We start from the raw sequence: 144,179 nt of genomic DNA on the forward strand, positions 1-144,179 counted from the left end.
AGCAGACCTATCAAAAAGCCATTAATAACTATATTCAAATGTATATTTTATAAATTCACACATTGCAATGTTTAATAATGGTGATTGTCAGAAACTATTTTCAGTAAAGCATTAAAAAAATAAAGAAATTAGCTTTTTTAGTCTTTTTATCCCTTAACTCCGGCTGAAGAATATACTGCTCCAGCTCAGAGTGCTTTAAAAATATTGGTAAGTTCTCCTGGGCTCATGGATTCAATGATCTAGGAGACATACTGTGATTTTTTCTAAATGTTGATAGGGCAAGCTGTGGTACTCCCTGCAGCTCCCCCACAACATTTTCAAAAAGGTTGATTGTGCCCCTGCCCCTTCTAGGGGCACCACAAAAAAAGTTTAGAAAATTTCCTTGCAGGGCATTGTAGGGCACTCACTAGATAGAGCAGTGAATGTGAACTGAGCGGCAACTCCACTCATTTCACATTCACTGCATTTTTTTATTTGTGTCCCCCTTCTACGAGCTAATTCATGTCCCGGAGAATCCATCCCAAGGGCAGATATCCTTTTAAAGGGGAGGGGAGTCATGAAAGGGCCCCTGGGACCTAATTCCTGAGAGCTTAATTGTATTTTCTGGGGAGAGGGGCTAGGACCCCCCACCACAAGCCATTCAGTGGTCCCAGAAACCCCGTTTCCCAGTGCTGCATACCTTTTTGTGAAGATGAGGGTGTGTAGCCACCTTCTCCGAGCCATCCAGTGGCCTTGGGGAACCCATTCCCTTGGGCCTGGTGTTAGTAGTGTCCCGTTGACCCTAGCCCTGGGACACTACTATTTTCTGCCTGCAAGACTGCAGACAGGGAGAAATTCAACTCCTTGATAGCACTTCAGCGGGCAGGGAACACAGGTTTGCTGCCACCTGGTGGAAGCAGAGAAAAGCTGTTCCTGATGGATGATTGCAAACAAATTCAGCTAGCTCCTGCTGCACCAGTAAGGGGTGCATGCAGTAGAGACGGCTGGGGCCGTGGGGGCCCTGGGACTCTTCTTGCAGCCCCAAGCCCTGTAATTTGGAATTTCAGGTGGCATTGAGGCACACACAGAAACTGTAAGTTGCTTCAACCCAGTGGATGGGGTCCCTGGGACCGTGTTATGGCTTTGAGAAGGGGGCAGATACCCCCTTCCCATAAAAGTAACTTTGTCCCAGGGGATGGTTTCCCTAGATTCTCAAAATGGCACAGGGAAGGGGGCTGTGTGTCCCCCTCCACATTAAAATTTAAATAGGCCCCGGGGGATGGGGTCACCAGTACCTCAAAATGGTTCAGGGACGGGTAGCCTATGGAAAAATGGCCCTAACTACAAATACCCAGCGCCAACTTTTCTGGTTTATATATTGAAGCCACCCATTTAAATGGAACTATTATTATATCTGGAATCATAGTCAAAGACTTTAGATATTTTTATCCCTCTGATTTGGATAAAACAACAACTTGGATTAGAAATAAATCGAGAGTAAGCAAAGCACATGGATTGATGTACTAATTAATTAGAACTAATAATAGTGGTGGAAACGACATAAATGAATATATAATTGTGAAAATTATACACACATTTTTTATGCATAAAGCTGTTTTTAATATTGTATTAAGAATAAAGGGGCATATTACCAACGTTAAGCGATATTTATCGCTAACGATGCTTAGCAACGAATTTTTTAACGCTAAGCATCGTCAGAAATGATCGCAGATAAACCTTGCTATTATCAAGGTTTATCACAAATGCGATAAAAAAGGGCTGCAATGCATGAATATCGCTGAAAAGTCAGCGATATTCATGCATTACCGAGCTAATGCTCTTAGCCATGTTATCCACCTCCCATTGGATAACATGGCTAAGAACTGCTCAGGGCAGGTGTTAGTTTTTGGAATATCTCCAAAAGTTGGTAATAGGAGATAGCGATGTTAGCGACTGTTTCCAGTCGCTAACATCTTGGCACGCCCACTTTGCATGTCATTAGTGATAAATATCACTGACATGCAAAGTGGGGCCCAAGATGGTCGCTATCTCCTACTAGCTGTCGCTAACTGGTGTTAGCGACAGCTAGGTAAAAGGGAGATAATTTTATCTCCGCTTTCTTGCCTTTTAAAGCCAAAAAAGCAGAGATAAACCCCCTTGATAATATGCCCCAAAGTACTTTATGATATTGAGATTTCTTTTCATGTAGTGATATATTGAAGGTTCGAGTTCTCCCAGTAAATAGCGTATTTTGAATTTTGAGGGGATTTAGTTACCTGGTTCAGGAGGTTTGAGCCTTTGAAGATTTGAGTAACCAGTTCCATTAGAACCACTATAAAAAGTAACCCAGCTCAGACCTGAAGTAAGCCCAGCACCACACATGGTCAACCGCTGGCATTATAACAACCTCAGACAGAAATTAATAGAGCCAGGGGCTTAAATATAACCCCATAGCAAACAATATTCATATAAACGTATTTATTTTGACTTTTTAAATATATATATGTGTGTACCTTTAATCTAGTTTTAAAAATGATATATGAAAAAAAATTAAATTATTTTATAATGAATTGTTAATAAACTTGATTATAATTTAAAAATAAATGTAACTTTCATTTTTTATAAAAAAAATGTACATTAATTTAAATTAATTATATACATAACTTTTTCATTTTATAATACATAAGAAAATCCAAATATTTTACTTTATGAGAGATTGTTTTATATACATCCTTAAAAATGTATTACATTTAAATGTAATATAATGAACATTTAATCCATTTAAATAAGTTAATATAATGCATTTGTAATAATGCATGCATGATATCCGTCACAGTTAAGATGGAGTACCCAGGCAACAAATTCTAAGGGGCCATCGAATAGTCAAAAGGGACCGCCTGCCATAGGTGCGGCGGTCTCGCATTACAAAATACGATGCGCCCCCCCCACACTGGCGGGCACATCACGTATTTTTACATTGTGGCGGGCGGCAACAATGTAAAAAGACATGTTTTGCATATGTATGTACAACGTGACAGGATGGCAATTGGCCTGTAATTTTTAGTGTTTTCCGGGTCCACATTAGATTTCAGTGTGGTTTTCTTCTAGGTGGGATAGGTACCTGAAGAGAACATAGCAATAAAAATATTATCCAAAACAGGTGCCACCTGTTCAGCAACAGGAGTGAGCACAGCAGGCGGGCAAGGATCATTGGCTGAACCTGATTTCACTGAGGACATTATGTTAACAATCTGGTCTGGTGTTGTGTTTTCGAATTGTACTAGCGAATGATTAGGAGCATCCTTTATGAAAGGCAGGTCCGTGGAGTTGGTCTGAGATGCGAATTTTTAATAGATGTTATTTACTTTTTAAAAAAAGGAGCTGGCTAGGGACTCGCACAGTGACTGAGAGGGGACAGGGACAGCTGTAGATGCGGAACTAGATAATTCGGTGACTACTTGGAAGAGTTGCTTGTTGGAATTTTTCGCAGCTCCAATCTGTGCAACATAGTAGTTACTTTTTTCCAGTGTGATTAGGGTTTTATATTTGGCAAGAGCATCTTTATAGAGGAGATTCTCCTGATTGGTGTACGATTTACGCCATTGTCTTTCCCTGCTTCTACACAGTTTATTTTGTTCCCTGAGTGATTCAGAGAACCAAGGGGCGGATGGGGATTGCTGGTTTTTAGAGAAGGTTTTGTTTGGTACCAGCCTGTTAAATGCATTATGCAGCCACTTTTCATAAATTGCTGATGCTATACTAGGATTTGAAGGGACCTCTGGTTGGGTGGAGGACAATTGTTCCTTAAGGAGATGATTGTCTATGCTTTTCCAGGCTTTGAATACCACAGGTAAGTTATTAGACTTAATCGTGGGGGACTTATTGTTAATGAGAATGTCAAATGCAATTACATGATGGTCGGTCAAAATCACCGGAAGAATTTTTTTTAAAAGGATTTCTTGCGAATTGGAAAAAAGGCCATCCAAGTTATGACCAGCTTTATGCGTAGCACTATAAACTCACTGTGATAGGTTCATTGCTTCCAAGTCTAAAAGTAGTGTGTTAGTGTCTTTATCAAACTGATTTTCCAGGTGAAAGTTAAAATCCCCTAAAATGGTATAGGTCTGTTCAGATGCTATAGGTTCTACCAAGTAGCTTAGCGTAGAGAGGAATTCAGTTCTAGATCCTGGTGGACGATAGAGTAGAATGCCTTTGAAAGTATGGGCGGGAGTAAGCTGAGTGGTGAAGTAAATTGCTTAACAGGTCAGTGATAGAATTGGGTCAATTTAGTTGTGTATTTGCTACGATAGATTATCGGCAGCCCACCGCCCTTTTTATGTAGTTTATCTTCTCTTACGGCAATGTAGCCCTCGGGGTAGCCACCGTAAGATCAGATCCTGAAGCAGAATCTGTCCATGTTTCCATTATGAAAAGCAGTTCAAGATTGGGATCAACTAGCAGGTCTTATATTTCGTATTTATGTTTACACAGTGAGCAGGCGTATATGAGGGCTGCAGTGGTAGTTCTCTTATTGTGAAGACATTGTATGTCATTGGGGTCTGAGTTTAAACAATTATGAGGTTTAAAATAGCAATGGGGACAAGATTTGAGGGGTGCACTGGAAGGAGTATCCAGTACCATGCAGGTACAATCCTTTTTAGGTGGTGGGCGCAGTTTTAGGAGTTACAATAGTGACTAACATAATTTCTTACGGTCTGGGGGCAGAGGGCCAGGGGGAGGGCCCTGGGCCCGGTCCAGGCACGGACAGGCGCAGACAGGCTTGCATTTGGCACGCCGAAGGCACGTCTGCTACGCGTGCGCATCTGGGTCCACCTAATTAGTGGTGGTGGTAGAACAACTAGTCCGCTGACCGAGCCGGAAGTTGTGTGTGCTGCTTCCAGGGTCCTCCGATCAAACGGCACTTGCCGCGTCGGACAGGGCCGGGGGATCAAGGATCAGGTAAGTGCAAGTATAAAAACAGTTCAACACCATCTGTGTGAATTATATGGTAGCTTTTTGTGTCCCCAGTAATATTTAGAGAATTTGCCTTGCGGGCTCTCTTTTTATATTAAGTAGAGTGGCTTGGCGGTTGTTGGGCATTTTTTTTTGGACTAAACGTGATCTTCGTGACATTACACAGAATCTTATCTGGCATAACCCTTTGCGAGCATTAAAATAAATAATGCTGTAAATGCTTTGCAAACTTTTCCAATGCATCTATAGTTAGGATTAACCATTAATAGATATCAAATATTTTTTTAGTGTAGAAATGCCTTGTGTAAGAAGGAGGACAAACGTTGTACATACAGGACAACTTCTCACATGTTCTTCATTGTTTGAGGGTTTTTGTGGAACCCACATAGATTATCACAAGAGCAGCCCAGTGAAATGTGTGGCCTCTGCATGTGCATTCTTGGGTGAGGATTGTCCCAGACTCACCTCTGAGGAAGAAAAGACTGACAGCCTAACTAGCTGACAATTTGATCTCTGAATTGTTATGCTAATGTTATTTTAATATCTATATCTATATATATAAAAAAACGAATGTATGTCTGTCTGTCTGTCTGTCCTTTATGCATTACTACATCATTCATCCGATCGCCATGAAACTTTGGGAAGTTGTTGCGTATACTCCGGGGAAGGTTTCTGGCATATAAATGTTTTAAATATCGGCCCCCCAGGGCACTCATAATCTTTCGAATACTGATATACGCACAAGACGGAAAAAACAAAAAATCGTGTATCCACAAGCACTCGAATAAATAAATAGAATTAAAACAGCATTCATCCGATCGCCAGGAAACTTTGTGAAGTTGTTGATTACACTCCCGCAAAGGTTTCTGGCATAAATTTTTTTTTAAAATCGGCCCCCCAGGGCCCTCATAATCTTTTGAATACTGATGTACGCACAAGACGGAAAAACAAAAAATCGTGTATCCACAAGCACTCGAATAAATAAATAGAATTAAAACAGCATTCATCCAATCACCAGGAAACTTTGGGAAGTTGTTGAGTACACTCCCGCAAAGGTTTCTGGCCTAACATTTTTTTAAATATCTGCCCCCCAGGCCCTCATAGTCTTTCGAATACTGATGTACGCATCAGACGGAAAAACAAAAAATCATGTATCCACAAGCACTAGAATAAATAAATAGAATTAAAACGACACTTTGAAATGTTTTCCATATTAAAATGAATAAGTTTCAGTAAAAATGACACAATGTAAATTGTATGTTATCATAACGAGTTTCCTTGAATTTGCTTTCTTCGGAGATCGCAGCAACGCGCGACGGGTAAGCTGGTATTTTATATAGCACTCGATTACCCGAGTGTGTCTTGTTGCTGCCTTGGAAGGAGCCTGATTGCTGAGAGAATATGGGACATAGGACATGGCTAGTGATTGTAAAGCCATGTTTTCAAAGCCTTTCTAAATTGAAGAGGATTTTGTGATTCTTTAATATTAAGGGAATGGAAATTTCCAGATTTTTGCAGTGCTAACCGCAAATCGTTTGCCACCCTATCGGGTGATCCTGGAGATGGGGACTCTCACTTTTTTGGAGGATCAGGAGTGGAGCAAGCTAGATGGTATGTATGTAGCATCAAAATGTCTGAATGTAATAATCCAGTCCAGAGTTGTGCAGTGCCTTAAAGGCAATTCACAAGGCCTTAAAAGAGATTCCTTACTTTATAGGCAACAAGTGTAGTTTGTGCAGTGCCGTAGAGGCTGAGTGGTTAGGGAAGGCCAAAAGTGTTTCACTAATACTTTTAGCTGCATGTTAACGTATAGTCCATTGCAGTAATCTAAATTGGATAAAATCAGTGCTGTGACAATGAACTTTTGAAGATAGGATGGGGATGTAACGAAGAACATTCCTAATGGTCTTTAAAAGATAGGAAATGGCGGTAGCGATTTGGTTCACCCGATTTTCAAATGTAAGCCGCTTGTCAAAAACCACCCCAAGGTTTCTGACGTTGTCAACTGGCGTGAGAAGAGAGCATGAGTCCTGTAGCCACCAATCTGTGGAACAAAAGGTGATAAACACCAAAAATAAGAAACTCAGTTTTTCCCAAATTAAGTCTTAAGCAGTTCTCACTCATCCATACACTGATGTTCTCCATGCATTTCTGGAATTATAGAGCTGTCTGGGAAAGTATGCCTGATACAGAAACAATGATTTGTGTTTCGTCAGTGTACGATACGACCGAGAAACTGAATGATTTAATACCTTAGCTAAGGGATTAATGTAAAGATTAAGCAGCCTGGGCTCAAGGATGCACCCTGTCGAATGCCGCAGTGAAGAGTGAAAGACTTTGATACACAATCATTCGAGTCTACTTGTAGTTTCCTGTCACAAATGAAGGAGGCAAGAAGAGAGAGGGCAGTGTCTATAATGACCATCTTGTGTAGACAGCCAATTAGAATCTTGTGAGTATCAAACGCTGCTGAGAGATCTAAAAGAATCAAGACAGCGTTGTCGCCTTAGTCCATGATTGTTGTTATATTTTCTGCAGCAACTATAAGTGCTAATTCAGTACTATGCTGGCTACTGATGCTAAATTGGGCTGCATCAAACAGATTATTTTAATTGATAAAGGTAGATAGTTGTAAGTTTAGCGCTCTGTCGATGATTTTCGCTGGGAGAGGTAGGCAAGATATAGGATGATCATTACTGAGATCTGAGGACGGGGCTGTGTCTTTTTTTATCAGAGGCCAAATGAAAGCCCTTTTCCAAGCTTTGGGAACTATTCCTGTTTGGATTATTTAATTGAAAATGGGAGTAAAGTGAGCCATGACCCCCTCAGCTACCTGATGAAGAATTTTAGGGGACCAAGGGTTGTCTGGAGATACTGAGTTAGAGCAGGATAGTAGCCTGAGAACTTGTTCAGTTGAGAGTGGGGAAATGTTAGTAAGGAGACATTGATTATCATCCTGCCCTTACTGGCTGGGGTGATCAACAGACTTTGAGCTGCCAGAAGAAAAGGCTGAGGAGACGCTTAATAATTTAGTGTTGACAATTAATGTGAGTGTGATGCAAAAGGGTTGATTGACATTGGAGGTGTCAGTTTCGAATGAATTAGACAGGGATTTTACCATTTTAAATAATTATTTTGAGGAATCTTTGACTGTTTCTAATCTCTTTGTAAAATAGGATGATTTTTCTTTCAAAATCATGTCTTTGTAGTTCAAAAGAGCATTTTTGTATTCAATTTTGTCAATTTCATGGTAGTGAAGTCTACATTTATGATCCAATTGATGGCAGACTCTTTTATATGCCTTTAGGTTGCAGGAGTACCAAAGTTCAGATGGACTGAACACTGATTGAATGTGGACATCTGCCCACATTCCTGACTTTGTTAATATAAACTAGAGCTGTCCAGTAACTATTTAAGATCATCTTTAATATTCTGCCTCTTGTGGACTCTATTACTGTGTGGTACATTCTGAGTGAGAGGCTACAAATTGACAGGACCTTCAGACTTGGACTGAGTATGGAGTTTTGCTGAACTGTGCTGATGGTCCCTTCCCTGCATGGAATCTACTACAGCCCAAGAAGACAAGCAAGCCAACCCAGTGCATTTTAAACACATCTACCTTTAATTCCGAGAAATAATTTGAATGACTGACAAATATTGATTGTGAACATCTATTGAGCCCCTCAAACCCCTCACCAGAGATGGAAGCATGCGGGTGATGGCTAGGCTGTTATGAATTGCAGGTGAGATGGGTGATGAATACCTCATGTGCACTCTTGTCATTTCACCATCATTTATTTTTGTTTCTCCATCTATTTTTGTTGGTCTTTTACTGATTCCATACTATTTCACCATTATAAGTTAGTTCATATGATAGTTTCACTTCATATATATACATAATCTTACTTATATAGATGGTAATCTGATCCAGCATCTATCACTACTATGTCATAAGTGGAAGAGGGGAATTTAACAGGTAGTTGCTCACTGACTGTGAATATGTTTATACCAGGAGTGTGAGGTATTATATCAAAGCCATATACATACACTCACGTATACTCTTTTTTTACATGCAGAAACCACCTAGAATGATCCTGAAGCTTACAATTCATCCCCGAGTGAGCCCTGGAGTTGTGTCTTTTCTCTTCCCTTGTTTTCCCCTCTTCCCCCACCTCACCATTTCTGGTTTTGACATTGTTGTGTTTTCACAGTGTCTGCTGCCCCACACAGCACTCGTGGGATGCCAGAAATGGCAGCCTCTTCTTTGCATTAGCAGTGTGCAATGCGCGCTTCCCACAGTGGCTGCTGCCACACACAGCACTCGTGGGATGCCAGCAATGGTGCCCGCTTCTTTGTATTAGGAGCACCATGCACGCTTACACAGTTGCTGCCGCCACACGCAGCACCCGTGGCATGCCAGCAATTTCATCCGTTTCTTTGTATTAGGATCCCCATGTTTGCTTTAACAGTGACTGCCCCCACACACAGCACTAGTGGGACACCAGCAATGGTGGACTCTTCTTTGCATTAGCAGCGCGCCATGTGCTATTTCACTTTAACAAAGGGTGCCGCCCCACCCAGCACTCGCGGGATGCCGGCTTCGGTATTGGAGGCCGTTTCTTTGCAGAACACAAAAGTCGGCATGTTTTGCACCATTTAAAGGGCACAACTTTAAATCGATTTGTTCCAGTTTTTAATAACCATGGAAAGGAATGTGGGATCTTGGGCAACTGCCCCTTACGGACACCAGCTGTGGGAGTTGGTTCAAGGGGTTGCCTTTTCCCCATTTTTCTAGGAAGCAGACTCATTGACAGTTTTTATGTATCACGAGGAGTGGAGGTGGTACAAGGTACAACTTGAGATTTTTAAATGTATTTTCCCTAATAGTTTCTGCGTTTCGAGTTACATGCATACATGCCAATAGACCCGATTCAGGCGGGAGACTACAGATTTTTCAAGCCATAAATGGCTTTATTTTTAGCTGTCTCCCACCTGAAATTGCAATTTCTACAATAGAAGTCAATGGGGAATTTTCATTCTCTCGATTTTTTGCTTTAAATCTCCCACATCCCTGTCCTAAAATGTTGGCATGTGTGGTTACATGAGCTTTTTCTGCAGTCTGCAACTCTCCCAGTTCATGGTTGATCGTTTTATTTGCATAGGCATAGATGCATCAAGGTCAAATCCGCTCGCAAAGGGGCAGATTCTCAGAATCTGCCCCTTTGCGACCGGTATTTTTGCATTTGGGATGCATCATCCCAAATGCAAAAGTCGCAAATTAAGAAATCGCAAAATTGCGATTACTTGCATTTAAGGAATCTCAAATTGAGATTCCTTAAATGCAATGAATTAAAGTTTAAAAAATAGCGATTTCGCTAATAGGGCTCGCAAATTACCATGAAGTTGAACTTCATGGTAATTTGCAAAAACGTTGAAAAATGCACTAAAATGGATTTTTCAAAGTTTCATGTTGCGCACACACATGTCCTAAGGGCATGTGTGTGCGCAACATATGTGCAAAGATCAATGTCAGGGGTGCAACAGGGTGTCCTTTGGACACCCCTGCACCCTTGAATTCGCATTCTCAATTTGCGATTCGCTAATTGCGATTCGCAAATTGAGAATGTCTTCCCATTAGGCCCATAGGAATGAATGGGGAGGTATTCCTTAATTGCGACTCGCAATTTGCGAGACGCAATTAAGGAATCTTAAGAAATCGCTATTTTTTTTAGTGATTTTTTCATGCATTGCATTTTGCTATTCCTTAATAGAAAGAAGATAAAGTGGAGGAGGAGAAAGCAAACACACTCCCGGTCACCCGTACCCCCGGCCAATAGCGACCACCCGAGACATAGTAAAACCAATATTCAGCAAAATATACAAACCAGTCGGGGAGTTTAGTCAATAACCACCCGACTCCCGTCACATTATAGGCACAACCCCGGCATTGCATAAAGCTATTTTATCATGCCCAAGCGATCAAGTTCAGCCCTGGCCAGTACGGTCTTTCATAAGAGTCTTTTTCACTCGAGCCACCATCTTGCTGGAAAAGGAAAAGCGTTCATAAAAGTTCATGTCAGTGCTGCAGGATCGAAAACAGGATAAAAGTTCACGATGTCCACCAATCGAACGAGGAAAGGTGACCAAGAACAGCGAGTATCTCCAATAGTCACTGAGGAACTTGTTACCACACAAAAGACCGTCTATATATGTATTAGGCGGCAGCAGAATCGAACAGGAGACGCTGGCGATAATCACGGGCTGGCTTGTTGTTAATTGGGAACCGACAAGGCTCATTAAATCCGGGTTCCGCACGGGGACCTCGATCTCAGGCGTGCAGTGCACCGCTGGTACCACAGCTAGCTGGAAACTTAACAAAGAATCGTCCTCCGGTCCCAGGATACCGTCCACTTTCACAATCAGTGTCCGGAACACAGCGATGGTGTGCAAATGGAGCGCCCCAATGGCGGCCATGACGGCCTGCAGCGATGGTGTGCTTCCGTCCACTCCATCCCCTCTCAATAGGCGATAGAGCAGGACTTGAACCCCGGAGGCCGGCTACTCCGGGGTAACAGGCCACGCAAATCTGATGTCAACAGTGGGCGCTCCTCGTCTTGCAGAATACACCTTCGCCGTTAGCGAGGGCCCCAGCCCATCGACCCCGAGAGGGTAGCAAGGTCTCCGGGCACCAGACCCCAACCACGGCAGCCGGTGCGGCACGCTGGTGTGTCCTCGGTGTAGACCGTTCACAGTATCATCACCAAAAATCAACAATTTACGGCACACTTCGGGAGTCCAGGCTCAGTCCAGGTCTCGCGGCCGATGTTGATCGATTCCGACCCGGATAGGCTAGAAATCGAGGCCCTGGCTTCCACACGTTGTTAGGCCGAGAATGGAAACACGGCATATGATAAGCTGATAAGGTAGAAAACTCGGGATTGCACCTTTAGAAGCTGAAAAACTTCACGAACACGGATATCTGGTGTGAGTTCAGGATTAAAGGCAGGATATTCGAGCTGCTGGGGGAGGTCGGCAGAGCCGGGAGCTTACGCGGCCATCTTGATTGCTAGTTCAGCTCCTCCCCGCAAAATGGGTTCTTGATGCATCTGGGGGATTTTAGCGAGTGGTCGTTGTACATTCTTAGGCAATTGCATACTGGGGGTTCCTAGTGTTTGAGGGTTTGTAGCTTTGTAACTCTCATTCCTTGTTTGCTGTGATTGCTTATATGAGTCTCTGCCCTTGTCATTCCTTTGTTGCAAGGTTCTTTCACTTTCACAAGTTTTCACTTTTCTGGGGCTGATTGCATCTCTGCCTGGTTCTGTTCTCTGAGGTATGCTTCTCTCACTTCTCCTAGTCTCATGTTAATGAGTCTTTTCACTCCCACTTTTCTGGTTATTGGCTCAGAAGCAGAGTACAGAGAAAGGTGTTTTGTTGGCTTTTCTGTTTTCTTTTTCCTCAGTCATAACGGTGCATTCTTACTTCAGAGGCCGTTGTGGTCCTTGCCAGTCTACCTCTTTTCATATTCTTTTTTTGGGGCTGCTTCTCTTCTAGTTCTCTACTGTACTAGGTGATGCACTTGTCTGAATTTAGCTTCATGCGGTTCTAAGATTGTTTCAACATGCATTCTCTTTCAGCATTGTCTCTTACTGTTGCATTGTGCTAGCTTGTCAAATTCTCATTCCATGATACCTCTAGGGGTTGCTTGACTCATGGGCCTGCTTCTCTCCCTCTATATTTTCCTGATTTTTAACATTTATTTTAATGTGTGCTTGTGCTTATTTCTCATTTAGTGAACTAATGTTTCATTTTGATAGGATCTGCTAGTTTGCTGATACTTTTTACGATTGTTACATTTTCTGCTTCTTGCTATTTATTTATTTATTTGAAAAGTTTTATTTAGCGCTAGCTAGACCCAGAGGTATCAGAGCGCTTTACATGAGGACGAACATTGTTTCAGAGCATAGTTACAAGTTACATGGGTTACTGGAGCAAAGTTACACGGGTTAAAATCATGAAAGTAAGGAAAACAAAAGCAGCCAAGGGGGAGAGATTCAGGGGAGAGAGGATAGGAGCATGGGAGGTAGACCAAGAATGTGCGAGGGAAAGAGGAGGGGAAGGGTGAAGGAAAACGCAACTGAGAGATGAGGAAAATCAGTGTCCGACATCCGGTGTGCTGTGATCCCAGTGGAAGAGGTATCTTTCCCACACTTCCTCTGTGTGTGTTTTCCTTTGCACTGTGGACTCTCTCAGGGGGGTCTCTGAGACTCCTGGGTATAAATGCTGGATCCTTCTCCAACAAGGAGAGAAGGAGTACTTTGGTAAAGGGCACACACAATGGGGGTAAATTTAGGGATAATATTATATTGCGTGGTATAACAGTTTTAGCATCCGCCCATGGGGCATCTTCATTGTCAGTCCAGGCAGGATGTCTCAGTCGTTGGAGACCTTGGTGGCTACCTTTTGGTTGTGTAAGGGCTATGGCATGAATCTGGCTAGACCCAGAGGTATCAGAGCGCTTTACATGAGGAAAGTTACATCAGTTACAAAAAAACATGGTTACAAAAAATACATCAGTTACAAGTTACATCTGTTGAATAGAGGTGCGTAGAAGGGTGAGGGGGAAAAATAAAAGGGTAACAGGGAGGGGATATGGCGGAGAGAAGAAGGAAAGTCTGGCCAATATCCGACTAGGTAGGTGACGGCCGAGGAGGAAGTCCGCATCCCATCTCCTCAATAGCTAACAAGGAAGCTCCACCGGGCAATGGTCAAACAGATAGGTCTCCACATTGCAAAGGAGGGGATGGGCTGTTCCATCGGTGGACTAGCTGTGAGGGGTCTCCGGGCACCGATGCTCGCCTGCCTTCTAGTTGCATCCCCTGGTTCCCTACATTCCTAAAGCGGATGGAGCAGGTGATAGCGGAAAGCCCGAGCAGCTTAATCCCCAAACGTTTGCTGTGACGGAGGAGATCGGGTGCCATCTTGAGGTCAGACACAGGGTCAGGCAGCTCTCTCAGGGACCTTTACATCCTCCGGCGAACCCCCCCTCTTAAGGATGACCCTTAATTCAGCCAGGTTTTCTGATGTGCCCGTTGGAGAGGTAAGTTTTTTACATTTGCTCAGGTAGGGGGCTACCAGAGTGCCGGGGGGTGGAACAGCCACTCCCGCACAGGCTTACAGCGCTCAGAGTACTCACATGGCCATCGGTACTGTGCCCACTATGTCTGGGGCTCAGTTCCACGATTCAATGAAATTTCCCAGTTTGTGTGCGCCCTCTGTACCCCGTTTGCTAATCCTACAGTACTCCCACTGTTGATTGTGCTTTCTTCAGGGATTTTGTGTTTCAATACACTCAGCCTTCCATATGTTCAGCACTAACCCTGGGCAAAGCACTATGCTACACTCGTGTAGTTTGCAAAGCTTGCGCAACTTCGCACTACGCAAACTGCACGTAGCACAGTGCAAACATGCGTAGCGTAGTGCAGAGGTAATTTTTTGCTTGCACACGGTCCTCAACGTCAAGTTGGCGACCGCGAGCAAGCAAAATGACATCCTTGCGAGACTTTTTCCTTGTTCGCGATCAGCAACATCAAGTTGCCGATCGCGAGCATGGAAAATAAACCTCCCGGCGAGATTCTCAACGCGGGGAGGTCAGGTTTCTCATTGCGAGTGGTCGCGCATGCTCGCGCCCGCTCCCGATGAGAAACTACCAGTCCGCATTGGGAAAGCTGCAGCTCAAGTAAAAATCTACTCGAGCGGCAGAAAAGTACAGCTCGCACTGTGCAAGATGCCGTTTTCAATGATTGCACAGTGCCGGATGCTTGTCCGCACTGTGCAATCATTGAAAACGACATCTTGCACAGTGCGAGCTGTACTTTTCTGCCACTCGCGTAGTGCGCAGTGCACTTTTATTTATTTATTTGAAAGGTTTTATATAGCGCTGGTTAGACCTGGAAGTATCAGAGCGCTTTACATGAGTATCAGAACACTGTTGCAGGTTACATCGTTACAAAGGTTATACAGTTATTAGAGCATAGCTACATAGTTACATGTTCAGTCAAGAGAAACAATAAGAATGATTCAGGTGGGAGGGGGTACGAGCAGGGTGAAGTAGACAACGAATGAAGGAGGGAAGGAGGAGGGGGAGGGGAGGGTGAGAGACACAGCATTAAAGATGAGTGAGATAGGGTGACGGAGGCACAAACCGGTAGACGAGTAAGAGCTGCGTCCAAAGTCCAGTAAGCTGTGATCCCAGGGGAAGCGGTATCACTCCCCAACTCAGATGCGAGAGGCTCCCTTTACACAGTGGACTTTCTCAGAGGGGTCTCTGCGACTCCAAGGCCTACTTTCTGGATCTTTCCCCAAAAAGGGGAGAGGGAGTGCTTTGGCAAGGGGCGCCATACCATGCCTCATCTGTGAGTTACTCCCTTAGCACTGTGGGCTCTCTCAGAGGGATTGATCTTTCCCCAACAAGGGGAGAAGGAGTGCTTAGTTAAAGGACACAAGGGACAGGGGGATAGGGGGTGTAGCAGGTAAGGCAAGAGATTAAGGAGGGAGGGGATAAGAGCAGGGGAAGTAGGCAAAGAATGAAAGAGGGAAAGCGGTAGGGGAGGGTGAGAGATAGCATGAAAAGAGGGGGAGGGTGTTTTACGTGGTTGGGAAGGAGTGCTTAGTCAAAGTCTTTCCATTCCCATTTGCTGCCATTTATTGTAGGGAGTAGCACCATCTGAGAGACTATCTCAGTTTACCCAAACGTCTGGGGCAGTCAATTAAACTGCTGTGTAACTGTCCTGTACATTTAAACAAATTGCTATTGTTTCTGATGTTCACTGCTGCTCCCGCTAGGGGTCTCTCCTTAGTAGTGCTGATGTCTAACTTGCCTAGTTCATCCAATTAGTGCAGATCGGTAGTGTGAATGTATCGTTCCTCAAGCGGTGCAGGCGCTGTGACAAATATTATTTGCAGTCTTGAATTATCACTATCGGTAATACTATCACGGTGTTATTGTGCCTCAGCCATATTAAAGTCAGTCAGTATAACGCAACCATTTTGTCTTCATGTCGCCGCCATTTTAGGGTCAGGCATTGTTTGTCATGCAGGTCATCGATAGGATGTAGATGTTATTGTGCTCTTCACCAAGCCGGGTGCTCTGTTATCACCGTGCCTATTTATTTATCGCTTCGTTTTTATGTAGTCTTTAAGACCTGAACATTAACACTGAGCCCCGTATTGCTTATGGAGTCGACATCTTGAGTACAGGTATCATTTATCTTACGATTATTGTAGCATGCATAAACTACTAGCAGCGTTGTAAATACCTTGCTGAGTGTGTGACCGGTTGAGATCTCGATGAGCGGATATTTGATGGGGTAGGAATGGTCATTAATTAATATTAAACGCTCTTAAAATGATCATTGTTCGGACTCCCCCATTTTGATCGGTCAGGTTCAGGTTCAGCGGATTTTTGGTTCGGTATGCACCTCCCGGTTGGATTAATCAGATTTTTGGGTTAGTTATGCACCTTTCGGTCCTTCCGTCACTTTTCCGGTGGTGTGGGTGAGCTAGGGCTCGGGCCTGTCCGGATCGTCACAGCTGGGGATCTGAACACAGCAGCACTGTTTATGCACGCGTGTGCAGTTCCGGTCAGAGCTCGTCTCCAGTACTGGTGCTCTCACCGGGGAATTTGATCCCCGGTATTGGTGTTCTCACTCAATCCAATCCACGTCAGACAGTGTGGACAGTGTTGCCATTCCGACAGGGTGTCTTGGGGTTGGGTCATTTTGGGCACTGTCGTGCCAATTTTGGAGATGTATGTGAGTCCTGGCCAGAAGTCAGGTCATATTCCGGGCGCCGATGCCCTTAAAACAGATGATTCGCCTCTTGTTGCTGAAATTCTCATGAGGACCCTCGAGCAGCCTTAGGAGATGCGGTCGAGCTTGGTTGGATGTTGGGACGTAGTCTTCGCAGTCTCGGTTCCAGAATCTTGAAGTACGTCTGTGGTAGGTTTCCAATGTATGCTTTAGATATTGCTGCATTGATGTTTTAAGTTACGGTTTACTGGTTTCCTTAGTTCCTGGTTTGTGATGTCTTGTGTTGATGGTGCTAGTGCGGGCTAAAATAGGAAAATTATGACAAGTTTCGATCCCCAGCCAATGGAGCTCGCTCCTTGAGCTCCTCACCAGTCGTAGCGCTACTTTGCGAACTACGCCCACCCCTATTCAGCACCCCATATGTTTAAGAGCGGGCTCCCTTCTGTACTTCTCTACCCCTACGTTGTTCTTTGTCACCCTCCCCTGTCTCTGTTGTGTTTGCCCATGTGTGTTTGACAGCGTTTTGCCTTCTGTGCATCTCCCCCTGCAGTTGTTCTTTGAACCCTTCCCTGTTATGTTTGTATGTGTGTGCTCTTCCTATTATCTCATGTAGTGGTGTAACTACAGCGCAGGAGTGCCTGGAATTCCATTCCACAAAACAACTCCGCTACTCACCATGTATATCCAATTGACAACACATAATTCAACATCATAATAAAAAATTCAACAGCAATTCACACAAACTCCACAACATAACACTCCACAACACAAAATACCATTACACATATTTACACTCCATCACACAGTACCACTCAATATAATTCCAATCCACAAAAACACATAATTACAGTCCACATAATACAATTGAATGCCATACCACATAATTCCAGTATGCAAAACCATTCCACAATTCCAATACACACATACATCCACTCCAATACTCAGATAAGAGACATTTACAACGCCAGTAGCTCTAATTCTTTCTTTTTTTAACACCCAAACACACAGATGTAGAGCTTATCGCCTACCTATTTGTTCTTTATCATCACCAAAAAGACAAAGTTATCCACAAAGTTCCACAGCACAATTCAACTCCACACATATCCAATCCACACCACCTATTTCAACGCCAAACTACATATTACAAATCAACAGTACACTTACACAACACACTACATGCATCCAATCCACACCACACAATTCCACATCATACCACAAAATTTAAAAGCACACCACATAATTAAGGCTCCCTGTTTTCTGTTTTTACTAATTTTTACCGATAAATACAGACAGAAAACCATTTATTTTCAGATCTGTATTTATTTCAAATGTGGATAAAAGCGGAAATTAGTTCCTTTTTGAGTGATTCTAATTACACTTTGCCATGGCTACCAGGCCAATAACTGTGTGGGTTGATAGGTAAGAGGGATAAAAAAGAAAGGAATTTTAGTAAATGCACTTGAACAGCAGTAAATATGCACAAGGCTGAAACAGAAATGTGCATATTTTCATATAATTGCATTGATCTTCTGCAGGTGTTCATATTACTGAAACCTGGCAGGCATTCAAGCATGACTGCATATTTATTGGGTAAATAAATGTGGAAATATACCAGTTTCGGCTTTATTTTTTTCACAAAACCCATAATAAATACGGATAAATACAGATAAAGTTGACAGAAAATAAATATGGATAAATACAGATGGAAAGGTCAAAAAAATAAATACCAAAAAACCGGGAGCCCTACACAGAATTGAACTTCACTACATACCACTCCACAACACAAAATGCAATTACACTCCATAGCACAGTCCCACTCCACACAATTCCAGTACACTCAATACCATATAATTACTAACCACATAACACCACAGCACACCATGCCACATAATTCCCACTATACAAACCCACTACACACCACACAATTCCACGCCACACAATTACACAACTAACTAATCGAATCCATCCCACATAATTTTACTACACACCACATACATACACGCCACACATAGGTAAAAGACATTGCCATTTACTATGCCGATAGCTCTAACTCAAACAAAGGCAAGACCGATTACATTCCCAATGCTTGTTTCTGTGAACCATGCTGCAACTATTGTCTCACATTTACTAACAATTTGTCTCCGAACCTGGGCTCTACCTTTGTCAGCAAGAGCGCTGATGATGACGCGCGTCTAGACAGCAGAACTGTACCTACTGTGTGATCCTCATTTTCTGATATTTTCCGTTTCTGATAATCAAACAGTACTGCACTTAGATTTCTACGGCTATACTTTCGTCTCAAAAACGCCGTACAGCATCAAACGCAAGGGCATTTCTCAGAACTTTCGAAATATATAATGAAGGACAGAATATTTACATGTTCTCTTGCTCCAGCACTTGATTTCTTTTGATGTCTGCCTTTTTGTATTCGTACAACTTTTTTTTATGTATTTTAATAATAAACATTGTATCTCCCCTGGGCTTGCATGTCTTTGTTCCGCGCCCAGCCACCGCTGTCAGTTCTCGCATGCGATTTCATTTTATTTATGTCCAGATGCTTAAATGACCGAGTTTGCAGGAAACGGTCGCACTAATCGTTACATGAAGTAAAAAGCCAATGAAAGTCTACAGGGAACTTAAACGTTTTTTTTTTTCTTGGTATCAGGACTGTCAGAAAGTAAACTTGAAAGGGATCATAAGAAATACACCCACCTGGTCACGTTGCATTTCAAAGGCCAACGAACAGCTGAAAATGAATGTGGTCGGTAATGCAAAATATGCATCTTGTGCGTCAAAAAATACATCAGTAGATCCATGGACTGCAATAGAAGAGCAAATAACTCTAGGGAATATAAAGACACTCCTTGCCATGCTATGTTAAGTCACGTTGTACTACATTCTTTTTCCATGTGTTTTAACATGTAGGCTGTGTTATTTTCTGTTGTATTTGCTTGTGTTATGTTATGTTATGCTATGACCTGGCTCCGTTGAATGTTATGTATTTATGTGTGTTTGGATTTGGAGGATTGCCTAAACCGTTACAAAATGTAACTTTGGGCCACATTTTAAAGAATATTGTTAAATATTATTGGCGAAAGAAGGACTTGCACGTGTGGGATTGTGGGGCATGGATTAAACATAGGCAACAATTCCTTTAGATTTGCATACCCAGCTTTCACGGTAAAAATATTGTTTGGCGGCAGGAAGTGAGTGGCTGTCCAGGAGCACAGGAAACGTTTATTTAGAAATAACTGCAGGGTTTGTGTTGATGTCGCATGCAATATGCTTTCCAAAAGATTTTGTAACCCAGGCTATCAATAACATACCCTGCACAGACAGTGAGCCACGCGTTTCTGTATTGTATTGTATTATATGTCTGTAAAAAAGGGGTAAAGAAATTGACGATACTTAGAGTGCCAGCATATGCAATATATAGAAAGCCTATAATATACTATATAACAAAAAATAGGAGAGAACCTATGTATAGATATGAATGTAAAGATCATAGTGTGAATTTGTCTTATTAAATGTCTAACTCTTTTATTGGAAATCATTCAATGGATACAATATAGCAGCATTTGATGCACATGATAAGATGGAAAAAAATAGGAAATGCTAGTTATTCAGTAGGGAAGTTTGTTCTAGCACTGCAAGAAATAAACACAAAATGCCCTTTATATGTCTAAAAGTATAAAGTCAAAAAAATTCATATTAATTGCATGACACATTGCCATTACATTGCACGTTTTCATTTAGGTTGGTGCAGAGGGTCTGAACTCTGTGAGGTGGAGATTCACATTCTCCAATTTCCAGTCACACCAATCAGAAAGCCCTAAAGCAATGGACCAGTAAAAAGCCAAACGAAGCTGCATTTAGTTGCCATTGTTGCCATTCCTTACAGATTCTTTCGTCTGTTTTTTCAATAACCATAGATTTGGGATAGATTTGGAAGGAATAATGCTAAAACTTACAAATAAAGTCAAACCCAAAAAGATAAAAATGTAAGCCATTGTGGCCAATCACTGCAAAGTGTTATGTTTTTCATAAATAATATGTAAGGCTCAGAGAAGGCTCCTGGCCAAGCCAGTGTCTGGCGGAGTTGAGAAATCATTCCAGGACATAAATAATAAAATGATGTTCTTTAGTTTCCTATAGTATCAAACAATACCAAAGCTGGCATCCACTGCTCTAAATGGTGGAGAAACACTCACAGATTAGCGGTGATGTGCTTACTTATTTAGGTGGAGCACCCTGCACTAATCCAAACAACCCTTTTGGTCATTTTAGTGGTCTTAAACAAACTTAGAAAGCTCCCTAAGTGGAAGCTGCGGAGAGCAGCAATCAGGCTTAGTCCAGAAGGAGTGTGAAGCAGCTTGTTTTACAAGGACTAATCACTAACACATTGCAATACCTCCTCCCTGGAGATATAATCACAATACACACAATGCTTCAGCAATATTGAACACGTAAGTAGCACTCATACACAGTGGTCTCCGGGGTAGACCAAACAATATACTAATAAAGAGGAATGGCACCCAAGACCTAAGTTAAGATTGGACCCAGAAGACATATAAGAGCTGGGGACCCAAGGAATCACCCAAGGAAAGTGCACAGGAACCCCACGGAAGTCTTGTGCAGAGTGAAAACACGTCCATGTGCTCCATACAAGTCAAGGGGGAAGTCGCGGTTGCAGTTTTCAAGAAGAAGAACCCTTTCCAGAATATCCTGAAGAAACCCCATGGAAGATGGAAGGTTGAAAAGTCATCCCACCCATGAATACCCCGGGTACCAGGATACCTACACCAGGGAAGCTGGGTACATAGGTGCGAAGTGACACCAGAAGCTGTTGTAGACCACAATGGAGGACTTCAGTAAAGATGCCGCGGGCAAAGAAGGTGAAAGAGTCTAGTGGAATCCAAGGGTGGATTCAGGATGAGAGGTACCTGCAAGCAGAGGGAACAGAGTCTATGCCACTCAGGAGTAACCAGGAGGCATGAAAGACGAATGCCCATGGATGTCAGAAGATGCAGAAGAATTGAAGTGACCTTGGGGCTGTAGCTGTGTGGACCAGGAGATGCTGTGGAAGGCCAGGAGCCATTCATGAGTGTCCTACTTTAGATGCCAAGAGCTAGGGGGGTCAGTATCCACTAGGAGTACCAATAAGCCTTGGCAGCGGCAATCAAACATGGCAGATGAAAAAGGTGTAGAGTCGAGACCAGCAAGGTACAAGGGACTCATCAAGTGCAGGGAAATCAGAGCAGGCCCAGGGCAAACAGGGGAGCCCACTGGAGCTAAAGAAGACCCTCAAGAGGACCCAAGAGCCAAAGGCACAAGAGTTATAAGAGGACCTCAAGCAGGTCTCCAATGACGCAGGCCCATGGTGCTGAGGATGTGGTTAGAACAAATTTCTTGGAAGCAAGAGTTGCTTGAGGCTGGACCTCCACCTGTGTTGCTGAACCTTTCAGAGTCTGTGGGACCTCAGGAACAGCAGACTGGTCAGCTTTGTAGCAGTGCTTGCAGATACAGGAAAATGACTCCTTCACTCCAAGGGAGATTCATTTGGGTGTCTTGGATTCCCACAGGCCTGGAGTAGTACCTGGATGGTGCACAGGCACAGACAATGCAGAAGACTGGTAGGACAAAGAGACCAGAGCAACAGGATGTTTCCCATTGCAATCTTGGTTTCCAAAGTGAAGTCCAAAGTGCCCACACGGTCGAAGATGAAGTGATTTCGGATCTGACTCTTGTCCCATGACAAATATAAAGAACCACCCACAGGTAAGCCCTTAAGTACCCTAAAGAAAGGGTTGGGACAATTCAGGAGTCCCTCCCAGATGAAGGGCTGGACAGTGAGGAGGATTATTGCATTTTCTTGGTCCACTTTTCTACCGGAGCAGGCTCCCAGAACTGGTTCCAACTATAGTATGCAAGAAGTGTACCAAATTTTCCATTTCAAAGCAGTCTAGTGGCGCTGGCAAGTACCCCCCACCTGGCCCAATACACTAATTCGTTTCTGGGAGGTGGTCACACCTCCCTGTGACAGGAAACCTATGAGCAGCAGGAGGGCAGAATCGTGCCTGTGGTCGACAGCAGCCATAGCTTGCTGTCAGACTCAGGTAGATTGGTACCGGAGCATGGAGGGCTGAACGGAAAAGCCCCACAGGTTTGATAACAGACATGCCAGGGTTCCTTACAGCCAGTATAGGGTTAGCCATGGTGTAATGACGCATTGCCCCTCTAAGTATCGTAATAGCTGATGAACTCACCTGGAGAACGGACTTCAACATTTGTAGGGGTGCCCTGCCCAATATAGGGGCACCCTCATAACCAAACACCCTGCCTTCAGGATTGAGAGGCCTGCTTTAGGGGTGACTTATAGGTTTTAAGTGTAGTGACCTCAGATATAAGCAAACCTATATCTGTTGTAAGTGGTGCTAGCACCAGCTAACACAGGCTGCAATGGCAGACCTGTAGGCGCGATGTGGGTGGTCTCCCATGTGTGGCATAATACATGCTTCACCCCATGGGGGATCCCTGTTGTACCTATGCCCTGGGTACCTTAGTATCACATACTAGAGACTTACAAGGGTACACCACTAGCCAAACTGGGGGGTACTTAAGTACTCACCATTGTCCAAGTTAGGGAGGAAGCAAAGAGACTGGGGTCCTGATTAGCAGGATTCCAGTTGGACTAGTCAGAAAACAGAATGACACCAGCTAATAGTAGGGGTAGCCATGAAAGCAAATCCTACTCTCCTACACAGCCCCAATATACATTACCTCCACACATTCCTTACTGAGAACAGTGGTGTAGCTTGGCCTAGTGCCGCCCGTGGCGATCCCTGCTTGTGCCGTCCGCAGCAGCTGAATGTAAGAGGGGGTGCTCATGATTCCTGAATACCCCAACGACCGCAGGTAAGAGTTTGGGGAGGCCTCCAACCCCAAAATTCATCCAGCCCGGTGTGTACTGCCCCCACTACCCCCTTGCTACACCACTGACTGAGAAGGATTCCTTCCCTGGATATACAGCAGTCACATTGTTTCCCATGTGTTAGCCTCATCTTCTGCTAGGAGGCTGGGCACCCATTCCATGGTTTGCTCTATCAGCAGCCAGTGTCATAGGCCACGAAGTGAGGAGCCAACTTGCATGCAATAGCTGTGTTCTGCACTGTTTCTGTTGGGACATACCTGCTCATAATAGTGGATCATGTATCTGAATTTGTGAGCACCACCATATTAGAAAGACCTACCTAGAAATGTAAAAAAATTATGGCCACTGTCACAAAAGACTTTCAAACAGACATTCAACATACATTCAAAGAAAATCTGCTGCGGTGGTTCCTGTTCAAAAAATGAGAATATAATGCTTATTCATCATGCTGCAATGCTCACTAGACAGCCCATCGATAGAGCCAGCACATTGCCAGTTCATCACAGCGGAGCCCAGCAGCAGCAGCACGCGAGGCTCGGCTCTCAGCCCCCAGCTCTGCCCCCCGGCTCTGTCCCGGCTCTGTCCCGGCTCTCGCCTCCTGGTCCATTCCTGGGCCCGGGTACTCAGTCCCTCGTCGGCTGGCCTCCCACAGGAAAACACAGTGAGTCAGCAAGCGAGCGAGGCAGGAGGCTCCTGCAAGCCCCACGCAAGTCTCTTGTCTTGTAGCTCTGCGGGAACAGCCTGGCGGTAGCGGGGGGGGCGCGATCTGACTCCGCAGCGACAGGAGCCGCGAGGATCAGCCCCGCAGGGGCCGCTGAGACGGAGTAGGAAACGTGGGAAACGCGGGTAAAGACTGGCAGAGGCAGGGAGCCACGACAAGACCCTCGGGGAAAACGGGGAAAACGGGCAGGAGCCGCGGTGAGATCCTTCCCCAGAGCAAAGGGAGGGAGAGACTCCTCTCTCCCCTCTCCCCCTGAGTAACCAACCAGGGCGCAACCAGGCAAGGCAAGGCGGCAACCCAGCAGCAACGCGGCAGCAACACAGCAGCAGTGGCAAAACAAGTGAAGACTCCCACAGGAACAGCCCAGGCACAGCCCAGGGACCGGGGAGGCAGAGAGCACCAGAGGTGGCCGCAGAGGGTTTAAACGGAAGAACGGTCAAGCGGCCAAGCAGTCGAGCCCTGCTCCTGCTTCAACCCCCGCTCCCGCTCTAGCTCGCTACATTGTCACAACTGACTCCAGACTCAGTGGCCACGATTTAAACACGCCTAGAGCAGGAAACAGCCTGAAAGGCTCTCGTGACTTTAATCACCAAGTACCAATCACCACGCAGCCCCAAAGCACACAGCAGGCGCACAGGTGAGGAGAGTGGGAGGCAAATCAAGAAGTGTCCCTGCGTCCCTGTGCCCCTGTGCCTCGTCCTGCAGAACTAACAACCTTGTCCCTTTAGATAAGCCTCTACCCAGCCCAACCATTTATCCCAGCTACCGCGAATCTGTTGGTGTCAGTAGATAGAAGTGATAGAAGAATATTACACACGGGGAGAGACATTGAGAGGGACTCAGCAGGACCACTATGAGGTCGGGAAGAGAATGAAGACCTCCAACAAGGCAACCGACTAAACAAAAAAGGAATAATACAATCACGAGCTCAGTGACACCAGGAAAAAACAAGCAACCATTTAACAGCACCAAGGAAGCCAGCAATACCCCCAGCAATACCCATTTACAGGAAAGTAACAATAACGGCACCAACATTAGCACAAACGAAGGACTGCCAACCGACACAGACTACAACCCAACTCCAACACCAGATTCATCTACAAGCAATAAAAGTAAAAACACCCATGAACTAATTAACTTAGCAGGTCAGCCAGTGAAAATAAAATACAACTACCAACCGAAAATTTATACAAAATTCACCTTTTTAAAAAACCCAGGAAATGCAATCTACTCGTCAAATGATTCTGTCACAGGCCTCCAAACTCCATTGCAACCTGCCGCCATAAACAACTCCTTGCCCCAAACTCCAAATTATACTGTTGCAGAAATACACACGCTACCAACTCCAAAGGAGAATACGGATCACAACAAGGGCACAGCTGGAGAACAATGGGAACAAGAAGCAAGAAGCCCAACGCCATCAGAAGGAGTCATCAGCAAAGCCCCACCAATAGAGGGAGGTACCCAGGAAATAAACCCAACCAGTCCACTGTCAAAGACGGATACATCGAGCAATCACGCCCAGAGCTGGATGTGTCGCCGGGGCACCTCAGCAATTACATTATAAGCGGCAAGTCATCTCCAATACATTCCTTCTTACTCATCCAGCAGGCAGCGGCAGATGCAAAAAATGATCAAGAAACAGCATCGCTTTGTGCATACAAAGCCTATTTTCGCACAGAATTAAAAACTCAAGGCAATACCAAGGCTCACGACACACAGGGAACAAAAAACAGACCCCGCAAACTCCTCCCCAATCATGGCAGACGGGGACTTATCTTCCTCAAACAGTGACATGAACTTCTTGGTATCACAAGAATGGAGCGAATTAGTGGCAGCATATAGCGTCAAGCAACCCACAAACATCACTAGTGAAGAGAGTTCCAATCATCCCACAGAGGGGACAAGAGACCCCACTAACACCTTTTGGGTAACTTTACTAAACACAATCCAACTGTCCTCTACAGCACTTCAGTATCAATCGGACAAACTAGACCTACAACTGACTGTACTGCAAAGGCTAGCAGAGGCCACCATGGGGATCAACAGAAAACTCGCAGATCTTAATAGCCTCATAAGAAGAGGATAAGAGTCAGTTAAACTAACCCAAATTGGAAGAACTGACTGCTTCTGCTCACCAATTATTGATAAACTATCATCATTACCCACGATGCTGGGAAACCTCTTGGAGGACATAAAATTAAACACCACAAAGCTCCCCACAACAAAGGCCAGGCCTGGCAGTCCATCCCCCAACAAAAGCCCATCAGGAAACGGCAACGATCCAAATAAAGCCACCATGCAACGGCGCCAGCCATCAAACAGCAGGATAGGGTGAAAAGAGAGACATTTTTTTTCTTATTTAAAAAGAACCCTCACTCACCAACCTAGTCGGTGACATGCGTCATCATTGGGTTCTACTGGGGCAAGCAAATGTCACCCCAGTATGCTACTACACCTGTCATACAGCGGAGCTGGATTTTTTCTATGTGAAAAAAGTGCCAAAAGGAAATGTGCTAATGTGAGTGGTTTAAAAAGATAGCTGATTTTAACCAATATACATTTTAATATGTGGTCAAACAGCATCAATTAAAAACAAGTGAAAAGCGGACCAATTGGGGTTCATTAGTTTGAAACCCTATGTCCTAAAAAGTAGTGGTCAACATGTTTCTGCTAGATAAGGCAAAAATCGCCAAGCATTCTTCAAGACCTATGAATGAATCCACCGGCGGTATGCACATGCTAAGGTGCACCATACCGTGAGGATGTGACAACAAAACCAGTATTACTCACGGAAAGTTCCCGTGGGGGCTCTCCTAGGCTTATCTAGGGCCCATACGACCGTGCTTCGTATCGAGACGGATTAACTCCTACTTCTTCTGACGTTGTACCAAGTGACGAAGGTCTACGTAGCAGCGGTATCACCGCGATGTGTCCGACTTGCGGGCGGATCTCGAACGCTCATGCCACTACTAACACAATCTGATGGCCAATCTACCATCATCAACTTTTGAATTGAAGTTTTCTCCCGAAAGAGCGTTCCTCTCGTCCATCTTGACCTGAGACAAACAACCATTTGGTCTTCTGCCCCGTCCCCGTCCTGATGAAGACCCCATTGCAAGGAAATAATTAGCACCTGCCACTCTCAGGGGGTCGAAACGTTGACAGCTTTCTGTGTTTTCTCAGCTCTACCCCATGAATGTGACATTGATTGTATTATGTGGAGCATGATATCTATCTAAGGAATTTTTGCATTTGATGGTTCTTATGTCTATGTTTGACTGAAAATACAGAGTATAGTGAGGCCGTTTGGCCGCTTTTTATGTCACTATCCTATACCCGCACTACCCTTCACTATACCACTTCCCTTCCTCCCAGGGGCACTTTTGAATGTTTTTGGAATATATATTTATGAAACTTTTGTGGTAATCAATACATGCTTACATTGTGAATAAATAACAATGTACGTCAATTGATTATTCTCTTTCCGGAACTTGAGGCCTGGGACATGGAGAAAGAAATACAGCGGGCTCACCGATTCCCTCTGATGCTACCTAAATACACTCAGTAACCACAGCAATACCCCAGGGCTATACTAATTAACTTTGGAAACTTCCTTCTTCGAGAATCTATATAGGATCTAGCCAGACTAACAACCCAGCAGGAATATAAAGGGTTCAAATTCTTTGTAAGACCGGATTTTGCACATTCCACTGTAGAAAGAAGATGGAAGATCCGGCAATTATTCAAACCCTTTGAAAAAATTGGTGCCACTGTCTTCCTCCAGAATCCAGCGAGACTGAAAATAATCTATAAGGGCACAACACGAAGCTTTATTAACGAAATTCAGGCCCAGGATTATCCTAAAGAAATCTAAGAGCCTGGAATAAGAAATTCTGGATCAAAGACAAATATAAACAAAAAAGAAAGAAAATGAACAATAAGTAATGTGAAAATGTGAAACTGTAATCTCGAATGCTTTGAAAAGACGGGCGGCTATATGAAGAGGCAATAAGGAGGGGGAAAAAAGGGAGTGGGAGAATATTAAACGCTGCAAAACACTTATTATAAAAAAAACAAAAATATAGCACGCACATTGGTAGAAGGTAATGTTTAATTATCCACTAATCCAACTCGCACAAACCAAGCATACAAGGCTAGGACACATGGGAGGCTAAGGCGGGCGGACCACATGGACGCCTACACTAAGGTACTTTGGCACCTAGGATGCCTCATTGGATGGAAAGGGGGCCGGAGGGTGGGGGGTTTAGCAGGGGTGGGAGAGAGAGGGCGGAGGGGGACTGTAAGATAGGGGGGGAGAACAGGACTCATTATTCTTACAAAGGACCTATGAAATATTTAGAGACCAGCGAGAAAGAAAGATTAAGAAAAATAAATCGCTTCTGGAGATGGTCCAAGAAAAAGCTTGAAGGCTAAGATCAATATACTGTCTATGAATATATGTGGCCTTAATGATTTAAAGAAGAGACAGAAAGTATCGTAGAGTCTTAAAACCTCGGGGGCAAATGTCGTTTGCCTTCAGGAGACACATATTGAGGGGTCACAGCAATATTTACTTAAAACCTTTGGATATCGCCTTATCATATCTACAACACAGGGGACACGAACTAGGGGGGTTACTATCTTATCAAAAGGTGGGGGGTTACTATTTCCACGCGCCATAGCGGATTCATTGGGGCGATTTGTAATAGCAGAATGTCACTATAACAATGGGGGAGGCAAGCTAACAATATGTACTATTTACGGAAATACCAGCGATGACCCAGATGTGTTGATTAAGGTCTTGAATGAATTAACACATAGGCCTCTCCCGTTAATTATATGTGGTGATCTAAATATTCACCTGCCTAGCGAATGGTCTACTGATCAAGACTTCAAATACCAGGGTAGGAAGCGAAAAGTTTTTTATGCCTTAAAAGACATGTGCATGCTTCATGGGTTATTAGATGGCTGGTCAATAAAACACCCTGGGGACCCTGGCTATACCTATTATTCACATCCTCACTCAAGAAACTTTAGATTAGACTACGTGCTCTTGTCAAATTCACTGAGATCAAAGTATCAAATTGAAATATTACCTAGAATTCTCTCAGACCACAATCCGTTGGAGCTTAGCCTTACGAATGTCTCAGAGATACCTAATATAAAAACATGGACTTTTGAAAGGGCATTATTATATGATGATGTATATTGCCAGCAAATGCGAACCTGGATCCCTGCTTTATTAGAAGATAACGTAGGCTCTACTTCAATTGACATGGTATGGGATACTCGGAAGGCTTGTAAAAGACTGAAAAGTAGAACCTCTAAACTGACCTATACCTTATTCACAACTGAAAGTTAATCTAATACATTTCTATTAAGATGCAACCAGTATGGAAATATTCACATGGACATGGAGTACTTTACTTTAGTACATTATTTATTTTTATTTACCATTTAAGTTCAGGTTGACATTTCATCATTTTTTTGTATTTTATAAATATTTTAGTAAGTGAAAAAGAATTAATACAGACCCCACAACAATAAAGATGCTATCCAAAACCTCATACATCCTTCATCATTCATACCTAATCTAACACACTCTCAATAGTAACATAATGCAACAAAGGTACATACAAAAAACAACAATACATCTGAGATCCCAGGTGTTTCTTTAGCAATTTGAGTGTCCTGTTTTTTGTTTGTTTCCAAATTCATAAGTCACTTTTTCTTGAGTTTTTCTCTTCTTATAATCTTGTTATACACGGGTCTCAGATGACACTGGCCTACGTACGTTTCGGTGACCTTGATTATATCACCTTCATCAGGGCCAACATTAAACACAAACTTATACAACATAATTAAAACCAGGGGGTCTTTTGTATCTGAAATTTAAAAAGAAATATATGTGCTATAAGTTACATATTCATTTTATATTATCTGTTGCATCCTATTAATCAAGCCATCATCAATTTACGTTTGTCTTTTGTTTAAATGGTGCTGTGCTAAAAATCAGGCTCGCTAGACGATGCCTGTAGAGAGACTCTGTTTAGACGAAGTATTTAAAGTGACTATATAGGCCCGCTATGGTGAATCGCAGTTGTGCCCAGTTATAGAAAGGTGTCCTTTAGTTCAGTTGAAAAGTAAAAAGAAAGAAGAAAGGAAAAAAGGACAGAAATTCTCCTCATGCCTGTGCCAAAGTCCGAAAAAATTAAAGAAAAAAGTGACTCAAACGAACCTCCACCTAGCAATGTTTTATCACCTAATACCTACTTATTTTAAAAGAAGTCACATTTTAGTCCAAATGGTGGGTAAGCGAAATCCAAAATGTGGATGGTATGTACTGCTACGTAGTAGTCTGTAGATAGGATAAACAACATTAGGACTGAATACTATAGAGTGGAATAACCATTTGTATGCGGTAAAGGGTGGTATATTACCTATTTATAATTGTAAGGGCTCTTCAGTAATCAGCTAACATGTTCGTCGCGGGGGACGGTCAACACTTGTCATGAGGTATACTTAGAAGGTATTCAATATCTGAAAACCAGTATAACATGTATTAGATATCGAATTATTATAGATGTGCTCTATTATTAGTGTAGGTAGCGGGGAGTCCCCTTACCTATCGAAAAATTCTGCCAAAATCGACGTATATAATTACTTTCTGAAGTTACTAAAATGGTCAAATATATGTTTCATCTTCTCCCCGAGTCTGACCACCTAAGTACACAAAAAGGTCTACTATAGCCATTTGTGTGCGTTTAGCTTTGGACCTAAATTTGTGTCTTTTTTCGAGTTCGAGTGGAAACTAATAATACGAAATCCCTTTATATTAATGTCTGTTTTTTTCCATGCAGGCTGGAACTATTTGGACATATATTTGACCATTTTAGTAACTTCAGAAAGTATTTATATACGTCGATTTTGGCAGAATTTTTCGATAGGTAAGGGGACTCCCCGCTACCTACACTAATGATAGAGCACATCTATAATGATTCGATACCTAATACATGTTATACTGGTTTTCAGATATTGAATACCCTCTAAGTATACCTCATGACAAGTGTTGACCGTCCCCCCGCGACGAACATGTTAGCTGATTACTGAAGAGCCCTTACAATTATAAATAGGTAATATACCACCCTTTACCGCATACAAATGGTTATTCCACTCTATAGTATTCAGTCCTAATGTTGTTTAACCTATCTACAGACTACTACGTAGCAGTACATACCATCCACATTTTAGATTTTGCTTACCCACCATTTGGACTAAAATGTGACTTATTTTAAAATAAGTAGGTATTAGGTGATAAAACATTGCTAGGTGGAGGTTCGTTTGATTCACTTTTTTCTTAAATTTTTTCGGACTTTGGCACAGGCATGAGAAGAATTTCTGTCCTCTTTTTCCTTTCTTCTTTCTTTTTACTTTTCAACTGAACTAAAGGACACCTTTCTATAACTGGGCACAACTGCGATTCACCATAGCGCACCTATATAGTCACTTTAAATACTTCGTCTAAACAGAGTCTCTCTACAGGCATCGTCTAGCGAGCCTGATTTTTAGCACAGCACCATTTAAACAAAAGACAAACGTAAATTGATGATGTTTTGATTAATAGGATGCAACAGATAATATAAAATGAATATGTAACTTATAGCACATATATTTCTTTTTAAATTTCAGATACAAAAGACCCCCTGGTTTTAATTATGTTTGTATAAGTTTGTGTTTAATGTTGGCCCTGATGAAGGTGATATAATCAAGTTCACCGAAACGTACGTAGGCCAGTGTCATCTGAGACCCGTGTATAACAAGATTATAAGAAGAGAAAAACTCAAGAAAAAGTGACTTATGAATTTGGAAACAAACAAAAAACAGGACACTCAAATTGCTAAAGAAACACCTGGGATCTCAGATGTATTGTTGTTTTTTGTATGTACCTTTGTTGCATTATGTTACTATTGAGAGTGTGTTAGATTAGGTATGAATGATGAAGGATGTATGAGGTTTTGGATAGCATCTTTATTGTTGTGGCGTCTGTGTTAATCCTTTTTCACTTACTAAAATATTTATAAAATACAAACAAATGATGAAATGTCAACCTGAACTTAAATGGTAAATAAAAATAAATAATGTACTAAAGTACTCCATGTCCATGTGAATATTTCCATACTGGTTGCATCTTAATAGAAATGTATTAGATTAACTTTCAGTTGTGAATAAGATATAGGTCAGTTCAGAGGTTCTACTTTTCAGTCTTTTGTGCTCACTCCCTCCTCTAGACCTCAAACTAATATTGGGAGTACCCTTGTTTCTATTTTCATGTTACTCGGAAGGCTTGTGTCAGGGGGGAGACGATGAAATTCTCCCGCAAATACAACAAAATAGAAAAACAAAAATTGGTCTTACTAGAACTAGATCTGCGAAGAGCAGAAGAGGAATTGATGAAAGCAGCACAGGAAGGACGGCCAACAACTAGTGAGATGTGCAATGTGGCTATCGCAAAAAACTACATCTCTGAAATATTAGTCGGGAGGGCAGTTGCCAGAGCAAACATCAATAGGGAAAAAACTTATAAGCTGAGCGAAAAAGTGGGACACCAACTAGCCATCAGAACCCGAGAAGAGACCTCATTTGCACTAATAAAAGAAATCAGGGACCCCGATTTAGGGCTAAGATCTGAACCCGCTGAAATAAGAACGGCCTTCCAGAAGTTTTATAGGAAACTATACCACGAGGACGACAATGAATGTGACGACCCTAAAACATATTTGGATTTATTCACTCCCAATTGCTTGGGGACTGACGACCAAGAACTTTTAGATGGGTCAATCTCCTGGGTGAAAATATTACTAGCAATAAAGGGTCTGGCCAAGGGAAAAGCGGCAGGTATGGATGGGATTCCCACCGAATTTTACACCAAATTCGCCCCACAACTTAGTACCACTATAACATCACTCTTTCAATATATTTTTCAGGGGGGGAACACAACAAAATCTTGGTCTTTGGCCAAAATAATTGTTTTTCCTAAAAAGAACAAGGATGTCAAAGAAATGGATTCTTATCGCCCCATTACTTTGATCAACGGGGACTCGAAAATATACTCTAAAATATTGGCATCACGGCTGGCACCTATTATCCATAAAATAGTCTCGGAACGGCAACACAGGTTCATCCCTGGTCGATCTACTACTGATCATATACAAAGAGCCATTTCTCTTTTTGACGACACAGCAGTGACAGGAGACCCTATGGCGCTTATACTGCTGGACGCGGAAAAAGCGTTCGATAGGGTCTCCTGGAAATACTTATGGGCAGCCATGACAAAGTGTGGGATCGGAGAAAAATACATAATTGCCATTCAACGGCTTTCTGTAAACCCGAGTGCCCGCGTTCTGATTAATGGGGTCCTTTCTGAAAGCTTTGCTATTACTAGGGGCACAAGACAGGGCTGTCCCTGCTCGCCCATCCTATTTGCCATATATATTGATGCCTTTATACATAACCTAGAAAACAATGCCTTAATTCCTCCAATCAAAGTAAGGGACTTAGAGACTAAATGTATGGCGTATGCAGACGACATAGCTATCGTTACTAGTGACCCAAACAATGCTATAAGAATAATTGAAAAAGAAGGGCATGATTTTGGGTATGTCTCAGGATATAAGCTGAATTCGAGTAAAAGTCAGATAGTTTTGAATAATAAAATCACGATGAATGACCCGAGGATATTTGACAAGGCAATATATTTAGGGGTCAGTATTAGTGCTAAAATTGAAAACATTGTTGATGATAACATTGAGCCCCTTATATATCGCACCAAGAAAGAATTACTTCGGTTACATAATTTGCACCTAACAATCGGGGGCAGAACCAACGTGGTCAAGATTTTATTTTTTCCCAAGTTTTTATATTTCTTTCGAGCCATATGTTTAGAATTTTCCCCACAATTTTTTAAAAACCTAGACACCATGTTTTCACGCTTTTTCTGGGGATACAACAGACCACGCAGAGCACTCAAAATGATTACTCTACCCCGAGAACGAGGTGGCTGGGCACTACCTAATTTTAAACTATATTATTGGGCCACAGTGCTAAAATACAGTGTTAACTTACTTGCGACCAACTCGCTTGGCCGTAATATCCCTACCCCGCAAGAACTTGTCTTGGGTGATGGAAGTGCTGGCTGTCTGTGGCGCCACATTAATGATGATTATTTTAAAAAAGTGAAGTTTAAAACTATTTCTAGTGTCTATAACGTATGGGGCAACGTAAAAAAACTAGTAGGCCTAGGTCGGTATTCCTTTTACACTCCTGTGTCACAGAATACGGATCTTCCTGAAATATTCCAAGATGCATATATGCAGCGATGGGTTGTATTAGGTTTTACCCAGCTCGGGTGCTTCTTTTCTATTAACGGATTGAAATCATTTGACAAACTGAAAACTGATTATGATCTGACAAACCAGGATTTTTTTTAATTCCTCCAGGTGCGGGACTTTATATCAAAGAAGGTGGGCGGCCGTATCAAATTTCAACCGTCTCAAATCATAGATAAAGTAAGATTAGTTAAATCACCGAGAATCGGCGAAATATATGCAGGGTTGAATTTATTATTACCCGATGATATGAATAAACATGGGGTGGCATGGCAGACGAGGGTGGGGGTTCATCCCCATATCGCTCTCGAAGCCTACGAAATGTCACTCACCTGCTTAATTTCAATGAAACTTCAGGCAAAATTTTTCAAAACTTTCTTCTCCCTTAATAATACTCCTGGGAAACTATCTAAATGGGGAACTGGGAAAGGAACATCCTGTCCACGATGCGCATATCCTGCTGCAGATTTAAATCATATGTTTGTATCATGCCCAAATCTAGCTAAAGTTTTAGCAGAAATCTCCGACTTCATCTCGAGCATCGCACACGGCAGGATCAACATCACTAATGAAGAAGTTTTGTTGGGCATAGCTAGCATCGCCTGACCTCATGAAATACAAGGCTTGATTTTTGTAGCCATGGCGGTCTTCAGACTGTGTGTTGCTTCAGCATGGATAGATCCGTTACCTCCTTCATTTTTAGAATGGAGAGCCCGGCTGCTTGCGACCTGCAGCCTGGAGGCTGCAATATACAGTAACAAAGGGAGGGATAAGCGGAATAGGGGTATGAAAATCTGGGCCCCACTGTTAGCTTGGATTAAGGACGCTTAAGAGCCGAAACACCACACATGGACCATCTGCTGTACATGCTGTAAATGTTGTAAATGTGATATATCTCCAATTGCATGATGTCTCTTTGCTTTAAAAACAGTCTTGCTTATTATTGCCTATATTGTAACAAAAAGGAAACCGATGGAAACCTGTTCTTCGGGGGCGGGGTGGGTGGGAGGGGAGGTGTGTATTAAACTTGAAACTCAAATAAAAAATGTTTTAAAAAAAAAGAAAAAAACATTTAACATATGTTGTATTTCAATTTTTTAGATTGTTATTGAGAATGTCGAATGTTTTTTTTAAGATAATCTTATTGATTATCTTTTTTGCCCGCTGTTATGTGATGAGTACTATTGAACTCACTGTTTCTAGTGAAATTCAATATATTCTGAGAACAGCAAAAAAGGCAAATGAAATGCTTTACAAATTATTTTGTGTTGTACAATATATATTGTAGCTGTATTTTTTTTGTCTTCCACAGATGCTAATTTTATAATATATAATGTCTTTATTAATTATTATGTTTAAGGTAAGTATAAATACCTGTTAAAAATGGTTGATGGAATGTGCTTCTACAGAGCTGAAGTAACAAAACATGGATGGAGTACATAAGTGTGTAAAGATGGTTTTTATCTTTTAAACATATTTCAAAAAATTTATATATATATATACTGAGTGTACCAGTATTCTTTGCAATTTACTACAACACATCTACTAGTTTAGAACAGTTAAGGTGAATCAACATATTGTACTTTTTTTTTAGTACTGCATTTTATTATAGCAGCCTGAGTTTATTCCTATAGTGATAAGGAGTGAGTGGTTTGAAAATTTAAGACAATTTAAAAACTGAACATTCATAATAATAATTATATTTATATAATCTTGTAAAGTAGTTGAGAATGGTATTTGTATAATATTTTTTAAAAGCCAAAATAGTCGATAAAGCTAGTTTTGTGTTATGTATTAGGAAAAATGATAAAATGAAGTGTTTATGATTTTGTACAAGGACCTACAACATATGAAATTCACTATAGAAAAACAACAGAACAATATGGAAGACGATTTCGAAATTAGTAAGAGCCTCATAGAAGAACTAAACATACCTTTCACGGGCAACGAGAATGAAGAGGAAGAAATTAGTGCTGCAGATATCAGCTGTGATTTCCTAGATGAAACCTTGGATGCTGATTTTGTGGAAGCATTAGATGACATCGAGTTTGATCATATGACTTTTGAAATTGATAACCAGGAAAATGAAATACTTGATGAAATTATTTTAGAAACTCTATTAAATTATGAGATGTTACAAGAATAAATAAATTATTATATTATAATAATGGTTTGAGACACTCTTCTTGCAGAATTCTAATCATTCAGCTAGTACTGAAGTACTCATGGTGCAAAGTGGGCCTTAGGGCATGGACTGCTTCAAACCCCTATAGACTGTGCATGCACTCTTCTATGCACCGGCAAACTTGTCTTTTATAGCTTCTATTTCCCAGTCTATATCCTTACACTTCCAACAAACTCTCTGTGATTGCTGATTCAGTATTGTACTGAGCTATTCAGCAGAATGTCCTTATCTATGCACTGTGCTAAAAATGAAGCTCTTTTAAATTCAGTCAGACACTCTCCTTGCAGAACTGTAATTATCCAGTCAGTACCCAAGTAATCATGAAGCAAAGTAGGCCTTAGGCCATGGACTGCTTTAAACCCGTAAACACTATGCATGCAGTCTTCTATGTACCTGCAAACTTGTTTTTATACATTCAATTCCCCAGTCTGTATTATTAGACTTTCACCAATCACTCTCACTCTACTGTTTCAATATTGTAGTGGGCCATTCAGCAGTATTTCCTTATATATGTACTGTGGTAAAACTGAAGCTGTTATAAATTCAGTCAGGCACTTTCTTTGCAGAACTGTAATCATCCACTCAGTACCTAAGTACTCATGCATTAAAATAGGCCTTAGGCCATAGACTGCTTCAAACTGCTATACACTTTGCATGCAGTCTTTTATGCACTGGTAAACGTGTCTTTTATACCTTCAATTTCCCAGTCTGTATCCTTACACTTCCAGCAAACACTATCACAGTACTGTTTCAGTATTATATTGAGCCATACAGCACTATGTGCTTATCTATACACTGTTCTAAAAGTAAAGCTGCTATACATTCAGGCAGACAGTCTCCTTGCAGAATTGCAATCATTCAGCCAGTACCCAAGTACTCATGGGGTAAAGTGAGCTTTAGGGCATGGACTGCTTAAAACCCCTATAGACTATGCATGCACTTGTCTATGCACCGGCAAACTTGCATTTTATACCTTTAATTCCCCAGTCTCTATCCTTACACTTCCAGAAAACACTCTGTGATTGCTGATTGAGTATTGTACTGAGGTATGCAGCAGAATGGCCTTATCTATGCACTGTGCTAAAAATGAAGATCTTATAAATTCAGTCATGCATTCTCATTGCAGAACTGTAATCATGTAGTCCGTACCCAAGTAATTATGGAGCAAAGTAGGCCTTAGGCCGTGGACTGCTTCAAACCCCTATAGCCTATGCTTGCAGTCTTCTATGCACCTGCAAACTTGCCTTTTATATATTTTATTCCACAGTCTGTATCCTTATACTTTGAGCAAACACTCTGTCATTGCTGATTCAGTATGGTACTGAGCTATTCAGCAGAATGTCCTTATGTATGCAGTGTGCTAAAACTGAAGCTCTTTTAAATTTAGTTAGTCACTCTACTTGCAGAACTGTAATCATCCAGTCAGTACCCAAGTAATCATGGAGCGAAGTAGGCCTTAGGCCATGGACTTCTTTAAACCCCTATAGACTATGCTTGTAGTCTTCTATGCACCTGCAAACTTGCCTTTTATACCTTCAATTTCCCTCTCTGTATCATTACACTTTTACCAAACACTCCCACACTACTGTTTCAGTATTGTAGTGAACCATACAGCAGTATGTGCTTATCTATACATTGTTCTAAAAGGGAAGCAGTTGCACATTCAGCTCGACACTGCTTGCAGAACTCTTATCATCCAGTCAGTACCCAAATATTCATGTAGTAAAGTAGGCCTTAGTATATGGACTGCTCCAAACTCTTATTTACTATGCATGTACTCTTCTATGCACCTGAAAACTTGTCTTTTAAACTTTTAATCACCCAGTCTCTATCCTTATACTCCCTCCAAACACTTTGCCACTACTGTTTCAATATTGTAGTGAGCCATATAGCAATGTATGCTTATCTATACACTGTACAAAAAGTGCAGCAGTTATACATTCAGCTCTACACTCTCCTTGGAGAAGTGTGATCATTCTGCCACTACCCAAGTAGGCATGCAGCAAAGTAGGCCTAAGGGCATGGACTGCTTCAAACACCTATGGATAATAAATGCACTTTTCGAAACATCTGCAAACTTTGCTTTTAAAGTTCGAATTGCCCAGTCTGTATCCTGACACCTCCTCCAAACATTTTGCTACTGCTATTTTAGTATTGTAGTCAGTTATACATCAGTATGTTCTTATGTATGCACTGTTCCAAAACTGAAGGTGCTATATATTCAGCTAGACAATCTCTTTGTAGAAGTTTAAGCATTCAGTCGGTTTCCAAGTAGTCATGCAGCGAAGTAGGCCTTAGGGCATGGACTGCTTCAAATCCCTATAGACTATGCATTCACTGTTCTATACACGAGCAAACTTGCCTTTTATATCTTCAATTTCCCTGTCTGTATCGTTACACTTTCACCAATCACTCTCACACTACTGTTTCAGTATTGTAGTGATCCTTACAGCAGTATGTGCTTATCTATACACTGTTCTAAAAGTGAAGCAGTTACACATTCAGCTTGACACTGCTTGCAGAACTCTTATCGTCCAGTCAGTATACAAATATTCATGTAGTAAAGTAGGCCTTAGTGTATGGACTGCTTCAAACTCCTATTTATTATGCATGTACTCTTCTATGCACCTGAAAACTTGTCTTTTAAACTTTTAATTACCCAGTCTCTATCCTTATACTCCCTCCAAACACTTTGCCACTACTGTTTCAATATTGTATTGAGCCATATAGCAATATATGCTTATCTATACACTTTACAAAAAGTGTAGCAGGGATACATTCAGCTCTACACTCTCCTTGGAGAAGTGTAATCATTCTGCCACTACCCAAGTAGTCATGCAGCAAAGTAGGCCTAAGGGCACAAACTGCTTCAAAGACCTATAGATAATAAATGCATTTTTCTAAACATCTGCAAACTTGGCTTTTAATTTAAAGTTTGAATTGCCCAGTCTGTATCCTGACACTTCCTCCAAACATTTTGCTACTGCTATTTTAGTATTGTAGTGAGTTATACATCAGTATGTTCTTTTGTATGCACTGTTCCAAAACTGAAGGTGCTATATATTCAGCTAGACAATCTCTTTGTAGAAGTGTAAGCATTCAGTCGGTTTCCAAGTAGTCATGTAGCAAAGTAGGGATTAGGGCATGGACTGCTTCAAATCCCTGTAGACTATGCATTCACTGTTCTATACAACAGCAAACTTGCCTTTCATATCTTCAATTGCCCAGTCTGTATCGTTACACTTTCACCAAACACTCTCACACTACTGTTTCAGTATTGTAGTGAACCATACAGCAGTATGTGCTTATCTATACACTGTTCTAAAAGTGAAGCTGCTATACATTCAGCCACACACTCTCCTTGCAGTATTATAATCATTCAGCCAGTACCCAAGTACTTATGGTGCAAAGTGGGCCTTAGGGCATGGACTGCTTCATACTCTTATAGACTATGCATGTACTGTTCTATGCACCTGCAAATTTACCTTTTATATGTTCAATTCCACAGTCTCTATCCTTACACTTCCACCAAACACTCTGTCATTCCTGTTATAGTTTTGTAGTGACTCTTTGATCATTGTGTAGTAATTCATTCACTACATTCAAACAGTAATCAGCAGATGTACAATAACTGGTACATCCCCAGGGATGTATGACGTTACAACGCATGCTTTTACCACGCATGCTGTTACAACGCGGTTTTTACATCGCATACCATTACAACGCATAGCGCTTTTGGGTGCTGGATAGTGAATAGTTTAATTTACTATTCCAACTCCAGTCCCCGTGGACATTAGGGAAGGTTATTGGATAGGAAATTAACCTATTCCCTATCCTAGAGCGCCCCCCAGCACAATGCGTTGTAATGGTTTGCGTTGTAATGACCGCGTTGTAATGGTAGTGCGTTGTAAAAGTTTCGTTGTAAGTGATGTTTCCCCCCCAGAGATATGCCAGTTATTGTGCACTGTGACATCACCACAATGGATGCACCGTATTTACAATGTGGTGTATTATGGGGCACAAACGGCACAGATATGTGATGTATTTCTGTTGTGAAGGTGGCGCATTGCTTGACTTGCGTTGCAAGCGCAACGCAGCTCCAGTAATGCTCTTGGGGCCGTATGCTTACAATGCTGTGTCAATCCTTACACCTGTTTCAAGCAGATGCAGGGTTTTGACGCAGCATAAGCCTAAAAGTGACTGAATGAAATCTTATAGATTTCACTCAGTCACTTTTAGGAGGCGTTCCTGTGCCAAAACACCACCACCCCCCCCCCCCCCCCCCTCACCTGCACAGGAAAGCCTCCTTCTAGCGCAGGGCTTTACAATGTGATGCACCTTCCATATGCGTCACATTGTAAATACCACACACCATGTCACATCTTTTTCACCACCGCTGCATCAGAAAAGTGATGCAACAGATGTGTGAAAGAGGCACAAGGGGGTTGTAAATCTGCACCTAACACATACAAATTCACCCAGGCAGTTTCACCCGCAGTGCAAATTGAAGCATAGACTTGTAACATATTTATATGCATATGTTACATTCAAGTGCTTCGGAGGTACTATAGTATACTATAGGTAAATACCTTATAGATTTATGCTGTAGCACTTCCCTTATAGTGCTGCACTTTCACATTCACCATACACTAGTAATGTATTCATTCATTCATTTATGAACTACACATTCATTCTGACAAACTTTTACACACTTCTTTCTTTGACCAATGAAGGTAGTTCTAAAAAGAACAGTTTTTTGTGTGTTTTTAGTTTTCTATTTTTTTGTATTTTTTCAACAAGTTTGTTTTTTTTGTAAACCAAAAAAATTGAAATGGAACCCAAAAAGTTTCCAACAGGAACAAAAGAATGAAAAAAAAACTAATGACGAGGACAGCGATGCTCCCGCTTCCTGTGTTTTATCAGGTCGATAGACTGTTCCCCGTAACACAAAAGTTTGTCGCAATAAATGCAAAGGATTTTAAGTTCACTGAAATCAGGTTCAATCTGTGGGTGTGGACTGCTTCCCAAAGGTGGTGGTGGTGCACTTGATGTACTTGGTACAGCAGCAGGTGGGTTCTCTTGCAACCTCCGTGTTGCAGCTCTCGCAAAGTTGTTGGGGTGCAAGTTTTTCGCGTGCTGCACCATACTCGCAGTGCCAAATTAGTATTTTTTTGCAGGATTGCCCCTGGAAAGCGTTGTTTGGCATATTTTGCACGTTACAAGTGGTGTTTCTATAAATGTGGAGCTGAGTAAATATAAGTATGATCCATTGTTTGCATAAGTGATTAGGGTGACTACATGAGTAAATAGGATGTGTGTTGGTGTGTAATGTCAATATAGGTGTATAAGTACATTTGATAGTGTTCTATTGATCATTGACAACATCTATGAGTGAATCTATAGGTAATTGATTAGATGTTTGTGTAGGTCTAGGAATCACTGAGTGGGGTTTTAGATACTCGTATTGGCGTGTCAATGGATTCAAATATGGTACTCTGTATTTTGCAGTGAGTGATGAAAGATTATAGTAGTGTATGGTGGGATGTATCTGATTGTCACGTGGATGATGTGATCAGTGATGTCATCAGTGATGTCATTTGAGATGTGATCAGTGATGTAATCAGTGATGTCACTGACCAAGTCATGAATGATGTAATATGTGACATCATCACCAGTGGATTGCGGGCGCGAGAGTTACAGTTAGTACAACTAACTATAACAGCAGAATTTCAATGGTTTTGTATGAGTGAAATGTCCAGCTAACTATAACACCCTTAAAACCTATGTTTTTTTCAGTGAATTTCTAAGGTTTTTTAAATGCTAATTCCTAACTATAACCTACCTTAAACCTATGTTTTTTTCAGTGAATTTTAAAGGTTTTTTTAAATGATAATTCTTATAATGTTGACCACTTCCCCATATTTTCAACAAGAAACCAAATCTGCAATGCTACCTAAAAAAACAGGCAATAATTCCACTTACCACTAACAAATTAACTTCAACATTTAACTACTGTAAGAAAGTCAAATATGTACTGCGTGAATTGCATCCTACTTACACCCATGTTTAAAGAGCAATATGTGATAGAGGTTCTAATTATACACTTCTGACACCTAACAAAATCACAATACCCAGCCCCACGACCACCTCAACCACCCCCACGGACCCCTCCCTCCTACGACCTCAGAGGCAGCGCAAAACAGGACAATGGACCTTCCCAAAATAATATATCCCCTCAACAGTACACTAGCTCAATTTACAGAGATGTGGCAACCAAGTATGTATAAGGGAAAGAACTTGAACATCAACAGTAATGTACACAACGCTAAGACTACCAGTGAAAAAATATACACAATTCACTATAGAAATCAAAAACTTTTCAGTGTGTAGATATACCATTGATACGTGTAGTGTACTGAATAGTGGACGCAACCATATTATCTCAGACACTGGGGAATATTTTGGTCATGTAGCTGTGTTGTCTCCCCCCCTTTGAAGCAGAAGTGGAGTGGGCTGGTCCAATGTACGGAACTCCTGCATAAGAGTATAAATAATTAGCCTACGCCATGGGCGTGGTTCACTTCTGCAAAGAGAAGAGACTCTGACACAGCGAATGTCCTCACCCTGCCACGTGGCTGCCACCATGACCGCTTGCCTCTTCGATACAGGCCCATTGCGAGCTCAGCGCCACACCACCGCAGACTTATGTCTGTATCGACTAGTGCTTTCCATCGCCACTGCAGACAGCAGGGTTCACAACTTGAATTCAACTTTGCAACTGCACTAAGGACAGCATTGAAACCAGCCTTGCTTTATTTAAGCTAGAGACAATCGGAATCTATGTCTTCCGTTTTTGTAAAAGGATGTGACAAAAAGCATTTGTCTATAACTGTGCTGACTGCAGCCTTCGATCTACACTGTGGACAGTAGGGTTCACAACTTGAATTCAGCTTTGCATCAACACTACGGACAGCACTGAATCCAGCCTTGCTTTATTTAAGGTAGAGACAGTGGTACTCTATGTCTTTTGATTATGTAAAAGGATGTGACAAAAAGCATTCTTCTATAACTGTGCTGACTAGAGCCTTCGATGTACACTGAGGACAGCAGGGTTCACAACTTGAATTCAGCTTTGCATCAACACTACAGACAGCATTGAAATTAGCCTTGATTTATGGAAGACAGAGACAATTTTTTTAAATGATGCGACAAAAAACATGCCTCAATTTCTGTACTGAGTACTGCCTGAGTACAGTGCAATCAACAGAGTTCACCACTTGATACTAGAAGCGCATCAGCACTACAGACAACATTTAATTCAGTCTCGATTTATTGAAGGCAGAGACAATTGTACTGTGTCCTCTGATTCTATTAACTGTGACAAAATAGCATTCATTGATGTTTGTGTCGACTACTGACTTCAATCTACCCTGCGTACAACAGGGTTCACAACTTGAATTCAGCTTTCCATCTACACTACGGACAGCATTCAAGATATCCTTTATTTATTTAAGGCAAAGACTATTTTGTTAAAGGATTCCACAAAAAACATTCATCAATGACTGTAGTGAGTCTGTTTTCAAATGTACACTGCGATCAAAAGAGTTTACCGCTTGATACCAGTGGTGCATAAGCACTACAGACAACATAAAATTCGGTCTTGATTTATTTAAGGCAGAAAAATACTACTGTGTCGTCAGATTTTGTTAAAGTATGTGACAAAAAAAAAGCATTCTTCAATGTCTGTGTCAACTACAGCCTTCGATGTACTCTGCGGACAGCAGGGTTCAAAAATTGAACTCACCTTTGCATGTATATTACGGACAATAATGAATTCAACCTTGATTAATTTAATGCAGAGACAATTGTATTGTATGTGTTCAGATTTTTTCAGATAGTATGACTATTTTACATGACGCATTCCAGTAGACAAGAGACATTATACTACTGTGCCCCCCCCCCTGAACCACGAATCATCACAGGGTACACACACGCTGAGTTCTTTCTTTCGGTACCACTAAATCACTGCACCACAAGTCATTTCCCCGTAGCTTTATTAAAGCAGAATTCACTAGGCAAAAAACATTACTCCCATTACAGCCCCCCTGCATTATGCATTATCGCAGTGTACGTACAAGTTCAGCGCCAAGGATACTACTACCTCAGTGCATCATAAATCATCGGAATGAAGAGTGAACAGTTTTATGTCAGCAATGAGGCATACTATCACTTTTAAGTGGAATTCATGCAGAATCCAATCGACAAAAGGCATTACTCCAATTACTGTGCCCCCCTGCCCCCCAGACCACGCATCATTGCAGAATATGTAAACGCTAAGCACCAAAAGTACTAGTAACTCAGTGCACCAAAAATGTTATCACGTGGCATTACTAAGGCACCATTCACAACACAAAAAAACATTACTAGCAGTACAGCCTGTCTGGACCACGCATCATCGCAGGCTCCACAGAATCTTCTTGTTTTAGATACCACTAGCTCAGTGTAAACCAAACTAAGTATAACACCTATCAAACCATACACAATATCCCTTTATTATGCTTCCTTGAAAAACTTATTTTATATCACTTATACATTTAATTGAATAATAAAATGCACGCTGCATACATGTTCTATCTTCCACTTCAATCATAATTGCAGATGATGCACTCCACGATAAGATGTGCACTACGGACAACAGGGTTTACAACTTGAATTCACCTTTGCCTCTACACTATAGACCGTAGGAAATTCAACCTTGATTTATTTAATGCAGAGACAATTATGCTGTATGTATTCAGATTTTTACTTGTGCGGTTTGCCTGGGAATGCATGGGATATACTACTTTGGAAAAAAATAGCGCACAAACCCCTCCTTACAGTGGAACTTGTTGAAATACAGTATCCTGAGTGTACAAATAAATAAACCAAAAATATACGTGTACAGTTGTATGTACTATGCTATTACTAACTCGATATACTATCTTTCAGATCACTAAACTGGAGGGTGCACCATGAACCAGCACGTGCTTGGACACACAACGGAGGCAAAAGGTGAGCTACGAGTATTTTCTCCAGTATTAACTGCTCCATCTATAACTTTCTCTCTCTCTCACACTTTTAGTGTTGTTTTTTCTTTCTTTCTCGCTCTCACTCTCTCTCACATCGTTTCTCTTTCTCTTTTAAAGTTATGGACGCTGCTGTCCACTCTGAAATGTAGAACCAAAGCTGAGTTCAAGTTGTGAACTCTGTTCGTCACAGTGTTTACACAAGGTAAGCAGAGCGGCCTAGATATACAATCCCTGCGATTAAATGCATTAGAAGTAAAAGAGCTTATTAAAAAGCCCCTTGTGCCACTTTTGCGTCATTTTTAAAATGGGAAAAGTAACACAAAAAGGGCGCAAGAGTCGTGTAAATAAGCCCTAAAGAATATTGTCCTGCAGAATGACTTGATTTCTCTCCTAATTCTGTCTCATCTCTGAATCATATTAAAGACCTGTTGATCCATAGTGTAAATCTAATGCACTAGGCACTTCCATACAAACACCTCTTGAACGCAGGGCTATAAGACAAGTGAAATATATCAGGCACATTGCAGACGTAAAAATAAGGAAATATCGCCAAGTGTTACCTTGACTTTTAATGTTTGACCTTATTTAGTTACATCGATGTAATTTTAAACACTAATTTTCATTTTTGTTTTGCAGATTACCTACAGTACTTTTATTGGAGTCCATATCACATTTTGTTTATTATATTGTTTTGTTAAAGTTATGTTTCCAGTTATTTATTATATTGTTATCTTTAAGTTACGTTTCCAGTTATTTATTGTTGTTTCAATAAAAGTTAATTTTTAAAAAAGTATATACGTCAAATTTTTTTGGGGGGTGGTGGTCCCCAATAGAAATGATATTTATAATTTGAACTATAATTCTGAGGCTAACTCTTTACCAGATCTTTACCAGAGTCTATAGCAACGACTAACGATACCTATTGAAAAGTTTTAAAACTCCAGCACAGTAACTTTTTCCATTAGCAACATAGTGTGGTGAACTTCTAACCTCTGTGCTCACGTAAGTGTTCCATGAACTAGTAACAGGCAGAAAGCCGTTTGGGGTTAAGGTTGAAAGGTACTGGCTGTACCGAAACTGTTATATTTACCCTGGATCCTCTACATTACAAAAAGGAAAGCAAAGTAAAACAGAACACTATATACCACATTTACAACCCCCTTGCGCCACTTTCGCGTTACTTTTCACATCTTAAAAGTAATGCAATAGTAAGGCAATGAACTTGTAAATCTGCCCCTATGCACATTAAGCGCAAAACAAGTACACAACTCATTCAATTCTTTATCGATCACAATTAGACAGTGTTGTTTCACGATTCACAATGAACTTCAATAAATACTTCCTGCCTATTTAAATGGAAGACGAGATTGTCGACATTACAAAACTTAGTGGCATATTTACAAAGACTGAGTTAAAATTGTCGTCGCTTTAACGCCTGCAAACTAGAACAAAAAAGCCAAAAATGGACTTCAAAATCCTTTGTTATCTTACCGAAAGATTTTCTCAACATTGCTGTTTCCTATACAAGACTGAGAGCCTCCCCCCGGGGCTATAAAACAAATGGTTGTGGGAACCTCAATGACCCCCCTCAAGCCCCGGGAACCACCACCCCCGGGTATTTGTGTATTGTGGGAAGCAGACTGCGTGGCCTTCCGCCTCGACCCCTCAAAGGCACTGGACACCGCCACGCCCCAGGATCGGCTTGTGCAGTGTCCCGGGGTGCCTACTCCCGGTACACTCTTGTTTCTCCCGCCCTCCCACAGCAAACTTTGTTTGATTTTTGAAAAACTCAGCAGTGAAATCTGTTCTCACTTTCAAAATCCAAACCAGATTGCATTTCCACATGCAAGTTAGCATCTCCCCATGCGGAAAAGCAATGCCGGCTCCCAAAGAACGCGGGGAGCCGGCGGGACCATGGGGGCATGGTGTCTCCCCCCATGGTCCCCAACATTTTTTATAAAACCCGGGGATACGGTCCCCATGAATATTAGAAATTACTGATAGGGGCTAGTTTTTTACGGTAAAATTAAAAGTTGCGCACCCAGTGCAGCGCTCAGTGCGGCCCCCTGGTGTGCACGCGCTGGATGCACGACTCATAATCTGTAGGGTGCGCGTCTCCAGTGTCTTTGGTGCACAACTTCTACACATTTGGGAGCCGGCATTGCTTTTCCACATAGGGTGCTACTAACATGCAGCTCCCCATGTGGAAAAGCAATCTCATTTAGATTTTGAAAGAGAGAACAGAGTTCCTTGCTGTGAGAGAGGGGATTTACACCCTGCGACAGTGCAGGAGCCAGCCCTCCCAAAATACATAAAGCCCCGGGGTGTGGTGGTCCCCGAGGCTTTGGAGACCTTGCAGTCCCCCAAACCATTTTGTTTGTAGCCCGGGGAGTAATGGGCCCTCGAGTGCTCTAGGAGGGGGGTCACGCAGTCCCCCTCCCACAATACATAAAGCCCCAGGGGGTGTTGGTCCCTGTGGCTTTGGGGGCCTTCGACCCCTCCCCCCACAATTTATTTTCTTTTTAGCCCTGGGGGTGGCGATCCCCGAGGCTGGGGGACACCTCTGAGCCCCACATAAAATATAATCATTTTGCCCCAGGTATTTAGACCCCCGGGGACTAATTATAAAAAAACCTCTGTTTTATTTTATTTATTTTACGGCACAGTCTGCCTACCCTACACGCACTAGCTGGGTGTTAAAAATAAATACATTTATGGGCCCTGGGGGTCCTTCTGGGACCCCCTAAGCAGGTCCAGAGGGTAAAATTATTTCTACCCTGCCCCCTTTCTCCGTTTTGCACGCATATTTCACTGACTTCCTCAGCCTCGCTTCTACCGAGGCACAAAATGGCTGCCAACAGTTCTTGGTTTCAAATGTTGACAACCACTTGACAGCCAATTAGCATTTGGCACATGATCGGAAGGGTGCGCTTATGGTACAATGACAATCCTCGCACACTCCGCGGATCCACCGCACCCATAGATATATAAATGACTTTAACTGTAATTTTCTCAGGAACTACTAAACAGATTGACACCATAAAAGCAAAAGGCGCAAGTTTGAACTGAGGACTATCTCTTTGCCAAATTTGGCATAATTGAGTTCAGCCGTTCGTGCTGTAGCTGTAGCTAAATGTCCTGTGGGAAATTGCATGGGGAAAACATGTGTTGGGACCCCCCTTCACCCCAAACCTTTTGGGATAGGAGCAGAACAAGAGATGGCCAAAAGTTTGGAAATGTTTGCAAAGATTCATCAATCAGTGCCAAAGTTATTGGGATAGAATGTTGCAGATATCCTATGCATAATAGGTCCTCACTATAACTACCTACTGGCATCATCCTTGTGAAAAAGTGGCAGACCTCCTCTCAGCTTAATGTAACCTTTGATACACACATTCAAAAATAGAAACTAAAATTTACACAAAAAAGGGACATACCGATACCAGTTACAACAACCTATTCAGTAATTCCACCATCTACATACACATCCACTCATTCACCAACAGTTCTATATAATTACTCATACATGTACTAACTCATCATATATACTCATACATCTACACATCCTGTTACACACCGACACTCATCCATAGAGTTACTCACACACTTACTCACACATGCAAATAAACTATCAAACATCCATTTATTTGCATATACAGCTATACACACACCACTACACTTACCTTTACAGAAACGTACACATAGTGACTCTCTTAAATAATCATTTATAGAATCTCTCACTCTCACATATAATCACTTATATACATCAATACTCACATATGCTGCAGAGGATATGCCATTAGCTAGTGGTCATAATTATCCAATCTCTGATCCATCGACTAGTATTTTAATGGCTTCCCTGCAGCTCATGTTCACTACCTTGTCAGCTGATATTAAAAGAGGGTTTGAAGAGTCCGCATCGATCCAGAGAGAGATCAGAAATTACTGTGAGTCACTTGACAGTAAAATTGATGGTCTTACTGCTAGAACGGAAGCTCTGGAAGAGACTGTTGGTGGGTTATCCCTGCATCTAGACAATGCTAAGGAGGACATATCAAAACTCAAGAAGGATGACCTGACACTAGCGGAAAGGTTGGAAACATTGGAAAATAATGCTAGGCGCTGTAACATCAGAATCCTGAATGTGCCAGAGGGAAGCAAGGGTTTGGATGTTAAAGGCTTCATCATTCCGCTTTTAAAACAGTCCCTTAACCTTGACTTTCCTGAAGATGAGCTAGCTAAAGATATCCAAAGGATACATAGAGACCCCTTTAGGCGTAATCTCCAAAGAACTAAGCCTAGAAAGATTCTGGTGAACTTTCACACTTATGCTCTAAAAGAGCAGATCCTTAACTTAGCTCTAAGGCAAAAATCTTTAACAGGCAAAGGGTTTACCTTCCAGATACGATCCGACCTAAGTAGGACTACCCTGGAAAAGCAGTGGGAACTGGGAAGGAGGATGGAGGCATTCCGGGGCTTGGGCGCAACGGTTCAAATGGGTTTCCCTGCAGCTCTGAAGATCATGTTTAACAACAAGATGTTCAATGTTCGCTCAGTTCAGGCCGCAGATGAGCTGTTGTTGTCTTTAGGGGGGAAAAAAGGGGCCTCTGGTTAGACAAGAGAAGTAATTCTAAATTCGAATTAAACAACATAAGGTCCGTTACTATTGGTTAGCTATTTGTTTCTGTTCCTCTCCCCCCCTTCTTTCAGCCTTTACCTAGGTCCTTAGCCCTAGGGCTTCTTTTTTCCATTTAGTCTCCCAACACTCTAACTCTTTAGTGAAAATGTTCATGTTGGGTTGATATGAGGATCTAAGGAAAAGGGGCAACCGATATTAGAAAAAACATTAAGTAACGACGTAAACTACGGCCACTTGACTAACTGTAAAAGGTATATTGATTTAATTAAACCGGAAAAACGAAAAAAAGGGGACACAAATAGGGATTAAAAATCAAATAAATGGGAAACAACATAGTAAAGGGAAAAAAAGAAAAAAGGTAGGGAAAAAAGAGAAAAAAAGAAAAAAGGGAAAAAAGAGAAAATAAAAACCAATCACTTTGCAGGGGCTTGGGTAGGGGAAGGGGTACCATCTGCCGGTCCTGATCCGGTTAGTTAGTACAAGGGTTCCTCAGAGGAGGGGGGGGTAGGTTGGGGCACTGGGAGGTCAGGGGTTGGGTAAATAAACATAACATTTCCTCATTTATGGTTAGGTTTTTGGCTACTCCTTTTGATAAAATATGGGTAGTGAATTTAAAAATGGCAGGAGTTAGTGTTGACGCTTTTTTCTTCGTTAGATTCAGCGAATCTACGGGTATGACAGGATTTTGGAGTTATGAATAATCTCAGGATCCTCTCCTGGAATGTCAATGGCCTGCACACCCAGCCAAGAGCATATAAGATCATACAATACTTGCGTGACACGGATGCGCAGGTCATTATACTCCAGGAGACACACTTAATAGAGGCTGAGATGTTCGAATTGGTTAAAAAAAATAGGTGGATTGATGTTTCAGTATCTTCTTCCCAAACTTTGAATATAAGGGGAGTGACTATCCTTTTAAAAAAAAACATAAATACAAGAATTATTTCGCAGGAGGTCGATTCTGGTGAGAGATGGGTTATTACGACTGTAGACATAGGTGGAGCTCGCTTGACTTTAGTTGGCTACTATGGGCCTAATCGGGATGACCCATCAGCTCTTGAATTATTATTTTCTCATCTTTTACGTTTCCCAGAGCCCATTATTATAGCAGGGGACTTTAATATCGTATTAGATCCCTTGCTTGACAAATCACCAAGTAGTAGGCAGCAAACATCAAAAACTAGAGCTTTTCTTCTCAACTGTATCAGTCAATATGGACTCACAGACATTTGGAGGGTAAGAGCAGGGTTGGAATCTGGTTTTTCGTTTAGAAATTTTAAATACAGTCACCAATCCAGAATCGACTTCTTCTTAATTAGTCGTAATTTGGTAGATTCTGTAAAAAACATTAGTTATTTGCCCTCGCATCTGTCCGACCATTCTTCAGTATCTTTGAATCTCTCTGGAGTAATTACACCTCCTTCTAGATCTTGGTCGTTCGACCTTTCCCTTCACTCGTCCCCAGATGATATTTCATCTATTAAATTTGAAACTTATGAGTTCATGCAAGCAAATATCGGCTCTGCGGATCATTGTATAGTATGGGATGCTTACAAGTGCTTTTTTTGGGGTGTAATCAAGAATAAGGTTGTGTTCCGAAGGAGGCAATACACTCAAGAAATAGCATCCATTGAAACTGACCTTCTTGCAGCACAAGCTGAATTAGAAACCAGCTATAACACCTCTAACCATGTTCCTTCATTGCTACACAAAAACCTGCTTGCCCGAAAAGAGAAAATGGCATCCGTTCTGAATCAACGTATCCTCCAGAAATGGGAGAGTAGCAAGCTATCCCATTTCGAATATGGGGAGGGTGCCGGTAAATTACTGGCCTGGAAGACCAAAACTGACCTGGCACGTAACATCATAGCCTCGGTAATTACGAGCAAAGTCACCCTCTCCTCGGACTCAGAAATTAGAACAGCTTTTAAGGATTTCTTTAAAAAAATATATCAGGAGGATAGGAACATCACCATAGACAGTGTAGACAGATGGTTAGAAGGTGTCTCCCTACCATCATTATCTTCTGAACAAAGTGCTTTTTTGGATAGGGAGATTACCAAGGATGAGGTTACGTTAGCTATCCAGGGGAGCAAGGGAGGCAAGGCTGCAGGGCCAGATGGTTTGCCAGCTGAGATCTATAAAAATCTGGTGGCAGAAATATCGCCTTTCCTTGCCGTACTCTTTAATCAAATACTGCAGGAGGGGGCTCTTCCACCGTCATCTTGGAATGCCGCATCTATCACGCTTATTTTGAAACTTGGCAAACCTGCTAACAACTGTGGTTCGTACCGTCCCATATCAATCCTGTATGCAGATTATAAAATCTTTGCATCTCTTTTAGCAAACAGGCTGGGCCAGGTGGCCCCTGATATCTTACATCCTAATCAGAAGGGCTTTGTTAGGGGACGCCAACTTTACGAACTCACTTACGATCTTATAGGCGCCATAGATATAGCGATTAAGGACTCCATCCCTTTGGCTATCCTCACGTTGGACGCCACCAAGGCCTTCGACAGGGTCAACTGGACATTCCTGTCGGGGGCCTTGACCAAATTCAACGTGGGGGAGGGCTTCCGTAGAGCGGTGGAACTGCTGTACATTAGTCCATCAGCCTCTGTACTGGTAAATGGGGCCTTGTCTGAACCCTTTGCAGTTACAAGAGGAACACGACAGGGTTGCGCCCTATCCCCTCTCTTATTTGACCTGTATATAGAGCCCTTTGCGCAGAGATTAAGAGAGGATGATACCATCAAACCCTTCATCTATGGAGAGTGGGAAAAGAGGGTGGCCCTCTATGGGGACGATGTCACATAATGACCTCTGATATCAGTACCGCGTTCCCTACAGCTATTAAATTAGCCTTGGAATTCGGGGAAGTGTCAGGATATGAGGTGAATGCCTCAAAGACTGAGATTATGGTCTGGAACGATGATGCGAGTGGCTTTAATGAACAACTTAGTGAAAGCCTGCGTTATTTAGGGCTAAACATTGTTAAAGATATCACTCAGATCGCCCCCTTGAATTTTGCAGTAATTGCTAAAGAGTGTCGAAAGCTAATGAGATCTTGGCAACACCTCCCCCTGTCTTTGTTGGGTAGAGCGAATCTGGTAAAGATGTCTATTCTACCAAAGATTTCCTTTTTATTCAACACTATCCCACTTTTTTTTTTTATCCTTCCTTGCTGGCTAAGCTACAGGGAGAAATTTCCATATTTCTTTGGAAAAATAAAAATCCTAGGCTAGCTTGGAAAAAAATCAGGCGCCGCAGGGAGAAGGGCGGGCTGGCGGGCCCAGACCTACAGATATATGCTTGGGCGTTTCAGCTATCACACTCACGCATGCTTCTTAAAACACCAACAGATGAGGGCATAGGTAGTATGTTTTTGGCTCTTTTGAGCTGCGAGGGTGTCGGTCAATCTGGTTACCTTTTTAAGTTTGGTGATCCCAAATTTTTAAAAAAGGTAAAATTGAAGGTGCTTTATGGCCTGGCAAGAACTTGGGCAAAGATAAGATCTACAATAAACCTGGGGTATTATTCCAGCAGATCTCCAATATGGGAGTTACCTTTGGCTCCAAGCTGGGCGTGTGACGCACTAGCACTCCCGATAAGAGAGGCTGGTATATCTGTCTGGGGAGATTTGTTCTTTGAAGGGACCTTGCTTCCTTTGGAATATCTATCAAACAAGGTGGGGCCCAACTTGTCTAGATTTAAATACCTACATATATCGAGTTGGGCTCAAGCTGCTACCACCCAATCCACACGCCGAATAAACTTGCCACTAGGAGGAGGTTGTGAACTCAAATCTCTTCTGGTAGATAAACCGCCTGTAAAAAAAGAGATCTCTGTGTGGTACAATTTAATATTAGACAAGATCAACGGCAACTTTCACCCCCCAGAGCTATTGTGGGGAGAACTGATGCCAGGCTTGAATGTAAAAGATCTTTGGTCAATGTCCTGCATAGTACCCTGGGACTTAGTTAAACCAGCCTGGCTCCTCAGAAACCATCTTTTTACCCTGCACAGAGCATATTACTCCCCACATAGGTTGTCTAAGCTCTCTCTTGGGAGCCCCGTGGCTTGTGCAAGGTGTGGTTTAAAAGAGGCCCCGGATACGCATATGTTCTTCGTCTGCCCCCAGTTGGCGCCTTTTTGGGACTCAATCAGCAGCAAACTTTCATCTTCTCTGAGCTTTAACGTAGTGATTGACCTTTGCATGGTTATCTTTGGAGTTGTGGACCAGACTCTTAGTCCAGCAAAGAACTTACTATTGTACTCCATCCTTGCGGCCCGTAGAGAAATCTGCAAGCATTGGAAGGATGCATCCCCTCCTACATTCCACGATTGGTGTAATTCAATCCTTCAGATTTCGAAATTAGATCTCGCCAGGGCCGGGAAGAAAGACAAAAGAGCTTTTTGGCATCTGTTGGATAGGTCACATTGAACCTGTTTTTTTTTTGTTTTTTTTCTTTTCCCCAGGTCCAATGATTACACAGCCATGGTTTATTCACTCTGCAAGGCCCGACTACCTGTTGGCATCAGCTATGATAGGTACCGGCTTAATTGTGTCATCTGCCATTTGGGCAATGTGGTTGGTTTGACGGGTGTGAACCAGTCGCTGCTGTTGGGAAATTGTTACCATCTCCCGCTTGCCTTCCCTGCCAGTCTCGACTGAGGCAGCACGACTGTTCTCTATGCACCCCACTACCTTCTTCTAATGGCTGGCAGCTAGATACCATGAACGTGAATGAGGACTAAAAAAGAAAAAAAAATACTCACATATACTAAATTAAAACATATGTCGTTACTCATAAAGATACTATTGAGACAGTCCATCACTCACTAACACACCCATACACACACTCATCCACTCATACAGTCCTCCACACATACTGTCTTCAAAACACATACAAACAGTGAGTCACTCATTCATGCATCTATGCGCTATGTAATACTCCCCACCGAACTATACAGACACTCATGCTGATACTCAAAAAATCAACTAATAACCCATATAGACACTTATGTAGCTACTCACCAACCCATGCAGCCACTTATAGACAAAGTGAGACAGATATTTACATATTTAAACATAACTCACTAATACATGTATTCACTAAGATTCACTTAATAAGTGTGTTACGCAAACATTTTTACAAAAAAAAACATCCATTTAGATACTTATTTACCCATTTATTCTTCCATCTACCTTTACATATACATATATAAAAAAATATATATTTTTCAGAAAGACACACATTCACTGGATGATGTCATCAGTGTTGTCATCAGTGATGTCATTTGCGATGTCATCAGTGATGTCATGTTATGTTATGTTATGTTAATAGCTTTGGTAAGGCGCGCAGCTGCCCCAGCCAAGGGGCGTCCCGGCGCCTGATCAGGTACCACAACACAACAAATCGATACTGGGAGAAAAAAGAGTGAATCAGTCAGCAGTAGGGAACAGAAAAGTTTTTATGGCGCGCCTAAAGGGAGTCAGGCTGTTCAACGCTCGAATATGAGCAGGGAGGGAGTTCCATAGTCCTGCCGCTAGAACTCGAAAGGAGCGGCCTCCCATCCTACTCAGTCTAAACCTGGTCTTAACCGCCAGATGGAGAGTTTCTGATCTGAGAGCCCGCGTAGGAACATAGGCGGAAACAAGGTTAGCAAGGGCTGGAGGAGAAGAGAGCTTCAGGATCTTAAATGTCAGGCAAAGAGCCTTAAATTCAATTCTTTGTCTGACCGGCAGCCAATGGAGAGAGGTCAAAACTGCCGAGACAGAACACTGTCTGGGAAGGCCAACAATGGCACGCGCTGCGGCATTCTGCACCCTTTGCAGTCTAGAAGCCTCCGCCTGATTCACTCCGAGCAGCAGCGCACTCCCGTAGTCCAGCCGGGAAAGAATGGAGGCTTGGACCACCAGTTGCCGAGTAGGGGGGTCGACGAATTTGAGGACCGGTCTCAGTCCTCGCAGAATACCATAGCAGGTAGCTGCGACCTTCTTCGTGTGGCTGGTAAAAGAGAGAGTAGAATCCAGCCAAACCCCCAAGTTCTTAACTTCGGCAGCTGGAATGGGAGTCACCCCCAATTCTGAGGGCCACCACTGGTCACCCCAGAGTTCCGCCTGCTTCCCTAGGATCAGGACCTCGTTTTTTTAGCATTTAACTGCAAGCAGTTAGTTCGCATCCAATTTGCCACGGCTATGAGTCCTGCACGGAATCTGGGTGCGTTCACCTCGGGATCCCCACTAAGTGTCACCGCCAGCTGCGTGTCGTCGGCATACGATGTCATGGTTAAGCCACAATGTCTGACGACTGCAGCCAGCGGTTTCACATATAAGTTGAACAAAGTGGGGCTCAACGCAGATTCTTGCGGTACCCCCAGCCCCAGTGGATGGAAAGAGGACTGACCAGGTGGAATAGCCACTTTAAAAAACCGGTCCGAGAGGAAAGAGCGAAACCAGTGGAGAGCAGTCCCCTCAATTCCCACTTCCTCCAAACGCCGGATCAGAATGTCATGAGACACCGTGTCAAACGCGGCGCTCAGGTGTAACAAGAGGAGCGCCGCTGTCCGCCCAGCATCTAGCACCGTTCGCAGGTGCTCAGTCATGAAGAGCAGTGCAGTTTCGGTGCTGTGCTGTGCACGAAAACCATTCTGGCTCTCGTCAAGAATGTTATTTCGAGAGAGGTGGGCAGACAAGATGGAGTTCACGTGTGCCTCAGTGACTTTGGCGGTCCAGGGCAGGAGGGAGATGGGACGATAGTTTTCTGGTAGAAGGGGGTCCAGGTTAGGCTTCTTTAAAATGGGGCTGACCACTGCCTGCTTCCAGGAAGAAGGGACCACACCCGATGTGAGCGATAGATTGATCATGAGTGATGTCACTGACCATGTCATGAGTGATGTAATATGTGACGTCATCAGCAGTGCATTGCGGGTGCGCGAGTTGTAGTTAACTAAACTAACTATAATGGGGGAATTTCAATGGTTTTGTATGAGTGAAATGTCCAGATAACTATAACATGTGTGAAACCTATGGTTTTTTCATTGAATTTCTAAGGTTTTTTTAAATGCTAAGTTTTAACTATAACACCCCTGAAACCTATGGTTTTTTCAGTGAATTTTTAAGGTTTTTTAAATACTAATTTTGAACTATAACGTGTGTGAAACCTATTTTGTTTCAGTGAATTTCTAAGGTTTTTTAATTGCTAATTTTTAATTGTAACGTAGGAGAAACCTATGGTTTTTTTCAGTGAATTTGAAAGGTTTTGTAAATGATAATTCTTAAATGTATTAATTATTTAAAAAAACAGTTTTAATTGAATTTCCTCATTTTTATAATGAATGTTTACATATTATTTTGTTTTATTTATATTTCATATTATAATGTAAAATAATAACAAAGCTAAACTCAAATATATTTTTTTATTATTTAATTTTTTTTACAAATATAAAAATTAAATTTTACATTATTCTTATTTTTTTTTTAGTCGCACCGTACGCGTACGGTGAACGCACAACATTTGTACTGTAAATTGTACTCAGTGCGCACGCATATGTCACGAGTACGTTTTGACGTTACGCGGCAAATCCGCGCTTCCGTGTGACATCATCTACGTTTGTACGACCCACCTGTACGCGCACCTCTGAAAGTTTTATAATGTTAAAAACTATATATTTATGTATTTTTTGTAATTTTTTAAGGGAGACATTATCAAGGAGAGATGGTGCAGGCAGAGAGAGAGATGATGTAGGCGGAAGTGAGATGTGTGTGGACAAAGAGAGAGATAGTGCAGACGGAGGGGAGAACGTGCAGGCAGAGGGAGGTATAATGAGAGAGAGAGGATTAACAGATCAGACAACGGATTATTAAAAAAAAGGGGTAATATTGAGAGATAAAGGAGACAATGAGCACAGGAACACACTAAGAGTACAGAAGAGACTGTGAGAACAAGCAGCACTATAACGAAAGACAAGTGAAAATAAAGAAAGAAGGAAAATATCACAAGAGAGGAGACAGTATAAGCAGAGAGAAGTAGACTGTCAGCAGAAACTGTGAAGATTATGGAAAAAGCTGCAACTATAATTCCTTAATTTACACAGATGCTCAGTGTGATTCTAGACAAGTTATTTAAAACCATACATTTTAGCAAAACACATTTCCCACAATAAAACGTTTAACTGACTTAACACATTACATGTATATGACCACTACATTTCAGTGGACAATCCAGACTCAACTTTTAAATACATTTCAAATTTACTGCATTATTTTCTTGCCAACATTACACCCAAAAGTGAGACACAATAGTACAAGAAACAGGCCCAAAGGGCTTGTCAGTGGCGTCACTAGAGGGGTGCAGAGGGTACAGACCGCACCGGGTAATGGCGTCACATGTGGTGACACCATCTGCTTACGCTATGTATGTAACACAGCTCTGCAGCCTCGCCTCTGCTCTGTGTCTATTTCAACTTATTTCAACAGCACACACACAAATTCAAAGCACATTTCATATGTTTATTTCAGCGACTTTAAAAAAGGGCAAGAACTGTGAGGAACAAATCATGGGATAGGAGGGGGGACAATGTGATGAGAAAACAGTTAAAATAGCAGCAGGCGGAAGAGGGGGTGCAGGCGGAGGGCGACAGATGGTGCAGACAGAGAGGGAGATGGTGCAGGTAGAGAGCAAGATGGTGCAGGCAGATGATAGATGGTGCAGGGCTGCAGGCAGAAGGAGAGATGCAGACAGAGATAGTGATGTTACAGGAAGAGAGGAGATGGTGGAGACAGAGGGGGAGATGATGCAGGCAGAGAGAGATGGTGCAGGCAGAGGGTGAAATGGTGCAGGCAGAGATAGAGATGGTGCAGGCAGAGAGTGAGATGGTGCAGGTTGAGGGGGGGATAGTACAGGCAGAGGGGAGATGGCGCAGGCACAGGGAGAGATGATGCAGGCGGAAGGGAGATGGTGTGGCCAAAGAGAGAGATAGTGCAGACGGAGGAGAGAACGTGCAGGCAGAGGGAGGTATATTCAGAGAGAGAGGATTAAAAGATCAAACAACGGATTATTAAAAAAAAGGGGTAGTATTAAGTGACAGAGGAGACAATGAGCACAGGAACACACTAAGAGTACAGAAGAGACTGTGAAAACAAGCAGCACTATAACGAAAGACAAGTGAAAATAAAGAAAGAGGGAAAACATCATAAGAGAGGAGACAGTATAAGCAGAGACAAGTAGACTGTCACAAGAAACTGTGAAGATTATGGAAAAAGCTGCAACTATAATTCCTTAATTTACACAGATGCTCAGTGTGATTCTAGATAAATTATTTAAAACCATACATTTTAGCAAAACACATTTCCCACACTAAAACGTTTAACTGACTAAACACATTACATGTAAATGGCCACTACATTTCAGTGGACCATCCAGACTCAATTTTCAAATACATTTCAAATTTACTGCATTATTTTCTTGCCAGCATTACACCCAAAAGTGAGACACAATAGTACAAGAAACAGGCCCAAAGGGCTTTTCAGTGGCGTCACTAGAGGGGTGCAGAGGGTACAGACCACACCGGGTGATACCCTCACATGAGGTGACACCATCTGCTTACGCTATGTATGTAACACAGCTCTGCAGCCTTGCCTCTGCTCTGTGTCTATTTAAACTTATTTCAAAAGCACGCACAAATTCAAAGAACATTTCATATGTTTATTTCAGTGACTTTAAAAAAAGGCAAGAACTGTGAGGAACAAACCATGGGGTAGGAGGGGGGACAATGTGATGAGAAAACAGTTAAAATAGCAGCAGGCGGAAGAGGGGGTGCAGGCGGAGGGCGACAGATGGTGCAGACAGAGAGGGAGATGGTGCAGGTAGAGAGCAAGATGGTGCAGGCAGATGATAGATGGTGCAGGGCTGCAGGCAGAAGGAGAGATGGTGCAGGCAGAGAGGAAATGGAGCAGAGACAGCGTGAGATGGTTCAGGCAGAGAGACAGATGGTGCAGGCAGAGAGAGAGATGGTGCAGGCAAAGGGTGAGATGGTGCAGGTTGAGGGGGACATGGTGCAGACAGAGGGGGAGATGATGCAGGCACAGAGAGAGATGTTGCAGGCAAAGGGTGAGATAGTGCAGGTTAAGGGGGAGATGATGCATACACAGCGAGAGATGGTACAGGCAGAGAGAGAGATGGTGCACGCGGAGGGAGAGATAGTGCGGACATACACAGTCATAGTACAGGCAGAGGGAGAGATGGTGCAGGCAGAAGAAGAGATGGTGCATGCAGAGGGGAGATAGTGTGGACAAAAGGAGAGATAATGCAGGAAGAGAGGAGATGGTGCATGCAGAAACTGCGAAGATTATGGAAAAAGGTACAACTATAAATCCTTAATTTACACAGATGCTCAGTGTGATTCTAGACAAATTATTTAAAACCATACATATCAACGAAACACATTTCCCACACTAAAACGTTAGAGTGACTCAACACATTACACGTATATGAACACTACATTTCAGTGCACAATCCTGACTCATTTTTCAAATACATTTCAAATTTTCTGCATTGTATTTTGCCAACATTACAAGCAAAAGTGAGACACAATAAAACAAGAAACAGGCCCAAGAGGCTTGTAAATCTACCTAAGACTGTATACAGCAGTCTATGTATTCTGGCTGAGGAATTCTTAACAGGGAGGTGTGATGAGAGACGGTGCATTAAAAGGTCAGTGAAGCCAGGATAAAAAGGATGAAGACTATTAAGAAACAAATAAGACAATAAGGACAGAGAGACACTAAGAGTACAGAAAAGACTATGACAACAAGCAGCACTATAAGGAAAGTAAAGATAGAGAGAAAATATCACAAGAGAACAGACAATATAAACAGAGAGAGGTAGACTGTCAGGAAAAACGGCGGGGATTATGGAAAAAGGTGCAACTATAAATCCTTAATTTACACAGATGCTCAGTGTGATTCTAGCCAAATCATTTAAAACCATACATTTTACCAAAACACATTTACCAAACTAAAACATTTAACTGACTACCCACATTCTACATTTTTTAGTACTGCACTTTATTGCAAAAACCTGACTCACTAACCACATTAATTTACCAAATGATTTTATCACAATACTTATTCAAATACAGTCAAATTCAAAATACAATTATACAAACTTTTCAAGATGAAACACATTACTTTTACAAAAACTAAAATGCACCACATACATTCCCTTACAACTTTTAAACTCACCTCTCAAAGTGATTGGTAGATTAAGAAGAATGCCACTCACACAGCAGATAGCCTTATACAGAACCTCTCTGCTCCAGTGCTTGCAGCAGAACCAAAGAAATGGCACATTTTCCCTCTCAATTTACACATATATACACATTACTAACAAATCAAATTCCTTCACACAATAATTGAAAACCAAAGACATATTTCTATTGGTTCAATAATTCAAACCTTGCCAACTGACATAACTTTCCACCCTACCCCCTACTGTAAACTGTCACCAGAGGTCAAAAGTTCACCACTCTATAAAACACTGCTTCTTAACATATTTAGACTATACATAAGTACTTACTTATAATTACCAATAAAAAGAAAAGCTCTCGTTAGAACCAACCAACACATAAGTACATAAACTACAAACATATCTCTAAAATATATTTTTTCAAATAATTTTTTTCATGCTAGGTTAAGCTTGCGGGACGACTTACCGACTTTTCACCGTACGTCGTACGTAATTTGCACCGTATGCGCACGGTAAATCTATCGTAAAAAAAATGGTGTCTATTACAAATTTTTTATAATCCCCGAGGACCCCATCCCCCGGAGCTAATAAAAAACGTTGGGGACTGTGGGAGAAGCCCAAATGCCCCCACGGTCCCAGCCGGCTCCCCACATCCTTTGGGAGCCGGCATTGCTTTTCGTCAGAGAGACCAGCTAACATGCTGGTCTCTCTGACAAAAAGCAGTTTGCTGTGGTAGGGTGGGAGCCGCGAGGCTCTGCCCTACCACAGAAAACAGCAGTGTCCCCGGATTGGGCACCCTGGGACACTGCAGGAGCCGGCCCTGGGGTGTGGCGGTCACCAGGGCCATCGAAGGCTCCGGGAGCGGGGCTGCGTGGCCCCCTCCCAACAACAACAAAGCCCAGGGGGGTGGTGATCCCCGGGGCTGTGGGGTCCGTCACAGACCCTCCTATATTAAATATTACAGCCCCGGGGAGGTGGCAGTCCCTGGGGCAAGTGGGGGGTAAAGGGTTTTAAAAAAAATACAAATTGGGGTGGCCTTGGGAGTCCTTGTGGGACCCCCTGAGCAGGCCTAGGGGTCAGGGTATGTCTACCCTGCCCCAACATGTGACTCACTAGGTGCCCACCACAGAGCACAGAGGAGAGGCACCCCCCGGAACGAGCAGCAGGAGCACGCGTCCCACCCGGCGGCAATAGCGTGGAGAAGCGTGGCTCAATGGTTAGATTTGTGTGTTTTATGCATTTGTTTTCAGCTTTCTTGCACCTCCGTTCTACCGAGGCACAAGATGGCTGCCAACACTTCCTGGTTTGGAGTGTTGCCAGACAGTTGACATCCAATTAGCATGCAGCTCGTGCTCGGGAAGGTACGCGTACGGTAAGAGCACTGTACAGAGTACAATACAGAGTACGGTAAGCTTCTATAGCTATACTTATGATTTTACTTATGATTTTCTCAAAAACTACTGAAAAACTACTGAACAGATTTACACCATTCAACAAAATCTGCGAGCCGAACTCTACCTTTTTGCCAAATTTGGTGTAATTCCGTTCAGCCGTTCGGGCTGTAGCCCTGGCTAAAGGTCCTATGGAAAATTGCATGGGGAAAACAGGTTTTGGGAGCCCCCTTTTTTCTCGGCCCCCACTTCACGAATCAACCCCAAACTTTCGGGGAAGGAGCGGAGCCGAGCAGGCCATTTTCCTGGAGAAATTCGTGAAGATACGTCCACCGGCGCCAAAGTTATTCCAAATAGAATGTTGCGGATTTCCTATGGAGGCTCCCGCACTGCCATTGCAAACAGCAGTGTCCAGGGGTGGGCACCCTGGGACACTTCAGGAGCCTGCCCTGGGGGGTGGCGGTCCTCAGGGCCATCCATGGCACCAGGAGGGGGGCCGCATGGCCACATCCAACATTTGTAAGAAGCCACGGGGTGGCAGTTCCCGGGCTGCGGGGGCCTCAGATCCCCCCACACCTAATTTGAATTAGCCCTGGGGTATGGCGGTCCCCGGGCTGGGGAGCCTGAGAGCCCCCACCCAATTTTACTAAGCTCCAGGGGGTGGCGGTCCCTGGGGCTGGGGGGCCTGAGAACCCCCCACCACTTTGATAGAAGCCCCGGGGGTGATGGTCCCCAGGGCTGCAGGGGGGCCCCGTGAGCCCCCCACATATATTAAATTAGAGGCCCGGGGGTGGTGATTCCCGGGGTTTGGTTTAATACATAGTTTACGTCTATCTCTTCATCTGCAGAGTTATTGCTGTTCATTGTTGGTTTTGGAATAGACGGTTTATTTAAGTCTTTGATTTTGGCTAATCCAAGACAGGTAGTTTGTTGAATAGTTTCATTCAAGAATATAATTTGTTCTGGGATCATGCAGGCTCTAAACAATGATTCTATACCTTGTACTTGCCATTCTTTTGTACCCCAAACACTTTTTACTTCAACATTTTTGTCCCAATAATCAAAACCAAATGTATTCATTTGTTCAAAAAATGAGTCCGAATATATCAACTTTGTGTTTGTAAGCATGGTTTTTGTTCCTGTCTTATTTGACAATTTGAAATAAAATGTTTCAGCATTACTTGTGTTGAACCCTGAAAAATATGAATATTTGTCATAAACGGTTCTTGAGCTTCCTTTTGGAGGGGTTGCACAATGTTCCCATTGATTATAATTTAAAACATTTCTAGGTTGTGCTGATTTATGTAAAAAATGGTTACCATAGTGGTTGTAGCAGTACATACTGTCATAATTAGATGAACCCTGCAAATAATCATGTTTGGTAAATTTAGCAGACATCACTAGGTCAGACATCATGTTATTAATACTTTCAAAGTCCCAATCATCAGCAAATGAGTTTGGTTTTACAAAGTCACTCACCGAGATCTTGATTTGGTGTGGATATTTGAGGATTTCAACCGGACCATAGATTTCATAGTCAGTATTCTCCCATGCTACCCCACCCGGTATAGGATTGGCTGTGAAGTTGACTGAAGAAAGTTCTCTTTTCTCGACGTGTGAAGACGTGTGTGGCTTGAGGATCAAGTTGATTTTCTGGCTTGCTGTGTCCATTTTTGCATATTTTCCCTCAATGAAGCGTCCCAAACATAGTATCATGATGAGCCAAAGTATCAGGATAAATACACCAAAGGACACCCAAAATTCAATCCATGGAGAAATCAGATAGGTTTCTTTCAGCTGTTTCAAAAGTTCCTTAGCTTTGTCTTTAAAAGTTTTTGTTGATGGCTGTGTCTTTGATTCACTTAGATCTTCAGAAGAATCATCAAAGTTGATGAAGTAGCCGGATGCCGTTCTGTCTATTGTTCCAATTGCTTTAGGATTACTGTTTCTTGCAGCTTCAGCATATTCATTTGTTACTTCATTGTAGGTTGGTGTGTCTCTACTAAATGTTTTTATTTGAGTTTTCAGAGGTGTGAGTTCCATTGCATTGTTGCATATTCCTTGTTGTTGTTCTGTAGGCGTTTCGAATGTGATTAGCCTTTTAGTTAGCACCTCTGTACTTGTAGCAAACCTCGGTTTTCTACTACTTATCGGGAGTCCACTTGACCTACTGTTTGTTATCGGCCACATGATTGTGGTTTTACCAGGTCGATGGATACAACTCGGTTCTCCTTTTTACCAGCAAGTGGCGGTAGTACAACTGATCTCGTCCCGTTGATGGACAAGACAGGAACTGCTTTTCTGTAAGAAGGCCCAAATTCCTTCTTTACCGCGATCTTTTCTCTGACTAGATCCCCGATTTTTGGAATCCAGACAGGTCTTGCTGGGACAGGTGGTGGTTCTTCAGTGGTTGTTGGCTGCTGTTTCAACTTTATGTTGCTCAGGTCTTTTCTTGTTTCGTTTAAGTCCTGTAAAATAGCCAAACGATCTTTGATATCAAAGCTTTTTTCTTTCACCACTGAAGTCTGACTGTCAAGATCTAAGACTAGCATCCTAGTCCCAAACAGTAATTCGTACGGACTGAATCCCCTCAGAGAATTTCTTGGCAAGTTGTTTAGACTACGTTGGACACTTATTAGATGTTTGACCCACCCAGCTCCCGAACCTAATACCTTTGCTGTTATAGATTGCTTTATGCCTTGGTTTTTTCTTTACACCATCCCGTATCCCTCAGGAAGGAAGTGAGAAGAATCCCGCTTCGCTATGCTCATTTGGCCGTGCTTTCCCACAAGCTTGAGGGCTAAAGTGAAAACATTGGTCAAACGTAGCATGCTCCTAGCGTATATGCCATTTAGACTCGCAAATCTTTGTATAACAGTCCCGACGTCAGCCGAGTGCTGGGGTCTACATTTATAAGTGGAAACTAGTCTTTATTTGTTAATGGGACGCATTATTTACACTTGTTTCACTGATTATTGTTTAGCCCTTATTGCGTGAAACGCCATGGTATTACCCCGTTTCTCTCGCCGCTGCGATCTCTGTTGCAGCCCGGGCATTTTTTTACAAAAATGTGATGATGCAGGCTCATGCCTGGCCACCAGTACACTGATTGTAGTTCTTCCAGAGAATCTTTTAGTTTGAGGTGTCTGAGACCCTCGCCCATATGTGCGTCTGCTATTAACAAAGTTCTCCTGTCCTTGTTTGGAATTACTCTATCCCCCACTCCAGGGATTCGAGCAAAAGGAATGGAGTTTGCATCGATTATGTATGTATAACTGAGTGGATAACTGATCGGTAACGCTGAGCAGTCGCCTTTTGATGACGTTTTCACCGCCAGCATTGTTTCACCGTCAATGTATTTTACTGCACGCTTTTTTCTAGCTACGGAAGCCGATTTAGTTGCTACCGCTGTGGCTTTCTCAGCCAATGAATTCCCTGCAACGTGAACGCCATCACGCTGATGACTCAGTGAGTGTATCACGTGAGTCTTTGGTAGTTCTTTTTTTAACAGAACTATTTGTTCCCAAAGCAGTTTTTGCTTTATTGTTGCACCTGTGTCATCTTTGTAACCGTTTTGAATCCATTTCTGTAAATCGCTGTTATATGATTTGACGCAGTAATACGAATCGGACACTATGAGTGTCGGGAATTCGCGATCTGCATTATCTAGCGCCATTTTCAATGCTATTATTTCAGTCTGTTGTTCTGAATTAGTTTCTACTGAGTGTGTTTTTGTTAATAGAGGTCTTAGTATACCTCCGCGCCACACTTCTTTTGTAATCTCACATGTGGGGTTGTATGCTTGTTCTCCCCAAACGGATGGTTGAGCATGTCCGTCTGTATAGATTACACAAGCGTACTGTCGTAATGGCAGAATGTCGATTGGCAGAGGGAATATTCTTTCATATTCTAGATATTTTAGTTCCTCTAGTTCTGGATCAAAGTAGTATTTTACTTTGTCCATTGTAATGGAATTCACCCATTGTATCCATTCCGGATTCAATGCTGTTGTTGGTAAATTACACGGGGTTGTTAATGCCTCAAAGGCTGATTCTGCTGTTCTGACTGTGATGTGTCTACCGTCAGCTTTATCTTTTTCTCTAGCTATTGCGGTTTGAACTGCATGAACAATGTTTTCTTTAATGCTGAATTTCTTTTCAGCTTTAGTGTACAAGTGTGATTTGAATGCAATTGGTACCTTTTCTCCCTCATTAGAGGTCAGGTATGTGAATCCGCATCTTCCTGGGATGACTCGAATCACAAGGTTGCGTGTGTTATCACGTGTTTCTAGTTTTGTTTTAATTAACATATCTGTTTGTAAGGATCTCAGAATTTCTGTGTGTATTTGAGTCCAATTGGTTTTTTTAAAATCTGGTTTTATTAGATCATAAAGGGGTTTGACCCTTTCTGCGTAATTTGCAATGTATGTTCTTCCGAAATTTAGGAAGCCTAGAATTGACTGTAGGTTTTTTAGTGTTCTAGGTGCTTGGAGTACGGCACATTTCTCTAGGAAATTGTCAGCCAGGCTTTTGCCTTCACTTGATAATTCATATCCTAAGAACAGGACTGTTAGATGGGCAATTCTAGATTTTTTAAAGTTGAATTTGTAACCCTCTGCCGCGAACCCAAGTATTATGGTGTTCACTCTCTTCAAGTGAGTATCCAAGTCATCGTCTGTTAGGTATATGTCGTCGATATACGATAATGCTTCGTCGTCATATGTTTGTAGTAACTCTGTTACTCTCGCTGAGAATAATCCTGGGCTGTTCTTGTACCCCTGAGGTAACCGGCAGAATTCTTTTTGAGCGCCATTTATTGAGAACGCTGACAAGTATCTGCTCTCTGGTGCTATATTTTGACAAAAGAATCCATTAGAGATGTCTAATGTTGTTTTATATTTTTTGCGCACTATGTTATTCATTAGTGCAGCACTATGCGAGTTTTGTACTGCAAAAGTTTTGCAACATGAGTTAAGGTGTCTGTAATCCAAAACTAGACGATATGAATTGTCTGGTTTGGAGACCGGAAACAAAGGGTTGTTCATTTGTGAGGTGCAAGTTTCAATCACCCCCTGGTATTCTAGTTGATCTAGAATTTCTTTTACCTGTTTTTTAGCTTCTTGCTTGATTGGATACTGGCTTTGTGCAGTAGGTTGTGATTTTAACTGGATTTTGTGAGGAGGAGACTCCTCATCCCATCCTACATGATTTTTATATAAAGCAGGAGCTTGAGCTACTGCCCACTTTCTTGCAAGTGTATATTTTTTATGAATTGGAATATGATTTGAGAAGGCAGGCATAATTATTTCTTCGCCATGTGGGCACTCCCTGACGAACTCTGGTGGCCAATCTTTTTCAGCTAGAAGGATGTCATAGCCATTGGAGAGATTATTCCAAAAAAGGCCCCTTATTTTCCTAGTCTTATCCCCTTCTATACGTAAAGTTATTTCATATATTTTGTGAGGTTTGCTAACTCTGGTGTCTGCAGTTTCCACCTGAATGTATTCATTCGTGTCCACTGTCTCCAGATGATTCATAAGGACTTTGCGTGCTATGCTCACTTCTGCTGCGCTGTCTAGCATTGTCTGAGCCCACTCTCCGTTTTTCAGCTGTGTCCTCAGTATTCTCGGCATTGTTGAATACTTTAATACTGGCTACCTTCTTTTTTGGAAACTGTAATTTTTTATTTGGATGAGCAGGTTCCTTGACTTTGGACTTGACGTGCCCTTCCCTGGGTTCCGATCGTCCTCTTCTTTCCGATTTCTGCGAGGAAGTCTGAAAAGATTGAGAGGGACGTGTATCAAAATCTTGATATCTATCCGGTTTCTTTATGTTATCCCTATTTCTAAGGTTGTATTTTTTCACAGAGGGCTCCCTTTGGGGAGACTTGGGTCCTTGGTCCGGAGATCTTTCTCTCCGCCGAGGAGACCTTCCTCTGGACTGGAATCTCTTTTCTTTTGGATTGGATTGTTTGTTTCCATCCCAGTTCTTCTTTTGACTGTTTAGATTATTTTTAATAAATATTTTTTCCGGACTTTCAATTAGTTGGGGCTTTACTGGTATTCCACCCAAACTATCTCTACCTAGTTCTTCATAGGATTTTTCTAGAATTCTGGCAATTTCAGCTGGTTGGTCTGCTATATCTGTCTCTTTTAACCTCTGGCGGATCGCCACATCCGCTGCTTCTCCTTTTATGTTGGCTAGTAATATTGCCGAGACCTGCTTGAAGTCTTTTAGTAATTTCATACCGAGAGTTAAAGCGGGTTCTGGACCGTATTCGTCTTGAATTTGTTTTAGCACATCTGGTATTACCGACATGGATGGTACACCATGTGTTTTTGTGTAAATGGAAGCAAAGACTGTACCCCAAGTGTCACAGTCCTCCACGTGTGGTGCGATTCCCATTGGAAGACAGATAGTCAGAATCCTGTGTTTATCCACAGGGGTGGTGTCTGGAAACACCGCCTCTATTTGGGTGATTTTTTGTGCTAACCAGAATGGTATTTGTTCCCGTTTAGCTGGTACTTTACCTAGGCAGGACTGTATGTTCTGTGGTGTATTTTTATTTGTGTTCCCCTGATGTGGGGTCAGCTGTGGAATTTTAACTACAGGTTGGATGGTTGAAGTCCGCATTACATATTGGACTAGTTGTCTATATATTTTAATTAATTGTTTTAGTTGTACTAAAACATCTGCTGCAGACATTCTTTCGATGTCTGGATGTGGTGTGTATCCGGCTAGGACCGGCCACGTTGCTCCTGGTCTACCTAGTGGACCGAGCCTGGTGATGTGATTATTATGTTTTAGGGCGCCATTAAACAAGAGCAGGTGCTCTTGAAATTTTAGTGGTACCTCCACTTCCTCAAAAGGAGTGTAGGTATCCGGAGGTTCCTCTATTTTATAACAGTGGAACTCCTTTGTTACAGCATTTGCTTCTGGAAAGTTTATCCATGAATAGAATACTTCTGTCTGCCGATATTCGTGTGCCTCAATTACGAATATGACTGTACCACCTCTTGGTGTCAGTCCATTGTCTATAAGTTTTAACGTTATAGATCTTCTTATGTTGACCGGGATGAGTTTTATATCCGGGTCTGCTCCTTGCATAGTATTATCAGCTTCTATTATTTCAGCTGCTACTCTAGCTCTCTCTCTTTCATCATCACTTTCTGGCATTTTACTGTCAGGAAGGTTATTCTGTTTGTTTGCAGATCAGGTTTCTTGTGGAAACAAAGATGAGATGCACAATATTTTGGAACAGTGTATCTTTCAACGTTGATTGAACCAAGAACCATACATAGGAGTTCCCTCCTGCGAGGTTTGGCGGATTTTACCTCTCACCCACTCCAGACGTCTTTGGAGTATTATGGGAAAAAGGGGTCTGAGTGAAAAAGCACGACTGAGTTACTCTAAAGTCTTGCGTTAGTTTTATCGCCTATCCAAACACGTTGGGCGCCATGTAGTGTAGTTCCTATCATCCCAATAGGCTCTGCGCATTGGAATAATACCTCCAATAGTATAGACCTAGACCAGACGTTAACTAGGTCGTCTACTGTCGATATTAGACTTAAAGTTTTGGGTTTGCCAGCTAGCTCAGAGTTCACTAGAAACTTTCTCGAATAGGCAAGGAGGAGTTGAACCTCCCTGGATAGACAAGAAGGGATTTAGTTTCTGACAACCATAGAACATGACAACTTTGCTCTCCCCTAATCAAGAGTGTATCTCTAGAGTCGTGTGAAAACAAAAGACAACTTATTTTACTCAGTCAGTACGTGCATTCTTAGTTTCACCAGATTGTAGAGAAAAGGAAGAGACGGGCGTGTTCAATAAAAGATGTTATTTATTGATCAGTCTCTTTTCTCGTACAAGAGAAATGAATCGATATTATTGCAAAACTTATGGTTAAGTAAAGTGCATACAATAAAAGCAGAATTATAAAATAATACTGTAAAAACATTAATATGGTTTCTAAGCCATATGTTATTTAAAATGGACAGAATAGATACATATATATAAACATTTGACTAATCGTACTCAACTGGTGCTTCTAACTACGCCTACCCCAGTGTACCTGACCTAAGCCTAATACGTGGGCGGGGATAGAAAGTAGTAGTTTTAAGTTAAGTTTGTTTTGCCAAGTGACTGAATCAAGAATTCTCTGCAAGGGGTTATTCAGTTCTGTACCTTGAATCTAGGATGGTTGAGGGATGGTATCTCTCGTCTGAGGTCTCGATATTCCAAGCTGCCTGCGAGGGCTGCTCGGAAGCGCCGGAGCTGGATTTCTCGGCAGGAGAAAGGCAGCGTCTCGTTCTCAGCGCATCAGGAAGGCGGGGCAGCGTCAGTGGGATTCGCTCTCTGCTGAGCTTCGGCAAGTCTCGCTGCTCCGATCTCCTCACCACCGCGTGTGTTTGCTTAAGGCAATATCGGTAATATTTATACCTGTAAGGTGCCGAGATTGACGTAAGGATGGACATAGATACGTCAATAAGGATGTCATACGAGCTGGTCGTTAGCACATTCTTTTACTGAAGTTCTTTGAGAAATCAAAACAATGGATTTTCCCAGGTTGTCATAGGTTTGATTTGTTTTGAGAACTCCGTATGCCTTATCAGGGGCTGGAGGAATATTGCTTGCCTAATTAGATGGCAAGCGTTATGACCTAATCAGATAACGCGCTCCTGTGCCGTGGTCTGGCGTAATCAGATAACGGTTTCTGCATCATGGGATGGCTGCTAGTTAATTTGTTAACCAGAATAGGGTCAGGAATAGGGGGATCGATACAGAACCTATAGGAATACATCACAGGGTCTGAGAGCCTCCCCACCCAATTTTACTAAGCCCGGGGGGGGCGATCCCCAGAGCTGCGGGGGCCTGAGAGCCACCCAACCATTTGATAGAAACCTTGGGGCAGTCCCTTGGGCTGCGGGGGGCCCTCTGAGCCCCCCGCATATTTTAAATGAGAGCTCATGGGGGTGCAGTCTCCGGGACTGGGGGCCTCAGAGCCCCCCATTTAATGCTTTAAAGCCCTGGGGGTGGCATTCCCTGGGCTGGGGAGGCCTGAGAGCCCCCCACCCATTTAAAACAAGCCCTGGGAGGTGGCGGTCCCCGGGGCTGTGGGGGCCCCATGAGCCCCCGCATATATTAAGTAAGAGCCCCGGGTGGTGGTGGTCCCCGGGGCATTGTGGGAGGGATTGGGACCCCCCACACTAGTTTTTTAATAATGTCCCAGCGATTTGGCCCTCCCGGGGGCAAATTACAATATTTACCATGAAAGACCGCGTTTTTTTTGTTAAGTCTTTTTATTGTTTTCAAGTAACACACATAAACATTCCATATTCTTCTCATATACAGTGTCCCGGCGGTCCAAGTATCCGTAACAGTGTCCTACATCATAATGACAATGTGGTTCATATGCATTTCAATATCATAACATAAATCAGTGGAATTGCAGCACAAGAAGGTCAGTCCCCCCGTGTTTATTCTACATACCCGAGATCTTCAAGTCTTCTGGCGCCTATTGGGGTCTATCCATTTTCAACATTATATACAGGCCATATAACAGAAAAATGCCCTATTCCTTACTTCGCTATTCTTTGAGTTCCTTATACAGAAAGTGACGCATCCTGCCCTCCCTCCCTACCTACTATTGAACTATTGAAGTCTCCTGCCCCACATCCACTGTGGCAGAGTTTCCGCTACTTTGGTCAGCTGCCGTATTATTAATTAAATAGCACGTTAGGGGGGCCCAAATATCATTTGGTCTAGAAGCTACTGGCAGTAGTTCTGCGTATGTGGCGAGCCTTTCCTGACAAGTTATTAAATCATCCATCCACGTCTTAAACTTAGGCGCTCGCCCCCTCCCCCATCTGCAGGCCACCCTCCGTTTGGCCAAAAGTTGTGCCATAGCGACAAATCTTCTGTGTTCTGCCTATATTGGTGTGACATATCCCAACAGCGCTAATAAGGGGTCTGGTTCCAATGTCGCATCTATCATTTGCTGTAGTGCCCCAAAGACTCTATTCCAATATTCTCTAACGCTTTGGCATTCCCACGCTGAGTGTAGAAAATCCGCACCTGTGGCGCGACATCTGTCACATCTATCGTCCTCCCTTAATTTAAATCTGTGCATTATAGCAGGTGTGAATTATAATCTGTGTAGGAATTTGTAGTGTATGATACGGAGTCTGCTACTTGCTGAAACCCTCTCAGTGTGTAGGCAGCAGGTCTCCCATTGTGCGTTTGTCAGAGGTCTCCCCAGCTCTACTTCCCATTTCACCCGCGACTGCGGTGCATGCCTTTCTCTTTGCGCATGCACTGTGTTATAAATCAGGGATACTAGTCTTATGGGTTTGGTCCTATCCATTATCAATTGTAGCAGGCGCAATACTACCGGTTCAACTGGGAAAGTCAGGTTAAGTGCTTTTATATTCTGCCTTATTCGTATGTACAGTTAAACATCAAGTAGTGTCCGTAACTCCATCGGACACATATGCTCAAGGGTGCAAAACTTACTCTCATGGTACATGTCTCCCCAAGTAGACATGTTATATTTCTCCTTAAATCTCTTAAATAATTCCTCTTGGAGCAGTAGAATGTCCGGATGATATGTAAGGGGCAGCAGCGGTGCATATACCAATGGTACGCCCAACATTTCCGTAATCTTATGCCATGCTATGATTGTGCTATAAAGTGAATTTAGTTGCCTTTCTCTTTTCCCTATCGCGCTGTATAATGCCCCTTCTATAGGGACAGGGTGTGCCAGCCAATGTTCCGCCGCCACTTGTGGCATATAGCGAGGTTGTTTAACCCAATACCATGCAAAGTGGGCCTGCACCGCTATAAAATATAACTCAAAGTCAGGAATTCCGAACCCCACTTGTGAATAGGGTCTAGTCAACACTTCCCACTGCAGCCTAGGCTGTTTACCTCCCCAAACCTCCCGCATTAGCTCGGATTTCAGTGTCTTAAAAAAGTGCGATCCCCGAGAGTATGGTATATTCAAAAAGAGATATAACAACTGTGGGAGTATCACCGTTTTAATTAAGGACGCCCGCCCCGCCATGGACAGAGGAAGTGCCACCCATCTAGTCACGCAATCACTCATCTTCAACATGATGGTACCGTAGTTAGCCCTCAACAGTTCCTCATTATCCCTGTTAATTTTGACTCCCAGGTATTTGAGCTCATCTGCGCACCATTCTAAGGGGTAATCCATCTCAAATTGTTCCACCCCTGCTGTAAGGGGAAAGAAGCTAGACTTGGCCCAGTTTATCTGTATATCAGACAGCCTCCCAAATACAATGAATTCTCGCAATACCGGGCTCAGATTCTGTCGTGGGTTAAGAATATATAAGGTAATGTCGTCTGCGTATAGCGAGATAAGTATGGGACGCTGAAAGCACTGCAGTGCTTTGTCATTGTGTCTTTGCCGCAGTTTTGCAGCTAGTGGCTCCATGTAAGACCTCGAACCAGGGCTACACTACAAGTACCATAATGCCTTGCAAGGGGTTTGAACTATGTGCTATCCCATACTGCTTTGCGCTATCACCTGATGTCATGGAGGTTCTTATACCGCCGAGAGACGTAATGGCGGCGCTTGGCTTTCTTGCTCAGTCCTGGAGTTCCTGCTTCATACTTCCTAGTGTGTACTACGTCTTCACTACGACCCTCACCTTTTTGGACGTCCTCCCTGCGCTGGGTTTTTATGATCGGCTAGCGAGGTTGGACTCTGCACAGTCTTCCGTGGCTGTCGTGCCTTTCCGGCACCTTTCCCTTACAAACTTTCCAAGCGGCCGTGCTCTGTGTCTGCTGGCTACAACCTTTGTTTCGCCGAGCCGCGCTTCCTGGTACGTCTTCCTGGACCTCCCCAAACAGCAGTGACGCAACTGCTGTTCTTCACGAACCCTGTAAATCCTCTAAACAATCTGAGTCGCGATCACTTCCACAAGCGGCTCTCTTGTATTTCTGCATCTTTCCTTTTAAATGCTAAGGAAAGCGTTTGGACTTACCTGTGCTCTTTCCAGCTTGGAGCAAACGGGTGACCGCTTCCTTCCTTCTTTTTTATTGTTTTTGATTACCAAAACTTTATTGAAATAGTGATGTGAGACTACATACCAGTCACTGGAAAACAACAGAACAACACGTTTGTTTGTTAGCGTGTTCGCTTTCAAAACAGAAGCAGGACTCCTCTGGTTATTCAAAGACCCAATTACTTTCCAATCCTCTGGAACATTGAATCCGAGTATTAAGGATTCCCGTAATATTTGTTTTGCATACTCTTGTGTTTTACAAGAGACCAAGTCCTTTGATTTCCATTCCTGCACTGGATGTGCGCTGGTGAGTATGGAATAGCACACAGGGGGATAACATTAACTGCACTTGATAACATCTGTTTTGCATGCTTATCGAATAATTCTTGTTTTGTGTTTACTCCTATGCAGAATTTGCTACACTTTCCAGTAAGAGCCTTCTCACTTACAGCCATAGGGGTCTTGGTGGATGACTCCCTGACTTGGTCTCTTCATTTTCGGAAGGGGTTCTTCCCTCACTGTTGTGTTCCCCATAACACAGTGAGGGAAACACCTTTTGGGAAATGTAGAGGCATAGCTTCGCTTCTGGGGTATTGGGATTCCTGCCTGGACCTTGTGCGCCCGACAGAAAGCCAAGTCCACGTTTATAAATACCCCCCGAGCGAAGCTACATCATGGATGTGTCTCTTATGGATGACACTACTGATAGCACTATGAGGGAGCTAGCAGCAGCAGTAGTTAACTTACAAACGGAGTTAAAATTGGTTAAGGGAGAAAATCAGAGATTAACCTCAGAATTAACAGTGCTTAAGACTCAAATATTGCAAGAGAGTAGGGAAGCTGAAACAACCCCTAAGTTTAAACGCACATACATACAACCGGCTCATTTTCAGGTTCCTTTAGCTGGCACTTCCTCTGCATCCTCTGGAGCAGGTACTTCCCCTTTGAATGTAACGGTGGTCACCCCTCCGCAAACACCACTAGCCATGCCTGAACGTTTTAATGGCGACAGTCATAAATACGGTGTATTTATGAATCAATGTCACCTTCAATTTCTGTGTAGAGCTGCTTCCTTTCCCGATGATGCAGCCAAAGTGGCATTCATCATTTCCAACCTCAGTGGGAATGCAGCCTTATGGGCCGTCACATTAGTTGAGAAAGATGACCCCATTTTGTACGATCTGTCTTTATTCAAGGAAAAGATGCGAAGTCTCTTTGCTAGACACTCTTACATGCAGAGTAGCGACAACGAGTTATTAAATTTAAAACAGGGAACCAAAGATCTTTCGACTAACATCACCACCTTTAACAGGTTGGTTAACCTAACACAATGGCCCGAGGAAAAGCGGACATCCTTGTTTTACAGAGGGTTAAAAGACGAACTTAAAGATATACTTTCTCAGATCGTAAACCCTCCTGAAGAATGTTCCGCTTTTATTGACTTAGTGATCAAATTAGATCACCGCTTATATGAGAGAAAATGTGAAAAGGGGAAAGGAGACTATCCCCGACTATACCTCAATAAAACCGAGAAGAAAGATCCCAGAGACAATAGTGAACCGATGCAAAGCGGGGGGGTTAGAGGCCCCTTATCACCCAAAGAAAGAGAAAAACATCGGAAACTAAATCTCTGTCTATATTGTGGAAAAGGGGGACACTTCGCCAAGGAGTGTTTGGCCAGACCCAAACCAGCGGCACGTGTCTTCTCTAACAAGATGAACCGAAGTGCCCCTTTGGAAAACTAACAGACTTGGGGAGTAGGGAGGTCGCCCCTCCAAGTCGAATGGTTTCAAAGACCTCTCAATACGTGGCCAATACTTGGGTTCCCGTGCCCAAACCGTTCTTTATTAACACTGTATTTTTGCTGCCCTCACAGTTACGATACACTATGACTGTTCTGTTAGATTCTGGGGCCATAGGAAACTTTTTAGACATTCAGATAGCAAAATCCCTGGGCATTGAATTCATACCCAAGAAAAACCCAGAGAAGGTCAGAGCGGTGGATGGCTTTGAATTATCCTCTGGGCTAATCAAATATCACACAACTGACATCATTCTTTTGTGCGATAACGGGCATTCAGAAACCGTTTCCTTTGATCTGATTGATACTCCTGCTTTTGGGGCGATTCTGGGGGTCCCCTGGCTTCAGAAACATAACCCCCATATAGACTGGGTGGCCAGAACAGTCACGTTGAGATCTCCATTCTGTCTCACTCATTGTTATCAAGACATTGCACATTGGCATACACCTGTATATTGTGCGATTTCCACCATTGACGGAGCTCCCCTACCTTTAGAGTACCAACAGTTTGGTGCTGTTTTTGATGAAGTGAAAGCGGTGGCATTGCCACCCCACAGACCCTACGACTGTAGGATAGATCTGATACCCGGTGCAGCATTACCCGTGAGTAGGGTATATGCTCTTACAGAGCCTGAGACCAAATACCTTTATGACTATATTCAGGACATGCTCAAAAAAGGTTTTATAAGACATTCAACCTCTCCCGTCTCATCCCCTCTTTTTTTTTATCCCTAAGAGGGAAGGAAGTCTAAGAGCCTGCCTGGATTATAGATCCTTAAATAAAGTAACCATCAAAAATAAGTACCCTCTTCCGCTCATCTCTACTCTTTTGGATCAAGTGCGTAAGGCTACCATCTTCACGAACCTGGACTTAAGAGGAGCTTACCACTTGATTTGAATTAGAGAAGGAGATGAGTGGAAGACGACTTTTCGTACCAAGTTCGGACTCTATGAGTATTGCGTAATGCCTTTTGGCTTATGTAATGCGCCTGCCGCTTTTCAATTTTTTATCAATGAGATACTCCGCGAATATTTGGATGTTTTTGTAATCGTCTACATAGATGATATTTTGATCTACTCCCAGTCTGTATCTGAACATGTACAACATGTGAGCCTGATCTTGCAAAAATTGCAAGACAACCACCTTTTTGCTAAGTTAGATAAAAGCATTTTTCACACTCAAAAGGTGGCTTTTTTGGGGTTCATTATATTGCCTGAAGGTAATCATATGGATCCTGCCAAGGTATCCGCCATTACTCAATGGAGCAGTCCTACCTTGGTTAAAGAATTGCAATCCTTCTTAGGGTTCACCATCTTTTATCGAAGGTTTATCAGTCACTTCTCGGAACTGGTCACCCCTATAACCAGACTCCTTAAAAGGGGGATTGAATTCAAATGGGATACAGAAGCTGGGAAAGCCTTTCAGACCCTAAAAAACAGATTCACCTCTGCACCCATTGTTAAACACGCAGATGAAACACAACCCTACTTTGTAGAAGCCGATGCTTCCCAATATGCTGTCGGAGGCATCTTATCTCAACGAGAGCCTAACAGCGGCGTTCTTCACCCAGTGGCCTATTTCTCCAAGACCCTGTCCAATGCCGAACAAAATTACACCATCGGAGAAAGAGAGCTATTAGCCATTAAACTTGCTTTCCAAGAATGGCGTCAATACCTGTTGGGGTCACCACATACCATCACAATCTATTCAGACCATCGAAATCTACAATACTTCAGAACCGCCAAAGCACTAACACCTAGACAAATGCGATGGGTTTCCTTTTTTGGGGAATATGATTCCCAGATCCATTTCCGTCCTGGGGTTAGACAAGGAAAGGCAGATGCTTTGTCCCGGTTAGGTAAAGAAAGCAAATGGACAATGGAAAAACCCACTGCCATTAATCCCGAAGACCGCATAATTGCGGTAGGTGAGCGAACTATTGATTCACATACCTTTCTTACACGCTACTTTAGATAGCGAAGAGTGGGTAAAGAATCCGGCCAATACGATCACGGATCACCTCTTCTTTCATGACAATAAGTTATACCTCCCCTCTAAAGAAACACAGAACCTGATCATAGAATGGTGTCATACGCTACCTTTGGCCGGGCATCCGGGAGAGGAAAAAACACGGTGGACTTGTCAGAGATGGTTCTGGTGGAAGGGCATGGGGAAAGATATTGCTGAATACGTTCACGCCTGTCCCACATGTGCCAGACAGACGTCCGCACATAGCGTTCCTGCTGGTCTCCTCCAACCATTAGAGGTCCCCAATAGTCCATGGTCGTCCATTAGCATGGATTTTATTACTGACCTCCCTTTAACCCGAGGATATACAGCCATATTAGTGGTGGTGGACCTATTATCCAAGATGGCACATTTCATCCCACTCAGAAAGGTTCCAACAGCCTTGGAACTCACAGACGCTTTCATTCACAACATAGTGAGACTCCATGGATTGCCTTCAGTTATCATATCCGACAGAGGCCCCCAATTTATATCAAAATTTTGGCAGAACCTGTGTTCGGCACTACATATAGACCATCGCCTGTCCTCTTCTTATCCCCCCCAAACTGATGGGCAGACAGAAAGAACCAATCAGACCTTAGAACAATTCCTGAGATGTTTGATTACCACGATCACAGGAGATTGGGTTCAAGCCCTACCCCTGGCAGAATTCGCTTACAACAACACTACTCATTCCTCTTCTAAGATGTCCCCTTTCTATTTCACCTCTGGCTACCATCCCAAATTTATACTTGTAGACTTACCTCCTGCAGTCTCACAAACCCCTGCGGTAGTAGATCATCATACACACCTAGTAAACCTTTGGGACAAAGCCCGACAAAATCTGACAGAGGCCAAAGAGGCAATGAAAAAACAAGCGGACTGACATAGACGTCCTGCCCCTGATTATGTGGTGGGCGATCGGGTATGGCTAGCCTCCATCAATCTTAGGCTAGAAGGACCCCGTAAGCTACAACCTAGATATGTAGGACCCTTGACAATCTCCAAAATAATCAACCCTGTGGCAGTGAAATTAGATCTCCCGCCTGAAATACAAATACATCCTGTCTTTCACACCTCTTTATTGAAACCCTATCAAGAACCCTCCTGTAGTGAACCTCCTCCACCCCCCATTGATGTGAACGGTGAATTGGAATATGAAGTGAAACGTATTTTAGATTCCAGAAGAATAAGAGGTAGATTACAGTATTTGGTAGATTGGGTGGGATATCCCCCAGAAGATAGGTCATGGGAACCTGCTGATCTTGTACATGCTCCTGTGTTAGTCAGAAGGTTTCACGCTTTGTATCCCACTAAACCAAGTCCCGTGAGAAAGCCTTTAGGGGGAGAACTGTAAGACCTCGAACCAGGGCTACACTACAAGTACCATAATGCCTTGCAAGGGGTTTGAACTGTGTGCTATCCCATACTGCTTTGCACTATGACCTGATGTCATGGGAGGTTTTTATACTGCCGAGAGACGTAATGGCGGCGCTTGGCTTTCTTGCTCAGTCCTGGAGTTCCTGCTTCATACTTCCTAGTGCGTACTATGTCTTCACTATGAACTACTACCCTCACCTTTTTGGACGTCCTCCTTGCGCTGGGTTTTTATGATCGGCTAGTGAGGTTGGACTCTGCACAGTCTTCCGTGGCTGTCATGCCTTTCGGCACCTTTCCCTTACAAACTTTCCGAGCGGCCGTGCTGTGTGTCTGCTGGCTACAACCTTTGTTTCGCCGAGCCGCGCTTCCTGGTATGTCTTCCTGGACCTCCCAAAACAGCAGTGACGCAACTGCTGTTCTTCACGAACCCTGTAAATCCTCTAAACAATCTGAGTCGCGATCACTTCCACAAGCGGCTCTCTTGTATTTCTGCATCTGTCCTTTTAAACGCTAAGGAAAGCGTTTGGACTTACCTGTGCTCTTTCCAGCTTGGCGTCCCCGTGGAGCAAACGGGTGAACGCTTCCTTCCTTTTTTTTATTATTTTTGATTGCCAAAACTTTATTGAAATAGTGATGTGAGACTACATACCAGTCACTGGAAAACAACAGAACAACACGTTTGTTTGTTAGCGTGTTCGCTTTCAAAACAGAAGCAGGGCTCCTCTGGTTATTCAAAGACACAATTACTTTCCAATCCTCTGGAACATTGAATCCGAGTATTAAGGATTCCCGTAATATTTGTTTTGCATACTCTTTTGTTTTACAAGAGACCAAGTCCTTTGATTTCTATTCCTGCACTGGATGTGCGCTGGTGAGTATGGAATAGCACACAGGGGGATAACATTAACTGCACTTGATAACATCTGTTTTGCATGCTTATTGAATAATTCTTGTTTTGTGTTTACTCCTATGCAGAATTTGCTACACTTTCCAGTAAGAGCCTTCTCACTTACAGCCATAGGGATCTTGGTGGATGACTCCCTGACTTGGTCTCTTCATTTTCGGAAGAGGTTCTTTCCTCACTGTTGTGTTCTCCATAACACAGCGAGGGAAACACTTTTGGGAAACGTAGATGCATAGCTTCGCTTCTGGGGTATTGGGATTTCTGCCTGGACCTTGTGCGCCCGACACTCCACTGCTAGTGCAAATAGCAGCGGTGACAGAGGGCATCCCTGCCTGGTGTCCCTCCTTATATCAAAAGTTTGTGAAGTGTGGCCATAAATCAATACCTTGGCCACTGGTTTGGTACAGAGCAATTCAATCCATGCCAAAAACAAGGGTGGGATGCCCATTCTCCTCATTACTCCGAATAAATAACCCCATTCCAAAGAATCGAATGCTTTGGTGGCATCTAAGAAAGTGGCCGCCATGGGGAGCTCTCGGGAGGTAGTATGTAAAATTGCAAACAGCGTCCTCAAGTTCTGAGAGGTCGCTCTGCCAGGCACAAAACCCGATTGGTCTGGCAATATCAGGTGCTCCATTAGTAAACTCAATCTCGTCGCTATAAGCTTAGCTAGTATTTTCGCGTCACAGTTTGAGTTTGAGTTTAAAATATTTCTTAAGCGCACGTACACCTAGCGGTTTCATGGCGCTGGGTAGTATTGAAAACCCCTAGGGAGCAAAAAACAAGAGCAAGGAGAGGGGGTTTAAGGAGAGAAAGCTTGTGTAAAAAGAAAAGTTTTCAATGCCTTGCGAAAGAGGGTGTACTGGGGGCAGGATCTCAGATGAGCCGGAAGGGAGTTCCAAAAAGCAGGGGCAAGCGTGGAAAATTTGGAACCTCCCCACTTTTTACGTTTGAAACGAGGGACTACGAGCAATTGTTGGGTGGAAGAACGCAGTTCCCTGGGAGGAAGGTAAGAATGGTTTTCAGAAATGATAAAGACAGGGTCTGAACCGGACCGCGCGTTGAAAATTATGCATCCTAATTTAAACTGGGCTCGTTCACAAATGGGGAGCCAGTGTAAGGTCTTAAGGAGGGGAGTGACGTGGTGTGACTTTGATAAATTAAAATCCAGGCGGGCCGTATGGTTCTGGACCAGCTGAAGGCGTCGCACGCTGTATGCGGGCATACCACAATAAAGGGCATTGCCGTAGTCTAGGCGGGAGATCACCATTGCCAGGACTATAAGTTTGAGGGCAGGGAAAGAAAAAAACCGAGAAACTTTGCGAATAGTGCGGAGGGAGAGGAAGGACGAGGACACCACAGTGCTGACTTGAGAGTGAAGTGAGAGTTGGTGATCCAGTTTGAACCCAAGAGTTTTTACAGAGGGGGAAGGAGTTTGGGGGGGAGCCCAGCGAGGGGGGCCAAAAAGAAGAAGACCAGGGACTGGAGCAACCACCTGTCAGCACCAACTCCGTTTTGTCGGGGTTGAGCTTCAGGTGGTTGTGATTCATCCAGTCCCAGATGAAGGTCATAACAGACTGAAAATTAGAAATGGACTCTGGGGAGGAGGATAGGGAAAAAACAAGCTGGAGGTCATCCGCGTAGTTGAAGACGGAGACCTCCTGCTGTTGGAGGGCAAAGATAAGAGGAGCAATATACAAGTTGAATAATAAAGGGGAAAGGGAAGACCGCTGGGGGACCCCACATTTAACCGGCTGGAAATCCGCAGAAAAATCACCCAAGCGCACTGCTTGGGTGCGGTCACTCAGAAAGGAGGACAGCCAGACCAAGGCTGATCCTCCGATTCCGGCCGCTCCGACACGGGACAATAAGATGGAGTGATCAACCGTGTCAAAAGCGGCGGAGAGATCGAGGAGGACCAATGCCTGGGGATGGTTAGTGTCCATCCCCTCTCTGAGGGTGTCAAGGACCGATAATACTACGGACTCCGTGGAGTGTGAGGGACGGAATCCAGCCTGCCGGGGGGCTAATACCCCATTCTCCTCCACGAAGGTACTGAGTGTTGTGGTTACATGGCACTCCAGAACCTTCGCCAAAAAGGGCAGGAGTGAGATGGGGCGATAGTTGGCGAGAACTGAGGGGTCGGCTCCGGGTTTTTTTAAGATGGGTAGGATAACGGCCGATTTGAGACGAGGAATGACGATGCCCTGTGATAGCGAGCTATTGAGAAGGGTGAGGGGGGGATGAGGCACAGATGGAGTAAGTCTGTTTCAAAATGTATGCAGGGCAAGGGTCTAGAGGGGAACCGGACTTGACCAGCGGTAGGAGAGAAAGGAAGGATTCTTCTATAAGGAGGGGAATGAAATCAAGACGTGCTGTGTTGGGGGGACATTGGGGGTTGACAAAGGAAGGGGAAGGGGGGGAATATTTGCTTTAATGATGGAAATTTTATCAAGGAAGAAAGAATTAAGGGAGTCGCAAAGATGCTGGGAGGGGGAGGGTTTGAGGGAGGCCCTATCAGAGTATGCCAGGTCATGTACAATAGTGAAAATTTCTCTGGACTGATTTTCAGCAGCTAAGATTTTGGAAGAGAAGTAGGCGTTCTTGGTCACCAAGATAGATTTTTTGTACTGGGCCAAGAGAGTGATGTACTGGTTTCTAAGAATTGGACAGTAGGCCCGTCTCCAAGATCGTTCAGCCTGGCGGACGTTAAGTTTTTGAGCTTTAAGTTCCTGATTGAACCAACGATTTGCGTCGTTGGTGCGTCTGAATGATACACGCCTTAGGGGAGCGACTAAGTTGCAACCTGAACAAAGCCATGAATTGATGGAATCAGCTTGTTCTAGAGATGACAACCCGTGAAGATCCGTTTCAAAAATCTTGGCCCATAAGGCTTCAAAATACTTGGGGTCATCCACATTTGGCCCATAACAACAGACTAATATGACAGATTGGGTACCCAGCCTTCCCCATGTCATACAATACCTTCTGTCCATATCGCACAAGGTACCAGCCATCTGGAAGGGCACCTGTTTCTTAACCAGTATTGCAGTCCCACGGGCATAATTCGAATATGAAGAGAAAAGCCTAGTCTCTGCACACTTGTTACCAAAGGTGACCGGCATATTACGTTGACAGTGAGTTTCTTGTAGCATAGCAATGCACACATTATGTCTATACAAATCCGACAATACCGGTCTCTTCTTTCTAGGATCCCCAAACTTCTCACATTTCATGTAAGTATATTAAGATCAGATCAGATTGTCTCAGCCATCATCTCCAATCGTCTGCATCCTATTCATTGGGATACAGGAAGGACTCCCCCTCCCAGCCAGCATCCCACTTCTCAAACTCACATTGCACGGGATATCTTGAACCTTCTTGTACCAATGGACCTCCATGTATTCAAACTCATAACACACAAACTTCAAACTCCAGAACATCGCAACTTTACTCCCCTCTCTCTTCCCTCCCCCTCCCACTGAAGCAACTCAACTTTGCCAGTACCAGTCATCCACCCCCTCTCCTCCCTCCCCGACAAACATGTCCATGCAGTCCCTAGATCCACAGCATCTCGGAAGCCGCCAATCATTAATGGAGTACACCCACCGGGGGCAGTCTCTAGAAGGCTACACTGTCTCTCCTCTCCCGTCGAGGCCCATCACGATGAAGCCTACAGGGTACTCAGCTTCAGGGAGAGGTGGTCTGGATTTCCATAGTTTCTAATAACTGGTGCAGTTCCTAACTACTTTACAGTATCGACGTACCTCGTCTACTTTATACTTGCCAACTTCTGATCGTCGGTCCTGCTGCGTCTTCTGTATATTCAATGTAGGTTTTCGTCCTCCCTAGCTGGGGAAGATCTCTGGGACCCATTGCGACTCTCTCTATCACGATGCATTATTTTCACCGTTCGTAGATAGTCTTCCACTTGGCTAGAGTTAGTGAAGAATTTTTGTTTGCCTTGATGCGTAACCCGCAATTTTGTCGGATAAAGCAATGCATAGTCAATCTGCGCTTCTCGTAGCTTCTTCTTGACATCTATAAACTTTCAACGTTTCTCCTGCACCATGAGTGTGAAATCAGGATAGATCGAAAAGTTATTACCCTCGTAAGACAGAGTCTGCTTGTGTCTAGCCGCTCGCAGAGCCACATCTCTATCACGATAATTCAACAGTCGTGCGACAATGGGTCTGGGTGCCGCTCTAGGCACAGGCCTCGGTCCAAGGGATCTATGTGCCCGTTCAACAATAAATTTCGGGGAGAATGCTTCTTCCCCCACTGCAGAAAGCAACAATTTCTTCACATACTCCTCCATTTGGCCAGTATTGGTAGTTTCCGGAATCCTTACCACCTGTACGTTATTGTGCCGACTGCGCGCTTCCAAGTCCTCGTTCTTGGCCGCTATGGTCCTCAGGATGTTATCCATTTGTGCAAGTTGAGTCGTATATCCTGTTTGTGCCGTCATTATTGTCAGATATGCGCCTCTTCACATCCACGATGCATTCCTCATGCGCATCCAGCTTGTGTGCAATGGCATCCATTCTCGAAGACATGCGGTCCACCTTTTCCACTACAGTCGCGAAGCCCTGTCTCATTTCTTGCAGTACATTTCCCATGTCCGCATCCTGCGATCCGGTGGCACGTTCCTCCTCCATCGCTTCCGTCTGGTTTTGCTTATTTTTGGACCCAGGCTTAGAGTTTTCAAAGGTGAGTTTCGGCTGTCTAGTATCTGGTTTCCCCATTGTTTCGCCTGGCGTCTCGCTTTTTGTAGAATAAAATCGCTGCGCACCCTATCCTCTATAGTTCTCAAGTCTGCGTGGGGCAGCTGTTAGATTATGTCAGGCTGCAGCGCCTCTTCACTGCCCGCTGCTCCGGGCGGCCGGTTCTTGAGCAGTATTACAACCACCTAACCGCGCTTATGAGCCGGTCCAGCGCCTTCGTTGTAGGGAGAGTCACCCGATGGTACAGCCATCCAGCCCTATAGCAGTTCCAAGGCTCTGTTCTCCACAGGGTCCTTGCGAACCCTTCCCCGTGGGTTTGGCTCACCGCTGCTGCTCCCTCATGCTATTCGCCACTTCCTTCGCTAGCGCAATGCCCGCCTTCCGCATTCAGCCCGGCGTCCTTATCGTCAGCCAGTGAAGAGGGTAGGAGAGGGTGATGGGGGGCCAAAGCAATGGCACTATCTGTGTCGTTCTCCCTCAATTATGATTGTTACCCCACTCTCACCATGTAGTAGGTGGCGGCAGCTCGATTCGTGCCAGACGTACCTTGAGGGCTCCCCGGGTCCCAACTCAGGGTAGTGGACTTCAGCTCTCTGGGTACTCAGTGTCTTCCTATTGGCCCATTCCCCACGTCGCTCCTCGCAGGTGCCCAGGCCTCATTTACCAGTCCTACGTGTGCAGCACTAGGCAATATGGCGGCAGTCTTGCCACCAAGTTCCCCAATCTGTTTCTGCAGGCTCTCAGTGGTACCGCGCCAATCTAGTATAGCGCCTCAGGCGTCGTCTTGCGACCGCGGGTGGCGCAGTGTGTCCTATTGCTCCCGTCGCACATGGAGATTGTTCGTTTCTGCCATGCACCTTAGGCCTACCTCCTCGTGGCGCGTTGCGCAGAGCTACCTGCGTTCCCCTATACCTATGCCTCAGCGTCGGCTCCTCCTTCTTGTTATTCCGAGTTCGCTGTGTACCGGCAAAGCTCGCCGTACTGCCCAGCAGAGCTCTTCTGCCTTGTGTCGCAATGCCCCAGACATATTTCAATTCAACAATCCGGGCAGTCAGCGGCTCACCGAGTGGTCCACACCCTCTCCATTCACTCACTGCGCCTTTGGGGCCTGACTTCTGCTTTCCCGGCCTCGGTCTTTCCCAGCGTTTCCTGCCGCTGCACGTTTCCGTCTGTACCCAACATAGCGCTCGATCGATTCTCGAGTCGGCTCCCGCTGTCCCAAATCTTGCCCATTTGGCTCCAGCTTTACACCGAGTGCTCTTTGGGTCTTCAAGTACAGCTCGGCTAGGTTTTAACTGTCCGCACCTAGCTATTAGAAGGATAAATGCAGGATATTAGTTCCGGCCATCAGGAGCCTCACGTAAGTGCGGCCATTCTGTTGTGCGCCCTCTAGCGCCCCCCCGGAGACCGCTTTTATTTTTTTTATATCGCTAGGATGCGCGGATTCTACATGCATCCTGCGATTTAAAAATAAAATAAAAATGTTGTTCCTGAGCAGGCCTAGGGGATCAGGGTGTGTCTACCCGGCCCCCTTTTCGCGTTTTGCGGCATTTGTTTTGGGTTTCTTGTGCCTCGGTTCTACCAAGGAACAAGATGGCTGCCAACACTTCCTGATTTTGACTGTTGACAGCCAATTAGCATATAGCGCATGCTCGGCAGGGTGCGCTTAGGCCACCCGAGAGGTACGTGGATAGAAACGCGGATCCACCGCGCCCATAGATATATATGTACTTTTAACTGTCATTTTCTCAAGAACTACTGAATGGATTTACACCAAATAAGCAAAAGGCACGAGTCTGAACCAAGGACTACCTCTTTGCCAAATTTGGTGTAATTGCGTTCAGCCGTTCGGGCTGTAGCTGCGGCTAAAGGTCCTATTGGAAATTGCATGGGGAAAATGCAGTTTGGGACCCCCCTTTTTTCTCGGCCCCCGCTTGATGAATCATCGTGAAACTTTCAGGATAGGAGCAGACCCGAGCTGGCCAAAAGTTTGGAAAATTTCGCGCAGATTCGTCAATCGGCCCCAAAGTTATTCCAAATAGAATGTTGCTGATTTCCTATGGATAATAGGTCCTAACTATACCTACCTACTGGCGACCGCCAGTAGGTAATATATTCAGCAACTCAGTTCGCAAGGCTCTTTGCCACTGCTGATGGCTGGCTTGAGCGAGGGCGCGAGTCCTCCAAAAATATCATCACATTTTTGTCAGTTTAGACGAAAAAGATGCTCAAGCCCAATTCCATTCAGGCAAAATGTTTTGTTTTAGCATGGGGCAAGCCAAACGCTTGACGTGTTTTGGTGCAGCTGCACCTTAGTCACGGGTCAAGGTACTTTTTGTGATAATCAATTACAAATAGTGCACTGCCACCAAAAATAAATGTAGGACTACATATCCCAAATGTTCCAATACAGAGACGAAAACTGTCATCCATTTTGTAATGGTGACTTTCAGTACAGTTTCACCTGTTAGTCAAGGATTACATTGATACTGAGTAAACAAATACAATTCTCATGTAAGGTATTAACAAATACATTCATAATACTTTGTTGCCAAATCACTTAAAGCTCTATAGCTGATTGATGCATCAGCACAATAAAATGTTCACAATTCCGCCCCAGTGGGCAAACGCCTGTTGTCATAGCGCTATATTTTGGCTGATCTAACAGCATATTCACAATTCCGCCCCAGAGGGCAAATGATTATTGGACTAGTTACCAAAATCACAGTTCTAAGCATGCGATTGGAGGCATACTTGGTTTCCCAATAGGATAGCAAATACTTAACACACTGAAAAATAGAGGTTTCAGGGACATTATCGTTAGTAAATAGCATTTTAAAAACATTATAATTTCACTGAAAAAAATGACATTTCTAGGACGTTATAGATAGAAACTTGCAATTTTAAAAAACCTTAGAAATTCACTGAAAAGCATATATATATATATAAAAGCTAAATATTTACCTAATACTTACATTTAAAACCCATATCCCTTCTTATTCATGCCTTTATAATGAAATAATTGTAAAAGCATGTGTGGTAAAGACATATGCTTTGTAAAATCCTGCGTGGTAATAGTTATGCGTGGTAACGACTGAGTTGTAATGGCTGTTTCCCAATGAACGAATTAGGCCTATTTAATGGTTTGTCAACAACCCTGGGCATAGTTTGCGTAGTAGTGCTACGCATAGCTATGTGAAGTGCACTTCGCACTACGCACGCTATGCGTAGCTACGCGAACTGCGTAGTGAGGTAGGGAAATGCTGGTTGCACTGATTGCACAGAGGGTTGTCTGCACTGTGCAATCATTGCAAACGGCATCTTGCACAGTGCAAGCAGTCGTTTTCTGCCGCTCGGGTAGTTTTGTACTCGAGCGGCAGCTTTCTCAACACGGACTGGTAGTTTCTCATCGCGAGCGGTTGCGAGCATACGCGACCACTTGCAATGAGAAATCTGACCTCCCCGCATTGAGAATCCCACCGGGAGGTTTATTTTCCACGCTCGCGATCGGCAACTTGATGTTGCTGATCGCGAATGAGGAAAAAGCCTCGCCGGGATGGTGATTTTGCTCGCTCGCGGTCCCCAACTTGACGTTGAGGACCGCGAGCAAGCAAAAAATGCCCGCTACGCTATGTGTTTTTGTACTGTGCTACCTGCATTTTGCGTAGTGCGTAGTTGTGCAAACTATGCACGCTCCGCGAGCGTAGCATAGTACTGCACCCAGGGTTAGTCACCATAACCAATATAAGCCTAAAGTCTTGAGCATAGGTTTTCACATAATGCAAACATCAGGCATACAGTCATACAGTTACAATTATGAACAGTTGGCAAAACTATTTATGGTCCTTTAGCAGAAGGCCTAACAACAGTTCTTTTATTGCAAATCTTCTTTCACCTGCATTTGTCAGAGTAGGTAACTAACAGCAAAGTCCTTGCAGTAAATTGGTTATCTGAGTTTCCATGTATGAAAATACTTTTCTAAAGACTTTAACACAATGTAATAACAAGCTACCCTTAAATGACTTTTAACTTTAACAAAAGATTTTCGAAATAACTATGTCTGATTCACTTCCTTTGTCATACCATTTCAAAATAAACATATAAGACCTATGTATGGCATCTGACATAATGTTTTCCAATTAACCGAGTAGACCTGCAGCCAAAATCATTATACCACAGTCAACTCGGGCCTACTAAATCAAGTAAAATCTGTGCAATATAACTACCCTCTTCAGCTGAAGTCCAATCAAATCTTGTTGGAAAGTGTACCAAGGTGTGGTTGGAGCCAATGCCCTTTCTCAGTGGTGCTTCTTGGCGCACTTTCCCTATTGTTGTCTAAATGTCTAGTGACAGCTACATTGTCAAACCAGAGCTATAAACTGTGAAACTAAAATACCCTGTGGCCTGGTCCAGGATGTGATTCACAATGGTTCCAGGTAATATATCTGATTTGTTCTAGCCAAGGGCAGAAGCCCTGTAGCCATTTTTAAATTATTCACCGCTCTTACTTCCTGCAGATGAACCACCTAACACCTGCTCTGTCAGTCACTGTCAAATTGCTTCCGGCTATGAGATATTTATTTTCGACGTTAATTACTCTATCATAACTCAGTAGGTAAACTGTAATTTACCATTGCTTTTCAGGCACATTTCCCGGCATGGCATACATTTCTTCAATCTGTATGGTCAGGCCCTCAGGTTGAAGCAGTCACTCGGATGCACACGGGCTGCATGAAAGTCTGGGGGAGTACACATTCCTGCGGCACGCACGCGCAGAACCACATTCCTCTTCATGACACATGCAAATTCCAAGAAACCACGGCACTTAGTCAGCATTCCTACCTCTTATGTAATGTTTCCGGGGCAAGGAGCACCAGAGGGCATATATACAGAAGCCCAGCACGCCATTTCCAGTAGAGTGCATTACTGATGAAAAGTATGTTCACAATTGACATGGTTGTGTTGTTTCACCTCAAATTCCTAGATGCCTCCTAGTTCTGAACTGAAAGAGAGAGTGTAGCAGTCACGGCCCACAAGCTTGACAACATAATCGTACATGACTTCAGCTTTACAGCCTGTTCCATAATACATGTGGCATCCTGCTTCAGCTGTCAGTATGAAAAGGGGGGGCCCTCGGCCCCCCCGCACGCATGGCGGCGCGGCGACCGTCGCCCCCACTGTCTCCTTTGTTGCCATTCGGCGGTGGGGGCGTGCCCTTGGGGGCGCGGCCCACCGCCGATTGGCTGGCGGCCTCCTTGACCCGGATCCTGGGAAGTGGGTCCGGGTCAGGGGGGGCGGGCTAGAGGAGGGGCCACCTGGCCCCTCGGGAATAAAGAGATAGGGAGCGCCCAGGAGACCCCCTTGTCCCTGGACGCTCCCTCGCCGAAACGGTGTGCCCCGCGCTCGGGGCTTCTTTGTTTTAGTGATTTGTTTTCCCTTTCTTTTTCAGGCAAGCTGTTCCGGGAGATGGCCGCGTGGAGCCAGCCGCTTCTTTGTGTTCTTTGTCTCCGGGCGTGCGAGGTGGGGGTTGGAGTGAGCCCCCGAGAAAGTTGGAATTTTCCGGAGACCCGTAGGATGGGCAGAGCCTTCACGCGACTGCCACGGCCCCGCGCTCGGGGCGGAGTAATTGTCTCCTTTTTTTTTTTTTTTTTTTTATTTCCCTGCAGGGTTGATAGCCAGGACGGCTGTACAGTTCTCCCTGGGGGCGATCGAAATTTGGATTGTGATTTAGAACAAAAGAGGCGGCAGGACGAGCAACTCGGAACAGGGAAAGGGCCCAGGAAGAAACGTCGGAGGAGCATCGCCGGTGGGCGGTTGGACGGGCAGTGCATGGCTGCTTCAGGCGGGACGGAGGTAATTATATTGAATGGAAGTGCCCGGCTCGATAGTGGTACAATGCTAGAACTAGGATTTGGCAGCCCTAAATAGATGTGTGGTTACAGATGGACAAAGGAAATGGGAGCCATTCGAATTTAACGGTTTAATGCAGTTATTAAGTCCATTTTGAAAATGTCACGACAGGACGGAGAAGATGAATGGGGAGCGCACGCTGTTTTACAGGCCCCTAAAGTGCTCGACACCAGGAGGCAGGGGCTGCGCGGCGCTCATTAAGGCTCAGTCAATATTTAAGTAGGCGAGGGTCCACGTTCAGGAAGTAACTGTCTTCTGGTGTGATAGTTCTTTCTCAGACCAAATCAGATGTATTGCAGAAACATAACAATCGTCCTTAGGTATCACTTCTCCCCGCATAGCTGAAATTATAGGTGGATCTGTCTTCGTCTGAATAATGTCTGTGTAGGCCGCTGTTTTTTGTTTTACCTGCATACTGAACAGTAGAGGTTACTGACAGACAGCACGGCAGAGAAGGTCAGGTTTTTTCTGCGCAGGGGATTGAACGAGGAGCGCGATAAAGCCTAGAATAGTCCATCATCGTGGCACTGTAACCTCTTTTTTGATTGATGAGCCCCTATTGAGGCTTTCTACTGGTTGTTTCACTTCTAATTAATGAAGCATTGGATTAATCCTTAATCACGCACCCCCCGCTGTTAGGGCGGCCACAATAATGTTGCCTTACTCGTGAAAGATTGCTTTTTAGTAAATACTCGAGTATAGAAGAACAGTGACAAGCGCCAACACGTAAAGGCACGTAAATTGTGTTGATCTGTGATGACTGCACTAAGCAGGGAGAACACGAGCACTCTGTACGGTATTTGCCGGTCTTTTTGCCGATTGACAACAGTTTGCCTTGCATTCTTTCACAAGCACAGACAGTCTAATTATAATACAGGGTGTATTTTTCGTTTATTTGCCCTCTCAATTATTTATTTTGGAAATTAATTTTCATTGGTATTGGGCACTATCTGATAACGGTTTTATTCCACACTGTGGATCCCTGGACCCAATGTAAAGGCAGAAAAGGAATTCTAAAGATAGCGCCAGCCTTGGGTCGTTGCACCCTGGACATGGCCCAGCCGAGGTACACTTCGGTTTCACTTGGAAATACTGAAGGCAATTTTAGTTCTAGCCACTAGGTGGCCAATGTACACACTGTGCGAATTTAAAACAGAGCCAAAAAATACCAAGTCTTTCTGGACAGTGTATGGGCATAAAGGCAAATAAGCTGGGATTTATCCGCAACTATCGAGCGGATCAGCATCTTAAGAAAATGCTAACAACAACTAAAGACCCAAAAAGTCTCTTGCAGTCATCTCAATACACGATCCTTCCCTTCAAGTCAAAGGTCTGGTCCAATACAGAACAGCAATAAAGAAATAGGGACGGGGGTGGTGGGAGTTAAAGTAGAACGCCTTTTTCTGTAGCCCTTGAAACACATTCGCACAACCAAACCAATGTTTAGTCCTAGAGGGAGAAAAGGGACTACCAGCCCTGAGAGAACAATCATGCTCGTTGTCCTCAAGGTAAGGTCGTGTCATCATCATCTTCAGTAAAAACAGACTCACTACCTGCTTGCCATGAGGCAATAAAACCAAATTATAGAACGGTCATTCATGGTAGCATTGGGGTAAGTGGCAAACGGGGAGGGGGTCTGATGAAACGTTCCACGTTAAATGTTACCCAAATCCCAGGGATTACTGTTCCTCCTACACAGTTCATCTATGTAGGTAGGTAAGTCGGTAACTCCTCTTTAGCAGGGGAGAGGAGATGGCCTAACGGATAGGGCGCTCGACTTCAGACCTGGGGATCTGGGTTCGAGTCTCGCTAACGACACCAAAATGTGTTGCTGCATGAAACAAAATGCACTCAGGCACTGGAAGCGAAAGTATAAAAAACAGAGATCCTTTTGTTGTTTGCAGTTCATAATTCACAACCCTTCTAACATTGCACAGTGAGCTAGGGAGGACGTGTGTCTCCTGCATCATGTACCCCTCACGATCTCATGCAGGCCCACTGGCGTTATGTGATTCTGCTGCCACTGCAATTTTTTCGCATATTTCTGGATTGGCTACATTTGCCACATATAACATCTTCTGCTGCATAATTTACAAGTTGTCCTTAGCTCTAACTGAACAAGACTTACTAGAAACGCATGTTCCTAGGAAGCGGAATGCACTTTGCACAGGCTGACTGTTCACCTTTCAAATGCATGTTGTGTGCTGGGGTGCTAACTTAACACTTATAAGATAAGACCTTTTATCCAGGTAGTGTTCAGATGTGAACTTGTGACAGAATAAGGAACTGGTACTAACTCAAAGATGTGCCGCATTATGCTGCATAATTTAACGAGCCCTGCTACTTAAGTTTAAGACGTCATAGACGCATCATTGCCGTGGCCCTGGTCTTAAGTAACACACACAGTGCATCGGTTTACACACACAATCTATTTTTTATGTCAGAAAGGGCGAAACAATGCCTCTTTTAGGTACTGGGAAGGCAGGATTCAGCTGTGTGCCTTTGTTTCGCCTCCATTATATTTACATCTAGGTGTGAGGCTCCCAGCCAAGATACTTTAGGGAGGGCACCACACAAGGATGACGGTCTGGATAGCGGAAGGAGGGTTATACGGCTGCTTTCCTAGTAGTAACAGCTGTATTAAGGGCCAAATATACAAACAATGTTGGGTGGGCATCCCACCAAGGTCCCACAACTTTTTAGCGTTTCCAAGGGAATCCACTGTATTGTAATGGAACAGGGCACGTTTCAGAAGCAGAACACACACTTTCAAAATTTGATCCAAATCAGGGTTGCTGCTTATGGAACTTACTTGAGGAACAGCCATTGACATAAGTCAATTTTGACACTCTAGAATTACTATCATTGTTGTCTGCTGAGGGGATAGTTAGAATAATAGTGGAACTGTTCACGCATAGGGTATTCCCCCTTCTATTGGGGTCCTCCTGGGGATTAATACACATCTAAGGGTAGGGCTTGACAAGACTGAGAAGGCCAGTCTCCCATTAGCAGTAAGTCACACAAGGGGCGTATTTCATTGTAAAGGTAATGGACACCTGAGGTGATGTTCACTGTTATAAGGGGGGGGACGTTGCACCAGTCCAATTGACTATTCATTGATGACAGGTAAAGTCAACATTGTTAGTGAGCTATCTTATTGGTAGCTGTTTGGCGTGCTGTCTTCAGGCTAAGTCTTGAGGGAATGTAGAGCAGCTTGTTTTCCCAGTCTATAATATCATGAATGAGTAAATGGAAAAGAACAGGTGTATAACATATATATGTATTAGTTCTAAAACACGTCCCGTTTATTCCTTTCCGAGGCTAAAGGCGTGAAATTACAGTCAGTAAACTTATTTAACATACAAGTGAATTGGCACAATATACGTTGAGCCTATGATGAGATTAAAGGCGAATAATTACGGTGGGTAAACTTATGTAGCACACAGGGATTTAGCACCATATACGTTGAGCTCTGGGGGTGTACCAAAGCTTTATATTAATAATGTGGTAGGGGAACCACGAATGGCATTGAGACAGGGCCTGGAGCCTGTAGAAAGACTACTTGGGGTCCTGATAACGATACACACCCCGATGTCACACCTAAAGGTGCCCAAGAGCCTAGTTGCGGCATCACATAGGTCTGGGAGGCATGTGATCATGTCCGGTTGGCTAGGATGCTATTCCCCAGAAGCCAAAGTGGTGAGTGGAAAGGGTCCGTGGGCCAGCTTATGGCCTGGCGGGGTTAGGGCTGTGCTAATTCTTTTGCTAGTGACTGTGGTGCTGCACTGTTAAGTAGACTGTCTCGTTTTTACACATAGATCCTATGCATAAGGACGTGGGTAGGAAATTAGGATTAAGAGGCAATGTCCTCGCCTACGGCATAACTCTCTTGTGTAACAAGCATTGTAAAATAGGAAGCCAATTTTACAGCCTGCCATGGTTAGGGCGGCGCTGATCCTATGCTTAACGACATAGCTGCTGCACTACCAAACAGACAAAAGGAGGCTATGCTTAACATTTACTGTCGACGTGTTAATGTGTAGTAATATGGCACTAAGACTATCTGAAACTTAGCAACTGATGGTAATGTAAGTTTAACGCGTGTACAGCAAGTATCGCCGGAAACACTAATGGTGTGTATCTATCTTTCCAATTTATGTATGGCCGGGTCCATGGTGGATGCCTGGAGGGCTCCACATCACAACAGCTGCAACAGGTGGACAGCCCAAGGGGGGCTTACGTCAGTCACGGCGGGGTCCATGGCGGATATGCGAGGAGTGCTCCGCACCGCAACATCAGCAGCGGGTGGACGTCAAAAAAGCAAGCATACGTCGAGAAAGAGGACACCAAGGGCCCAGGTATTGCTGGCAGGTGTAAGAGCTACCCATTCCTTAAGGTGGAAGTGGGAATTTGTCACACAGGTTTCTTGGTCTTTTCCTGGTTCTTCCAGTTCTCGAACCTGTCACGCAGGGGAGGAACTCATCACCAGAAGTTGAGGAGCCACAATGTGCCAGCACAGGCTGGACGCAGGACAGGGAAGAGGTTGTTTGAGGGTCTGTGCCATGGTCAGTGCAGGGACTTTTTAGTTCAGCAGCCTGACCCCCTGTCAGTGGTGATACTTCACCTAGGGGGGACTGAATTGGCCAAACTGGGGAAGCAAATACTCATTGATGAGTCCATCTCCACTGTGGGGGGTCTTCAGGGCTTGCCCGGGTGGCACAGTAGTAGGGTCTCAACTCATCACGGGGTGGCGGGGACTCGGTCAGGGCGTTGAATCATTCGATAAAGAGGATCAACACACAGTGGGACAAATTATTTCAAGCCCCCCCCCCCTCGGTGGTAGAGGATTCAAAAATAGGTGTGTTTGTTCTAACTGGTGAGCGGAGTCCATTTGACGGATGAAGGAAGGGCCCTGTGGTCTGATGAAGTCGGGGCCTGGTTGGAAGAGGTTGCCGAAGTGAGAAGTTTCTAGGGTAGGTCTAGGCAGGGGGAGGCCAGATCGTCGGTTAACAATGCTGGCCTGTGGCGGTAAGGTCATTATCGGTGAGCACATATTTGAGGTCTGAGGGGGCGGGCATCATCCTATGGAGGTTCCCGCCCAGGGGGAGGGGCCTGCGGGCCACTCCCACAACTCCAGGGGCAAGGTAATGGATGCTGCAAAGCAAAGGAGCGCGGGTAGGAGTAGTTCACGCTTTCCTTAGGCTGGTAGCCACCCCGCGCGCGTGGACTCACGACGCCACCGGCGCAGAGTAAGGGCCCTCCTTTAGTGGGTAAATGGAGTTCAGGGCGTAGACCGGGCAATTCCCGGGGTAACACTGCGCATGCGCACATCCAGAGGGGAGGCGCAGCTAGTAGGACCTGACACCGGTAGTGACCCTGCCATATGGCCAGAAATGTACAAAAATTCTAGATGAGGATGTTTAGTATAAGTTAGGAAAATAACATGTATTAGAGTTTTGTTAAAGTCAGGCTCTCAAACGTGTTGCTAAGGATGATGTACCTAAATGTCCTGCTGAATTTTTGTATAAATTGTTGATTATGCAATTAAAACCTTTTTTAATTTCATACTTTAATAAATACGGCCGGGCGACTAGCGCCCGCCTTCCAAAAAGTAAAAGACGTCTCGTGTCCACGTTCCTGGGTATTGGGTGCTGGATTGGGGGGGAGGCGGCAGCTAGTCGCTGACCATGTGAAAAGGGGGGGCCCTCGGCCCCCCCGCACGCATGGCGGCGCGGCGACCGTCGCCCCCACTGTCTCCTTTGTTGCCATTCGGCGGTGGGGGCGTGCCCTTGGGGGCGCGGCCCACCGCCGATTGGCTGGCGGCCTCCTTGACCCGGATCCTGGGAAGTGGGTCCGGGTCAGGGGGGGCGGGCTAGAGGAGGGGCCACCTGGCCCCTCGGGAATAAAGAGATAGGGAGCGCCCAGGAGACCCCCTTGTCCCTGGACGCTCCCTCGCCGAAACGGTGTGCCCCGCGCTCGGGGCTTCTTTGTTTTCCCACCCACCATCCCTTGGAACAAAAAGTTTGGTAGCAGTTATTATCTCTGGTTGAAACGTAAGTTCTGGATGTACGGTCCACGGGTCTCACAGGGTAATAGAGAGGAACTGTTGGTGTATTTTGTTGATGCTTTTGTCTAAGGAACTTTTTCCCCTTCTTAGCAAGTCATGTGTGAGGTGAACTGTACTGAATGCTATGTGTCTTTAGGCCTTTTTTCCCTTTGTAGCTATACGTCGATACTGTTTGAAGTGAACTGTATGTAATGCTATGTGTCTTTAGGCCTTTTTTCCCTTTGTAGCTATACGTTGATACTGTTTGAAGTGTACTGTATTTAATGCTATGTGTCTTTAGGCCTTTTTTCCCTTTGTAGCTATACGTTGATACTGTTTGAAGTGTACTGTATTTAATGCTATATGTCTTTAGGCCTTTTTTCCCTTTGTAGCGATGCGTTGATACTGTTTTATTAGCCAGTATAGCTGTCCTTTAGAATTTTTTCCCACAGGTCGTCGTATTTATTAGGTATGGGGCATGCGGTAAGGTCATTATCGGTGAGCACATATTTGAGGTCTGAGGGGGCGGGCATCATCCTATGGAGGTTCCCGCCCAGGGGGAGGGGCCTGCGGGCCACTCCCACAACTCCAGGGGCAAGGTAATGGATGCTGCAAAGCAAAGGAGCGCGGGTAGGAGTAGTTCACGCTTTCCTTAGGCTGGTAGCCACCCCGCGCGCGTGGACTCACGACGCCACCGGCGCAGAGTAAGGGCCCTCCTTTAGTGGGTAAATGGAGTTCAGGGCGTAGACCGGGCAATTCCCGGGGTAACACTGCGCATGCGCACATCCAGAGGGGAGGCGCAGCTAGTAGGACCTGACACCGGTAGTGACCCTGCCATATGGCCAGAAATGTACAAAAATTCTAGATGAGGATGTTTAGTATAAGTTAGGAAAATAACATGTATTAGAGTTTTGTTAAAGTCAGGCTCTCAAACGTGTTGCTAAGGATGATGTACCTAAATGTCCTGCTGAATTTTTGTATAAATTGTTGATTATGCAATTAAAACCTTTTTTAATTTCATACTTTAATAAATACGGCCGGGCGACTAGCGCCCGCCTTCCAAAAAGTAAAAGACGTCTCGTGTCCACGTTCCTGGGTATTGGGTGCTGGATTGGGGGGGAGGCGGCAGCTAGTCGCTGACCATGTGATCATGAAGGTTAAATGAGACATACAGGAATCCACTTAATGGTAAAAAAAACAACAACAAAAAAACGTGTGAGATCCGAAGGGCAGAAGAAACGAAGTCCTTTGGTATTTTCTTGTTTCAGCGAGGATGTAAAGGAATCATTGGGCACCAATACCTCATAATCAAGGCCCGGACTGCGCCGATTTATATGTCTGCATCATTGCACGTGATTACTGCCCTCCCTCCAGAGAGACTACAAAAAGCACCCACGCTTTATCAGCATAACTAAGTTTGAGTTTTAATACCTAGTTGTGTCTGGCAACTAGCATGCTACAGCTCCACTCTGTTATCGTTATTCATGTAAACAATTGGAGAGAAAAACTTTTTTTATGACCATGAAAGCACAGTCGTGAATGTGATGAAGTACATAGTGGCTGTTCTTCTCTAGGGTACTTCGCGCTAGGGACCAATTGAACACCCTTGGAGGGTGAATTTATTTAATGTATGTGCCCTATCTGACAAGCAGCAGCAACAGCAGCCTGGATTATCTGCTGAATAGTAGCCAAAGAAGAAAGTGGCTCAGAAGCACCAGAATCCTCCACATTAATGGACGTCTCACTCACTTTTCCACACGACTCCATACTGCAGTACAATATGCACTCTGAACTGCCAACCTTTATATACATATAACTGGCAAACCAGCTGACGTAGAAAATGCCTTGGGTGCCATGGAGATGGGCCTGCAAACGAATTGGGAGATTGCTGTCACGTTGGCAAGAGTGCATGCCGCATTAAAGACATAAAACAACCAACCTGGCCGCCCGCAATAGTGTATGTGGGACAGTCCAACAGTCCGCCCATTCGCCCAGGAGAGTGCGAAGCCTAACCAGAGGGAATCACGCGGCCGCAATGAAGGGAAACAGTGACTTTGCCCGAGTCTGTACCGCCAGACCACCAGGTGAGGCAAATACTGCTGATGCAGCAACCAGGGGCAAGAAGAAAGAATTGCGATCAGTCCCTGAGTCCGCTCTAGCAGGACCACTAGGCAGACCGTCCAGCATTTCGCGATTTCGCGCTTCACAGAAAAATCACGAAATCAGCTGATTGCTGCAATGGCCGCAATATTTATTATTTTGGCTGCAAAATTAGGTCTCCCGGCAGACAGCAAAAGATTCTGCCTTCTTATTGGCTGTGCGCACACGTCACTACATGCTGTGCCGCCGTACAGACATAAAAAAGCCATGGCCTCTTCCTCACATGTAAACAAAACGCTGATAGAGGAGGAGGAAGCTCTGAATTCAGCAAAGAAATTGAGGTGTTAAATTACATATATTACATTAAAAATGTGTTTTTCTTACTCCAGTAGTGTTTATGTCCCTCTCCTCTGTGTGTTATAGGTCCGACTTCCCCACAGAGCCGGTGAAAGCATTGGCATAGACAATAGGTCTCGCCTTTGGGACCTTATAGGGATTTAGTTATAGCACGATATCCTTGGTGCAACAACATCAAGTGTTGCATGGCTAAACACTTATAAGGTCCCAAAGGCGAGACCTATTGGCTATGCCAATGCTTGTTTATGTTCGTTTCCAACCTAACTGAGGTGCATGTTGGTGCCACTGTATCCTTTACATCCCTTACGCCATGTTTCAGCTAAGACGGGCTCCTAGATCTACACTTTTCTTCTCAGGGTGCCAGTGTAATTCCCGTTACATCTATGACAAACTTTTATTTTTCAGTATATGGATGCAACACAGAAAGTGCCTTCCACCACATTAGAGCAGAATGTATTTCCTTCATGTCGGTCTTGCGAAGATGAGGGAGACAAACGTGTTTTCCAATTTATGTCGGGCAGACGGCCAAAGAGGGACGCAGCAACATTCTTCATCTATACTCAGGGCTACGGAAATTATGCAACAACAAAAGGCCAAATTATGTGACAGAACTGAGTAAATGATGCAGCAATAAAGGCAAATTATACAGCTTAATGCAGCAATTTTTTTTTATATTCCTTCTTCACTTTTTCATTTTTACACTTATTGACACTGTCTGGACATTGGTTGCACCTCATTTTAACACCCACTTAGAGTAATGAGCAATCATTGAACCATTTTTAAACTGCCTTCAATTGCTCTGCAATACGTCTCACTGTGTTTTAGGACCTTTTGAACACTGTGACCTAAAAAGAACTTATTGTTTTTAAAATCTGCAGATTTTGCAGCAGATGGTGGATTATGTGTCAAATGTGACTAATCTATAATTATACAAAAATTGCCAAGGCCGCACAATCGCATAATCCCAGTGGCCTTGCCTATTCTAGCCCATTTTGTAGCCTGACAGTCACGCCCCAGGGGGAGGCAGCCCTTAAATCACAGGTGCTCTGGACATCCGTATCCCTAACAGCAACTTCCCTTATAAGAGGGCAGATCGAATGCTGACGCTCCAAGGAAGGCAGCCTCCTGCTAAGGCACAGACGGGGCAGGACCGCTCAGTGTCGCCTGAAGCTCCCCAGAGAAGAGACACTCCCGGAGGCAAACCCAGGGGAAAAGGACTCCGTTCCCCTTACACGGAGCAGACACCTTGTGACCCAGGGGAGTGCCTTGCACTATGATGTGGTCAGTGTGATCTGATGACTCCATGACAGTAGGGGACGCAGCATCTATTACGATGCCATTTTGCACCTCGCTCTGTAATCAGCCATAATGCGCCACATTTATAGCCGGGCAGTTTCTGTCGCATGTATTTTTCCAAGTAACTATAATTGACTGACGTCTTTAGTCTCAATCAGACTCATCTAAATGTTATGATTGAGCTAATAAAGCACGATATGTCATGGATACTCCATCATTAATTTAAAACTAACTTTTCTTGAGCAATATACTGCAAACCCTTCAGGTCTGATTGAAATGTAAGACAGATATTCGTTGGCATTGCAGAAAATAATATCAAAATAACCAGTGTTTCCTCTTTATCCAGTTTGAATAAAACATGGGTCTATGCTATGGAAGCAGTTTCTTATTATCTGTAGCATGTAGTCCTTCTCTTCCGCCCTATCGTGTTCATAGTATGAGATTAACACTAACAGAAACAACACGCATTTGCAATGTAATCGGTCCGATTGCATTGCAAATGCCTAAATTTAAAACTGAGCGCGGCGCCGCTTCATGGACACCACCCTCGGTTTCTTTATATATTTCTTAACTTCAACACTGAGTGTGGTGTCCTTGAAGTGGGCACTGCGCTCAGTGCTAAAGTTAAGAAATATATCAATAAACCGAGCGCGGTGTTCGTGAAGTGGCGCCGCGCTCAGTTTCTTCAAAGTTTAAAAAAAAAGACTTGCAGAGCGTTTCCCTTGCGGAAGTGAGCAGGGGCACCATATGTTTGCAAGTTAATTACAAACATATGGTGTCAAGCTCACTCCCGCAAGGGAATCGCCAAAAGTACGCGTTGCCATTGAAAGCAATGCAACGTGTGCATGATTTTAGGGCGAAAAGCCAGTTGATTCCAAAAGGTCTTTTTCCTATGCAGCGCATGCGAGGTGCATAGGCAAGACCTAAAAATGCGTAACGTAAGGTCACCCAGGTATGCCCAGCAACACCCTGACCTTACGGGAGCCGGAGTTCGCTGCAGCAGGACCACAAGCCCCACTTGCCTGAAACCTCTTACACAGCACTCGGAGTAGTGCAGAAATAAATGAACATGTTTTCCTCGAGGTTGGTCGCTCCATTTATCTGATTGGTGGATAGAGGAGGTGGCCATATTGGAGGGATGGGAGGTTAGTATGCTAACTTTGACCTAGGAGTCTTTGTGGGAGGCTAAAGCTCATGTGTTACTTACTGTGGCGAGGACGTTGATGAGGAGGTAATGCAATTGATTCTTTTCCTTAGTTGTGGATAGAAGGTATGTGTAAAACACTGAAAGGAAATAGAGCTCTAAAAAAGTTAAAACCTTGACTTGTAGATCTGACATTTGAGCATCTTATTTTATTTTGTGTATATGGATGATTATTTATTTTCTTAAAAACACTTTTTTTAGTATGTATTGATGTAACACTTTTATGGCTTACTGGTATATACCGAATAAAGTTGACTAGTGTCTGCTCAGAAATAAGAGTGCAGATGCATCTTGCCTTAGCGAGTCAATCTGGCCTCGAAAATGTGTCATGTGAAAAAACACGTTCTCTCTTACGATGAAGAATCTACCAAACTAATGTGGCAGGAGGGTTAGATTCGATTAGAGACACATATGTAGATTATGTTTACTGGCGCTTCTGGCAGCAAAGAAAAAGACCACCTACTATACATCCAACATGGATGCCAAAACACATAAGTTAAACATTCAAGAAAAGCAGTCCAGCATTTCACTGCATATGATATTATTCATCATCACTAATCCATGTGCGAGCTCTGCTTTAAATGCTCTCGCCTCTCTGTGATGTCCGCTTTTTTGCAGGGGAGAAAGTCATAAACTTCAGAAAGCCTCAATAAAACACCCTTGACCATGCAGAAATCTGAATAACATTTGAACATCCTGTTGGAACTGTTTCTGCAATATGTCCATCATCCGCCAATCCCTGAATGTAGAATCATGAAATGCAACAGCAACAGTTTGTTCAAACTGAAACATAACATACAGAATCTTAAGGGAGTAGTTGAGGAGTATAATTGTAACCTCTTTGGGGCATATTTACAAGGGCATTGCGCAATGATACAAGGGTGTCTGTCTTGGCGCTTGGCAGCTTATTTTAGCACAAGAGAAAACACAGGTATGTACCGCATTCTTGTAAATATGGCGCATCCCTGTGTTTTTGAAATGAGGCAGTAAGGTGCTGCTAAATTGTTTGCAGTGCGCGCTGTGCCATTTTCTTCTAACTATCCCCCTTTATTTTTAATAATATTGAAGCTTGCTGTCATGCTAGTGTGGCAGATTCTACATTTAATTACAAGACATAGAGGTTCATTCACATCACTGGCAACAACATTTCTGTTTTGCAGTGTCACTGAAATTATGCGATTCTGTGGTAGTGGCGTTTTTCGCACATTTAAAGATTTGTGCATTTGCCACCTAATACATCATCTGCTGCATATTCGGCAGATTTTAACAATAAAAATTGTTTCTAGATCAAACGGTTCAAAAGTAACTGAAACATGCAGCAGCACATTTTGCTGTGGAGTGGAAGGCCCTGTGACTGGTCACCTTTCTGTTGCTTTATTGAGGTGATAAACTAGTACTAATGAGATGCAACCAATGCCCAAGGAATGTAAAGGTGACAAAATATTGAAGTAATACTATCACAAAATGTGCTGCGTTATGCAGCATAATTTTCCTGTTTTTACCACATAATTTACTCAAACCTCTTGCATAATTTGGCCCTCCCTTGATGCATTGTTCCAGTGACCATGCTGTTTTGTAATAGAATGTCCAAACCATGGTTTCATATGGCAAGTCTGCTGCTTTCATAATGACCACGAATTATCCTGAAGATGTTAACCATCTGGACGTCATAGCACCTCTAATGGAATGAGCCGAATATTTACCTACATCAATACCAGTTTCTGCCATCAATCATTTAACCTCTTGTGCCAGACCTGTAGAAGAAACTGGATTATAAAGTTTCCCCAAAATAATCAACAATTATTAAGCAGCAACTAATAATCCCAGCTTCATACTGCCTAAAGCATATAACCACACATAACTTTGCACAATCCCTAAAAGCAGAAAAATATTTTGCCCTCGTGATTGTGCAAAATGTAATTCCCACTGGACAGAAATATTTGAAATCCAAAACCCTTCTAAAGAAAATGATACATAACAACATGGTTAACTTAGCTGCTTAAAAGTAAAACATGCATTATTAGGTCATTGTAACAGGAAATTGAAAACAATCCACCCATGCTGCAAAATTAAGTTTCGCCACAAAATTGAATACGTAGATTGGGGAGGACATAAATAGAAATAGAATAAGGGGCTAACAGTACCATAAAATGTTTCCCACCTGATTCATCCTTGACCAAAACATGGCCTGCCGAAATTACAGATCTATACCCATAGATAAACCTTAGCATTTTAAAAAACAAGAAAAACAAGCTAATCCAGAGGGACAAGGTTTATCTAAATTTGTCTGAGGTTATGGTCACTAAAAGTCCCTGAAAACCTACAATGTTTCTAGTGCAAGGCCTGGGACATTCCAGGATTCTTTGAGCACCCTCTATAACAAACTGAAGGTCTGCCCACCTCATTTAGAGTCGGGGGGGGTTATCATCAGTATGTCGAAGGTGGAGATTACTCCATCTCTGCCACTGTAATCCACCTCAACAGGCCGACAGATAACGGCCATCTGAGGTTTGGAAATGTATCTGCCCACCCTATTTAGAGTGGATGGACAAATGGTCAGTTTTCCCTGTCCGTCACCCCCAGGTAAACCATGGTGGAAAAGGACAGTGAAAATTCATGAGAGAAAATTTGCATGGCAAGGGGGGTCATTGTTGTTTTTTATTTTCAAAAAGGAAATCGCACTTTTGGATCTTCTGTTGAAAATAGAAAAAATATTGAAAGTTTACAGCACGGCTCCATCATGTTGATGGAGCTGTACGTCGAGCTTTCAATACATTTACCGGAGCCACGTTGATGGTGATTCATGTAAATGCAAGAGATGTAAGCTGGACCGGTGGACATCTCAAAATGTGGTGGGTAGTTGCTCAAGACGATGGAATACTTTACTCCATTGCCTTGACAGAATAAATACCAGTCAGCCAAACTAAATCTAACCCTTAGTTAAAAAAATAAAATTATTACGAAACCAACAGAAATAAGGTTTACATTAAATAATATATACATATTTAAACATTAAAAATAAAATAACAAATAATTAAAACAAATAACAATCCAACATGAACAACACTGGAGAAAGTATTGGAGTTTGATGTAGTCAGATTTACTATTCTAACTCCAATTTAAGCAAAAGCAGGAAAAGCTTGGTACTTTAAAGGGGTTAGATATAATATTTCCACTCTAATCTAAACAACAATGGGGAACATGTTAGACACTGGAGGGATTACATTTACTAATTCTACTACATTGTAAGCAAAAGCAGGGAAAGTGTTGGACTTCAGAGGGGTTAGATTTAATTTTCCCACTCCAATCCAAGCACCAGTGAGGGAAGACATAGGTTTTGGAGGTGTGGGTTGAATTTACGGTTTTCATTTCAATGTGAACAACAGTAGGGGATGTGTTGGACTTAGGAGGGGTTTCATCGACTATCCGCACTCTAATGTAAGTCATAGCATGGAGAATATTGGACATTGGAGGGGTTAGAATTACTATTTCCGCACTAATTTTAGCAACAGCATGAACAAATGTAGACTTTTGAATTGTGAAATGCATTATTCCCATTCCAAAGTAAGCAAAAGCATGGAAAGTGTTGGCCTTTGGAGGAGTTTAGAATTAATATTCCCACTCCAATCTAGGCAACAGAATGGAAAGTGTTGGAATTTGGAAGGGCTAGAATTACAATTCATACTCTTTTTTTTCAGTTCAAAATAAGCTTTATTGAAAGTTTTGAAAAAGTCATATACACAATTTAAATACACAAAAGCATGAACTTGATACAGAAAGAATAAATGAAACACATGAGAACAAGAATCAAAAATCAAAAATATATAAGAAAAAACAGTTCATATGAGATAAGTACAAAAAGAAAAAAGAAAAATACCAGCTACGAGATAAAGAGTAATACATTACTTTGAAATATAATAAAAAACAACATAGCAATTTTGTGAATATTATGAAAAAGAAAAAAATAATAATACAAAAATAGGAACTCAAGGAGGTTTAGCAACTTCTTGTTGAAAGGGAGATTTAGGCAGAGAACGAAGGGCACAAGAATCAAAAAATGAAGTAACTGGGTCCCATAACTGCTTTCGTTTTGGGGCTAAAACAGGTGGATAAACATATGTTGTATCTAATCTATGATTATAGCACACGGCATACCACCAAGAGAGTTTAGTGGAGTCTTTCCAAGCTTTGGTAACTTGCTGAAAAGCTACCGCAAGAAGTAGGTCAATTATTTTTATATCGAGATTGTAAGGATTCCAGATAGCGGAAATACTACCTAAAAAAATATGGGATATATGAAACGGATGTGTAGTGGAAAAGATTTTGTTAATTTGAGACCAAACCTGAACCCAAAACCGGTGAACGAGATTGCAGTTAAAAAGCATGTGTAGTAGATCCGCCTGAGGAGTTGAGCAGGACCAACAAGCGTGAGATAGGGCAGGATATCTTTTACTAAGTGTTAATGGGGAAAGTAGGAGTCGATTATAGATGAAAAATAGAGTTTGAATAGTATTTGCAGCCCTAGATGATTTTCGTAATTTAACCCATAGTCTATCCCAAAGATCTATAGGCCATGAAAGGCCCATATCAACTTCCCATGCCTCCTCTACCTTTGTCTTGGTGCGTGGTGATATTGGAGCGTGTAAGAAAGAATATATTTTTGATGCCCTGGATCCTTTAGTAAGTAAAGTTCGTAGTTGAGATATACTAGGAGACTCCTGAGGTGATGTAGAAGATAACCGGACATGCAAATCAAATGCAGATTGAATTGCTTGTGTTAATCGGAGATAATTGGTGCGAAAGGAAGAAGGGAGACGGAAGGATTCTGCAAATGTAAATGTAAATGTATAGGCATTTATATAGCGCACTACTTACCCGTAGGGTCCCAAGGCGCTTCGACCGCTGCGAAACCCTTCCTGGCTTCCCTGAGAGATGGTCCCTTAATGGGTATCTCCAGGGTGAGACCAGGCATCCCCGGCGGTCTGGTGGGGCCGTTAGTGAAGATGAGGCAAGCTAATGCCCAGAGTTGCCGAGTGTGATCGCTGATCAGAGTGGGCACCGAGGCGAGAGAATTATCGAGTCCGCTGACCCTGGTCCAGAAACCTGCAACAACTGAAAATGGGAGAATACATGATTGATGGAATAATTGACGTACCCATATAAGACGACGATTTCTCCATGACTTCCAGAAGAAAGGCTTATTATTTATTAAAATCGAAGAATTGTGCCATATGGTTTGATCGTGAAAGGAAGAGATCAAAGGAGGCGGTAGAATTTTTAAGGTATATTTGAGAATTGGAGTAGAAATAGATTGTGGTGAACGAGAAAAAGAGAGGTATTCTAGGAAAGAGAAGGGAGAAATGTATTCCAATTCCAGGGTTGTCCATAGGGGAGAGAAGGTAGGAGAAACATCGAGCCATCTAGAAGCTTGGTTTAGTAAAAAAGATTTATGATACAAAGAAAAATTTGGAAAATTCACCCCACCCTCCTCCTTTGGTCTTGTTAACTTAGATAAAGACATACGAGCCTTCTTGCGACCCCATAAAAATGAAGACAAGATTGAGTTAATTTTCTTGAAATGGAATAAAGGAATAGAAAAAGGAATGTTGGAAATCATAAACAAGATCAAGGGGGAAAGCATCATCTTGATCGTATCCAGCCTACCCCACCAAGAAAGATATAAGGGATGCCATTTAGTGGTAAGATCTGTCAACTTTTTAATGCATTCATCCACACAGCGGGAAACCGTACCTGAGAGAGTGGGGGTGAAATGAAGACCCAAATACTTGATGCAATTAGGATTCCACGTAAAGCCGGAGGAAATGAAGTCAGATTTATAAGTAAATTTGGTAAGAGGTAAAATTTCACATTTATCTTTGTTTAATTTGTAACCTGAAACAAAGGCAAATGAATTGACTTCATTTAAAAAAGCAGGTAAGGAAGTTGTGGGTTCAGACAAAAATAATAAGACATCATCTGCATAAGCAGCCATTTTGATTGTGGATTGATGAAACGTAAAACCCTTTATGGCATCATTTTGGCGAATTCGCAAGAGAAAAGGTTCTAGGGCAAGATTAAACAAGAAAGGAGAGAGAGGGCAACCTTGACGTACCCCTCTAGCAAGGGGGAAATAAGAAGAAATGCCTCCATTCGCTGCAATAGCAGCTCTGGGGTGAGAATACAAAAGAGAAATCAGGGTTGAGATTCGGGGACCAAATCCGAACCATTTCAGCGTGTGAAAAAGATACGACCACTCAACTCTATCAAAAGCCTTTTCCGCATCCAAGGCAATGGCAGCAAGAGGATGAGAGGAGTGCGAGGTCTTGGAGAGAATGTCAAAGAACAGTCTAGTATTATCTGAAAGCAATCTACCCTTAACAAAGCCAGACTGCTCCTTCCCTAATAAATCTGGTAAGAAAGATTCTAAACGAAGCGCCAAGGATTTGGAAAAAATTTTGTAATCAATATTTACCAGAGAAATGGGTCTATAATTTTTACAGTACTGCGGGTCTTTACCTGGTTTGGGGAGAATGCAAATAAGAGCATCGGAGAAAGAACCGGAGGAAGAACCAGAGTCAAGAAAAGAAGAAATAAGAGCAGTTAACTTTGGAATAAGTAAAGTTGAAAAGTGAAGAAAAAATTCTACAGTGAAGCCATCCGGACCAGGAGCCTTATCCTTTTTGAGAGTCTGCAAAGCACTAAGGAGTTCTTTTTGAGTTATATGTGACTCTAATGAAGAAAAATCAGGGGGAGTGGTGGAAGGAGAGTCAATGACAGAGAGAAATTGAGAGATATCCTGTGATGAGGAGGTTGTTTCTGAGGAATATAATGATTTGTAAAAATTAAGAAATTCCGTTAAGATGTCTTCATCTGTGTGTTTTAAGACAGAATGCCGATCATAAATACTGTCTATATTGGTCTTATTTTTTTTAATTTTCAAATAATTAGCCAATAATTTGCCAGCTTTATTTTGACCTCCATAAAATTTAGCACTAGAACGCAATAGGTAGTTGGAAGCATTGTTTGTGGTATCCTTATTAAATTGCAACTTAGTAGCTATGAGTTCGTGTAGGCAATCAGAAGATTTAGAAGCCAAGTATGAGTTTTCTAGATTCTTGATCTTATATAAGAGTTCGTTATTGATTTGCTCAGCTTTCTTACGTTTACGAGAGACAAAACCAATAATGAAATCCCTAGCAGATGCCTTAAAGGCATCCCACACAACAGGAAAAGACACCTCAGAAGACTCATTACGTAAGAAGAAATCATGAAAAAAGGTAGTAAAGAGTGAAACAAAATCGGAGTCAAGAAGGAGGGAATTATTAAAACGCCATTTTTTGTGTAGAGCTGGCTTCTGTAAAATGTCGAGGTGAATGGAGACTGGTGCATGATCCGAAATCAAAATAGAACCTATGTCAGAAGCAAAAAGAGATTGAGAAAGATGATGTGAGATAAAGAAATAATCAAGTCGGGATTGCGTCTGATGTGGTGGAGAATAAAAAGAATATTCTCTCAAGGTAGGATTACACAACCTCCAGGCGTCAATAAGTTTGAATTGATGTATGAGCGCTGTGAAAGATTTGTGTGATTTGTGGGGGTTATAAGTGGTGACAGAATTTCTATCCAAAAAAGGATCAAAAACCTCATTGCAATCTCCCGCCAAAATAAAATTGTCTTCATAATATTGGGTGATGTGAGGGGATAGGGAAGACCAAAAAGAAGCATCACCTGTAGTTGGGGCATAGATATTGAGGAGGGAAACTGGGGTACTATCTACAACAAACTTAACCAAAACCCATCTGCCAGATTGGTCCGCTGAGTCAGCAACAAATTTGACAGAAAGAGATTTATGAAATAAAATGAGAACTCCATTGCGTTTGCCGTCACCAGGGGAAAAAAAAACCTCCCCAACCCAATTTCTTTTAAGTTTGATAGATTCCTCAGGTGTGAGGTGCGATTCTTGTAAACAGGCAATGTCCGTCTTAAGTTTAGCTAAGTGTGTCAAAACCCTCTGCCTCTTTATGGGGGAGTGCAAACCTCTAACGTTCCATGAAACAATTTTTAAAGGCATTCAAAAAAGCAAGAATGAGTACATAACAAGCTGGTACATATAATACAATAATAAGCAATTAGTAATAAATGTGAAGGAAAAATGATGAAAAACATTTAAAGTGTGGAAAGATAAGCAATCCATAATGCAACAATTTGGTATATATACATAAGTAAAAATGTGAGAAAATGAACTGTCAATATAGTAATACAAGAAAAAAGAACTGTATTCATGAATAATCAATGAAGACAAGAGAATAAGAGATAGATGAGCTAGACGCATGAGAAATGAAAGAGAAGAATAGGAAAAATAGAAGAGCATCCATGAAAAAAGGTGAAGAAGGAAAAGAAATGAATGAAGGGAAAGCCTTGAAGGACGAGAAGAAGAAAGAGACAGGAGAGGAAGAAGAAGAAGGAGAAAAAAACAAAAAAGAGAGGAATATGACTTACATAACATCCAAAACATGTACGGGTGGGAGGGATGAAGGCCACATAGGATAATGACGGGTACGCAACTCGTGAGGGAAGGCGGGAAGGGAGAGACGAATCAGCGAACTCCAGGAATAGAATGAGGAGAAGGGAAGACACGTGGGTAATGATCTAGAAGTTGGAAACAAAAAAAACAAGAACAGCATTAACAACTAGGTGATTGAAGGTACAATTCATACTCTTAACCAAGCATCAGTAAGGAAAATGCTGGACTTTAGAGGGGTTAGATATATCACTCCAAATCATAAACTTAAAAACAAAAATATATATTAACAAAATAAAACAATTGAAACAGATTTAAAATAAACAAAATATTCATTTTGGATTTAAATGTAATAGGAAAAAAATTCATATTACAAAATTAATTAAAAAACATCAAACAAATTATATATTTTTTAAATGTATATGTCCCTCCCTTCTACATCTAGAAAACCACCAACAAAGTAAAAAAATGCATTCATTATTATATAGGGCAATTAAAATTAAAGCCGATAATAAATACAAATCTTTTTTTAAATGTTATTATTCAATACACTGATCAATGAATTAGCAATTAATTAAAACCAAATAATTAAAATAACAATTGATCAATTAAATAGTTAACATATTTAATTACCAAATACTTATTTAAAATAACAGATTAATTAAAAAAAAAAACAAAAAAAACATATTTTACATTGTTAATAACTTCCCACTTGTTAGACCTGGCACCATCGGCATGGGTCTCCCTTCCATTTTTTACAGTTTGCCTCCTGTGTTTTTGCTAAGTTTTTGCTGGTCTAGATGCTTTGGGCACTTTGCCACTGCTATTCAGTGCCAAAGTGCAAGTGATCCCTAATATAAAGTGGTGTAATGGATTGGTGACTCCATGATTGGCTTATTTGTTTTACTTGTCAGACCCTAGTTCCAGTACACCATGTGTGCCCAGGGCCTGTAGATCAAGTACTGCTGGTGGGCTTGCTGCACTGGCTGTGCCACCCACAGAAGCAGCTTGTAAAATGTGGCTCAGGCTTGCCATTACAGAGCCTGTGTGCAGCCTGTGGCTGCCATGTCAACTTGGCAAGTGCACCCACTTGCCAGTCCCTAAACCTTCAATTTTCTACCTGTGAGTCACCCCTAAGGTAGGCCCAAGGAATCCCCATGGGCAGGGTGCATTGTAGGTAAAAGGTAGGACATGCCCTGATTTGTGTGGCATGTCCTGATAGTGAATAACAGCCAATTTTGTTTTTCACTATTGCAAGGTTACCTGTCCCCATAGGCCAGAATGGGCAGTTTGAATATAACATCTTATAATCCTAACTGGCTTAGGGAACGAGGTACAAATTCGAGTTTAGTACGCCTGAACTCAGAATGTTAAAATAAATCTTTTAGTGAAGGTGTTTTTTTCATTCTGTGTTTGAAAATACTATTTTAGAAAGTAGGTATTTTTTTGCCTAACCATCCAGCATGCATCCGCTAAGTTTGTGTATTACACGTCTGGTTTTTGAGTGACAGGGGGCTGGAGAGATCCTTGGCTCCAGCAGTCTGATGGGTCAGGGCTGGGCTGAATAGGACCTGCATTGAATAGAGAGTTGGGCGGAGATTTCCTTTCACTGACCTGAGCCCTCAAAGAATAGAGAGTAGGGGGAGGAGATTTCCTTTCAGCTACCTGGACCAGATCTGCTTTCAATAATGCTGTCCCCACCTCCAGCCAAGAAACTGCACAGAACTGGGTTTTTGCTGGGCACAAGCACCCTCTACCTTCAGAAGACCAAGGATTTACTGGTATAAATATTGGGTCCCAGACCCCAGAACTTTAGATCAATTCTGGGAATCAAGACTAACCTTTGCCAAGGATAAGAACCAAGGAAGCTAAAGGAGGAGACTGCCCTTGTGCTGTTTTCCTATTTCTGGGGTTGGGTTGCAGTGGTTACTATTTTTGCCTAGGAAAGTGGAAAAGGACTTTTGTGAACTTTTCATTATCTTGAGGAAGAATCTCCAAGGGCTTGAAGAGTGCTTGCCTCCTGTCTGAAGTCTCAAGAATACAAGACTTCCCCCTGAATTCCCTTTCTGGGAATTCTACCTGTCTACCTGCAGAGAGGTGCCTACTGTTGTTTGGGCCCGCTGCGAAGACTGTGTGTCGCTGTGAGCCGGAATCGCAACGCAACGAGGAGAAGAAGAGTGCCGCCGCCTCAGCAGTTTGCCGTTGCATCATTGATGAAGCGTGTCGCATTACCGGAGAAGCACGTTTAAGGGCCTGTCGCAGCTCAGAAGTTACTGAGTTCGCTTCAAGGCCGTCGGGCGTGCACGCATTGCAACCAACGTTGTCGCATCGCATCAAAGACACCATTTTGTCGCATCGCACCGGATCGTCGCATCACATTGAGGCGTCATCTTGTCACATCATTACCAGGCCACAGTAAGAAACGACGCATCAACTCTCCACACAGTAAGGAAGCGAGCCTCAACTCCCCTGTGCAGCAGTAAGAAACCAACACATTCACTCCCCTGAGTGTAAGGAACGTAGCACCAACTTCCCTGCGACCCTTTTGTTTGTTTTGGGTGATGCTTCTAAGGAACTTTGGGAGTAAAGTTTTGCATTTATCATCTACATTGAACTAAGCTATTTCTACCATTTGAAAGTCTACTTTTTGATTATAGTATTGTGGATTTTTGTTGTTTGGTCTTGTGTAAGTCTAGTAAAGATTAAACTTATTTTTGTAAACTGGTGTGGTGTCCATTTGTAGTTTTTTCACTGTATTACTGTATGTGTTCACAAATGCTGTGCACATTGCCTCTGAGATAAGCCTGTCTGCTCATGCTAAGCTACCAAGGGGGTGAGCAGGGGTTATTTTTAGAAGTTTAGCCCCTTACCCTGACTAGAAACAAGGGTCCCTATTTGGACAAAGGTACCTCTGCCAACTAGAGACCCTCAATACTAATACCACTCTAATCAAATCAAACAGGATGTATAAAGCATGGCTAATCACCGACAAGGGTATCCAGGTGCTGAGCTCCAAGATGCTCAGGAGCATCAATTGAATAGCCAGGTCTTGAATCCACTTCTGAACTTCTGAAGAGAGGGTGAAGTCCAGAGATGGAGGGAGAGGCATTTCCAGGACTTCACTGCTGGTTGAGGTATACTGGTCCTTCGTTGTGCAAGGCTTTGTAGTCGTGAGTTAGACTCTTGAATTGGCATCTCTTGTGAATGGGTAGCCAGTGGAGTATCTTCAGTTGAAGAGTGATGTGGGCTCGCATGAGTAGGTCGAGGATGAGTCTAGCCTCTGCCTTCTAAATGGTCTGTAGTCTCTGCAGGAGGTGTGTGGGGATTTCAGCGTAAAATGCCATACAAGCATATTAAAATTAGAGGCTATACTAAAATAATTAAAATAACAATTAATCAATTAAATATTTGCATAATTAATCAACAATTATTTATTTTAGTGTCAAAATATTTATCTAAAATAAAAAGCAATTTTATATTTCAAAGAACCCCCTATCTTAATTACCTACAAACCCAACAATCTGTTACTAAATTAAAAAGTACTTATTAAATCTAAAAAATAAATACACATGAGAAATAGCAAATTATACTAAAAAAAATAAAAAGTATTATCACTATAATACCAATACCTAATACTGATATAATAACAAATATATAGGAAACTAATTAAAAATGTAATTTATTACACAGATCTTAAAGTTAACAATATTATATACAACAATATCTAAGAAAAGATAACATATGTCTAAAAATATATTCTTAACTTCTGTCCATTTTTATTTTGATGATATTTTTGACGCAATATTCTGGTGTCACCATATTTCTCATTCAATATTTTGGCGGAATATTGTGATGTAATATAGTGTAACGTAGAATGATCCGTAGATTCTTGAAAACAAGGTATCAGGAAATCTCATCAGTTTTTCTTATCTGTAAAAACCGTCATTGTTACAGTGATACTTCTAATGATGTTTATCACAGAAGATTTTTGAGTTAACATTTTTTTCAGAGCATATTTACTATTAGTAAACATGTAAGGCTTGTGGAAGATGCCAAGTCACAGGTTCGGAAGAAAATAAATCCTTGAAAGAGACAGCTTCTGTCATTTAAAATCTGCAAGCAGGGCGTGATTTAGTGGCACCCAGATGCTAGCAACCAGTGTAGCTCTCCCGGGAGGGTCCGCCTTACAAAGGTGAGAATGATTGCTCATCAAAGCCTTGCCCCTCGGCCCATGGCTGCATACAAGATTGTGCATTATGAATATAATGCGCAGTGCAATAGTGCACTGATGTTTACTAGTTTGTTGTTTTTGAACGGTTTGCAGACTAAGAACGACCTACCCACCCCCAACCCACCCTCCGACAGATGAGGAATGGGTTAGCTCCAATTTTAATGTTAACAATGGGTGTAGTAATGCATGTTCCAAACTTATCTAGTTCATAGTTCAGGCCTATCTCACTCATTTCGTACTTCACAAAATGTCTCCAACTCGCCTGGTTTATGTCCTCGGTTTAGTGAATGAGCGGCAGGCTTTCTACCTGTGGTGTGGACTAGCTCACCAGCGCTTTGCTAGTCACTGGCCTCATCCGGATAAGCTTACCAGCACAGAGATATTCTCGAATGGTCACTGGGTGCATGGAGTCTTGTGTCTAGCTCCAGAGTGAATGAGGAACCGAGAGAGTGTTCAGAGGAGTGAGCTGCACTGACACGAGATCAACTGTGCTTCTCAAATGTCCTCACGCTTTAAACATTTTATTGTCGAGGCTGTCTATTAAATAATTGTTTCGATGGAGAACTATATATGACCATGGGCTTAGAGTGACACTAACATTTTGAGCGGACGGAGACAGCAATGAGACACTCATCCCAATCCCACCCAGATGTCAGTGTTTTTCTGCTGAAGTGTGCAAACACATATTTAAAGATCGAACAGAAATATAAATGACGTAAAACAGTTAAGGTTTGCAACTGGTACAAAGGAGACACTGCTGGGGAAACCGGGCTCTACCTGGGATCCTAAAAGGCTGAGAAGGCCTCAAGGAAGGTCTTACTGAAGGGGGTGGTTCTTCAAGCACTGACAGAATGCTGCCCGGAAAATCTTGCACTGCTGCGGCCCCATAGCAACGAGAGGGCACTGCTAAAGGAAGCTGCACAGTACACAAGGTCCTAAAGCACAAGAAAGTTAAAAAACATGTATTACGGTTTCAATGCAGTTAACAGGTCGTAAATGGTGTTACATTTATCCAGTAGCAAATTGCTTGTAATTGACAGCGAGTTATTAGGGTTTGATTCGTCACCATCACCACCCAGCCTATACTCCAATCCCATGTATCAACTCTCATTGGGAAGACCACGTTAGACATGCAAGTAGCGAGGAACTCATTAGTCCATTTTTGTATTTTCAAGGAAGGGGTCCCATGTGGTTCTCCTTTACTCCTTTACCGTAAAATCTACCCGATTTGCGGGTCAGGGAAGCCCTCCTCACACATCCAAACCTTCTTTCGCGGCTTCCATTCCATTTATGATATCCGGATAACCGACCCAACGAGGCTGCGACCATCATCTGCGATTCCTGGATGCCAATCAGCGTTAGTCTAGCACATGCACCCACTTAGAATCATCAGTGAGGTATTTGCCCCAGTCCGTGACCCACTTTTCACGGAAGGATGCCAAGGAAATGTTAGCCATACTTAGCAAGGCTTCATAGAGTTCTGCCACTGCTCTTTTGCCATTCTGCGAAGTATACAAGTAGCATCTTGTGGCAGCAAGATGTCTGCCACCCCGCTCATTCATTCCCAACAGGCCACCGTCCATGCAGCCCACTATTGCAGCTCTCCAGTCCGTTACCAAAAGGGGGGGATTGAGAGAATGGGTAGACCACCAATGTCCACCCCATCTGCCACCCACCTGCCACTCCCTGTCAGAGAAGACCTTAGACACCAGGCAGTTTAAAGGGGGAGGGGATATTCAGGCCTCTTCATTTGGCCCTCCAGTCCCCAGGATCTGGCAAAGAAAAAGATAAGAACAGGATCCATGCGTCAGTGCCCAGCAGTTCTCTGGAGCCATCTATATGTAATCTCTCAGCCGGCACTACAGCCAATCACAACGGCCTCGTCCCCTGAAGACCGCTACACCAGTCCACTCCACCCCCTGAGCTAGTAGCTCACGCTTTAAGCTCAGCTACACTGCAGGGGCACCTCTGACATGTCCAGTGCTCTGTTCCCGTCAGCAATCAGCAGCAGAGGTCAGGGTCAGCGAGATTCAGGAGGATTCCTTACTGGCAGCAAGAGCTTCCAACAAATACATCAGTTCTACTATCTTGCTTCAAAACACACCCTGTGCACTAATGAAACATAACTGAAACAATCTATCACTCATGGAGACCTTTACCTACGAGAAGACATTATGTGAAAAATCAAGAATCCTAAAGCAATGATAAAATATTATTGGTTAAAGGGCACAGTGGGAAGTCGGCTGGCACTGAAAATGCTCTTCTGATGGAAGGGCACTGTCCTCGCCTTCAGTACTGAGAAGAAACCAATAAAACATTTCTCATGGCTTGCTCCATCTCACACTGAGATGGCACTGTTGTAGGATGCTGACTACTATCTGATGGGTTAAGTGCGGAGCGTTTGCAAGATCTATAAATGCACTTATGACATAAATAGGAAGCACACAAACTTGTGGAGTCAAAGGGATAAAGGATGAAGCTCACACGTGTACAGTCCTCTAAGTCAGACTCAGTCTCTCGTTTACCCTCCATCCTGCTGCGAATGGTCGAACACCTCGTTAATTTACTTTTCGTGGCTGCTGCCATGTCACATTGGTTCATTCTAGACTGTTGTTAGGCCAGGGAAAAGATTCTGAGATCCCCGACCTATCACCTCACCTACGAGTCTTGGCGATTAGGGTTGCCTGAAAAATCTGAGCGACTGCAATCAGGGCCACACTTGGGAATTAAAACCAGTCCTGGCAAAAATGCTTCAATCAGCCCGATCTCTACCTCTACTCACTCTACTCTTACCATCCAACCAATCACTCTCTCTTCTCTCTTTTCTCCCGCTCTGATTGCTTTTTGCCTTTCCATCCCTCTCATCCCCTCCTTCTGTCTCTAGAAGACTCATGTACCTGCTGTAATTTGTTCGAGGAGCTGGGAATGGTAGCAAAGTCACCAGCAGCGTCTCTGAGCCTTCAAAAGAGGTCCGCTGGGAAAATGCCCAGTGGAATAAATTGCCAGTCCGGCCCTGACTGCAGTGATGTGGGGGAGATTACCAAGCTTGTTTGTCTGCTGATACAGTCATCAGCAGAGATCTCCCTGTTTCTGTCTCCCTCCTCAAGTGACTGATTATAGGCAGGAACCTGTGACTGGTGAAGCTGTCCCTGGATTAGCCACTGTAACTGTGGGGCCATTGAACCAGGGAGCCAAAAGAATCCATTATGACATATGTATGACATTGACTGTGTAACTCCCTTCTCAGTACATGTTGCATTTTTCAGAGGAGATGCTCTATTGTACAAGGGGGAGGGGTGAATGGACTGCAGCAATGGGAGAGACCATCACTTATCATGATGACATGGAGGGGATACATTATAGCAGCTCCTTTGATGCATTCTTTGATATTATTGTTTCATTCATTTTAGAGTATTCAGTGGGCTGCTGCTGCTGCTAGGTCACACCTCTTCTTTCCATTCAGAGCTAATGTTGTCCATAGCCTCTGAGGCCTGTGCAGTGCAGCAGGGTCCTTCATACTCATGGAGCCATGCCTCTGCAGTACCACCAGCGGCTTCAGGCTTGGGTCACAAGCTAGAACCACTCAGAGGGTCTCTGACTTTAGTAGCATGTCAGTGGTCAACTATAATTGACACCAGCAGAGCCCGATTGTCATTAAAAATGAGGGACCCTGAAAATGGTCGCTGGCTTGAATTCTACTATCGTTCATAATACATTATCTCCTGAGTAGTACTTAATAATACGTTTTGGCGCTATTAAGTGCAGTTAATGAAACTTTTGCTATGCCCCACTTTAATGGCGCTTAAGGGATTCATCCCGGATGGAAGGCTGACATGCAGAAAATGCAGATGTCAGCAGTTAGCACTTAACTCACTGAGCCCTTTTGTTGGCATTAAAATTGAGTAATTAAATTTTAGAGCAGAAGATGTGCCTTTGGTTCAGTAGTGAAACCTTGAACCATGATAAATGCTTTGCTTAACATCACAATGGCTTGCAGCAGTGTTAGTTTAGGTTTGAGAAAGTACCGTGGTAGGATGCTGTCCCACAGAATGTAAAGACAGTGATCACACTTTCCTTTAAACCTAGTCTAGTGCATTTTATTAAAAAGCTTTGATTACAGCAATCTTTCCATAAGGTTTGGCCTTGATCACAGATTTGACAGTTTGAGAGCTATGGTGACTTTTGTGAAGTAGATTGACTACCAATCGCTCCGTCTTTGGGAGTTGCAAGTTCAGAGCTCCGAAGTTGTCCCTACAATGGCGCGAGTAGCTCATCCAGCCCTAATTTGGAATTTGGATTCTGCTTCCTGCAGTCTTGCATTGAGAATTCAGACCAGCAAAACTACCAGTACCAGAATGAAAAGAAAGTGAAAACAGGAATCTTTGAAATAACCACAACTGTTAAGGGACACATGAGGTATTGAGTACATGCAAATGATCATATTTTCCTGCATAGTACACATTGCCAACTGAATTGCATCCATGCACTCTAAAATTTACAGCAGTTAATAGAACAGAGAAACAGACAGAAAGCAATTTGCATATGATTATACTCCAGGATTTGAGCTCAGTTATTTGGTTGCAAATTCACAACTTAGGGGCTGATTACGATGTCGGTCGGAAAGCATTCCGACTGACTCGGTGTCGGAATGCTTTCTGACTAACTCATGTTCGGTGAGTCGGACCGACCAATTACGATGTTTCTGAACACCGTTCGGTCGGACTTCCATTGACTTCAATGGGAGCCTGTGTTCCGATCGACAACACAGGCTACCATTAAAAAAAGGGGTTGTTCCGGAAAACCTTGTACCCTGTGACAGGCACCCCATGGTGCTTGCCACACTGTGCATGGTTGGAAAGAGGGGTCCAATTGGTACCCCCACGGAGTCAATTCAGAGTCTGCCGGGTGAAGGGGTGCCCTGCTATGGGCCTCCAAAGTCAGTCTCCGAAAGCCTTTTCGTGTCGGAGAGACTGAGTCGGAAAGGCTGTCGGAATCTGACATTTTAATCGGTCGGTCAGAAATGTGGCCCATAGAGCTCTACGATTTGGCTTCCACGATTTGGACTCTACGAATGCCGGTAGGAACCATTTCAGAATGACCGACTGACTACCCTATTTCGTAATCAGTCAGTTGGAAATGTTTCCAAATCTGTCATAAACACGGTTCTGACACTGATTCGGACAAACCCAATGCCCTTCGGAGCCTTTCCGACCGACATCATAATAGGCCCCATAGTGGTTAGATGTGTTAAGGAAAATCTGTAAAACACAGAATACTGAAAGTGTTTAATAAAACAAGAAAAAATAATTCTCTGCGAATCCATACTGAGCCCCATTTGTGCTGCATATATGTACTAGGCTACCATACAGCCCTGGTTATGCTACTGTGAAAGACTAAAACAATTGTTTAAAAATATCACACTGCCTTGCGTTTTTCTCCTTTACAAGTATCAGGCATGTGGACCTATTGACTTCGACAATGGAGTTTTACCCCTCTTTAGGGCAGGTATGATCCTTCACCCCCCTGATTGGTTGCCTCTACTTCTTTACCCAGCTGAGCAGTAGAGAGTCTTTTGTCTCTTGTAGTTTGGCTCCATGCTCCTCCCACTCACACCAGGTATTTCGCAGTCCACATAAAGCGTGGAGATGAACAGGATGCCTTCTTCCCCTTTAGGGCCTGGAAAGGATCTTGGCCAAGAATCCATGCCATATTCCCCCTTTTCCATTCCTTGAACCATCAACCTGACAGTGTTGCCATTTAAATGCACCCCCTCCACAGAATTACTGACCAAGGCCTTCTCTCTTTTTTTGGAACACCACACACATAGATGGGTTCTGCTATCAGCCCCCCTGGATTGTCCCTAGAGACCTATGTATGTGTGGTGTCTGATGATTCCCTGGGTTTCTCCTTTGCCGCACCTGAGTGGACTCATCAAACCATATAGTACGGTTGTGTATATAATGGCCACCACTATAGGCTGTTCCTGATTTTCCTCAATGGGCTCTTCAGAGCATATACCATGACAGGGTTGCGAAATTCCCATTCCTGAGTTGCTCATTTGCAACTGTTTTGTGGACCTCTGCGCATATACTTTAAAAAAGGTGCAAAATTGCACCCCAAGGGTAGCATCTTTTAACCACTGGCATATACCTATGTCCATAAATAATGTGGTTTAAACTGTGGACACACACCAATCCAAACCTGGCAGCCATCTATATGCAAGCACAGATGTATTTCAGAACACTGTGTACAGAAATATTGTGCCCTAAGTATAATTTACAAAATTATCATCCCATTGCGTGTTAATTTCTAACACCAATACTAATAGGCCAGGTTTTTGTAGATAATATATATGACATGTCATTTATGCCATACTTTATTGCAACCACCATTTTCTAGCACTACAGAGGGCACATAGGTGTGTTTTTGAATTTTTCTCATATAACGATGCATAGGCACAGCTGTATGCTTGCTCCAGCACAGTTAGAGTAGTCTCTGCCATACAAGCACTATACCAAAACACTTTGGGGCAGATTTACTGAGGCTTTGTGTCTGGGTTATGTCACTTTTGTGGCTCAGCCCGACGAAAAATCCTTTTTGGCATTTACTAAGCCATACCAAGTCACTTTGTATGGCTTAGTAGCGTTTAGTAAATACAAAGCGAGGCAAGGCAAGGCAGCGCACAATGTTGCCTTGTTTTATCTTGCATTTGGAAGCCGTTCCATGGGTAGAGCATGGGCGTTCCCATGCACCCGCCAATGGACTTTGGCACATTCTCAGATTTACTTAAGCTAGTCAACCTGGGAATGCATCAGATAGGCGTAACATGGAGAAATATGTTTGTTTCTTCTTGTTACTTCCTCTTTCACTGTATGTTGCATACAGAGAGAGCAATATGCCTCAGAGGATTGTTTTTGTGCAGGAAGGTATCAAGAAAGTTGTGAAGAACAGCGAGGTCTAACAAAGCTGTCTTCATCCTCCCAAAACTATAGTCCTCTGACACCTATAACAAGCTCTGAACCAATAGCAACGCTGCTTTTTTAAAATGATATTCTTGGTGTGATTTTTTATAGACTCCTGAATCTCTGAACTAAACAAAGATACAGATCCTCGGCAGCCGCCACATTGCTATCTGGAAGCTTCAATTTAATCCAATTTCTACAAGATATAAGAAACATCTCATAAAATCCTGAGCGAAACGCAACCATAAATGTTCAGTCGTTGAGGTAAATTGCTTGAGTTCCATCTCAAGAAAGCTTTCTTCAAGTGAATTATGGCACGTGGATGGCAGCCAGGGCCCAGTGCAGATGTAGAAGAGAAGAGAGAGGCTCACTTGATATGTTGTTCACGTGCAGGAGGTGGAAAAAGCAATATCGGAGGTCGGTGCTGCTGGTCTCAAAGCTGTGCAGTGACACACAGATATGTGCCCGATCTTAAACTTAGAAATGCAGACTTTATCACCTAACACCACTCATCTTCAGCAATGAACGTCTTTGGATATATCACCAAAAGGCAACATTCCCCCAGATGCATCAAGCATCCATTTTGCGATTCCTTATTAGCGAAAAATAAGGATTCGCTAATAAGGAATAGCAAAATGCTATGCATGAAGAAAGCGCTTAAAAAAATGCGATTTTTTAATATTCCTTAATTGCGACTCGCAAATTGAAAAATGCACAAAAGTGCGTTTTTCAAAGTTTTTGCAAATTACCATGAAGTTCAACTTCATGGTAATTTGCTCCCCCTATTAGCGAAAGCGCTAATTTTTTTACTTTGTTGCATTGCATTTAAGGAATCTCAATTTGAGATTCCTTAAATGCAATCGCAATTTAAGGAATCTCAATTTAGAGATTCCTTAAATTGCGATTTTTGCATTTGGGATGATGCATCCCAAATGCAAAAATACCGGTCGCAAAGGGGCAGATTCTGAGAATCTGCCCCTTTGCGACCAGATTTTCCTTTCATGCATCTGGGCCATTGTCTTTTAAACTGTCAACAACGGAGAGAATTTGTTCGACATTAACGAATTCTATTTCTAAAATCTTGTTATAATAAAATAAGATGTGCGACTTTCAAATATTTAAGTATTGCAGTTATTTCAAATATTTAATTAACTAAATGCACTTGTGTCAAAACTATTGATTTTTAATTGCAGTCTCCAACTCTTTCTTGTCCAGGTCCTTACGTAGATGATGTGTAACCTACATCCAGAAATCAGCTCCTCAGTGCTTCTCAAAACCGAACATCCTTCTCAAATCCTTTCTAAGGGCTTCAATACTCTTTAAAAGTATCATCTCTTTCTATAGAGGGCAATCCTTGACGTTCCAGCAGCCAATGTATACCTTCTTTTACCCTGAGCATATCCAGTTGTGTCCGCACAAGACCTGCCATGTCCGCCCGCAATCTTACTCCTTTCTTGGAAGTTCACACTGTGAGTGAAGATTGTAGGTTGGCTGGAAGGACTCCGGCAGCTGGCCTCATGCAGGCTTATTTCCACCTAACTTAGGAATTGACCTAGAATTGACTTAGAACGCCCTCCGCTCTGTGGCTCTCAAACACTCATCACACTTGGCAGTACGCCACAGCATAGTTAGAGAAGCTGAAGTAGTTGCCACCAACAACATCCTGCAATCCTAAAAAGCCTGCCACAGTGGGTGGGTGTGTAGTATCTTTGCGCTATAGTCAAACCATCCTCAGTTTAAGAAGTGATGTGATTCAAGGTGATGGAACCCCCTGTTAGGGGGTCCTGAGACTTCCATATGTTGCAGATATTCAGTCTTGGGGGTGAATGAGGACACCTAAAGAGTGGGGTGCACCCTGCACCACAGTGGCTTTAGGACACTGTGTTATGCCTCTGAGTTCAGGTTTGAGTCATTGCATTACATTGAAACAATATATCACGGCAGATGGATATCTTTATTTTTGGGAAAGGTGGGGAGAGGAGGCAGTAACATGTTAGCGAGCCAAAGGGGCTCAGTAAATGATGAAGGGCAGACAAAATGAGGAAGAAATAACAAATATTTAGATTATGACTTGGTTTTACTGATATCCAATACTTCAGTTTTGCAAGAACTATCCTACAGTTTGGGACCAGCACAATGGAGGGTCTTTGCACCTTTAGACTGTTTCCTCCTAGTTCTGCCAGTCAATACGTTTCAGAGTGCACCCTCTTTGTGCCAGAATTACACCCTGTAAAGACAGTGTGGCTTCGAAATGTGATGACCCCTACATCCAGTCCTTGACATCCTGTGCAAAGCAGTTTGCCCATAAAGTTGAAAAGAATATCAAGGGAGGAAAGATTTAAACAAGCCAAAAGGGCAAGCCGTGACTTGCAGGGTGGGGAAGTTGGAGGTGGGATAGTATATTCTCTGGCCTCACAACCCTTGATACTTACCGTTGAGATGGAGGCTTTGAGTAAACCAATGCATGAAAGTGGCAACATTAATGCTGCAAGGTTTTTCAGAGAGCTTCAGAATCCTTTACACATGCTATGAACAGTTTGCTACAGCAGCCGATCCAAAGTTTGTAACAGAAAGGCCTGTGTGAAGAAAGGGAAGGAATTTTAGTAGGGTGGGATGACGCTTTATGCGGTTTGTTCAAAACACTACACTTGAATTCCCAAATGTATTCTGACAGGGAGCTAATGCAGTTTTAAACAAAATTTCTATGACCTGTTAAAGTGTGTTTTCCTGGCTTATGCTAACTAGGTCTCAGTCAGGCCGCGATGGCATCTTGTTAACAAGCATTTACAATGCAATGGTTTCGCCTTTGGAAAAGTTATAGCTATTGGCATTGTAAACGACAAAATTTGTATTTATGTGTTGGTTTTGAAAACAGATAAATCAAGCAATTACAATGCAACGGTCTCGCCTTTGAAAAAGTTAGAGCTATTGGCATTGTAAATGACAACATTTTTATTTGTGTTGGTTTTGAAAATAGATAAATAAATGGCACTGTCATTTACAATGCCAATAGCTTAATCTCTCGCAAAGGCCACACACACACACACAGACCCACACAGAGTCCCACACACATACACACCTACAAAGCCACACGCAGAGCCACACACACACACAGAGCCACACACTTCCAGTAGTCGGTGGGCAGCGTGGAGCAGACCAGCACCCAGCCCGACAGGGCCAGCAGGAAGGCCACGATCTCCCCCGCCATGCTGGCCATGGTCACCGGTGAGGGTCACAGGGCACAGGTGTCAGAGCTGAGGGCACGGGTGAGGGCAGAGGACACAGGGGTAAGAGCTGAGGGCAGAGGGGTGAGTGCTGAGGGCAGAGGGGTTAGAGCTGAGGGCAGAGGGGTGAGAGCTGAGGGCAGAGGGGTGAGAGCTGAGGGCAGAGGTAAGAGCTGAGGGCACAGGAGTCAGAAGCGAGGGCCTAGGAAGAGCTGAGGGCACAGGGCAGGGTAAGAGCTGAGGGCAGAGGGGTAGAAGCTGAGGGCAGAGGGGTGAGTGCTGAGGGCAGAGGGGTGAGAGCTGAGGGCAGAGGGGTGAGAGCTGAGGGCAGAGGTAAGAGCGCTGAGGGCAGAGGTAAGAGCTGAGGGCACAGGAGTCAGAAGCGAGGGCCTAGGAAGAGCTGAGGGCACAGGGCAGGGTAAGAGCTGAGGGCAGAGGGGTAAGAGCTGAGGGCAGAGGGTAAGAGCTGAGGGCACAGGTAAGAGCTGAGGGCACGGGGGTAATAGCACACATCTCCCCCTCACTCGCACCCCCCCGCACGAACAGTAGCTCAATAAAGTACAAGAACATAAAAGGAACACAAGAAACTGAATACATAACAGCCAAACTAAAGGAACATAACACTGAAACAATGAAAGTAAAATAGAACTTCATGAACCATGCATACACCGTACAGGAAATAAGCTTTGAGCTGAACACCACCATTCACACCTTCACACAGAGCAAATAGCAGCACACACAATCTCACACACCCCCTCACACAGGGAACTCAAGTACACACCCATAAAAGGCACACAAAACCATAAATAACCTCAACACCAATACTCTGCATGGCCATCACACCCAGTAAAGTATGCACGTTCCATGCAAACAGGAGTACACACACTCTATGGAAAGAGAAAATAGGCTTTCGACGTGATGGGGAGTATGTACTTGCCACGCAAAGAGCACACAGGCATTCAACCCAGTGGAGTATGTACCCTCCAGCAAACAGGCATTCAATGCAGTGGAGTAATCACTATCCACGCAAACAGCATATGGGCATTAAAACCAGTGGAGTACTCACCGACCAAGCTAACCGCATATGGAACTTCAACCCAGTGGAGTATGCAGACTCCAAGCAAACAGGCATTCAGTTCAGTGGAGTATTTACCCGCCACGCAAACAGCACACAAGCATTCAACCCAGTGGACTACACACACACCCCACGCAAACAGCACATGGAATTTCAACCCTGTGGCTTACGCATCCTCCACGCAAACAGGACGTCTGCATCAGAATACCCTGGGGCCCGCCCTCCCATCCATGTGGCCGACAAACAAAAGTATGCAAAAGGATGACATTTGGGCACAAACATCACACACCAAAGTGCACTCAACACCTCACACACTTTCTTCCCTCGGACCCACACACTCATACACGACACAGTAACACATTGCAAGTAACTCAGCACTCAAATTGCCAGTGAAGTACGTGTTAAATGATGCAGAAAATGAAACGGACATTTGCATTAAACGCCCATTAATGCCAAAGCCATCTAAAGCAGAATTAATTAATTAAATACGTCCATGCATGTGCACAAACATTGGTAAACTTTGGCAATGAGTTCATTCACCCCTCCCCCACCCGTCGCAGCGTCCCTTCCGACCCCCCACTGCTTTCTCTGTGGATGTTAATGTCCATCTCTTGTTTGATTGTTTGCATTTTTATAGATTACGATGTCCGATTTTAAAACCACTTTTTAAAAAATGTATCTCATCGCAAGGCGGCACTGGCGCTTCTCAAGAACATGGAATTTTTAGATGTAGCTCGTGCGTTAGCAAAACTTTTAAAAACTAGCCTCGGCTAGAAGTATTGCTAGAGAGTAATATTTATTTATTTTTATTTATTTATTTGCTGGTTTTTATAGCGCTATGAATAAACTCCCGAAGGAGTATCTCCGCGCTTATGACAGCCGCGTTGCAGAGCTAATATGGGTAATAGAAGTATTAATTTCAGATTTATTTTCACTAATATGTAATAAATAAGTAGTCAGGATACGGAATAGGGGATTAGCTAAAATAGACTAAACAAAAAAGTTTTCAGGTCCTTCCTAAAACAAAGGTGGTTGGGACATTGTCTCAAATAGAGAGGGAGCGTATTCCAAGCACGAGGACCAACCACAGACAGGGCCCTGCCACCTAACCTAGTTTTACTAATTTTAGGTACATTCAGCAGCAGCTGATCACTGGACCTCAGAGAACGGGCAGGAACATATGGAACAAATTTCCTTGCCAAGTATTCTGGTCCTAAATCATGTAGTCCCTTATGAATGACACAGCAGGTCTTAAACTTCACTCGAACACGTATAGGCAGCCAGTGAAGTTTATGTAATAAGGGTTTCGATGGAGATCTAGGGGGGGCATTTAGCACCAACCTGGCTGCTGTATTCTGCACCACCTGCAGACGATCCAATACCTCTTCATTTGCACCTGCTAGAAGCCCATTACAATAGTCAAGGCGGCTGATCACTAAAACCTGGACTACGGTTCTCCTGTGGGTATCGGGAAGAAATGGAAAAATCCTGCGGAGGAGACCTATCACATGAAAACAGGATCCCACAGTGATATTAACATGCTGTTTCAAGGTCAACTATGGTTCCAGTCGAACCCCCAGGTTCTTGACTATTGATTTGGGTTCAGGAACTGGGCCTAAGTCCAGTGGCCACCAGTCAGGGGACCATTGGATCCTGGCCTTACCAAAAAGCATCACCTCTGTCTTCCCAACATTACATTGAAGAAAGTTGGAAGACATCCAACTCGCTATTGCCTTCATCCCCTCGGAGAAAGATTGTGTAATCTCCGGCGTTAGTTGTTTAAAAGGGAAGAGCAGCTGTGTATCGTCAGCATAGGACAATGGACAGAAGCCAAATGCTCTAGTTATTTCTGCCAGGGGAGCCACATATGTGTTAAACAGGGTCGGGCTCAAACACGATCCCTGCGGGACCCCCTTGGTAATCTTAACCTCTTCCGACCTAAACTCACCCATGGTGACACATTGGGTGCGGTTGGAGAGGAAGCTTTTAATCCAGTCCAGTGCCCTACCGCCGATTCCACTCACAGACAGTCGTTCGATCAAGATGTTATGAGAGATAGTATCGAACGCTGCCGATAAATCCAGTAGTACCAGTACGACGGAGTAACCATCGTCCTGGTATCTGCGTAGATCGTCTGTTACCGACATTAAGGCCGTTTCGGTGCTATATTTTGGCCTGAAACCTGACTGTGATGGATCGAGGCTGCCAGAATGTTCAAGGTAGTTGGAGAGATAATTATTGGTATGCTTCTCAATGATTTTCCCTACAAATGGTAACAAGGATATCGGCCTAAGATTAGACATGTTGGTCCAAGGAAATGATGTATTTTTCCTAATGGGTCTAACTAGGGCCGTTTTCCATTTCTGAGGGACATTAGCTGTTGTAAGGGATAGGTTCACCAATCTCTGAATGTCGGGACCAAGTGTTTCCCCTAAAGGACCCATAAGCCTGGCTGGGAGTGAATCAGCCGGGCTCCCACTTTTGATGTCAGTAAGAAACTTCTTAACCTCTGGTAAGGAGATTTGGGGGAAATCATTAAAGGAGTAAGAGTTGGTAGCCATAGGATGTACCATAGATTATCGAGGTTGGAGTAACTGCCTCTATCTTTTCATAAATGGCATCAATTTTATCAATAAAAAAGGTTGAAATACTGTCACAAAGATGTTGTGATGCCATATCTGCACTTTCACATGCTGCGGGTTTTAAGAAGGTGTTAACAATCTGGTACAATGTTTTAGAATTGTTACCAGCTGCCTCTAACTGTGAAGTGACATACAGCCTGATTCATGAAACGAAAATCGGCTCGCAAAGGGCCAGATTCTGAGAATCTGGCCCTTTGCGAGCGCAATTATTGCATTTGGGATTCATCATCCCAAATGCAATAATCGCTATTACAGAATTCGCTATTGTGCGAGGAATTGCATTTAAGGAATTCGCAATTTCGGGCCGCTATTTACCGAGAGGTCAGACCTCTCGGTAAATAGCAAAAACTTAGAAAAATGCTTTTAAAAGCATTTTTCTAAGTTGCATGTTGCACACACACATGTCCTTTGGACATGTGTGTGCGCAACACCTGTTCCAATTTGCATTTAAGGGGTGCTACAGGGTGTCCTTTGGACACCCCTGGCACCCTTTAAATCGCTATCTTATTTGCGAGTAGCAAATTGCTACTCGCAAATAAGGAATACTCCCCATTCATTCCTATGGGCCTTTTGGCCCATAGGAATGAATGGGGAGTTATTCCTTATTTGCGAGTAGCAATTTGCTACTCGCAAATAAGGAATGTGTAGGAATCGCTATTTATTTAGCAATTCCTACATGAATACCGTTTTGCGAGTCTCTAATAGCGATTCCTTATGAATCTCTATTAGAGACTCGCAAAACGGTACCTTGATGAATCAGGCTGATAGTTCTTACGTGCAGATCTTATGGCTTTGTGATATATATTGAGAGCCTTATGGTAGTTGGTTTTGTCATCTTCTATGTGGGTCTTTCTCCATATCTTTTCGGACTTTCTAGCCCTGCGTTTGAGACTGCGCAGTTCTTCCGAGAACGACACCTCATGTTTCCTTGCAAGGAATTTTTTTTAAGTTTTTAGCGGAGCAATTTGTTGAACCGCATTATTCACGGCTAGATCCCATTTAGAAAGAGCGGAATTTATGTCATCTGTAGGCAAAATAGGAGGGGAAAAATATTCCTGTTCAAAATTAGTATTAGTAATTTTATGCCATTGTCTTCGTTTAGATGGAATTTGAGCAGGAGGAATAACATATGTAATTTCCTCCGGCATAGAGAACTCAAGCACAAAGTGGTCTGTCCAGTGGTACTGTTTAGGTGCATAACATTTAAAACCAGAAAAATTGGATATTATCATATCCAAAGTATGCCCTGCTTGATGTGTGGGTCCCGTATTACATTGTTTTAGTCCTAATAAGGATAGATCTGCTAAAAAGGATTGTACCTCACTATAGTTTCTTCCTCGCTATGAATATTAAAATCACCAAGTAGGAGAAATTCACTATCTGGACGCACATGAGGTGCTAATGTTTCCACTAATAGTTTAGAAATACCTTTTATGGGGCCTGGAGGGCGATAAACCAAAGCACCTCTTCTACTATGTTTGGCTGATAAACCGATCCTAAAGATCAATATTTCAAGATCCGGATGACACCATTGATCATAAACCGAAACTGAGATGCTATCTTTGAATACAATAGCTATTCCCCCACCAACTTTTTTGGGTCGATCCATTCTAACAATCTTATAACCCTCCGGTATACCAAGGGTAATAGCTGGAGTGGAGTGGGGTTTGAGCCATGTCTCTGTTAAAAAACACAAATCGGGTTTATGTGTGGAAATAAGGTCCCAGACTTCGATATGGTGTTTTGCTAAGGATCTTATATTACATAGTAGGTTCTTTCCACCCTGGGCTGTGGGCATAGAGATATCAACAGTATGTTGTTGGAGGGATATATCTTTTTCTATCTGAAATTGCGTGTGGCAAGAACTACACGAAAAAGGTCCTTCAGGAGCAAATGTGTGTAAGTGCCTACAGTTATTTTTAATTATTAGAGGGTTAAAACGTAAACTCCTTAAAGCTCGTGAAGAATAGGTCGTCCTCAATACCTTTGAAACCCCAGATTTTACTTCCATGGCCCCTGGCCCCGTCCAAACGCGGACGGGCGCAGACGGGCTTCTCTCTGGCGCGTCTCAGGCGCTTCGCTGCGCGCTTTCTGTGACGAGGGGGCTAAATACCCCTCTATGTGCAGCAGCTAGAGCGCTGACCGCTCGGGGTGGGCGGAAGTCACCTGGCTCTGCCTGACCCGCCCTCCGGTCAACGGCACTGGTTGCCGAGTCGGACCCGGGCGGGCAGGACGAGTGATCGAGCTCAGGCTGTGTCAACAGTAAGTTTGCTTAAATGCGTGTAATCCCCAGATTGCAGCGCTAATACACAGACAAAGTGCTACAAGCCTTATTAAAATACGGCGCTATTTTAAAAATCATTCCACAATTCTACTTTTAAAATTGGTATATTGCATCAATTGCTCGCACCATGCAGCGTCAGCGGGTCGGGGAACACTGCCACCGTCCTCCTTACCGCGTTCGCCGCCTGCTCCTCGCTGCCTAAATACCCGTCTATGTGCAGCAGCTAGAGCGCTGACCGCTCGGGGTGGGCGGAAGTCACCTGGCTCTGCCTGAACCGCCCTCCACTCAACGGCACTGGTTGCCGAGTCGGACCGGGGCGGGCAGGACGAGTGATCGAGCCCAGGCTGTGTCAACAGTAAGTTTGCTTAAATGCGTGTAATCCCCAGATTGCAGCGCTAATACACAGACAAAGTGCTACAAGCCTTATTAAAATACGGCGCTATTTTAAAAATCATTCCACAATTCTACTTTTAAAATTGGTGTATTGCATCAATTGCTCGCAGCATGCAGCGTCAGCGGGTCGGGGAACACTGCCACCGTCCTCCTTACCTTACGGTTATAGCTGGCCGAACTCCATGTTGATTCTACAGCGGGAGCAGACAGAGAGACACAAAAATATACATTCTCTCTCCCTCTCTTACTCTCACTCTCTCTCTCTATATATATGTATATATATATATATATATATATATATATATAGAGAGAGAGATAGAGAGAGAGAATGTATATATTTGTGTCTCTCTCTATCTGTTTCTCTTGCTCCTTTTCTATGTCTCTCGCTCTCGCTCTCTCTCTCTATATATAAATATAGACATATATATATATATGTACATACATATATATATATATATATATATATATATATATATATATATATATATATATATATAGAGAGAGAGAGAGAGAGAGAGAGAGAGAGAGAAAGAGCAGCGCATGGAAAGAGTCATGTATTAGCAGACATAATAAACAGAGAGAGCTAAAGAGACAGGGAGACGAAGACAGAATGCAATAGGAAGACAGACCTAGAGAGAATGAGACAGAGTGAGTAAGAGACAGACAGAAAGAGGGAGTCTGGTAGGGATAGATAGATAGATAGATAGATAGATAGATAGATAGATAGATAGATAGATAGATAGATAGATAGATAGATAGATAGATAGATAGGTAGATAGATAGATTATAGATAGATAGATAGATAGATAGATAGATAGATAGATAGATAGATAGATAGATAGATAGATAGATAGATAGATAGATAGATAGATAGATAGATAGATAGATAGATAGATAGATAGATAGATAGATAGATAGATAGAATAAACATGAAACGAGCTGACCTCTAATCTAGGGACTTTTTTCTATATGCTAATTACAATACACTCTTTTTATTCACTATGATATTGCTCACAAAGCTTGGAGCTTGGAAGTGTATACATATTTCTAAAGCGCACACATAGTCACAATGCCGTTGTAGCCATGTGCAAGGCGTAGTACAGAACATACAAACATGCGAGAGAGCCATCCGTGAAGCATAAGACGAGGCCAGTGGACATGTTTTGCCATTGCCTGACCTATAAAGCGCCCTGACATTGACAGTGACATGCTCAGTGCTATAAGCAACCACAAGGCTGCGAGGTGACCGGTGGGATGGAACTGGCGGCCACACTGGGTGGTCTTCGGGAGCTGTGACAGGTGAGACCATGACCTCCCCCCGGCCCTGGGTTCTCTCTTACCTCGGCAGTGCGGCAGGAGGGCGCTGCTGAGTAGAATAAGCAGCTGGGCGGAAGTCCTCATCCACTCGGGCGCTAACGGGCAACTGTGAGGTATGCTGGGCCCACCATGACCCTAGAAGTCCACTGCACCCACGAACTCCCCGACCACAGGCACTCCTGACACCCCGGCCGCCCGCTGCCCACCCAAGTCTCACGCCTGAGGGAGTGAGTGAGTGAGGTCGGTCCCTGAGTTGGAAACACTCCCTCGCAAGCCACCCTTCCCCTGTCCAGAGGAACACCACCCCCGGCCGTGCTGTGGGAACCGCGCTCTAACTAAGGGTGGGCGGCCAGCTACGCTCCGTGCACGGAGTGCGCGTAGTGCCGTCTCCTACGCATTTTGCGTAGCGGGCGTAGCCAGGCGGCACTACGCGCGCTCCGCAGACGGAGCGTAGCCGGCCGCCACCCGCCTCCCTCCCGCCCTCCCTAAATATGCAAATAAAAGGATTTAAAGGTTTTAAAAACACTTACCTGTCCGCGCGTCCCCGGGGCTCCCTCTCCCGTCCCTGAAATCGCGCCGCCGCCATTTCGGATACTAATGCGCATGCGCGGGCGGCCGCGCATGCGCATTTCTCATGAGAAATGTGCATTAGTATCCGAAATGGCGGCGGCGCGATTTCAGGGACGACGGGAGGGAGGCGGGCGGCGCGTAGTGGGGCTACGCGGAGTGCGCGGGTGGGCGTAGTTTTGCGCCCACTTCGCGTAGCTCCGCGGAGCCCCACTACGCACACTACGCCCAGGGTTAGCTCTAACCCCCTCACGCGCCTAGACGCCATTTCCTGAGCACACAATCCAGAGGCCTGGGACTGAGGAAGGTGGGGGGAGAGAGCAGCGTGGGAACAAGCAGGACTGGGGGGGGGAGCAGTGGAGGGAGGGTGGGCAGAGATAAGGAGGGAAGTGAGGAGAGAAAAGGAAGGGGAGCCGATGAGGGAACTGAGACACAGATGGGCGAAGACGGTGGGAGAAAGAGTAACTAGTATCTCCACCAGTGTTTCCATGAATGCGTCAGTGTCGATCCGCGCGAGACCAGTGCACCCCGGGGTGCACTGGTGCACCATTGCAGCTCCAGTGCTTCAATGCACCAGCTCACCGACAGGAGTGGGAACGGACAGCGGGAGGGGGGGCGGGAACGGGCACACATGGACAGCGGGAGGGGGGCAGGAAAGGCACGGACAGCGAGAGGGGGCGGGAACACGAACGGGCACACATGGACAGCGAGAGGGGGGGCGGGAACGGGCACACATGGACAGCGGGAGGGGGGGCAGGAAAGGCACGGACAGCGGGAGGGGGGTGGGAAAGGACAGCGGGAGGGGGGCGGGAACACGAACAGCGGGAGGGGGGGGCAGCGCGAACGGCCACAATCAAAAGCACTCACCTGGACCTGGACTTCCTCCGGCGGCAGTCGGCCGCGGAATGACCAAAAGAAACATGGACGAGCAAAAAAATATACCCCGCCCACCGCCGCACTGACGTCCTAAAAGGGGCTGGATGAGAAAAAATCTCAGGAACGCCCCCGAGTCGCCTCGCAGAATGACAGACGCCTCTCTCTTCCAATGGCTAGCCTCCATTTATGGAGCTAGCCAATGGAACAGAGAGGCGGGAATAAGCCACATACTGGTAAACAAAAGGTTTTCGCCTGCGCCGAAAAGCTGCGCGGCGCAGCTTTCGACGAGGCGAAACCTAAAAATGGAAGTCAGAGTATCAAGATTTCTGTTTATGTTTCTGATGCACACTGTCAAGCAATTGTGGATTTGCTTATTTTCGAATGACACTGTTCTTGAAGCAAGCCTGCTAAAGAGTCTACGGTAACACTTTTACAAGGAGCTTTCACTTGCACGTGGTATTTCATTAATTCACAATTATTTAGTGTTGTTTATGTAACTAGTTTGTTCTGACACCTCAGAATGTCATTAGGCTAGAGGGGGTCTGTAAATATTCATGTAGAAAGTTAGTGATAAGGTGGTAAGGTTTTATGACAATTTTATTTAAAAATGTTTTTATTTAAATTTTTCTCAGAGAGTGCAACAAAAGCATTACATATGCAACAATTCTCGATAATATCATCTGCCCAGGTATACAGTTTTTTCATAAAAGCTACATTTTACCCTCATTATGACAATTTTAAAGACAATTTTGTTTGGTCACTACTAGAGATGCTCCTTATTAATTTTGCTTTACATTTGAGACAGCCTATCATTCTGCATAGTTATTACTGGGAACCTTCATGTCAATGATTTTATGCATTTAAATGAGATTTGTTGCATCTGCAGTATGCTATTTCTCTATGGTACCCTTTTGAATTTTGTAATACACCTTTATGGTTTTTGCTGTCCCATTCATGTGGCATGCTAGTTTTGCAGGTGTTTACTCTTAGGATGCACTGTTTCTTGTTATTGTTGGGTCATCAGTATATTCTTATAGAGGCCTCAGGGAAATGGTAGGTTGCCAGGAATAGAATCCTAATAAGACGATGTTCTCTTTGCAATGAGCGTGATAAGCAGAAGAACTTATTCAAGCCTGTGAATGTTATGCTAGGGTTACTTTACTTTGGAGAAGTGCAAAGGGCATTAAGGACCTGATTTAGTGTTTGGAGGAAGCCACAAATATGAAGGATATCCTGTCACCTTATTGCAAGTGAATTATATCCTATGGCACTTATATAGGATGGGCAGGATACCTATCATGTTGGGATGGGGAAACCTGTCCACCAAACTCTAAGTCAGGCCCTAAGTGTCGTTGCTCTTCCTGTCCATTTAATCTTAGACAGTACTACATCATCAGAGTGGAATCCAGTATATTTTGATGCATGGTAAAGGTCTTTAGAAAGGATGCATCTTTAGTTGGTGGGCCAACATTTTACTCTGAAAGTGTTGCAGTCTCTCGTCGGGCAATTGAATTTTGCTGCTGAATGAAACACTGGACCAGTCATTCTCCCGTGCCAGAGTGGTGACCAAAAAGCAGCCCTGGCAAACATGCCAAACCAACATTGCTCGCTTCATCTTCTTGCACAATCTCTCCCTTTCCATACATGTGCTCTCTCTCTTTTTCTCTCCTCTCTTTCTCCTCTCTCACTGATCCCTTTCTCTCTACATTGCCCCTCCATCCCATTGATTCTCTGAACGGTTTCCCATTCCTGCTGCAATTAACCCCAGGAGCTAGTGAAGGTGATAGAGGTACCAGGAGTGACCTGGGCTTCTAAAACCTGCCTCCAAAGGCCCAGATCCACCAGGGAAATACCTGGTGGAATAAAAATCCTGCTCAGCCTTACATTCCGCAGATATTTTACAAAGGTTCTTCTAACCATCTTTCATGTGTGGCATTTCATTTGTCGTATTGGGCATCAGAAAGGACCCATGGGTCTGGAAACATTTCTTTGTCAGGTTCCATGTTACGCTTTTGGATCCACTGATTTATCATTTATTAAACTTGTTGAACTACTCACTTGGTAATTAATTCCCAAATCCTACTTTTTCATATTTTGCAAATAATGTGCATTAAAAGTTTTGTTTTGATATGATATTGTTTGTTATTTTTCGTGCAGACACTGGTAGGTTTAGCAGGGTGTCTAAGCGGAGAAGATAGATTCCTGTGCCGATTTGAAGCTGTTCAAGAGTGCAAGAGAAAACATCGGTTTTGGTGCAGTTCAAGGGATAAAATGGTATGCTGTGGATTTGCTAGAGTGGTGAAATAACACCCCATTAATCAGTGACTTAACCTTTTTGGAGTAGTTCCTCCCTGTGGTGGGATTAAGGGTATGGGCTGAGAGGTTGTTCAACACCAGCCTCTTGTTTTCACATCAATGTTCCATTATGGCGGTGCTAAAAAAGGCCAACTTTCCTCAAATTTGCAGGTTGCTAAGGGATCTGATTTTGTATTGTTTAAAGCTGACTATTAATTTCACTGCAAGATTTGTGCAAGGCTGAAAAATATGAATGCTGATGCTTTTAACCTGAGCGTTACCCAATGCAAAGCCAGGAGGAAGATCTCCGTCAAAGAGCCCCAAGGTTTGGGAGCCTGCTGGGTATAGCAGCGCCCACCCAGCGAGGAGCCAGGCCGATGATGAAGCATGCCACCTAGGTGGGTGAGTGCTATTGCAGCCTTGAAGTAAGGATTCCTCAAGATCTATGGATGCCAGAGGACTAAAGTATAAAACTAGTTTTTGGTCACACGGCAGAACAACACACCAATTTGCAGTATCAGTTTATCACCTGGTGATACTAGTCCAGATTTTGAGAGGCAACAGTTGCCAGCTTTATTCACAAATGGAAGATTACTCCTCAGGTACAGTAGCAGGAATGGTGTTTGCCAAGAAAATCCAGAGAGCCCATACAGCCTTAGTGGCTGGACGTTTATAGGCATTAATTGGAGGACAGTAACCTGAAAAGAAGTTACTGCAGTCAGGTAAGAGTTTAACTTCTTTATTTATAGCCAACAGGACGGAGAGGCTATGCAGTGCCACCTCTCTAGGTATCTTCCAACTGTCATCCCCATACTTCCAGAACTCCTCACGTAGGGGTTCTAATCTGACATCAGAGTGGAACCTAGCACATCTTCCTCTTTATACAAAACAAAAACTAAAACAGAAAACTAAAATAAAGTACAAATCAAAATTAAATATCAGCAACATTCCATAAAACAAGAACATAGTTTTATCTTGACATATTATAAGATCTATTTATACATTACATAGTCATTACATTTTTTAGGTAACTTTGTTACTCTGGTAGAGTGCTCTCGAATGTGAGTACTGGAGCTCGTTGTAGATTGATTAGCACAAGTGATAGATTAACGGGTACCATGTGGATTAGACATATTGGAAACAGAGATTTTACTTTTATTCCACCACCTTCCATCTTGTAATTGTACAGCACTCTTATTGGTTCTTACTACAAGCTGAGGCTGAGAAAACTTTGATGAACCCTTAGGCAAAATTCTAGAACATTTAACTCGCACAAAATCACCCACTTTTACTTTAAGTTCTCTTGTACAAGTTTGAATGTTCTTCTTTTGAGCTTCAGCTCTCTTCTTGGTAACATCTTGTAGTTTGGTAGTTGGTACTGTGAACGCACCCATCCATCCTTTTAACATTTTTGAAGAAGGAACCCGACCCCTAAGTAAAAGAAAAGGGGAAACTCCTGTGTCCGAATTAGGTGTTGTGCGTACAGCCCACAATACATTTTTAAGTTCCTTTTTAGAATTGAGATTACTGGCTTTGGAGAGTTGTATGTTGTCTTTAATTACCCTATTAAACCTTTCTACAAGGCCATTACTCCTAGGGTGATAGAGAGATGTCTTAGTATGTTTTATATCTAAGAATTTTAAAAATTCTTCAAATTCTGAGGACGTAAATTGACAACCATTGTCAGATATAATATCATCAGGAATCCCTTCCCTAGCAAAAAGAAATTCCAGAAATTCTATGATGCCAGAAGTAGTAGGAACCTTAACAAATTTTAATTCTGGCCAACGGCTGTAATAATCCATGACAACAATACCATATTCTAGAATACCATGATCTGTTAACATCAAAGGACCAATGATGTCAATTGCAAATTTAGACCATGATTTCGGAGGAACTTCCACAGCTTGAACAGGACTGGGGACAGTCACCTTAGTCTTATCATTGATGGCACACTGTAAACAATCTCTGACAAAATGTTCGACTTAATTATCAAGACCAGGCCACCAGAACTGTTCCCTGATCCTCCTATTCATGGCTCGTATGCCTATATGCCCCTCATGAGCTAGGGTAAGTATCTTATTCCTCATACTAGTAGGAACTACCAGAGAAGTAGAACGGAATAACAAATCATCAATTATAGACAACTCATCAAAAACATGTTTGAATTTGTCAATGGAATCTTCAATGGAAGACTGGGAGCTCCACCCTGTGAGAATCATGTCCATCACATTTTTGATGTCTTCATCACAAAAATATGCATCTCTCCACTCGCTCTCTAAAATGGCGCTACATGACTCTGAAATGGCAAAACAAAATACATCTCCATCATCAACCTCCTCAATGTTATCTGTGTATTTAATACTTGGTAATCTAGATAGGCAATCAGCGACAATGTTTTTCTTTCCTGTAACATATTCTACTTCAAAATGATGTTCCAATAATCTGTACTGCCATTTTGCAATACGGGGTGTTGCCTTCTCTCCACCTTTTGTTGTGAAAAGTTGCACCAAAGGCTTGTGATCAACTCTTACTGTAAATTTTGAGCCCCACAAATAGTGTTTAAAATGGACAATGCCCCACCAACAAGCTAAAGCTTTGCGCTCTATTACAGAATAGGTAGCTTCAGCACCTTGAAGCCCTCTTGAAGCAAAGGCTACTACCTATTCTCTTCCATTTCTGCATTGCATTAGAACTGCACCAAGACCTTTTTGGCTTGCGTCTGTCATGATTATAGTACTGTCATTGATATTAAAACGTTTGAGGGGAATAGCTTGTGCATTGTCATACTTCATTTTCTTAAATTGTTTGTCGCACTCATTACATTATTTGAAAACAACATTTTTCTTTAGAAGATTCCTCATATGAAAAGTTTTTGGAGAACAATTGGGAACAAACCTTGCATAGAATTCAATTAGCCCCATGAAAGATCTTAGTTGATCGTTGTCAACTGGAACACAAAAATCTTCTATAACTTTAATCAAACTAGCTTTTGGTTCAACCTCTTTCTCAGATAGTTTATACCCCAAATAATCCACAGAGTCTACATTCATTTTGCATTTTTCTACACTTAGTGCAACACATTTTTCCTTCAAAATGTTAAAGACTTTAGTTAAAGCTTCATCATGCTCACATTGATTCGAACCATAAATTAACACATCATCCTAAAAGGCCATCACCCCAGGGATGTTTTTAAACATGCCTTCAACAATTCTCTGGAAAACTGCCGAAGCAGATGCCAAACCAAATGGCATTCGTTTGAATTGAAACAATCCTTCTGGGGTGATGAAGGCAGTATAATGTCGTGAATCAGGATGAAGATCAACATGATGATAGGCTGACGTCATGTCAAGTAGACTGAATTTTCTTACTATTCGTAAGGGTACTAGTCATCTCAGTTATATTTGGCAATGGATATTAATCTATCCAGATGTTGGGATTCAACTCGCAAAGGTCAACACACATGCGAAGGGTACCATTGGCCTTGCGCGCTAGAACTATGGGGGACACCCAATTGGAGGATTCTATGGGTTCTATGACACCGGAAGCACAAAGTTTGTCTAGTTCATTTTTGAGTCCCTCGCGCAATACCAATGGCACCCTGCGAACTTTATGTACAACTGGTTGACTGTCATCAATCAATCTAATTTTGTGCTTAAAACCTTTAATTAAGCCTAACTTGTCGTTAAAAATTTCTGGATTAGCAGTTACCCATGGTTCATCTTTGAGTGCATGTACCAAAATCGAATCCTTCTTCGGTATGACCTGTTCAGGATCATTGGGATCCAGAATAATTCCCCAATTACCTTGGTCTTTCCAACCCAAAAGACATGAGTCGTCTTTAGCAACATACACAATTCCATGGGTTTGATTTCCTTTGAAACATAGATTTGCATCAAATTCACCCATAACATTTATGTTTTTCCCACCATATGCAATAGGTTTAACAATAGAGCATCTTAAAACATGACCTTGTGATTTAAACAGATCGTCCCATATTTTATCTGATATGAGAGTGAAAGGAGATCCTGAATCAGATAAAACTTCGATGTCAACTCCATTAATTGATAATGTACACAGTGGTCGTTTATTTTCAGATGCAATTACAGCGATGACATCAGAATTGTGGGAATCCGACAAAGTGCAGATTTGGTCTTCCTCACTTGACGATGATACCTCCGAAAGTTGCTCAATATTCATGACTTTTTTCGTGTATGACGTGCTTGGTTTGGTGAATGATGACGGCTTGACGATAGATTTGCAAGCACTAGCAAAATGACCTTTCTTTTGACATTTACTGCACGTCTTGTTAAGGGCTGGACAAAACTTGGCATTTCCAAGGTGAGAACCACTTTCGCAACGATAACACTCCCAACGTTTACCAGGTTTAGAATTAAAGTCAAACCCCTCTCATTTTCCTTTATGTTTATCCTTTGATGAACTTTTGGATTTGCTTTTAATGGCAGAAACCGTTGGTGCTTGATTATTAGAACTGGAAATAGACATTTGCTCCAAATGAGAAGAAGTATTTTCAAGTCTTACTGCTATTCCAAGGCTTTTTGTAGTGCCAGGTTTGGTTTGTTCAGAAGGGCTTCCTGGATTTATTTGCTGTTAGTTTTTTTCACTAACTGATCTCTAATCATTTCTTCCTCAAACGTTTTGTAATCGCAGGATTCAGTTAAAATACGTAAAGCACCCACATAAGTAGTGGCAGACTCACCAGAAAGTTGTGCTCTCTTTCTAAATTTGTGTCTCTCTAAGGTAATGTTTTTACATTCTTTGAATCTGTTGTCAAGAGACTTAATTGCTGTGGCATACTCATCTTCACTTCCGAGATCACCTTCACCTCCAGGTAAAAGTACAATTACTTTTGTGGTGTGTTTTAAAATGGTGCGACCCTCAGATCCAAGACAGTGTCTCAACATTGCAAATTTCTTTTTATGCATGAACGAATCGCCATCTAGAGCCTCCAAATACACTTCAAAACTTTCTTTCCATTTTTCCCAGTCAAACTCAGGAGAAGAAGGATTTGGGGAAAATGCAGGAGGAGCTGATAATGACTGTTGCATGTTGGCCATAGCAACTATTCAATAAAGAATACTGTATGCTTATTATAAAATGATATTATCAACAAAGAGTGTACTGTACTGGCTTCAGGATTCGATTAATTTGACCCAGACACAGCTGTAAATTGTCACGCTGCTTTGACGCCGCTGCTATGACTGGAAACTGCACGCGTGGCTGTCCTGTTGGCACCTCGTCGCAACGAAAAGAAGTTACTGCAGCCAGGTAAGAGTTTAACTTCTTTATTTATAGCCAACAGGACGGAGAGGCTATGCAGTGCCACCTCTCTAGGTATCTTTCAACTGTCGTCCCCATACTTCCAGAACTCCTCACGTAGGGGTTCTAATCTGACATCAGAGTGGAACCTAACACAACCCCCTCACATTTCAGAGAGGGGTAACTGAACGCCATCACTGTGCTTCCCACACTTAATTACTAAATTACAGATTTTATGTGGCTATGGAGCTCTTGTTTATATTGCTTAATGAATAGCTTTTCGGTGCCAATTAGCATTACAGTTTTTCAAATAATTGTGTAAAAAAGAAAAATATTAGCACCTTTACTAACCCCATCAACGTAAGCCATTTATTTAATTTAAAATGAAAATATGTTTGTTGAGGTTCTCTTCTTGATCAAAATCTACCTAGACTATTCCACCTTGACCCTCTCTGTATTCATTACAATACTTCTGTGGTAGTCCCTCAGTGCTTAACTTGAGCCGGTGCTTTCCGGTGCTGAGCACTGGCACCTAATTGTCAACATCACACTTAGGGCAGTCTGCCACTAGGTGGGACTGCTCATGTAATTTAGAGATGAGCAGTATAACAGTTGTTTAGGAAACAATATACATTAAAACATTCATTTTACCTGCCTCCCCAGCCATTCCTTTAGCTCTGTGGACCTGGAATAATCTGAACTGTTGCATTTACATGCAAGAGAGATGGTAAGCAGTTGTTTTGACAGCAATGACAGGGGTGATGGGTGGCGCAAGCTGCAGTGGATTCCTAGTCAGAGCCCTGGCACTTAATATTTTACAAATTAAGCACTGTAGTTCCTGTGAATTAGAAGCAGGCATTAGTAATCCATTTACTAAAGAATCCCTTCGCCAGATTCTCATATTTTTAATAACAGGCAACATTCACTACGTAGGGATCATGGAAAGAACAATTAATCACCAGCTTTCTTCCTTCAGCACTGCCAATAGCATTCTCGCCCTGACCCAAGTGGGATTCCTCACGAAGGTTGGCATGGTCTTCCTAATTTATGGTCTTAGGATGGTCAAAGATCAAGAGGGAATGGTGAGACCTTTTCTCAGCCATCAACATTGTTTCTCATGGCACCATTCTCTCTCGTTTTTTTACTAATTGAATCTTCTTTAGCGTCTCAGCTTGGCATTCATCAGTTAAAGCGAACTGCTCTCAATCCATCAATCGTCTACCCTTCAAGTCTGTTTTCAGAACGCTGGGTACTGAAGTCAATGCCAGCTCCTCTCCGAACTTTGCTCTCTTTGACATATATGCTGAGTCTCTGATACACCTTTTTTAATCATATCCCCTTCCATTTATATCGTGCACTGGTGACACTCAAACAATTGTTAATCGGGCTGGTAAAAGTAAAATAGCCCAGTCCAAT

Source organism: Lissotriton helveticus, chromosome 2_1 (genome assembly GCF_964261635.1).
Source record: "Lissotriton helveticus chromosome 2_1, aLisHel1.1, whole genome shotgun sequence".
In the NCBI taxonomy this organism is placed as follows: Eukaryota; Metazoa; Chordata; class Amphibia; order Caudata; family Salamandridae; genus Lissotriton; species Lissotriton helveticus.